This window comes from Schistocerca americana, chromosome 8 (genome assembly GCF_021461395.2).
Source record: "Schistocerca americana isolate TAMUIC-IGC-003095 chromosome 8, iqSchAmer2.1, whole genome shotgun sequence".
NCBI lineage: Eukaryota > Metazoa > Arthropoda > Insecta > Orthoptera > Acrididae > Schistocerca > Schistocerca americana.
In genome coordinates, this window is record NC_060126.1 from 525384410 (window position 1) to 525528588 (window position 144179).

At 41.0% G+C, this 144179-nt stretch overlaps 1 protein-coding gene across 1 annotated transcript; it reads right to left on the reverse strand.

The window, feature by feature from the left end:
• Positions 1 to 10248: 10248 nt before the first annotated feature.
• Positions 10249 to 105152, reverse strand: LOC124545968. The gene is made up of 6 exons (XM_047124932.1): positions 105053 to 105152; positions 24602 to 24655; positions 20351 to 20404; positions 18219 to 18272; positions 15010 to 15063; positions 10249 to 10379 (listed from the first exon to the last, which is right to left on the reverse strand). The coding sequence occupies exons 1-6, from the start codon at positions 105123 to 105125 to the stop codon at positions 10249 to 10251; spliced, it is 420 nt and encodes a 139-aa protein (XP_046980888.1). The 5' UTR covers positions 105126 to 105152.
• Positions 105153 to 144179: the final 39027 nt, after the last annotated feature.

Sequence of the window (144179 nt, forward strand, 5' to 3'; positions counted from 1 at the left end):
GTGTCTGCCAATCTCTCTTAAAACTCGTTTCCTTTCCCCCTTCCCTATCCTAAAAAAGACATCCCTCTGACACCTGTGACCACTGGTATTTCACCACTTGTGACAGTGTCCCCCCCTTAAGTTTTCTGCAACCAACCCAGACAGTTTTCCCTTCCCTTTCCTACTGAGGTGAAGTCCATGCCTAGTGTAGTCCCACCTATCGATAGCATCCGCAGGAATCAAACCAATATGGGACCCTATATTGGTCCTAAGCAGCCACTCCAACTCCAAGTTCACCCTCCTGACGGAAGAGTTCAAATGAGACCGATCATGGCATCTCAACACAGACACAAATCCCACACTCATATGCTTCATTGCTGATGCTATCTTCACCAGGTGACTCTCTATGGAATATTCAGAGTCTCTGTCAATGCTATTTCTCGGACCATCCACTATAACCAGGGTATCCTCCTTTGTGAAATCCTTGCAAAAAGAACCTACATCCTCTGTTACCTGACCCAGATCTGCACTAGGCTTGAAAAAGTTTGTTATCTGGTACTCTGGACCTAGATTTTCCTGCAGTAGTTGACTAACACCTCTGCCAAGGGAGCTACCTAACAACAGAACTTTCTCTTTACAAATTTCCCAACATTTTTCAAGTCCTTGAAAGCTTTTTGTGCCCTTTCTACAGCTTCAGCTACATGAGGCTCATCCGATTCTGACTGAGGCAACAGGTCAAATCTATTTTCAAGATTTATTACAAAGCTGTCTGATGCTCTCCTTTGCCTGTTCTTCCTATTACCTGTTGCCACTTCCCACCTCTCGTCACTCTTCCCCCTCTTTAACCTGTCCAGATCCTCCCTTGCCTTGTCTAGGTCAGCTTGAATAGCTGCAATTTTCCTTTCCTGTTCCAGTATTTTCCTATCTCTACTGCAGATCCTACAATGCCACTGGTGAGCCTCATTTATGTCCCCATTTCCCACGCCACTACATTCGCCCCAATGAAAGAAACTACAGCACCCATCACACCACACCCCGCAACTAACGAACCTACAACATGTCACACACTTCTCACTCATGGTAAAAACAGAAATCGTATAAACTGATTTAAGTACTGACTACAACGTAAACAAAAGACCATAGAAACTATTCAGGCAGATATAAATAAATTGAAAGAGTACTGAATAAAAAAACTGGTGATTACATATAAGTTTTAGTCACTGTTTACTTGAAATTAAGCCTAAAATCCGTGCTATAGGCGTGAGAAGGAAAATAAACTTCTTGCCCCGTTTAATCTTCTTTAACACTTCACTAACACTTCTACTAATGTAACAACACTTATATTATATTTATACCAACTGGAAACGTTTACCTATAAGTTTAATTCACTGCTTACAAATTCAAGATCCCTCGCCTCTAAACTGATACTGTTATTACTCAGCTTAGCCGCGAGTCCGTAGAGGGTGGTATATGTGACGTACAGTATAACTGGTCAGCATTTCCACCCGGAATTTGGGAGTGTAAGTCGGACCTTCCTTGATCCGCCTTGGTGGGTCGTGTCGTCGGATTTCCTCCTACCTGTGCGCGGTGCAGCTCTCGTAAATGTCGTCCCGAGCAGACTCTTCATTGGTGCATTGGATGTCTCTGTCAGTGGAAGCTAATTGTTTGAAATTGTTGTCGATCAACTTTGGGGTATCTATTTATTCGAAATTAACATTCAGAATGCCGTAATATCACTTTTATTCCTATTAGATCAATAATGAAACACTCATGTCACAAACTACTCGTAACTGAGAGCATGGCTACCATCGAACAACACAGGAAGAGCTCTTAACGCCGACTGCCGACTTTGGAGTGCAGTCCGTATCTCGTCATAGTTCGTGGATTTCCGATCAAGTGCGTACTTAAGATATGCATTTGTTAATTAATGTGAAAGGTCTCTGTTGGATTCCTTTCATGTTAATTTCTTAAATCTGTTGTCATTTACGGCATACATACCACTTCTAAATTTACTGTGGTGTTTCTGACTCTATCTGGGAGGAGACTGATCAGTGGAATGTGTTACTTTTACACATAATCAAGACGATCTGTCACACTACTACACTTTAAAACACAGTTTATATGTAATTCATGTCACACAGTCTCATATGGAGCCTTCATCTACTTTCTTTTGTATACTGTATATGATAAGATACTGTCATCCCCCTTCCCTTCTATGTGAAAGGATGAATGAGCAAATGTATTTCTAGTTGCATGCTTGATGGTAGCAGACAAGCCTGTCTGCTAGAGAACAGTAGGACCAACGTCGGAACTGGTAGCTACGCTTTCTAAAAGCAAAGAGGTTTCTATTCTTGGTATGGTCCTGTCCGTAGCTTGTCGTGTTGGTATAGGAAGCTGCCTCCCTGGACACTTCCGTTTGTATCTGTGGAGCACCCTCGGTAGGGGCCCAGGCCAGTCTGTCCGCGGCGAGCGTCTGAAGTGGTAAGATCTCCAGCTAAGTGCGTCTCTGCTAAGTCCGTAGGACAGCGGATTTCTTAAGTTCAGCCTAACTGAAAATTTAATCACCTTTATTTCATGTTTAGATCTAAAATATCTAATATTATCTTAAATTGCAACACAGTGTAATTTGAGAGTGAAGTTCAGAATATCTTCCAGTAGTTGCTTTGTCATTACTTTGTGAGTAAAGTGGAACCACGATTTGAGGATCTGTAACTCTAACTAAGATCATCAATCTTAAATGCGAATGTGCGTGAGATTATAACGTCTTGTCTTGACAATATTTTTCAATATAGCAACTTTTCTTTATGTTCAACTCACGTGGGGCGTACTTTGTGAGACCAGTACCACGTGCTTATAAAATTGTTTGACCCATCAGATTAACAGTAAGAAATTTATTTTAATTATCAAAATTATTGTGGAGTTACTCTCTTTGTGTAAACCAAGTTGACCACGTGAAGCATGTGGTGTAATCATCAAAGTAGCCCTCAGCTATTCTTTTCGGGAAGATTTCACAGAGAGATAGTATGAATTTAGTGTACCAGTGTGTGGTAACTTCATGACGGACAGGATTGCGCTACGAACGTAACTTCTTTGGGTGAAAATAGATCGGTTGGTTGTGGTTAATTTCCTCTTGCATGTGTTTCAATGTTCTTTGTGTATTATTTTATGAATGCAGTGTTCTATGCAGTCTCCTAATCTTGGCTCCACATTTGATGTTTTCCATAAGATTACAAACTCACATTTTCACAGTCCTAAATAAGGCACCAGTTTAGTTATGAATCAAGTTTAATATGCTGAAATTTTAACGAAACAATGTTCAATGTTAAAATAAATGTCCAAATATAAACTGATTTATTTCTTTTTATTTAAATTCTGTTTATATATATATCACCAGTTGTCGTAAGATGACTATTAAAAGATTATAATAGATGTTAATCTGGTTGGGAATTTGGTAAGCTAGACTGGATACCTGGTGAAACAGTTGCTCAGTAATGAAAGGTTAACTTCCCCAGATAGCTATCAGCTTTTAACCCGCTTTTACTGTCTTAAATATCAGCACCGCTTTCAGAACAACTTAAAGCATCAACATTACAAACGGGTGTGAATTTTAACGAGGCAAAATTATGATAAATAGCTTTAAACATCCAGAGGCTCCTCCTAGTATTCATGTTGTCATAAATGACTTTAATTATTAAATATAAATAGAAACAAAATTGGTGAATTTGGCGCCAAGATGGCGGTACTTCCTGTCATGCATATTTCCCAGGCTGACGCTTGTTGCTACGGTCCAGCGCCAAGCCCCAGCCCACTACGTGCGACATACGGTCGATTCGTCGCCTAGCCACCCAGCGTGGGAAATGCTCTCCGATTCATGGGCGGGTATGGACTACAGCACTTCCTAACTATCGTGAATACATCAATAAGAGACAATAATTTATTAAAACTGGTAAAAATGTCTTCCTCACCTAAGAGGCACCTTTCATATTCCCCCTTTGTTTCTTTCTAAAACTGCTTTTTTCGTGAGACAAAATCGCAATTTTGGAAATAACAAAATCGCATTATTGCAAAATTCTATGAGTAGTCTTTAGATTTTGGTCATTTTCTTTCTATTAAGATCTTTAACTTTTCCTTTAACTCAGTATTTCTTTTTTCTTTTAATTGGAAGTAAACAATTTTTTTAAAAAATTTTCATTACAAAACTACTAATCGCTCTGTATTATTGCTCTTCTATGCCACAATATTATTAGAATATTAATTCCTTAATTCCCATGCTCTCATTATGAACACCAATGCTTTCAGATAAAGTACAATATACACTCCTGGAAATGGAAAAAAGAACACATTGACACCGGTGTGTCAGACCCACCATACTTGCTCCGGACACTGCGAGAGGGCTGTACAAGCAATGATCACACGCACGGCACAGCGGACACACCAGGAACCGCTGTGTTGGCCGTCGAATGGCGCTAGCTGCGCAGCATTTGGGCACCGCCGCCGTCAGTGTCAGCCAGTTTGCCGTGGCATACGGAGCTCCACCGCAGTCTTTAACACTGGTAGCATGCCGCGACAGCGTGGACGTGAACCGTATGTGCAGTTGATGGACTTTGAGCGAGGGCGTATAGTGGGCATGCGGGAGGCCGGGTGGACGTACCGCCGAATTGCTCAACATGTGGGGCGTGAGGTCTCCACAGTACATCGATGTTGTCGCCAGTGGTCGGCGGAAGGTGCACGTGCCCGTCGGCCTGGGACCGGACCGCAGCGACGCACGGATGCACGCCAAGACCGTAGGATCCTACGCAGTGCCGTAGGGGACCGCACCACCACTTCCCAGCAAATTAGGGACACTGTTGCTCCTGGGGTATCGGCGAGGACCATTCGCAACCGTCTCCATGAAGCTGGGCTACGGTCCCGCACACCGTTAGGCCGTCTTCCGCTCACTACCCAACATCGTGCAGCCCGCCTCCAGTGGTGTCGCGACAGGCGTGAATGGAGGGACGAATGGAGACGTGTCGTCTTCAGCGATGAGAGTCGCTTCTGCCTTGGTGCCAATGATGGTCGTATGCGTGTTTGGCGCCGTGCAGGTGAGCGCCACAATCAGGACTGCATACGACCGAGGCACACAGGGCCAACACCCGGCATCATGGTGTGGGGAGCGATCTCCTACACTGGCCGTACACCACTGGTGATCGTCGAGGGGACACTGAATAGTGCACGGTACATCCAAACCGTCATCGAACCCATCGTTCTACCATTCCTAGACCGGCAAGGGAACTTGCTGTTCCAACAGGACAATGCACGTCTGCATGTATCCCGTGCCACCCAACGTGCTCTAGAAGGTGTAAGTCAACTACCCTGGCCAGCAAGATCTCCGGATCTGTCCCCCATTGAGCATGTTTGCGACTGGATGAAGCGTCGTCTCACGCGGTCTGCACGTCCAGCACGAACGCTGGTCCAACTGAGGCGCCAGGTGGAAATGGCATGGCAAGCCGTTCCACAGGACTACATCCAGCATCTCTACGATCGTCTCCATGGGAGAATAGCAGCCTGCATTGCTGCGAAAGGTGGATATACACTGTACTAGTGCCGACATTGTGCATGCTCTGTTGCATGTGTCTATGTGCCTGTGGTTCTGTCAGTGTGATCATGTGATGTATCTGACCCCAGGAATGTGTCAATAAAGTTTCCCCTTCCTGGGACAATGAATTCACGGTGTTCTTATTTCAATTTCCAGGAGTGTATAAATGAATAATTGAAATAGTGAAAGAGTATAAACCGAGATACAAGACAATTTGTTATATAATTCCGTTTACAAAACATTAGATATATATTTTAAGTAGAGACTTTTTCAATAATTCGTGATTTCTGTCGAAGAATACGTCACCTCAACACTAAACAAGACGCTCGACTTTCGTAGCGGCTCTATCGCCTTTTTTCAAAAAGTTACCAAGAGCGTTGTTTCTTTCATTCAAACAGACCACCATACACATTGATGATAAACTATATCTTCAGCACACGTTGAGACACAGCAAATTTATCTGCCCTATTTTGCAGCACCAGTCCGTCCACTACACCACTGAACGCTGATGGCATTTTCGTAAGCCACTGACAACACTTCTTTCGAACTAGTATTCACTGTAATCCTGAAGTTATGGTTCTTCAGTTCGCTGGTTCCACTGAGATCCGGAAGCAACAGCCATTATCAGTTCTTCCCTTTTAATTGATATTGCTTTGGATAGGTTTCCCCGATTCCTTGGTCAGCTTACAAGGGCATCCACAGTACGTCTCATCATTCATCAGTTACATTACAATGGCACATGAAACAGAAAAAGACAACTTTAGACAGAAGAATACAATAATATTTTACAACAGTTCCTGGGGAATCAAATAACAAAGCTATAATGCAATAATAATACTAAGATTTATGTGCCACATTTCATTACAGTTCATCCTGCTAAACACCATTGTGTCAGTATGTAAGCCTTCGTTTGTAAACAAAGTCGTAGACACACCCTCATGACGTCACTCTCAGACGCTAGGGCACTGACCCGTTAGCTGGGCCGGCCAGAGAAAAGCTCATTAAGACCATCCGGTGCCTCGCGTGACGTAGCACCCCGCCTCTCATTAATCGAAACTGGGTCATTCATCTACTGACCTACTATCAAAGTAAATATTATGATTTCCTCATTCCCCTTATGCGTATTGCAGATTATTTCCATATTATCACGTCTTTCTATATTTAATACACAAATAAGTTAGTTGCTACGTCGCATTAGAGTGTTTTTCATTACTTTTCTTTTTTTTACGCTAAAGAGATATCTGTCTGGCAGCTACTATTCATGCTCGTCAACTTAAGAGGCTTCCCCGTAATTACCGCGGTATCGTTTCACATCCGCTACATTGTAAATTCCTCTGACTACTTTAGACTCAGAATGAGCCACTTCCACGACATTAGGGTGTGGTACCCTACTTACCACATGAGAACCTTCAAAAATCTCATAAAATTTCTTTATTTCAGCGTCAATTTTGGACGATTTCCTGTGAGCTCTAACCAATACTACGTCTCCCACTACATATTCATTGGGTATAATATTCCTATCATGCCTTGCCTTCCGATAAGCCCCTTTTGCTTTCGTCTTGCTGAACACCAATTCCCGTTTTTCTTCTTGGGAATTTCACTACATTCTCAATAATATTTCTAGGCTTTTTGCCCGTTCGCAACTCATATGGAGATACCTCAGTTGTCGAATGTGGCAGTTCGTTCAGTATCTCCTCAAACTCTTTAATATACATTTCCCAAGCAGTGTGATTGTCGTGGCAGAAAGCCCTACAAAGCCGTCCCAGCTCTTTCATCACTCTCTCTCTACCAGGTTCGAAGCTGGGTGAAATCATGTTATATATATGGCTTTGATGTCTAGCTTCTTCAACATCTTCTTCCACACTCTGGATACGGATTGAGACCCATTATCACTGAGCATTTTGTTTGGTTTACCCACAGGCTGACCCTCGCTACTAGTTGTAGGTGTCTTCGTTTTCTGACACTTCTCGCAGCTTTGCAGTACCTTTCTAGCCCTCTTCACCATATTACTGAAGATATATGTTTCTGCCAATTTTTCAGAACACTTTTTAGGTCCGAAATGTCCATAGTTCATGTGAATATACCAGAGAAATTCATTTATGGTATGTTCAGGCAAACACAACTTCCATTTTTCCCATACCAGGTTAGTCCTGCGATATAATATTCCCTTTTCTACTAGGTGATATTGCCTCACTTGTGGTTCTTGGTTTTCTTCCCATTTCCCCTTTGCCTTACGCAACCTTTCGTCCTTCTCTTGTTCCTGTGATATATTCCTCAGATACCCTTTAATCTTATCCTCATATTCCACTCCTTTCATATATAACAAATGGATTTCTCGAGAATCTGACAAATCTTGATTCTCCTGGTTCATCCCCATTGGTAATCTGGACAGCGCGTCCGCTACTACGTTGTCTTTACCAGGTCTGTAATGTATCTCATATTGATATTCCTGAAGAGCTATAGTTCAACGAGTGAGTCTGCCATGTGTTAATTTGCAGCTTTTCATAAAAGATAAAGCTTTGTAGTCTGTGTATGCTTTTACTTTTCTACCCATTAAATAGTATCTGAACTTTTTGAAGGCCCATACTATGGCCAATGCCTCCTTTTCAGTAACGGTATAGTTACGCTCGCATTTTGTCAACAACCTACTCGTGAATCCGATAGTTCGATGTTCTACCCCCTCTTCCGTCTCTATCATTTGGAATAGGTGGGCACCAGTTCCAGAGTCTGAACTATCTGCTGACAGACAAAATTCTGTATCCAGTTTAGGGTGGTAGAGTATTCCCCCTTTACATAGAGCTTCTTTTATGTCATCGAACTCTTTCTGACACTGCTCTGTCCACACCCAAGGTACATTCTTTCCGGTTAAATTATGCAGTGACTTTGCATTTAATACCTGTTTATCCACGAATTTTCGGTAAAAAATTACACAAACCGAGAAACGACTTTATTTGTTTCTTATTTCTTGAATGTGGGAATTCTTTGATAGACTCCAATATCTTAGGATTCGGTTTAATACCCTCTGCTGATATAATATGCCCTAAAAATTGTATTTAGCTCTTTCCGAATTCGGACTTAGTTAAGTTCACGGTAATATTGCCCTCTTGAAACGCTTTCAGCACGTCATCCAGAATCCTATTGAGCTCTTGCCAATCACTGGCAGCAATCAGGACGTCGTCCACATAAACGGTGATTCCAGACAATAATTCTTCTCCCTGAATGTTATCCAACACCCTTAAGAAAGCTGCTACCGATATATTCAATCCGAATGGGAGAACTTTGAAATGATAACACCTGCCTCTATATACCAAAGCTGTGTACTGTTTACATTTTTCAGCCAATTTTATTTGCCAGTAGCAGTCATATCGAGGCTAGATAATTTACTGGCCCCTTCGAACTTTTGCAATAATTCTTCAAGAGATTCTGGCCTATCATTCTGAGGCTCTATTATCTTATTCAATATCCTAGCATCCAAGGTTACTTTCACTGAACCATCTTTCTTTGTCACATATACTAACGGACTGCAATATTGACTCGTCGATCTTTCGATAATTTACAATTCTATCATCCTTTGTAACTCTTTTTCTGTTGCCTCCCTTCTTGCCAAAGGTATCACATGGGGTCTCAGTTTGAATGGTTGGTGCGGTTTGACTTTAAACTCATAAGGTTCTCCTTTCATAAACCCAGGTCTATTTGAAAATACTTTCTGATACTTTACCAGCAGGTCTCATAGTTCTTTTTTCGCACCTTGGTCCCTGTCATCGATATTATTTAATTTAGCTTTGATATCTTCTACTGACCATTCTGCCTCAACTGGCTCTCGTCTCTCTTTCCTACAGTCACTCCTCTTCGAATCTGCTTTCCATTGGAAACACTCACGCATTATTTTCAGGTAGAATTTTCCCTGTGCCTTCTCTTTAGCTTGAATGGCCCTGCCAAACATAAACTCGTTCCTAGTACCATTTACCGTCAGGATCACAGTACTCCTTTTTAAATCTACAACAGCTGCATGGTCTACCAACAAATCCATCCTTAATATAAGCCCTACGCAGAGGTCAGGTACCACTATAGCATTAACTTCTAATACAATTCCTTGAAATCTCACTTCCAATAACACTTGGTTTTTTATTACCTTACTTTTTCCTCCTACTGCACTCACGACTCTAGCTCCTTGTAATGGTAACATAGGTACCTCTTCCTGGTCTCTTATTTGGTCATAAACCCCTCTGCCAAGGCGCACAACTCACTACCTGTATCAATGACTGCTACTGCTTCGATACCATTAACATCCACGTCTATTATCGGTTGATACTCTTCCTTACTCACCATTTCAACTCTCTCTAAAAGAGTTCCTTTAATATCGCACCAATCCTCTTTTATTACCCTTTTGATATGTGTTGGTACGCTGTTCATTTGAGTTCGTGCTCGGACCCGACATGAACTCCCCTCTAGTTTTCCTGCTCGGTAATTTCTCTTTCGGTCCTGCCACCCTCATACCTCTCTTCCTGTTCTTCGTACCGTCTATTACCATGGCTGTTCGAACCTCCTCGGTTCCAGCCTCCTCTACCAAGTCTGTTATGCCTGTTATCACATCTCTCGTTATCCATCATGTCATTGTTATTCCTGTTACGCTCTCTCGAGTTCTCATTTTCCCTTGACCTCCAATTTACACCTCTCCAGCCGTTACTGGATGTTTACTCCCCTGATGAAGCATCTAATATGTCCTCAATTTTCTTTTTAGGTATGACTATCAGCTTTCCTTGCACAGATATCGGCAGTTTCACCAACACTACTGCAATAAAGTCCTCCTCACTCAGTGGATTATCTAAATACAAATTTTTTCCACAGAAACTCTGGAAATAATCTTTGTAACTATCGCACCCACTCCCAAGAAAATTTCTCCCTTGAAAGATACTATTACGTGCATTGCCTTGTGTACTATTAGACCAATATTTGTCCCAAAATTTCTTAATAAATTCGTCATAAGTTTGGCATGCTTCTCCTGCTCTCATTCCCCGCGACAGAGCATCCCCTTCCATTCTGCTAGTGACACAACCTATTTTTCTTCTGTCATCCCAGTTTTCTGGCAAAACCCCTTTAAATTGCTTTATAAATGCTTCGGAATCTACCTTTGGCTATCTAAAGAATTTATCAAAGAGGAAGCAAGAGGGAACTACAACCAGGGTGACGTAGACCAGCATGTTGTTTCACGCTTCAATGGCAACGACAAAGCTCCCTCAGAGTAGGAAGTGGTCCGTTGCAACCAGGAAGCTGGCATAAAACAGAACACAAGTTGTCCACCTCAAAGCCATCCACAGTGTCCAAGATACAGGCAGTGTGTGACTATGGACAGGAGGGCAATTGAGTGTATTGTTTAATTAGCCAGAAAAGAAATCTGTTGTAATTACATATTTAAATAATTTCTATTTGTTACAGGATGTATTATTGACCGATAAGTTTGAAACAAGTTGTAGGACAATAGTAGTAGTACATATAGTTAGATACACTAGCAGGTGAAGTTTTCATTAATAGTTGTAAAACTTGTGGCGACGGGAAATAGAATTGCATTATCTTCAGTAGTACCTTTTGTAACATTACATGTCGACATACAGGAAAAAAAATGTTGACACTTAGTATGGGCTACCATGTTCCTCAATCAGCTTCTTCTCTTTTGTGTACTAAAGACGTTTGTCTATATAAAGTGATAGTTATCTTCATGAAGAGTACTTGTCACAATCTGTAGGTTTTAATGGTGTATGTAAATTATAAATATGTCTTGCTGATGAAGATATTTCAGAACTGGTGTGAATTGTAAGCCAAGGCACTTTTAATTATTTTCCAATTCAATTCAATTCAATTTTTAAAACATTATGTGCAAACCTGTAACAGTTAAGCTTTTTATTCTTGTAAATATGCATTTCTGTATTTCTTTATTCAATTATGTGTACATTGTCACTATGTGTTGCCGATGGCTAAATTGAGTACACACTCAAAGGCCAAATAAAAAAATTTAAAAAATAAAAAATAAAAAAAATAAAGAAATATTTCAGTGGAAAATATTCAGCCTGTGTTTAAAATACAAGTATCAGGCTGTAACAAGGTAAATAAATAGTACCTGTGTGAGATGTCCCACACTGATGGTCTGCAAAACCAACATGGGAATGAAGAAGAAGTGTCGGCTTTTTCCTCAAACCTGCACCTCAGGATTAGCGAGTCTGATTGAAATTTCGATTTTTAAGAGGGACATCAGTCAGTTGTGTACCTTTAAAGGACAAAGTAAAGGAACAAACCAAGGTTTAGAGCCTGATAGGTGTACTTAGTGCACATAATCAACTTGTGTGATTTTCTTCAACTGTAGGAAGCCTGTCCACTCGGCGGATTTTGTGCCATTCGGAATTCATGAGAAACTGTGAAATCTCAGCACCTGCTTATGGAGGTCTACAGAAATTTATCCAAGAAAAGGCAAGATGTTAAAACTACCATTTTCTGTATAAATGTTTGTGTGCTTTTCAAGACATGTTGTTACCCAAGCATTAGTTATGACAGGACTCTCAGAAAACTTAATGTAGCTCAAAAGATTGGTAGTTATACATTTAACTTACTTCATTAGTATACACAAAATACGTTCACATATGATGAAATCCAGCGTAAGCAGTGAGGTAGGAAATAAAGATAATGGTTTAAATCATACCTAATGGGAAGAGTGTAGAAAGTTGAAATAAGCAGTTCACATAATATGCAAAAAACTGGCGATTTCTAAAACTGGGGAACAATCAAGAATGGGGTGCCGCAAGGTTCGGTCTTGGGTCCTCTGCTGTTCTTAATATGTATTAATGACTTGCCATTCTATATTCACGAAGATGCAAAGCTGTTACTTTTTGCCGATGAAACAAGTATAACTATCACACCCAACAGACAAAAATTAACTGGTGAAATTGTAAATGATGTTTTTCAGAAAATTATTAAGTGGTTCTCTGCAAATAGGCCCTCATTAAACTTTGACAAAACACAGTATATACAGTTCCACACAGTTAATGGAATGACACCAAATAATAAATATAGACTTCGATCAGAAATTCGGTAGCTAAGGTACAATATTCAAAATTTCTAGGTGTATGCATTGATGAGGCGTTGAAATGGAAAAAACACACTGAGGATCTGATGAAACGTTTGAGTTCAGCTACTTATGCTATTAGGATCATCGCAAATTTTGGCGATATACATCTGAGTAAATTAGCTTACAACGCCTATTTCCATTCTCTGCTTTCGTATGGCATCATACTCTGGGGCAACTCATCATTGAGTAAAAGAGTGTTCATTGCACAAAAGCGTGTATTCAGAATAATTGCTGGAGCTCATCCAAGATCATCCTGCAGACACTTATTTAAAGAGCTAGAGATCTTCACCGTAGCCTCACAATATATATATATGTGTGTGTGTACTTATGAAATTTGTTATTAACAATCCGAACGAATTCAAAAGTAATAGCAGTGTACATGGCTACAACACTAGGAGAAAGGATGATCTTCACTACTCAAGGTTAAATCTAACTTTGGCTCAGAAGGGGGTACATTATGCTGCCACAAAAGTCTTTAGTCACTTACCTAATAGTATCAAAAGTCTGAGAGATGGCCATATAGCATTTAAAAGGAAATTAAAAGAATTTCTTAATGGCAACTCCCTTACTCTTTAGATGAATTTTTGGATATAGTAAGTGGGTAATTTCCCCCACCACCGCAAAAATTAAAAATGTTAAGTGTCATCAAATATTTTGTGTAGTGTAATATCTTGTATAGACAGCTTTTATTAACGTGACATGTTCCTCATCATTACGAAGAGTCGTATTCATGACCTATGGAACAAATACTAATCTAATCTAATCGAAACGCAGAGGAGAGGTACCATACTTGAATTCTGATATCAATTATATTATTATAAGGCTGAATATTAAAAGATGGAAGCTAGGAGACATCTCACTGGCTTTGTTCCAGACATGAAACGGAGCCTCGGAATGAGACATCCAGATGCCTCAAAAGGCCTGGCACACTTCTTGGTGGATTATTGTACTTATCTCAGAGAGTGGCTGTTGAGAATAATAATCGCCCGAACATTGTGCCAGGAAATGTCAATAGTATGTCGTGACCAGGAGCAACTGAATCGACATGGATGACTCAGTGTCAAGAAGATTCTGCGGTGCGAGAGAAACAAGTACAGCCTGGACAATACCACATCCACCAGCTCAAGAATTGCTTGGGTAGCGTGTTAAGTGATGAATCAACGCCAGAGCTCTGCAATACACGTGGTTTCGATGGAATGTGGAGACATAATGCAGTGAAGGCATCAACTCCAGTCCACTCTACTTCAGATGGTCGCGACAGGATACGAAGAAGCAATGCTGTGAAAATTTCTAAGGTCATTTTCTGTGGCAGAAGAATATGCCAACAGACCATGAAAAGCCACCATAACAACAACATCATGGTGGAAATGCAGACGTTGGCTGTGGCTCGCCACTGAGGGATCTAGAATAAGAGTGACATGGACCAGAATACTGTTGCACAGTTCAACAGCAATGACAATGCTGCCCCAAAGTAGGAAGTCATCCCTTGCAAGCAGGACGCTCGCAGACAGTAGAACACAAGTTAACCACCTCAACGCCCTACATGGTGTCCAAGATACTGGCAGTATGTGGCATGGACAGGAGGGCGGTCAAGTATACTGTTGAATTAGCCAGAAAAGAAATCTGGTGTCATTACAGATATAAACTATTTCTATTTGTTACATCATATATTAGTGACTGATAAGTTTGATACGAGTTGTAGCACAATAATATTGGTAGATACATTTAGGTACAGTAGCAATTGCAGTTTTCGTTAAAAGTTGAAGAAGTTTTGGTCATGGGAAATAGAATTACATTAGCTTCAATAGTGCATTTTCTATTATTGGATGTCTATGTATAGGAAATAATAAGCGATGGTAAATAATTTAGTGTGAAAATATTCAGCCTTTGTTTAAAATACAAGTATCAGCATGCAGTGATATAAATAAATAGTACCTGTGTAAGATGTCCCATAATTAGGGTGTGCACAGTCAAAGTAGGAATGAAGAAGAACAGTAGGCTACTTACCCAGATTTTGCAACTCAGAATTAGCGAGTCTTTTTGAAATTTCGAATTTTAAAAGGGAAATGAGTCGTAGATTTGTGTTCCTTCAAATGACAATGTAAAGGATGAAATCGCTGTTACACCCTGATAGGTATTTGGTTCACATAATAAACTTCTGAGATTTGTTTCAGGTGTAGGAAACCTGTCCATTTTGTCATGGATGTAAAAAATACTCTTGGTTGCTACTGACAAGTACCAACATGCATGAAACACTGCTGTTGCACTGGTAATATTCTTGTTTCTAATTGAGTAGATGGAGTACATCAGAAAGCCAAATGATGTATTAAACACTTACCACCGTTAGTCGTGCCTTCCAGCTCCGAATAGTGTGCATTATTCCTCTGTATTCCTGAAAATGCGGGAAAACTATGGTTAGTGAGAGTCATTGCTTTGTGGCCTCTTACGAGCTGGATCAGCATGTCGCTAGTTACTAATCAGGCGGCGCTGGTTGCGACCGCAGTGCAATCTTCTCAAATTTCAAGAGAGTTGATTAAGTGATTGCAGATTTTCAGCCAGGCGGTAATCATAAGAAGCTGTGAAATCTCAGCTAGCATCTTCGTATGGATGTCAACAGAAATTTATTTACGAAGTGGAAAGATTTTAAAATTACCAGTTATGGGGTAAATGTTTCTGTGATTATGATGACTTATCTTTACCCAAGCATGAGTTATGATAGAACAATCAGAAAACATATTTTAGATCAAAAGTCTAGTTGTTATTGACTCAACATATTTCATTAGTATATACAAATTACATTCACATGTGATTAAGTCCAATGCATGCAATGAGATAGGAAATAAAGATGCGAAACCCAGAGGAGAGGTAACATATTTTAATTCTTGTATCAGTTACATTAGAATAAGACTGAATATTAAAAACTGGAAACTGGGATACATGTCAGTGTCTTTGTCACGAAAATAAAATGGAGCCTCAGAGTGCTTCATCCCAAAGCCTCAAGATTCCTGGCACACTTCTTGGTGGGTTATTGTACTTAGCTCAGAGATTGCTTATGTAGAATAATATTCACCAGAACATTGGGTCAGGAAATGTCAATAGAATCTCGATCTTACTTGTACCGATTGGCAGCAACTGAATCGGCATGGTAGACTCAATGTTAACTAGATATTGCAGTGCGAGACCAACAAGTAGAGCCTGGACAATATCAGATATGCTATTTCAAAAATTTCCTGGGTTGAGTGTTAAGTGATGAATCAACGCCAGAGGACTGTAATACAGATAGTTTCGACGGAATGTGAAGAGGAAATGCAGTGAAGGCTTCAACCTGCAATGACAAATCCCGTATGGACTTTACTATTAACCACAATGGCATGCTCTAAAAAGACCAACTAGAAATTGCAAATATTTTTAATGAATATTTTTCTTCAGTAAGAGACTCCATAAATGACAAATATAAAAACATGCACTACAGTTTTAAAGGTAATACATGTGACCATAGTATATATCTAGCCCCCACAAACTGTGCAGAAATAATGGGCATCATTAGCTCTCTGAAACCCTCTAATTCAGCTGGGCATGATGGCCTAAATACTAATGTTTTAAAAGCCTGTAGCCAAAAAGTCTCTGTACCTCTGTCTGCAGCAGTCAACAATATAACAGAATCAGGCACCTTTCCAGACAGACTAAAAATAGCACAGGTAACACCCATTTTTAAGAAAGGTGACAACAACAAAATAGAAAACTACAGACCAGTCTCAATCCTTCCTGTCTTTTCCAAAATAGTTGAGAAAGTTATATACAACAGGATTATAAACTTTCTTAACAAACACAACCTGATGTTCGAAAATCAAAATGGATTCCTAAAAGGTAAATCAACTATCACTGCAGCTGCTCAATTAACTGAAGTGGTGTTAGGGGGTATCAAAAAGAAGGAACATGTGGCAGGTGTATACATAGACCTGGAAAAAGCCTTTGATTGTGTGAACATTGACATCCTATTACACAATCTATGGAACATGGGCATTAGAGGCGCTGCTTATGACCTAATAAAGTGTTATATGAGCAATAGAAAAAGTTTGTTCTACTTAAAACGGAAAGTGGTGTCTACAAATCAGAGATCACATGCATAAAATATGGCGTGCCCCAGGGCTCGGTGTTGGGCCCCCTTCTGTTCTTGATGTATTTAAATGATATTAAATAGTGTACTATAAATTTCAAAATTGTTCTGTATGCCAATGGCATGTCCATTATATGTAAAAAGGAATCATGTAATGAACTAGAGGCCGAGTGTAAGAATGTGACGAAAGAAATTGTTCACTTTTTTAATGAAAGCCACTTAAATGTAAGCACCAGTAAAACATGTTTGATGGAGTTTAACAAAAGTAGTTTGAATAATGAACTTAAATTATAAGTGGGCAACGAATTGCTAAAGAAAGAGTCTAATGTAAAATTCCTTGGCTTAACAATCCAAAGCAACCTGAAATGGGACACACATATTGACTCAACAGCAACTAAGTTGTCAAAAAATATATTTGAAGTCAGTACTATTAGCAAGTTCTGTAGAGACACCGTAGTCCTAAATACTGCGTACCATGCTCTTTTCTCCTCTCACTTTAACTATGGTATTGAAATTTGGGGGGCAACAACCAAAGCTAATCTAGAAAAGCTTCTCATTCTTCAAAAAAGGGGTGTGAGAAAAATCTGTGGAGCAAAATATAGGGAATCTTGTTGCAACTTGTTTCCAAAAACAGAGGTGTTAACTGCTATACACATACATTCTAAAAGCCATATTGCTTGTGAAAAGACTGCACCCAAACACAGGTTTCCACCAGTACAATGCTAGAAATAAAGAAAGATTTTACATTGGCAGCCACAGAACAGCCCCTTACGAAAAGCGGCCTCAGTATGCAGGTATAAAATTAGCTAATACACTGCCTAGTGCAGTCATGGCTCTTCCTACAATTAAACTGGAACATCAGCTTAACAAATTTTTAGTAAAATACCATTTCTACACATTAGAAGAGTATCATACTTACATGAAGAACAACAAATGATTTATGAAATTATGTGAATAGTAATCAGTAAACATTTTATTGTAATTTTGTTGTAAATTAATGATGTATTCAGAAGAATGCGTCTTGTGTATTGTACAAATGACTTTAATCATTACTGTTTCTTTGTATGTGTGCAGTATACCATTCGATGTTGAATAAAACTATTATTATTATTATTATTAGCGACTCTTGTTGAAATTGCGAAATCTAAAAGGCAAACCAGTCATTGATTTGTGTTCCTTTAAGGGACAAAGTAAAGGATGGACTCGCTGTTGGACCCTTACAGATGTACATGGTGCACATAACATACTTCTGTGATTTGTTTCAGGTGTAGGAAACCTGTCCATTTTGTCATGGAATGTAGAGAATACTTGTGGTTGTTATTTACAAGTACGAATATGCATGAAACACTTCTGTTGTACTAGTAGTTGGCGCCTTTCTAATTGAGTAGATGGAGTATATTCCTAAGCGAAATAATGTAATAATCACTTACCACCCATAGTCGTGCCTCCCAGGTCCAAATAATCTGCATTAATCCTCTGCATTCCTGAAAGTGTAGGAAAACTATGGTTAGTGAGATTCATTGCTTTGTGGCTTGTTACGTGCTGAAGTAGCATGTTCCCATTTGCTTATCATTTGGTGCTGATTACGTCCTGAGTGGAATCATCTGAAATTTCTAGAAAGTTGAGTAAGTGATTGCTGATTTTCAGCGATGTGGTAAACACGAAAAGCTGCGAAATCCCAGCTATCGTCTATGTATGGATGTCTACAGAAATTTATTCAAGTAGAGGCAATATGTTAAAATTAAAAAGTTTAGTATAAGGGTTTCTATGGTTTTCAAGACATATCTTTCTCCTTCCATGAGTTTTGATAGGTGAATCAGAAAACTTATTTTAGATCAAAAGTCTAATAGATATTGACTGAACATATTTCATTAGTATACACAAAGTACATCCACATATGAATTAATCTAGTGTATGCAATAAGCCAGGAATAAAGATACGAAACGCAGAGGAGAGGCACCATATTTGAATTCTTGTATCAATTATATTAGGATAAGATCGAATATTGATAGTTGGAAACTGGGAGACATATCAGTGGGTTTGTGCCAAAAATAAAAATGAAACAGAGCCTCAGAATAAGGCATCTGGATGGGGCACGAGGCGTAGCACACTTCTTGGTGGGTTATTGTACTTAGCTCACAGAGCGCCTATGGAAAATAATATTCGCCAGAACATTGTCCAGGAAACCTCAATAGTACGTCGATGCTACTTGTACAGATCGGCAGCATCTGAATCGACACGGAAGACTCAATGTCAAGCAGATATTGCGTTGCGAGACCAACAAGTAGAGTCCAGAGAATATCACATAGGCCATTTCAAGAATTACTTGGATTGGGTGCTAAATGAAGATTCAACGCCAGAGCACTGTAATACAGGTGGTTTCAACGAAATGTGAAGAGGTAATGCAGTGAAGGCTTCAACTCCAGACCACTCTACTTCAGATGGTTGTGATGCGATACAAAGAAGCAGTGCTGTGAAAATATGACAAGTCATCTTCTGTGGCAGACATGAAGGCCAACAGACCGCGAAAACCTACCATTACAACAGCATCACGGTGGAAATGCAGATGCTGGCTGTGTTTCGCCACTGAACTGTCTAGAATAAGAGTGACATGCACCAGAATATTGTTGCACACTTCATCGGCAATGACAATGCTACCTCAATGTAGGAAGTGATCCCTTGCAAGCAGGAAGCGCACAGAGCACAGAACACAAGTTAACCACCTCAAAGCCTTCAACAGTGACTAAGATATTGGTAGTGTGTGACTAGGATGGTAGGGAGGGGGGGGGGGTTGGATGGACGATCAAGTATCGAGGATATTGTTGAAATAGCCACATAAGAAATCTGGTGTCTTTACATATATAAACTATTTCCATTTGTTACATCGTATAATAGTGTCATATAAGTTTGAAACAAGTTGTAGCACAATAGTATTGGTGGACACACTTAGGTACAGTAGCAATTGAAGTTTTCGTTAAAAGTTGTAGACGTTGTGGTGATGGGAAATAGAATTGCATTAGCTTCAGTAGTACATTTCGTATGACTGGATGTCGATGTATACGAAAAACAAGTTGACAGTTAATATTTTAGAGCGAAAATAATAAGCCTGTGTTTAAAATACAAGTACCAGGCTGCAATGTAATGAATAAATACTACCCGTGTAAGATGTCTCATACTTAGGGTCGACGGAATCAAAGTGGGTTTGAGGAAGGACAGCAAGCTAGCTTCCCAGTTTCTGCATATCAGACTTAGCGACTCTTGTTGGAATTTCGAATTATAAAATGCAAACCACTCATTGGTTTGTGTTCCTTTAAGGGACAAAGTAAAGGATGGACTCGCCGTTGCACTCTCACAGATTTAGGTGGTGCACATAATCAACTTCCGTGAATTGTTTCAGGTGTAGGAAACCTGTCCATTTTGTCATGGAATGTAGAGAATATTCGTGGTTGCTATTACCAAGTACGAATACGCATGAAACACTACTGTTGTACTAGTAGTTGGTGCCTTTCTAATTGAGTAGATTGAGTATATTCCTAAGCGAAATAATGTAATAATCACTTACCACCCATAGTCGTGCCTCTCAGGTCCAAATAATCTGCATTAAGCCACTGCATTCCTGAAAGTGTAGGAAAACTATGGTTAGTGAGATTCATTGCTTTGTGGCTTGTTACGTGCTGAAGTAGCATGTTCCCATTTGCTTATCATTTGGTGCTGGTTACGTCCTGAGTGGAATCATCTGAAATTTCTAGAAAGTTGGTTATGTGATTGCTGATTTTCAGCCAGGTGGTAAACACGAGAAGCTGCGAAATCCCAGCTAGCGTCTACGTATCGATGTCTACAGAAATTTATTGAAGTAGAGGCAAGATATTAAAATTACAAAGTTTAGTATAAGTGTTTCTGTGGTATCAAGACATATCTTTCTCCGTACATGATTTTTGATAGGTGAATCAGAAAACTAATTTTAGATCAAAAGTCTGACAGATATTGACTGAACATATTTCATTAGTATACACAAAATACATCCACATATGATTTAATCTAGTGCATGCAATAAGTTAGGAAATAAAGATACGAAACGCAGAGGAGTGGAACCATATTTGAATTCTTGTGTCATTCATATTATGATAAGAGTGAATACTAAAACTGAAAACTGGGACACGTGTCAGTGACATTGTTCCAATAGTAAAATGGAGCCTCGGAATGAGTAATCCGAAAGCCTCATGAGGGAATCCTAGCACACTTCTTGGTGGGTTATTGTACTTAGCTCACAGAGCGCCTATGGAAAATAATATTCGCCAGAACATTGTCCAGGAAACCTCAATAGTACGTCGATGCTACTTGTACAGATCGGCAGCATCTGAATCGACATGTAAAACTCAATGTCAAGCAGACATTGCGTTGCGAGACCAACAAGTAGAGTCCAGAGAATATCACATAGGCCATTTCAAGAATTACTTGGATTGGGTGCTAAATGATGATTCAACGCCAGAGCACTGTAATACAGGTGGTTTCGACGGAATGTGAAGAGGTAATGCAGTGAAGGCTTCAACTCCAGACCACTCTACTTCAGATGGTTGTGACGCGATACAAAGAAGCAGTGCTGTGAAATTATTAGAGGTCATCTTCTGTGGCAGACGAGCATGCCAACAGTCCATGAAAACCAATCATTGCAATAGTATCACGGTGGAAATGTAGATTCTGGCTGTGTTTCGCCACCGAACTGTCTAGAATAAGAGTGATACGGACTGGAATACTGTTGCGCACTTCACCGGTAATGACAATGCTACCTCAAAGTAGGAAGTGATCCCTTGCAAGCAGGAAGCTCACAGAGAACAGAACAGAATTTAACCACCTCAAAGCCCTCCACAGTGTCCAAGATACTGGTAGTGTGTGGCTATGAACAGGGGAGGGGGGAGGGGAAGGGGGGGAATGCTATCCAGTATTGGGTATATTGTTGAATTAACCAAAACAGAAATCCGGTATCTTTACCTATTTAATTTATTTTCAATTTGTTACGTCTTATAATAGTGTCAGATAAGTTTGAAACAAGTTGTAGCACAATAGCATTGGTGGATACACTTAGATACAGCAGCAATTGAAGTTTTCGTTAAAAGTTGTAGAAGTTGTGGTGATGGAAAATACAATTGCATTGGCTTCAGTAGTATATTTTGTATGACTGGATGTCGATGTATACGAAAAACAAGTTGACAGTTAATATTTTAGAGTAAAAATATTAGGCCTGTGTTTAAAATACAAGTACCAGGCTGCAGTGTAATAAATAACTACTACCTGTGTAAGATGTCCCATACTTATAGTTGGGGGAATCAGAGTGGGAATGAAGAAGATGAGTAGGCTAGTTCCCCAGTTTCTGCGTATCAGAATTCGCGACTCTTGTTGTAATTTCGAATTATAAAAGACAAACCAGTCATTGATTTGTGTTCTATTAAGGGACAAAGTAGGGGACGGAATCGCCGTTGCACCCTTACAGATGTACATGGTGCACATGATCAACTTCCGTGAATTGTTTCAGGTGTAGGAAACCTGTCCATTTTGTCATGGCATGTAGAGAATACTCATGGTTGTTATGTACGAGTACGAATACGCATGAAACACTTCTGTTGTACTAGTAGTTGGTCCCTTTCTAATTGAGTAGATGGAGTATATTCCTAAGCGAAATAATGTAATAAACCCTTACCACCCATAGTCGTGCCTCCCAGGTCCAAATAATCTGCATTGAAATTCTGTATTCCTGAAAGTGTGGGAAAACTATGGTTAGTGGGATTCATTGCTTTGTGGCTTGTTACGTGCTGAAGTAGCATGTCCCCACTTACTTATCATTTGGTGCTGGTTACGTCCTGAGTGATATCATCTGAAGTTTCTAGAGAGTTGATTAAGTTATTGTTGACTTTCAGCCAGGTGGTAAACACGAGAAGCTGCGAAATCCCAGCTAGCATCTACGTATGGATGTCTACAGAAATTTATTCAAGTAGAGGCAATACGTTAAAATTAAAAAGTTTAGTATAAGGGTTTCTGTGGTTTTCAAGACATATCTTTCTCCTTCCATGAGTTTTGATAGATGAATCAGAAAACTTATTTTAGATCAAAAGTCTGATAGATATTGACTGAACATATTTCATTAGTAAACACAAAGTACATCCACATATGAATTAATTTAGTGTATGCAATAAGTTAGGAATAAAGATACGAAAAGCAGAGGAGAGGCACCATATTTGAATTCTTGTATCAATTATATTAGGATAAGATTGAATATTAATAGTTGGAAACTGGGAGACATATCTGTGGGTCTGTGCCAAAAATAAAAATGAAACAGAGCCTCAGAATAAGGCATCTGGATGGGGCAAGAGGTGTAGCACACTTCTTGGTGGGTTATTGTACTTAGCTCAGAGAGCGCCTATGGAAAATAATATTCCCCAGAACATTGTCCAGGAAACCTCAATAGTACGTCGATGCTACTTGTACAGATCGGCAGCATCTGAATCGACATAAAAGACTCAATGTCAAGCAGATATTGCGTTGCGAGACCTACAAGTTGAGTCCGGAGAATATCAAATACGCCATTTCAAGAATTGCTTGGATTGGGTGCTAAATGATGAATCAACGCCAGAGCAATGTAATACAGGTGGTTTCGACTGAATGTGAAGAGGTAATGCAGTGAAGGCTTCAACTCCAGACCACTCTACTTCAGATAGTTGTGATGCGACACAAAGAAGCAGTGCTGTCAAAAAATCACAGGTCATCTTCTATGGGAGACGAGAATACCAACAGACCGCGAAAACCTACCATTACAACAGCATCATGATGGAAATGCAGATGCTGGCTGTGTTTCGCCACCGAACTGTCTAGAATAAGAGTGACATGCATAAGAATATTGTTGCACACTTCATCGGAAATGACAATGCTACCTAAATGAAGGAAGTGATCCCTTGCAATCAGGAAGCTCACAGAGAACACAACACAAGTTAACCATCTCAAAGCCCTCCACAGTGTGCAAGATACTGGTAGTGTGTGGGTATGAACAGGGGGGGGGGGGCTAGCCAGTATGGAGTATATTGTTGAATTAACCAAAACAGAAATCTGGTATCTTTACGAATATAAATTATTTTGCTTTTGTTACGCCGTATAATAGTGTCAGATAAGTTTGAAACAGGATGTAGCACAATAGTATTGGTGGTTACACTTAGGTACAGTAGCAATTGAAGTTTTCGTAAAAAGTTGTAGAAGTTGCGGTGATGCAAAATACAATTGCATTAGCTTCATTAGTACATTTTGTATGACTGGATGTCGATGTATACGAAAAACAAGTTGACAGTTAATATTTTAGAGGAAAATATTAAGCCTGTGTTTAAAATACAAGTATCAGGTTGCAATGTAGTAAATAAGTACTACCTGTGTAAGATGTCCCATACTTAGGGTCGGGAGAATCAAGGTGGGAATAAAGAATAACACTAGGCTAGTTCCCCAGTTTCTGCATATCAGACTTAGCGACTCTTGTTGGAATTTCGAATTATAAATGGCAAACCAGTCATTGATTTGTGTTGCTTTAAGGGAAAAAGTAAAGGATGGACTCGCCGTTGGACCCTTACAGATGTACGTGGTGCACATAATATACTTCTGTCATTTGTTTCAGGTGTAGGAAACCTGTCCATTTTGTCATGGAATGTAGAGAATACTTGTGGTTGTTATTTACAAGTACGAATACGCATGAAACACTGCTGTTGTACTAGTAGTTGGTGCCTTTGTAATTGAGGAGATTGAGTATATTCCTAAGCGAAATAATGTAATAATCACTTACCACCCATAGTCGTGCCTCTCAGGTCCAAATAATCTGCATTAATCCTCTGCATTCCTGAAAGTGTAGGAAAACTATGGTTAGTGAGATTCATTGCTTTGTGGCTTGTTACGTGCTGAAGTAGCAATTTAAATTCTTTCGTTCTAGCACAAAAGGTGAAGATTGTGCCATAATAAAGAATAGTATGAAACTTCCTGGCAGATTAAAACTGTGTGCCCGACCGAGACTCGAACTACGGACCTTTGCCTTTCGCGGGCGAGTGGTCTACCATCTGAGCTACCGAAGCACAACTCACGCCCGGTACTCACAGCTTTACTTGTGCCAGTATCTTGCCTCCTACCGAGTCTCGGTCGGGCACACAGTTTTAATCTGCCAGGAAGTATCATATCAGCGCACACTCCGCTGCAGAGTGAAAATCTCATTCTGGAAATAATAGTATACTCAATGATGTGCCAGGTAATGCAAAGATTTACGACAGTTACGATTTGTGATAGTGAATATGAAATCAGTAATTACCATCTGGTTAAGTTTTTAAAATTTCTGGCTGTTGGTGGTTTACCATCAGACAAATTACAATTAAAAATGAACTGTATTTTTATCCTCTTTAGAAATTAAATATAAAAAGTAATTAATGGAATGTTAATGTGTGTCAAATATTTATATAATAATGCTTTCATTGTCATGTATTAATAGGAATAATAAAAATAAGCGAATTCTGATTCTGCACATAATGTGACTTACCGGGGTACTATTTGACCTCTCCACTTTCAAAGAACACGATTTCCTGTTATTCCTGCCTCTGCTAATAACGTTAATAAGTGACAAGGATAATCATACAAGAAAAACGGGGTTTTGATGAGACAACCAGTTTTTATGCATGGTCATGTTACAACAACTGGAGGACTATCTTTTGATGGTTTAAAATTTTATATTTTTGAACATAGCAAGCAAGGATATTCAGCTATTGATGCAAGAGTATTTACTAAAAATATTGTTTATACTGAGGTTTTGCATTGTTAAATTATAGAATGAAGCAATTATTTCCCTCATTTGTGTCTTTCATTCTCTCATGCTTCCTCTTCAGCCTTTCTTACTCCTTTCCACACAGCACTCAGGTAAGACCTAAAAATCTGCATAGTGTTCAGGTAAGAACTAACAATCTGAATATGAATAAATTCCAGTTACTTATATTGAAACAAATTCTGTTTCGCTATTTTATAAACACAACTGATCGATTTTCGACTACAGATCATAATAGTTGAATTTAATTGAAGAATGGAGACAATTTAAAAATGCACCGAATGAAGGAGGCGAAAGGGAATACAGACTCCTAAAAGATACGATATATCGAAATTGCTAAATGGCTGAGTAGGAATTACTGAAGGACGCATAAAGGCTCTCAAACCATGAAAAACTAAAGAAAGATTGATGCTGTCTACAGAAAAATTAAAGAGATGTCTGGAGAAAAAATGAAGAATTGTTTGAATATCAAGAGCTCATACAGCAACCAGGAAAATAATTGAGGATAATATTATAGAAAGAGAATCCTGGTGAAGTTGAGATCAGTCGGCTGCTGTGGCCGAGCGGTTCTAGGCGCTTCAGTCCAGAACCGCGCTGCTGCTATGGTCGCAGGATCGAATCCTGCCTTGTGCATGGATGTATGTGATGTCCTTAAGTAAGTTAGGTTTAAGTAGTTCTAAGTTTAGGGGACTGATGACCTCAAATTTTAAGTCCCATATTGCTTAGAGCCATTTGAACCATTGTGAAGTTGAGATGGAAGCTACAAGAAGAGGAATTGCCAGTTGGCATCTGTCTCAGGTTCTTTGGCCGACATTGGTTAGTTAATTTTGCTTAAGATTCACCAGAATGAGTGACTGGCGAAATGTCAGACAAATTTTGAAAGAAACGTCAGATGAAGAACCTGAGACAGAAGCCGACAGACAAAAGCCTTACGGTTTTCCACTAAAAGACGAATTTGACAGAGCACAGGAATACCTAATTGGAAACAAAATCACTGGACTAGACTGCATTTCTGTAGAATCACTGAGTTCCTTGAGAGACCCCTTCATGATAAAATTATTCCATCTGGTGTGCAAGATATGTGATGCACGTGACTCCAAGAAGAATGTAATAATTACAGATAAGGCAGGTACTTGTGAATACTACCGAAATATCAGTTTAACTAAACATGGTTGCAAAATATTGACATGAATTACACACGTCAAAAAATGCTTTGCATTACTTCGGTTCCGAGAGTTCTGGAACCTGTACAGAAAACTTGAATAGAGATCAACATAAACATTATTTCCGCTCTTTTTATTACTCATGAAAAACACACTTTGCATGTTGTACCACCATGCAGAGAGACCTTCAGAGGTGATGTTCCAGACTGTTGTACACACTGGTACCTCTAATACCCAGTAGCACGTTCTCTTGCATTGATTCATGCCTGAATTCGTCGTGGCATACTATCCACAAGTTCATCAAGGCACTGTCTGTCCAGATTGCCCCACTCTTCAACGGCGATTCAGCGTACATCCCTAAGAGTGGTTGGTGGGTCACGTCATCCATAAACACCCCTTTTCAATTTATCCCAGGCACGTTCGAAGGGTTCATGTGTGGAGAACATGATGGTCACTCTATCCGAGCGATGTCGTTATCCTGAAGGAAGTCATTCACAAGTTGTGCATGATGGGGACGCGAATTATCGTCCATGAAGACGAATGCCTCGCCAGTATGCTGCCGATATGGTTGTACTATAGGTCGGAGGATGGCATTCACGCATTGTACAGCCGTTACTGTGCCTTCCACGACCACCTGCGGCGTACGTCGGCCCAACACAATGCCACGCCAAAACATCACGGAAACTCCACCATACTGCACTCACTGGACAGTGTGTCTAAGGCGTTCAGCTTGACCGGGTTGCCTCGAAAAACGTCTCCAATGTTTGTCTGGTTGAAGGCATACATGACAGTCATCGGTGAAGAGAACGTGATGCCAATGCTAAGCAGTCCATTTGGCATGTTGTTGGGCCCATCTGTACCACGCTACATGGTGTCATGGTTGCAAAGATGGACATTGGGAGAGAAGCTGCCCATCATGCAGCATATTGCCCACAGTTTGAGTCATAACACGGCGTTCTGTGGCTATACGAAAAGCATCATTCAACATAGTGGCGCTGCTCTCAGGTTCCTCCAAGCCATAATCCGTAGGCAGCGGTCATCCACTGCAGTAGCAGCCCTTGGGCGGCCTGAGCGCGGCATGTCATCGACAGTTCCTGTCTCTCTGTATCTCCTCCATGTCCGAACAACATCGCTTTGGTTCACTCCGAGACGTCTGGACACTTCCATTGTTGAGAGCCCTTCCTGGCACAAAGTAACAAGGCGGACGCGATCGAACCGCAGTATTGACCGTCTAGGCATGGTTGAAATACAGACAACACTAGCCATGTACCTCCTTCCTGCTGGAATGACTGAAACCGATCTGCTTTCGGGCCCCCTCCGTCTAATAGGCGCTGCTCATGAGTGGTTGTTTGCATCTTTGGGCAGATTTACTGACATCTCTGAACAGTCATTGGGACTTAGTCTGTGATACAGTACCTACAGTCAATGTCTATCTTCAGGAATTCTGGTTACAGTGGTGATGCAAAACTCTTTTTGATGTGTGTACTTATAGGCGAATCGAAAAAAATGGTAGAAGTCGACTTCAGGGAAGATGAGGATGGGTTGAGGAGAAATGTAGGAACATGTGAGGCAGTACTGACCCTTCGGCTTACTTAAATGATAGAATGAAAAAAGGCAAACCTACGTTTACAGTGTATGCAACTTTAGAGCAACTTTTGACAATATTGACTGATCAACACTCTTTGAAATTTTGAAGGCAGAAGGGAGAGAAAGGCTATATAAAACTTATAGAGAAACGAGATTGCAATTGTAATGGTCGAAGAAGATACAAGAGAAGCCATAGTTAAGAATGGAGAGGGACAGGGTTGTTGCTACCCCCTCTGCTATATAATCTGTAGAATGAGTAAGCATGAAGGAACCAAGCAGAAATTTGGACAGGGAATTAAAATTGTGGGAGAAGGAAAAATAACTTTGAGGTTTTCCAGATGCATTTTAATTCTGTAATTGACAGCAAAGGACTTGGAAGAGCAATTGAATGAAGTGGACACTGTCTTGAATAGAGGATTTAAGATGAACATCAAGAAAAGCAAAAAAAAAAGGTAGCAGAATTAAATCAGGCGATACTGATTTATTTACTTTATGTACTTATTTTCGTGTTGCACAGATCTGTGATGTGATTCTATCGCTAAGATGTGGAACATGTCAGATTATTGTTGTAATAACCATATACTGCTTTCTGTACCATGCTCAGAGTTTTGATAACTTTGTGAATATCATGTTTACTTCTTGTATCATAATCATGATATTCACTGTTTGTTTTGTAAATTGTATGATTATTGTTTATAGAGCACATTAGTGGAAAAATGTACTGAGGTGACATGGTGAGGATCCCAAGCTGCTTGAATAAGTTTCTGCAAGAACATCTGGAGTGCACTATAGCCATAATTCTGATGACTCTTTTCTGTGCAATAAAGACTTCATTTGCTCATGACTGGTTACCCCATAATATGATGTCATATGTCATAATTGAATGGGAATTGCTACGTATGAGGCTTTAATGTTTCCAAGTCACAAACAGATCAAAATGAGCGAATTGCAAATGCTGCTGATTTCAGTTTTTTTACATAGGTTGTTGATATGAACTGACCAGTTTATATCGTTGTTTATGTGTAATCCCATGAATCTGGAAGAGTCAGCTCTCAATATTTCTATGTCTCCACATTTTATTTCAATATTTTCCTGCTTTTTAGTTTGTTGTTTCAAAACGAATGAATGAAGTATTGTTCAAATTGAGTGACAGACCATTTGAAGTGAACCAACTTAGAGCTTCTTTCAATACACTGGTCGCAGTGTTCTCTAGACTGCAAGTTGGCGTTTTGTCAATTTATAATGGTTCTGTCATCATCAAACAGAGTGAAGTGTGACTTTTGTGATATACAGCATGGCAGATCATAGATAAAGATGAGGAAGAGTAAGGGACCAAGCACCAAGTCCTCTAGCACTCCACACACATTTTACTGTGCCCAGTCAGAACTTTCTGTCATTTAGATATGACTCGAGCCACATCCTTAGTTTACTATTTAATCCACAGTTCTCAGCCTTTGTAAGTAGAATTTTGTGATCTACACAGTCAAATGCTTTGGACAGATCACAGAACATTCTAACTGATGACATTTTATTGTTTACTGATTCAAGGAGTTGATTGTCAAATGAGAAAATGATGTGTTGAGTTCAAGTACCCTTTTGGATTCCAAACTGATTTCTGTTAAGGATTTTATTTTTTTTAAGATGCTGCATGATTCTCTTGAATATTAGTTTCCCTAGGATTTTAGAAAGACATGTTAACAGTGATATTGGATGGTAGCTGGAAACATCAGCTTTATCATCTTTTTTCAACAGTGGTTTGACAATTGCATATTTGAGTCTATTATAGACAGTACCTTGATTTATTGGCTCATTAAATATGTGACAGAGGACTTAAATAATAAATTTGCAGCAGTGTTTCAGTACTTTGATAGATCCACAACAGTGGTATTTTTATTTTTCATTGGCCTTCTTAGCTTCTCAATCTCTTGGTTTGTAATATAGGGCACATGCACCTGACTAATTTTGTTCTGCAGTGCTTTTTGTAGATGGCTCATGGCTTCAGTTCTAGACCCTTTACAACCAATTTGATTTACTGCTGTCAAAAATTTGTTATTGAAGATATTGGTCACTATATCACCTTCATCTACCATACTTCCATTACGACACACTTCGATGCTGTCTGTATATTCTGTAGTTTTTCCTATCTTCCTTTTGACCACCTTCCAAATAGTTTTTATTTTATTATTTTAATTGTTAATTTCAGGTTTAATGAACATGCTCTTGGATTTTTAATGATACTATTCAGGATACTAAAGTATAATTTTTAGTGGTCCCTATCCTGGGTTATCATATAAATTTTGAGTGAGGCATAAAGCATTCTCTTTGGTTTACAGAATTTTTTGTTTCCCCTAGTTGGTCATTGTCTCCTGTAATCACTCATATTGGAGGTTTTTGAAGTTCTCTTGGGAAAAACAGCTTCAAAAATGGTAACAAATTCATTCAGGGATAGGCTATATTTATCATTGACATTGTAACAGAACCTGTTAAAGGCTTTACTTTACCGAAGTATGCGATACCCTCCAAATTCAACCAGTTTAATGAGTATTTATGATTATAGAAAAGTTATTGTGTATGTTAACAATGATTGCATAACATGTCTCCATAAACAGTCAACCCATTAAATTATACTGAATAACTGGCCCACGCAAAAGTTAATATGATTTGATCACTGATACAGCAAATGTCATCATGTAAAAACGCTAAGTTCATCTTAAATAATTAATATGAAGTACGAAAAATAGTGGCCAACTTACATATTTTGGATATCCTTAAATAAAAACCACCCAGTGAAACCTATTTGTTCACTAGGACGGTTTTCACTCAGTATGCACGTAATCACTCCTATTTTAGACAAAAACCAATGTAATTCTTAATCATTCATGTCATTTACTTATTTATGCAAATTAGAGAAGTCAATTGACAAACTTCTAAAACACGGCGTTTTTGTACCAAAGAATTATTCTGTTAAGTCAACAAATCTGTCTGTCATTTTAATAACATGTTAAATTATGTCACTCGATGTAAATTAATAACTTTTCTGCACAAATTACAATAACAGATGTACATGTGACTTATAAACTATATCTCTTTTAGTAGTTCTTTGACAAGGTTATAAATACAAGCAGCAAGAAGGGTTGGAGCACATTTGGAATGTCACTTTGGTAAAGTGTGTTTGTGTGTTATTGTTCGAGGTGGATAAACAATGCAAAGAACATGTAAAAGAAGTACTACTTTGTGTTGTGTCATTGTCTTTGGTGGACAGTGGAATTAAGATGGCCACCAGAGTAATAATGATTTGAAGTTTAAATATTTGTTGGTTTCGCTTGTTATTTACCATCAAAAGCACATCAAAAACATGGGACCTCATCTTTTTACCCCTAAACAACCAGATTTAGAGCCAGCATCAGCATTGAGACACAGCAGCGATCCAGCAAGCAGCGGCGATTACCACAATGCATTTTAATGGCGTCAACCTAACATCAAGTACTAACAAGCTCCGTAAATGGGAGTGAAATAGTGCGATTATGGCAATATCTACGACTAGGCGACCATTACAACATATTTAGGCTGATATACTCTGTTCAATTCCATTTGCTGTAAATGTCTGATGAAAGTTTCCAGATTCTCATTATTGATTAGTCTAAAAGCTATATTGGTAAAACTACTATTATTAGCTGGGCTTACATCATGTATTTTTAACAGCTGCCCATCATGGTTGAAAAGATCATTTAAGATTTGTCGAAAAGGCCATTTAAGATTTGAGTTACACATATGTTATCAGTTCTGTTATTGTCTAGATAATATAGTCAATCAAACTTGTGCAGTTCTTAATTACCCTTGTGGGAAGGTCAACAACTGCCCTCAGATTAAAAGAGCTCATTACATTCTCAGTATCTATTCTATCATTATTACGAGTAAGGAAATTTACATTAAAATCGCCAGGTATGATTATTTCTTTGTTTTTGAGAACTGGCGAGTTAAAAGTGATTCTATTTGCTTGAGAAATATACTAAGCTTTCATGAGGTTGCTCTGTAAACAGTAATCACATAAACACACAAAGTATTAACGTGGAGTTCAATGCCACAAGCCTCAAAATGTTGATCAACACAATAATTTTGTATGTCTGCAGACTTGTACTCTACATTATTTTTGAACATACATTGTTACTCCACCTTTAGCCACTGTATTTCTGGTATAATATGCTGCTAGGTTGCATCGTTTCAATATTTTCTGTCAAATGATGTTCAGTAAAACATAATATATGGGCATGGTTTATTGCATCAGTGTCATTAATGTAAACAAACAATTAGTCTAGTTTGTTTCTTAGACCCATTATATTTTGATAAAAATACACTGTCATTTCCTAAACTCTTTGTTCTGATGTCACTGTTTTGTTGTAAAGTGGAATTAGGGATAATAGGCAGTGTACTGGCAGATTTTTTTTTATAGATGTTGAAACTGGAACTGAAGTTGGATACCAAAAATCCAGTAGAGTTGTGCATTTCCTGGTTCTTGTGCTTCTTCTGCTTGCCTCTGTTACTGCTGATGATTGTGCAGACACATCAGATGGCGCAGGGTCTTGTACTGCTGACGATTGTGGAGGAAATGAGAGTGATGAAGTGGGGTGAGCCACTGATGGAAGCTCAACAGTAGGTGAGATTTCAAGCACTGCTGCTGGTGAATGCAGGGGGACAGAAGTAGCTGGTTTGATGGCTGCGTTTTGAGAGTCCACTGTTGCTTCACGTGAAGTGTGTGTTAATGTTCCTGTTGAATAATCTGCTGTTTACACAGGTATGGTTGGATCTTCAATGCTTCTCACAGCTGGAAGGGGATGTGAGATACTGTTTACTTTCCTTGTTGATAGAACAACTTTCATTAGTTCAGGAAAACGGTATCCTTACCCCTGCTATTTTGGTACAGACCATGGTTTGTAAAGTGCTCTGTCACAGTGCTGTCAAGTGTTATGAAAGTTGCATTGAGAAATGATTTACAAATTTTTCGTGGTTTACTAGTAGTGTTCGTGATTTCAATGTTAACACACTTTTTTTCTCTCAGATCATGTCTCCATGCAATAGCAACAACGAAAAAGGTAATTTGTGGGTTATTTCGAAGTTTGTCTTTCAAAACCCTCATTGCCCACCTACTTTCACAATACACGTGCTTCCACTTGCCGGTATTGGTTCAGTGTCTTCACTACGGGAAAGAGCTTGATATTTGTTTTTAAGCACCAGTTGTTTGATGTTTTCACTTTCTGGCGACTTTTTTGTGGTCAAACTATTGTTTTATGTGGTTTTCTAGACAACCCACAATTCACTTGCACAGACGATGCAGCAATCTTGCTTCACTGTGAGGGACTTTAACTAGGAAATCAGACATAATAGATTAATTTCTTTATTTGGGCAGCAAAATAACTAATGACGGCCATTATAGAGAAAATATGTAATGCAGACTGGCGGTAGCAAGAAATGTAAAGAGAGAAATTTGTTAACATCAAATATAAGTTTGAGTGTTAGGAAGACTATGAAGGCATTTGTCTGGAGGACAGCTTTGTGTGAAAGTGAAGTGTGCCCAACAGATAACTCAGAAGAGAAGAGAATAGAAATTTTTGAAAAGCGGTGCCATAGAAAAATTTTGGAGATTAGATTGGTAGATCGAAGAAGAAATGAGAAGATACTGAATCGAACTTGGAAATAGAAATTTATGACGTAACTTGACAAATTGCAGGCATTGGCTGATAGGACACACACTAAGGCATCAAGAAATCTTTATCTGCATCTACATGGCTACTATGAAAGTCATACTTAAGTGCTTGGCAGAGGGTTCATCGAACCACCTTCACACAAATTCTTTATTATTCAGTAATGGAAGTGCTGCAGGTGGAAAGTGCAAAGGTAGACCACGGCTGAAGTAGAGTAAGCAGGTTGCAGTGATGTAAGTTGCAGTAATTATGCAGAGGCTTGCCTAGAATAGACTAGCACAGGGAGCTGCATCGAACCAGTCTTTGAACTGAAGACCACAACAACAGCTCAGTGATCTAGCTGATTATATTAGTAGCACGTGGAGTATTGAATTACATAATTTCCTCCCAATGTTACAGATAGAACGTAACAAAGAATATCGAAAATATATCAAACCAAATTGTTACAGAATACACATTCGACTGACAAAACTGCAAGCTTTGCAGTAGGTAATGGACTGATATTCACAATTTTTTTTAATATTATTGTTTCTAAGATGCACTATCATTTTTGTCGGTTAGTTTGCCGAAGGAAGCTTGTTCCGTTATTTTTTAGTAAAAAGTTGCCTGATTTTTAGTCGTCTGATGGAAGATTGTGGGCGCCCACAGGGACATGAAGGGGGGTGAGGGGAGGGGGCAGTAGGGGCAGCTGCACGTAATGAGAATTCATTTAGTTTAAAAATTTGAAAAAGGTCGTGTAACCGCAGAGCCAAGCTTTTGTGACCTAAAATACATGGAAAATTATCACCATAACGGCCTGAAAATATCGATAAAAGTGACATAAAAATGATTTAAAAATACGTAAAGTGAGCAACAAACTGAACTAGAGTAATAAAAAACTTTGTAGTAGGCTGAAACTGAGAATATAAAAGGAAATCTGATTTAGAAAGCCATGTTTTTCTCTAAGAAATCTCTTTCTTTGAAGCTGCACGAAAATTACTGTATAAACGTCTTAGAGCTATTGCAATGTGTGACAGTTAGCCTGAAGATTTCTCGAAAGTGGTAGAATGTACTCGCAGTTAGAAAATCTTTCAACATTTGTGAAACAAATGGAGCGTGCACTTTGATACTCCCTCTCAAATTCAAACACGAACCTAAAAAGTCGAACACGAATATCGATATATCAAAAATGCACAATTTATTTGGTACAATATCGATACAAAATATGAATAGTTTTTATTTCACGCACGGGGGACTTGAGGTGATGAGATACATGAGGAGAAGTACCACCACAGCTGCGTCTTGAGCATGTCTTTGTCCTACCTCACGACCAGCTACCGCCATGCTCAGGCCCCACCTCTGCCTTGGCGCATTTACCGTGTTGTCTCCAAATGGTGTCGAGTATAGACTCCTGACGAAAGCTAGCCCACGTGAGCTAGTAAGAAGGATCCCACAGTAAATGCGCCAAGAAAATCAAATACTCTTTTGGCAGGGGGGGGGGGGGGGGGGGTCGGAGGATGGCGATAATGTGCCTCCAAAACTAGTTGTGTTCCCTGGGGCACACCCGAAGTTACTTCCACGTCTGATGTTGACTCGCCATCTAAGGTAACGTGCTACGTTCTCCCTACCAAAAAGTCCTCAATCCTGTCCCAAATTTCACTTGATACCCATATGATCGTACTTTTGACGAAAAGCATAGGTGTGGTATCTTGAAGGAAAGGAGACTTAGTTATGTTATTATGTGAGCTACGTTGTTATTAGATTATATTGAAGAAAAGGAGATTAATGATCACTTAAAGTATAAGACTTTTTTGAGTACGTGGAAACGCGACAAACATTATAATTTCAACAATAATGGAGATGGCAGAAAGAGAACATTTCGACTGGACTGCATGTCATGGTCTCCATGGGTGATTTGTTCTAAAGCAGTTAAAGGTGCGCTTCGTACGTTGTGTATGCTTTTCCTGACCACATACAGCACATGGCAGTAATCAATGGCCATTCATATGCCGCCAGTCCATTGATTTCAAAAGGTTTCGCGAATCTGCAAAAGCGCGTACGAAATCCGAATGGAATTAGAGGTGGGGTTGAAAAATCAAGTGCTTTTTGTCAGTAATATGAAAACAAGACTAACAGCGCAGAGAGAGCGCAAAGAGAAACTTGTGAAAAAGTTTTGCATCACCCCAGTTCCCAGAACTCCTGAAGACAGACGTTGACTGTGGATATTGTATCACAGACACAGTCTCATTGACTCTTGTGCAAATTACTAAATCGTGCTAAGCTGAAGTCAGTTCTTTCCTGAGTATTGCTTTGTGCATCGCATGACTTGGTTGCAAGAGAAAAAACAAACTGAAATGCTGTTTTTGATTATTTCTTATAACTGGGAGTACAGTCAGATGAGGAACATTGGAGAAATATTTTGAAAGTGCCTCTAACAATGCAGCCTACGTTTCTCGTCGAACTAATTTTGATCCTGAAGCAGACTGTATAGTTTTATGTTATGCATTACCGCATTATCCTGAAAGCTGTACAGTGGGAATACAATGAAGTTTCCACACACTCGATTTGAAAATCTATGTCGAAGCTTATTGTAATGGCTGAAAAGCGCAAAATGAGGAAAACGATATCGATGTGAAAATTTTAATGACTGGATAACAACCAATTGCGAGAATAGGGCTTACTATATGACCAACAGAAAATAACGTAAGTTGCGGAAAAATGTAGAAAAGGGAAACATTAAAAAATTGTGTTACTGTACGTGCTGTTTATAGCACTGACCAAATACTACAAGTGCTCTGTAGAAACCAATAGGGGAAAATGATGAGCAGATAACAGTATCCTCAAAATTCCTAATTCACGTGAGTGGGAAAAATGTTTTGCCCTAATGACATGAAAATCAGCGGCTGTACTGTGTAACGTAAGTCATTTAAAACTTTATTGTTACCTCACTTATACGTAACGTAATACTTTAATACCATATCAATGTTTAAACAACGTCCTTTGGCTTACAAAAGTAATTCCATGTTGTTTCTTTCGGTCGGAACTGTGAGTCACCAATCTAGCTTGGTGTCAGATCGGGGAAAGAGGCCATACTACTAGTCGGGAAAAGTTAGCAAAGTGTCGACCACAGTAAGATTCAGTTGCTTCCATATATCACGCATAACACTAGAGATCAGGCTGACTTCTAAATCTTTTAATAAACAAAGCTGTCGTCTGTCATTCCTCACCTTTGTCACGATTTTGAATTAATTAATTAATGTCATTTAAAATGGTCATTGGTCTATTATATTTAGCCTAATACGAAAATCCGTTTGAAAAAGGTCAGCACTAGCTGCTAGGTATTGTTCTAGATACCAGGGCACCAAGATGCTTAGAAAGACGCCCCGAAACCAGAACAACAACTTGGGCTGCTCTTGCAGTGGCGCTGCGCACATTACCACGCTAAGTAGGGCTGCACTTTATACATACCTTATAATACACACATCGAAGAAGGTTTTGCGTCACTACGGATCCGAGAGTTCCGGAAACCGTACAAAACATAGCAATAGACATAAACATAAACATCATTTCCGCTCTTTTTATTGCTCGTGAAAAACACACGTTGCCTTTTGTACCACCATAAAGCGAGGCCTTCATAGGTGATGGTCCATATTGCTGTACATACTGGTACCTCTAATACCCAGTAGCACGTCCTCTTGAATTTATGCGTGCCTGTATTCGTAGTGGCATACTATCCACAATTTCATCGAGGACTGTTGGTCCAGATTGTCCCACTCCTCAACGGCAATTCGGTGAAGATCCTTCACAGTGGTTGGTGAGTCACGTCGTCCGTAAACAGCCCTTTTCAGTCTATCCCAGGCATGTTCGATAGGGTTCATGCCTGAAGAACATGCTGGCCACTCTAGTCGGGCGGTGTCGTTATCCTGAAGGAAGTCATTCACAAGATGTACATGATGAGGACCCGAAATGTCGTCCATGAAGACGAATGCCTCGCCAGTATGCTGACGATATGGTTGCACTATCGGTTGGAGGATGGCATTCACGTATTGTACAGCCGTTACGGTGCCTTCCACGACCACCAGCGGGGTACGTCGGCCCCACATAATGCCACCCCAAAACAGCAGGGAACCTCCGCCTTGTTACACTCGGTGGACAGTGTGTCTAAGGCATTCAGCCTGAAAGAGTTGCCTCCAAACACGTCTCCGACGATTGTCTAGTTGAAGGCATATGCGACACTCATCGGTGAAGATAACTTGATGCCAATCCTGAGCGGTCGATTTAGCGTGTTGTTGGGCCCACGTATACCGCGCTGTGTGGTACTTACACATACAAAGATGGACCTCACCACGGACGTCGGGAGCGATGCCGCGCGTCATGCAGCCTATTGCGCACAGTTTGAGTCGCAACACGACGCCCTGTGGCTGCACGAAAAGCGTTATTCAACATGGTGGCGTTGCTGTCAGGGTTCCTCCGAGACATAATCCGTAGGTAGCGGTAATGCACTGTAGTAGTAGCCCCTTGGCGGCTTGAATGAGGAATGTCATCGACAATTCCTGACTCTCTGTTTCTCTTCCACCCCCGAACAACATCGCTTTGGTTCACTCCGAGACGTCTGGACACTTCCCTTGTTGAGAGCCCTTCCTGGCACAAAGTAACACTGTGGACGCGTTCGAACCTCGGTACTGACCGTCTAGGTATGGTTGAACTACAACACAAGCTGTGACCCTCCTTCCCGGTGGAATGACTGAAACTGATTAGCTGTCGGACACCCTCCACCTAATAGGCGCTGCTCATGCCTGATTGTTTACATCTTTGGGCGGGTTTAGTGACATCTCTGAAGAGTCAATGGGTCTGTGTCTGTGATACAGTATCCACAGTCAACGTCTGTCTTCAGGAGTTCTGGGAACCAGCGTGATGTAAAACTTTTTTTGATGTGTGTATGTGGATTCAAATTGTCTAAGTAGCAAGTTTCTATCAATAACCACAGTTTGGTGGAAATCCAATTTTCCTTAGGGTGGCCTATGTATTTCACCTTAACATAGTAGTAATATTGCTATCATTAATGCTATTAGTTCTTAGAAAATAATTTTGCATTGTCAGTAGATGCATTCAAATAAATTTTCATATTATTAATACAATTTTGCTACTATTTGCAGGATTAAAATTATTGTCATTTCTTTAGTAACTACGACAGGAAAGTACTGTATGTATAAAATGTTGTTCCCACATAAGTCGGGCCCTAAATGCCCTAATCTGTTCAAGTTAAATAAATAAGTAGATGAATAAAAGTAAATATCAATTTATGTATTTGGAAATCTTTTCTGAAAGTAGATGTCTGGAGCCTAGCACTGTACAGAGGTTAAGTGCGGTCGCTAAACAGGGAACAAAAGTTTTTTAAATGTGGTGCTACAGAAGAATACTGAAGATTGAATAGATAGAGCGAATAATTAATGAGGAGCTTCTGTAAGGAACTGAGCCGGAAACGAAATTATGGCAGAACTTGACTAAACTAAGAGACTGGTTGGCAGGAGACATTCTGAAGCATGAAGGAAACATCAGTTTGGTGCTGGAGGGGAGTGACACAGTAAAATTAGTGGGGTTGACAAAACCCTCATTACAGTAAGCAAGTTCAAATGGCTATTCGTTCTAGTAATTGTGCAGAGGTGAAGGGAACTGCTCCACAGACCAACGTGGAGAGCTACATAAAGCCAGACTTCCAACTGAAGATCACAGCTACATCATTTCAAGTAATATGTAACTGAACGTAGCAAATCTGATGGCCTAGAGGGTTCATAATGTGTTGCACTACTGTTCTTGATCTATATAAACCATGAATCTGAACTCAACCGACTAAATTTCGCAAGTTGTTCAGGAATGTTTTCTGAGTATTTTGGATCATTGCAAAGTGATTGCATTTCGTTTGATTTCCAACCCCATTTTTGTTTGTCTCTGGATCGCACTGAAAATAGCTGCCAAATTTGCAATAGTTTTGTCTTGTTGGGAAACAAAGTTGTTCCATTCAGTTGCGTGTTTACTACATGACCACAGTACTGCCTACTTTACCCCTTGGCCTCAAGCTTGCTTTCGGTACTGCTCGCTACTGCCTCGGGTTTGTTTTTCGGTAGTGTTAGTGCTACACTACAAGTGATTCATAGCGTACGGATCGATTTAGTGACGGAATGTTGTCCAGTAATCACCCCCTATATGCATTCACTGAATGAATTGGAAGAGCATTTCAATGGTGCTGTGTTGGACTGTTCCCGCAGCGACGGCAACCGTTTCGCAGAGCTTTTGCATCTGTTGTTGCGTTACATTGTGTGTTGTATTGCAGAATTCAGTGATTGCACGTAACAAGTTTTATCACTGTGTAAGAGGTCCATGACTAAGGAATTTATTGCTAGCGCAGTCGAGCAGATGTAATTTCGATGGATTGCTCACGCTCTGCCTGCGATATGTAAGCTATATTAGAATCGCAGACCAGAGATCAGCGCCGGCAGCAGTGGGAGCCGGATCGGCAGTGGTGGTGGTGGTGGTGGTGGTGGTGGTGGTGGCAGCTCGCAGTCGGGCGGTTGGGTCGGCCGCGCCTGAGCGATGTAGTATACGGTAAAAACAGCCGCGCGCGTATCTAATTTGTTACAACTAAATTTGTACTATTGTTATATCAAGTCCTGTGTAAATATCTTTAAAAATCTTTTAATAATGATCTTTCTTATAAAATTAACTTTTGACAATCATTCATCTGAATTTAAAGAATTTACTAATTTCTCCAATCCATGGCCATCCCGATTATCGTAAAAAAATCAGTTGTTTCTTTTTATACACGACAAATCTAGCGGCCAGGATTGCACTGGGCTGTGCCAGCAAAATTTCTTATAGGAGCAGATATATACGCGTTATCCGGCGACTTCTTTGAGGTAAGAATTTTCAGTTTATTCAGAATGATCTTTCAGGGCCATGACGCAGCACTGCCCACGTCCAAATTTACCAGTTTAGATTCGCAGTCAGTTAATTACTGAAAGGTTATATATGAGTCACATTTTTTTAATGGAAGATTAGTCACGTTATTATTGCGAAGTTATGGAATAATAAATTGTTGGGAGGTTACATTAAATGTGAATGTTATAATTATATATATATATATATAATTTTATACATAATTTTTTCTGTTGGAAGGTTACAACTGTTTGAAATTATTTTCACAAAAACACAGGTAAATAGAGCAAGAAAGCGAATAAATCCCATAACTCCATCGGAGATCACTGGGAAATGTTCTTGAACGACATCGAAATTTTATCAATAGAGTTCGGTTCACCCCATTACTGATTTATCGGAGTCTTGGAGAACTTAGAAATCCTGATGTTCGATGATGATGTAAGTACAAAGATAAAGGGCTCAAGCATATCCACGGAAAAAAGGCCAAAGAATGATGTTACAGACTTACAACTGGTTCATAAGAAACAGTGTATCCCTTTATCTTACATATAATAGCAAATTAAAATGACTTACAGATACCAGAAACAGGGATCAATGTGTAAACGTTCAAAGGAACTCATGTAAAATACAATGCATTCAGATGGGTAAGAAAAAGAGCTAACACAGGATTTTGCATGAACTGTGAAATTCACAACATCTACGTCTACATCTACATCATTACTCTACAATTCACAATTAAGTGACTGGCAGAAGGTTCATTGAACCACCTTTAAGCTATTTCTCTACCATTCTGCTGTCGAACAATGCACGGGAAAACGAACACTTACATCTGTCTGTGAGAGCTCTGATTTCTCTTATTTCATTATGATCATCATTTCTCCTTATGTAGGTGACCGACAACCAAACATTTTCACACTCTAAGGAGGAAGTTGGTGATCGAAATTTCATGAAAAGATCTTGCTGTAGCGAAAAGCTCCTTTGCTTTAATCAATGCCACCCCAGTTCGTGAAGTCACACTACTGTAAGTATAGATATTTTCCATATTAAGTTGTGTATCTCTTCATCTTACGGAGAGCAATGTAATTATAAATGACTTACAGGTGTCTCAGGCAGGTATCAAAGGGCAAACATCGAATGAAACTTCTTTTGTAAACGTGCATTTCGGGTAGCTCGAGTAAGTAATCAGATTGGGGGAAAAAGAATTCTATGACAGAACATGACTAAAAGAAGGGATTAGTTGACATGAACATCGAGAGACATTAGTGTGACTACGGAAGGAAGTGTGTCGTGATCGAAAGACAATTAAATAAAAAAAATGTACATCGTAGGATCACTCTCCAAATTGTCATTTTATGTCAAATTCAGTTCAAATAGATTTAGGTTGCAGTACCTGTTCAGAGACGAAGAGGCTTCCACAGGATAGACTAGCGCTGAGAGGTGTACGAGTTGCATCAGTCTTCAGACAGAGGACTACAACCACAACCACAACAACAACAACTTGACACCAGTTAGTGGATAAATTAGCGTAAAAGTTCAGCTCGCCTGCTTTGCTCTTAGATATGACTCTCATCCTGTAATAGTTTCTGTATTTTGTCTCAATATTGTTCTGTATTGTACAGGATGGCTAGCTAGTATGGAAATGTTTTAAGGCTTCCTTATAAAATTTTATTCAGAATTTTTCTTCATATTTCTCAACCGCTCATCTAGCTGTTTCTTCCGGTACTTTTCTGATAAAGCCAGGTACATTTGCCAGCATGGCGAGCAAATATTCACAGTGTTGGTTGCTGACCAATTCTTGGAGTGCCGACACCAGAATGTTCACTTTCTCACGGGATGCTTGGCTTGGGATATCTTTCTCCGGCTCTGCTTTCCCTTGACTTGCCACCTGCTAATTGAAACATTAACTGTTTTCTTTCTCTTCCTGTTCATCGACCCTCTATATCCACTTAGACTGGTGGCCTCTCTTACAGTCCAGCCTGCGCAAGCCCTCTGTACTCAGAACTAGTATAATATACCAAAATATTGTTTATTTATAATATTTTTTTCATTTCAGTCTCCTTTCAGACCCCCACATTCTTGTCCATTCTGAACACACGCTCCTATACCTGTACACATCTATGTCATAATCTTGTAGACTTGGAGAAAGCTTTTGACAATGTTGACTGGAATAATCTCTTTCAAATTCTGAAAGTGGCAGGGGCAAAATACAGGGAGCGAAAGGCTATTTACAATTTGTACAGAAACCAGATGGCAGTTATAAGAGTCGAGGGACATGAAAGGGAAGCAGTGGTTGGGAAGGGAGTGAGACAGGGTTGTAGCCTCTCGCCGAAGTTATTCAATCTGTATATTGAGCAAGCAGTAAAGGAAACAAAAGAAAAATTCGTAGTAGGTATTAAAACCCATGGAGAAGAAATAAAAACTTTAAGGTTCGCCGATGACATTGTAATTCTGTCAGAGACAGCAAAGGACTTGGAAGAGCAGTTGAACAGAATGGACAGTGTCTTGAAGGGAGGATATAAGATGAACATCAACAAAAGCAAAACGAGGATAATGGAATGTAGTCGAATTAAGTCGAGCGATGCTGAGGGAATTAGATTAGGAAATGAGACACTTAAAGTAGTAAATGAGTTTTGCTATTTGGGGAGCAAAGTAACTGATGATGGTCGAAGTAGAGAGGATATAAAATGTAGACTGGCAATGGCAAAGAAAGCGTTTCTGAAGAAGAGAAATTTGTTAACATCGAGTATAGATTTAAATGTCAGGAAGTCGTTTCTGAAAGTATTTGTATGGAGTGTAGCCATGTATGGAAGTGAAACATGGACAATAAATAGTTTGGACAAGAAGAGAATAGAAGCCTTTGAAATGTGGTGATACAGAAGAATGCTGAAGATTAGATGGGTAGATCACATAACTAATGAGGAAGTATTGAATAGGATTGGAGAGAAGAGGAGTTTGTGGCACAACTTGACTAGAAGAAGGGATCGGTTGGTAGGACATGTTCTGAGGCATCAAGAGATCACCAACTTAGTATTGGAGGGCAGCGTGGAGGGTAAAAATCGTAGAGGGAGACCAAGAGATGAATACACTAAACAGATTCAGAAGGATGTAGGCTGTAGTACGTATTGGGAGATGAAGAAGCTTGCACAGGATAGAGTAGCATGGAGAGCTGCATCAAACCAGTCTCGGGACTGAAGACCACAACAACAACAATCTTGTGAGGCAATGCAACTGGGCTCAAGAAAGCGTTTATTGTCCAGCAGCATGCAGTAAGAAAATTCTGTGAATTTCATAAACACAAGCTTCTCGATGATTCTAATTAGTGTGATAATAAGAGCAGTCTCCTAATTGTAACGATAAGGGTAGTGTCTTTTTGTGATATGTATCATCACTTTTTCGCTGCCACAAGTTGGGTCCATTTACAGGTAAAACTCTTCCAACTTTTTCTGTTCCTCCAAAGCTGTCGTTTCTTTATCTGATTCCAGTTAGCACCCCGAATTTACAGGTTCTTGAGAATCTGTTGTATAAGCTTTTACAAGATAGTCCTCCTCATACATTTCTCTCGAAGTTGGCCTCATGGTCTTGAGCCATCCACTTCATGTACATGTATAGTGCAAGCAGGATTCGGTGGCCGATATACAGTGACTAGTCTTCGTCCAAAGCTCTGGGCGAGTCCATTCATTTATTCAGAAGGAAAGGCCAACAAGTGTTTTCCGCCTTTCGGCCTGTCCGTGACGACATAATTGAGGAGCACGCCTTCCAATCTTTTTCAAACGATTTTACAGAAACTACCTGCTTTACTTATAGCTTCATATGCCAGGTTTATGATGATGTGCCCACAATTTCGTTAATGGTTATAGTTATTGTGATATTTACGTGGAAGTACTACACTGCGCGAAATTCGGAAACGTTTGCAATGAAAAATAGAGGTCGCTATGATTTTACGTTTGATGCATACTATGTAATATGCACCAAACATAATACGTGAAACCAAGAACACATAAGGCCTGAGTGACATTTTCTAAAATTTCCAGTTTCATTGAAGTTATGGTAGTTAAAATAGTAATCTTTTGAGTGGTAAAGAGATCTAAGTGGATTTCTTGACAGGTGCTGCCACATAGCGGAGTACCCCTTTACCATCTAACAGATGTAGTTGATTTCTTAGAGGGCTAGGGGACTGTGTGTCACTTTCATCTCTTTCATCCTAATTTGTTTTATTTCGCTGTCACACGTTACAACTTGCTTCTGAGTTTAAGCAGTCCATGGGCCTAGTTTTTTCCAAACCGTTTAAAAGTTTCTCAATAAATGTAATGTTTTAGTTTCCACATAAGGAATAATAACTTTTCAATACTGTAATACTTCAGCTATGAACGAAAAATGGATAACACAGTGACTGGTCCTTCTAGAGATGACATTGATGACAACCTTTCTCACTCAGGTAAACTAGCTATGCAATTACACTGAAAACTATTGACTACCTTAGCAGTTTAAATTAAAATAATTAGTAATTAAGTCCATAAAATAGCACTGAAGTCATTGTAAAATGAGGTTAAGTGAGGTCAACTTTTGTTTACTAAGCTTAATGTTTCATTGTGCTTTGTAGATCCACTATACGTTTTGAGAAACCACTATGATGATGGCAAGAACTATGATCTTGGCGAAGAAAGTGTTACAAGCAGTGAAGAACTGTCAGGTAATTTGATTTATTTTGTCTGTTCATTATAGAGTAAAGCTCTCGTTTGTTCTGGTGGAAGATCTTCGAGATGATAGTACTTCTTGCCTCAGGGACCTACTTATTTTATTGGTTTTATATTAAAAGTAGTAAATTTATTTATAGCTTTTGGTTGGTCCCCAGTCACCTGTTGCAGCACAATCAAATAAACTCTGTAAGTGATCGGAGTAGGATAAAGGAAGCATGATTGCGTATTATGCTCCTGTTACTAGAAAACCTTTTTGAACGCTTTTTAATATTCTCCCTTTAAAACTATTTTTTGTTTCCAAAAAGTGGTGAAGAAGAAGGTGGAGCACTGGAAGACCTACCTAAAAACGCCATTCTTCCAGAGCTTCAGCGTGGGAAAAAACTAGTAAGAAAAGTTCAGGCTTGGAAGCAATAACAAAGAAAGAAGCTGAGAAACTTAGGTCAGTCGTATGTTGGAAACACAAAATACGCAGGAAGAAAGAAATGCAAACATACGACCACAACTCCCAGTATAAATGTACTGATAACATCCCTTCACAACAAAGACAAAACATTTTTGATTCATATTGGAAACTTGGAAGTTGCAAACAGCATTTCTAAATAGAGCAGTTATGTTAGAGCCAGTAAAAGAGAGCAAAGAAACAGCTGCAAATAGAAAAAGGTGTTTCATGTATCTTTAAGCTACGTGGATATAAAGTTTGCATAACATTTTTTCTCAAAACTGTAGATGAATCAAATAAAAGAGTGAGAAATGTAAATGTAAAAAAAGGGAACAACTGCTGGAGTGCCTTTACGGGATCTAAGGGGTAGGAAGGAACCATCAAATAAAATTTCTTACCTTAGGATCGAAATAATCAAGGAACATATCGGAAACTACCCTCGTTATCAAAGCCATTATAGTTGGGAAAAGTCTCCAATTGCGAGATATCTTAACCCTAACTCAAATTTATCCAAAACGAATGATTTGTACACAAAATTCTGTAAAGAAGAAAAAAAACATCGAGCCTGAGAAAGAAAATTTTTACAGAAAAATTTTCAACACTGAATTCAAACTAAGTTTCCTCAGGCCCCCCAAAGTGACACCCGTGTAACATGTGACAAGCTGCAAGTTGTGATAGAGAATGATATCAATGAAGAAAAACAAGCAGCAGAAACAGGAAAAGCATTACATCTGTGAAAAGGAGAAGCTGTTAAAGATATAAAAAAGAAATATAGCGAAACAGATGATAACGATGTTGTATCTGTTTCAAATGTCAACTCCAAAAGTAAGAAATTCAAGTGCTTACTACATGCAGCAATTCATGACATATAACCTGGGCATCCACCACCTTAACACTCAAATGGGGCATATGTACATGTGGCATGAGGGCAAGCTGGAAGAGGATGCCAAGAGATAGCATCCTACCTCCTTAAGTATATGTCTAGCCTGCCCCCCTATGTGACACACTTAGTAGAATTTAGTGATAACTATGGAGGGCGCAACAAAAGCCATTAGACCAGCAAATTTTTGCTTTATGTCGTGCGAAACACTCCAATTGAAACAGTGACACGCCATTTTATGGTGTCAGGTCATTTGTACAATTAATGCGACCACGATTCCGGGCTCGTAGAAACTAAAAAGACAAAAATCCAAAGAGACATGTATGTCCCCAAAGACTGGATGGATTTCGTTGCATCTTCAAGCTGAAAATTTATTGTAAAAGTTATGGGACATGAGGATTTCATTAATATCCTGCAACTCAATACTTCCTTTCCAAAAGTAGTAAAAGGAATCCGAGGAATGCAAGTTCTGCACTTCAACAAGTCAAGTCCAACCACTGTGTTTTACAAGAACACATCAGGAAGTATTGAGACATTCAAAGCGTTTCGAATAATTCCGTCCAGATCAAGTAGCCTTCCTGCACAGCTGCCATTTCTTCAGCTGTCGGATGTGAAACCTAACCTGAAGAAGAAGAAAATATGACGATCTTATGGAACTTCTCCAATTTGTCCCACCAATCCACTACCTATTCTATACTGGGCAGCCCCATAACATGACAATGGAAGCAACCACCCTAGTTTTTGAAGGAGAAGGATCAGAACCCGCCGGCAGCATTAATAATACAGACATTGACGATTAGGTTGTTTTATACATAAGAACTTTTCAATTTACCCAAAAGCCTAACTTAAAGAGTTTTTTCGTAAATTTCTTATAATAATAAAAGGATTTCATTGAGCTACTGCAGTCATTTTCCTTTCCATGTCTTTAGAAGAAGAGGGATCTAAATGATGTCTTCTTAAAGGACGCGCAAACATTGTTTCTTAAAAAAAAATTAAAGAAACCCAATATCAAGAAAATCAAGAAAGATATTAAGTGATATTGAATATCTAAGAATTAAATAATAGTTTGAAATACAAAAACATAATTAACCTTCTTTCCACACAAAAATAATTTTTTTAACTTTAACTTTGATTTACTGAAAACTATCAAAATTCACATAGACCTCTCGTGTTCTAGGATCCATATGTGTGGTTGCATATGAAGTTTAGCTAACATATTAACTTTTTCTTTAGACTTGGGTAGAGATATCTCTCTGTCAACAATCTCGAAAAACTGATGTGACGTAGCACACTGATTTGTGATCGCGCCGTTCTAGCGATAAGGCCAGAACAAAATATCCACACGATTCCTTATACTCCATAAACGGTTTCAGATATCGAAATGAGATTTTGACAAATGATAGTACACAAGGAGGAGAGTATGTTGCTGTGTAGTTATTATGTAAAACTTCGTTATCTGCCATGTTATTCCACTAACTGCAGACTTAATCGGTGAAAGGATGTAATTTTTTAGAGTCATCGATGGCTGGTGAAACATGAAATGCTATGGGTTTTGGAACAACGTATGTGAAGACATTACACTTTCTTGTACCGAGGATGTGACTTTTCATAAGCTAGTGACCTTACTTTTCCTGTTCCACAACTGATCAACTTAATAAATTACTGTTTCAGGATTCTCTTGCAACTATGTCTGCACATGTTAATGAGGTGAGGCTGTGTAAACTCCGCTGTGTGTTGGCGAAACAAGCTGATTTTAAAGTGGCAGCTAGAGAAATGTGTAAGTCTTAATCAAAATTTACCACTGATGACGCTTCTATGAAAGTTGCAAATAGTTAACAAGCCAATCTAAAATAAATGGCTGCATTTTCGGCGGAACTTTTTTTACAGATTGACCAAAGCAGGGGTGACAGTAGACCTATTTTAATGGTCACCACGCAAGTGTGGGCCTGGAGGGGCTCCACTTAATATTTACAAAAAATGTGAGTCGAGGCTTCAGTTTAGAATGGCAATTCCCCTGCAGCGCCCGGCGTTTGCTGTACATCACCTGCCCGTAGCCCCCAACACTGCTGGTCTCCCCATGCGTGCCCTGCCGTCCGCGCATCTACCGACCACGGCATTCTGCAATCGCTACAGTTCTAGCTAGGGACGCTTTCATGAATTTACGTATTTTGTTCTCTGTATGGAAGAACAAGCGAACTTCAGTTTTGCTGCACAGAGATGACTCTTATATAGTGCAGTAACCGTCGTTGCTTGTAGCCCATGCGATAGTATAGGCAACTTTTTATTTCCAGTGTGTTCGATTATGTACACAGTAGTAAGAAAGGGACGGTTTCAGAGTGGTGTAGCAACTGTCGTCGTAGGAAACCTGCCCAGGAGCAGAGATGACTAGCAAACAAGTTAACACAGTAAACAGAACATTTACTTAAGTTGTATTTCTCCAAGCGTATGAAAATTCTTTACAAATAATACAGCAAGAAACCGAGTCAAGGTGATACAGTGGAAACAATGATGAGGCTCCCTGAACTAAGGTGTGAACAATGGTGTTGGAGCCACGACTAGGCAACATCTGCATAGCGTCATGTAATCAAGAGGCTCCATGTGCGAGTAGGCCACACCTTGTTGCGAATGTGTCACGTGGCTGCTGCAAGTCGTCCCACATTGCAGCGGCAGAGGGCATTTGTAGTCCATTGTTACTCCAGACATGGCTCAGCAGGTATGGCTCACCAGGCATCATTCGGTCTGCTGGATCTCGCATGACCAATATTGGAATCTGAGGGGAACTTGCACATCTGTTGCCAACTTTGACGCCCTTGCGGTAGTACCGATATGTGATATCACAATTTCTGTCTGTATTATACGCTGACGTTAGAAGCTGGTAGAATTATTCCATATAATTTTTAGATACACTGATGTCCAGTTATTGTACAGTACCAAACCAATGTAATCGTTTTACATTTTTAAGACGTATTTTCTTGAATTTTGATTTCAGAAGTATTGTTTGGTTTCTACTTTCGCTACTGTATTGTCCAAAAAATTACAAATGTCGTGTTATCTGCTGGGCACTTTCTTTTGACTGCTTTCAAAAATGTATTTATTATGATGTTGAAGAGGAGTGATGAGAGACAACTTCCTTGTTGAGCTCCACTCACTGACTCAAAAATATCTTAGCTTTCATTTGGGAGCTGTCTCAGCTCCTGGTTTATTCCACATAAACATCTTTCTTATGTGATTATGGATTCAGAAACTCTCTTAAATGTCAGAAATTCATACATATTTCCCATATTTTCCTCAGTGTTAGATGGTCACGTTTTCTCGAATTTATGTTCTAGAATATGATACGATACGATAATGAATTGCCTGTGTTATTCCGAATTACGATGCAAAGTTCTTTTGGACTTGCTTGCATGTCTGAAGGAAGAGGCACTGCAGCGACTACAGTCATTATGAAATACATGAAATGTATTCACAGTTGAGAATGTGGATGAAAAATCAACTGTATAATGGAATGACGACAATGAAAGTTTGTGCCAGGCTGGAACTCAAACCCAGAGTTCTCACTTATCACGAGCAGTCACCTTACCATTTGGCTATCCAAAAACGACTTATGGCCAGATCCCAACTTCCAAAAGTCGTCAACCATGTGTTTCCTGCCTGTACTCGTACTTCTATTACGTATATTCGAGTACAGGGGAGAAATTTTTCTTTAAAGTCGGTTATCCTTGAAGTAAAATATCGTACAGTGTTAGTTACAAAGTGAAGAATAATATCGACCTTCCATATTCATCCTTGCAGCAGGCTTCATGTTGGTGTTTGTCACTCCTGAAACATAAATAAAAAACTTGGTAATAGTGTCTGATCACTGATTTAGGTATACAATAAATGTTAATCCTTATTTCAAATAATGTGTGCTTCAAGGAAGCAAATGTAATGTTCAACAAGTTACAGTACTTGGTCCACTTAAGTTCATGGCCCATATAAATAATGTATCAAATACAGTTATTTTCATAATCCTGGTAGAATTAATAAACATAAATATCTTAAACTATTAGTTACAAACTGAAGCATATTACCAACCTTCCATATTCATCCTTACATTGGGCTTCGTGTTGTTGGTTGCCATTCCTGAAACATAAGTAAGAAACTTGATAATAGTGAAGGAACACTGATTTGCACCTGAACTAAACAATGAAAGCTTTTACAGGTCACTTGTGCCTGAAGCAAGCAAAAAAGGCCCTCAACAAGGTTCAATAGTTGCTCCACTTATATTAGCGACTGATTTAAATGACATACCCAACACATACTCTTAAGATATACTTTGGCAAAATTAATAGCAAATATTGATTTTTAATCAGTTAAAACTGAGCATCTACAATGAGAATGGAGTTGCGTCAGAGATAGGAAAAGACCTGAATGATCAGCTGAAAAGAGTATGTAGTGTTTTGAAGAGGAGTTATAGCATGAATGTCATCAAAAACAAAATAAGGTTAGACGAATCTAGTCAAATGAAATCAGGTGATGTTTTGGGAATTAGTGTAGGAAATGCAAGTGGCTAAAGAATGTCTTGGAACAGTAGTGTGTAAAAGTAGGATGAAGCAAACAGCTTGCTGGAATGATACAGTCAAGGCAGCCTGTAAAAGGAAAAAGAAGGCGTATCAAAAATGGCTACATACCAGAACCCAGGTAGACAGAGAAAGTTATGTTGAAGAAAGAAACAAAGCCAAACAGATAATTGCAGCATCCAGGAAGTAATCGTGGGAAGACTTTGGAAACAGGTTGGAGACTATGGGTCAAGCTGCTGGAAAACCATTCTGGAGTGTAATTAGCAGTCTTCGAAAGGGAGGTAAGAAGGAAATGACAAGTATTTTGGACAGGTCAGGAAAACTGCTGGTGAATCCTGTGGATGCCTTGGGCAGATGGAGGGAATATTTTGAAGAGTTGCTCAATGTAGGTGAAAATGCGATCAGTAATGTTTCAGATTTCAAGGTAGAATGGGATAGGAATGATGATGGAAATAGGATCACATTTGAGGAAGTGGAAAAAATGGTCAATAGATTGCAGTGCAATAAAGCGGCTGGGGTGGATGAAATTAAGTCGGAACTCATCAAATACAGTGGAATGTCAGGTCTTAAATGGCTACACAGGATAATTGAAATGGCCTGGGAGTCGGGACAGGTTCCATCAGACTGGACAAAAGCAGTAATCACACCAATCTTTAAACATGGAAACAGAAAAGATTGTAACAACTACAGAGGTATCTCTTTAATCAGTGTTGTGGGTAAAATCTTCTCAGGTATTGTTGAAAGGAAAGTGCGAGTATTAGTTGAGGACCAATTGGATGAAAATCAGTGTGGGTTTAGGCCTCTTAGAGGTTGTCAGGACCAGATCTTTAGCTTACGGCAAATAATGGAGAAGTGTTATGAGTGGAACAGGGAATTGTATCTATGCTTTATAGATCTAGAAAAGGCATATGACCAGGTTCCTAGGAGGAAGTTATTGTCTGTTCTACAAGATTATGGAATAGGAGGCAAACTTTTGCAAGCAATTAAAGGTCTTTACGTGGATAGTCAGGCAGCAGTTAGAGTTGATGGTAAATTGAGTTCATGGTTCAGAGTAGTTTCAGGGGTAAGACAAGGCTGCAACCTGTCTCCCCTCTTGTTCATATTATTTATGGATCGTATGTTGAAAATAATAGTCTGGCTGGGTGAGATTAAGATACGTGAACACAAAATAAGCAGTCTTGCATATGCGGATGACTTAGTTGTGATGGCAGATTCGATTGAAAGTTTGCAAAGTAATATTTCAGAGCTAGATCAGAAATGTAAGGACTATGGTATGAAGATTAGCATCTCCAAAACGAAAGTAATGTCAGTGAGAAAGAAATATAAACGGATTGAGTGCCAAATAGGAGGAACAAAGTTAGAACAGGTGGACAGTTTCAAGTACTTAGGATGCATATTCTCACAGGATGGCAACATAGTGAAAGAACTGGAAGCGAGGTGTAGCAAAGCTAATGCAGTGAGCGTTCAGCTACAGTCTACTCTCTTCTGCAAGAAGGAAGTCAGTACCAAGACTAAGTTATCTGTGCACCGTTCAATCTTTCGACCAACTTTGTTGTATGGGAGCGAAAGCTGGGTGGATTCAGGTTACCTTATCAACAAGGTTGAGGTTACGGATATGAAAGTAGCTAGGATGATTGCAGGTACTAGTAGATGGGAACAATGGCAGGAGGGTGTCCACAATGAGGAAATTAAAGAAAAACTGGGAATGAACTCTATAGATGTAGCAGTCAGGGCGAACAGGCTTAGATGGTGGGGTCATGTTACTCGCATGGGAGAAGCAAGGTTACCCAAGAGACTCATGGATTCTGCAGTAGAGGGTAGGAGGAGTCGGGGCAGACCGAGGAGAAGGTACCTGGATTCGGTTAAGAATGATTTTGAAGTAATAGGTTTAACATCAGAAGAGGCACCAATGTTAGCACTGAATAGGGGATCACGGAGGAACTGTATAAGGGGGGCTATGCTCCAGACTGAACGCTGAAAGGCATAATCAGTCTTAAATGATGATGATGATGATGATGATGATGATGAATGCAACACTAAAAGTAGTAGATGAGATCTGGTATTTGGACAACAGTATAATCAACCATGGTTGAAATGTAGTAGCCATAGCGAGAAATGCATTTCAAATGAAAGGAAATTTAGCAACTTTTTCTTTCCTTCCAAGAACTTTTCCCAACGCCCTTAGCATGTGAAGTCTTCCGATATTACTCTGATTTGAGAAACAACTGAATAACAAGCGCTGTTTTAGATCAAAGCACGCAAATAAGGCATACTACAAGATTCAGTATCCACTGCTCTTCATAACATGTTTAAATCTGTTACCCAACACATTTTCCTAACGTAAACCATCACAGAATTAATGAAGTAAAATACCATGGTGTTAGTTACAAACAGAAGGGAATATCAACCTTCCATATTCATGCTTGCTGCAGCCTTCATGTTGTTGTTTGCTATTTGTGAAACACAAATAAAAAAGACTTGGTAATAGTGTACAATCACTGATTTAGGTTTAAAATAAATAACAGTAGCTATTTACGATCATGTTTGCTTTAAGAAAGTAAATGTGATTCACCACAACACTCAGTACTTGGTCCACTAATGTCATGACCTAAATAATTTATAGAATATATTTCTTATCACAGCTCTGGCAGAATTAATAAAGCAAAATATCTTAAAGTTTTAGTTACAAAGTTAATATCGCCAACCTTCCATACTCATCCTTACAGCAGGCCGCATGTTGTTGTTAGCCACTCCTGAAACATAAATAAGAAACTTGGTAATGGTGATTGCACACTGACTTGAACTTGAACTAAATAATGATGACTATTTCAGATCACATGTATCTGAAGCAAGCAAAAAAGATCCTCCACAAGATTCAATAATTGCTGCACTTATGTTTGTGACTGGTATAAATGACTTACAGGTTATAATATGCCATTGTCAGGCCTCTCTACAAAAAGGGGGACACCACAGATGTCAATAATTATCAGCCAGTATCCTTGCTTACAGCATTTTCAGAAATCTTCGAGAAAGTAATGTACTCAAGAGTGGTTAGCCATCTCAACAGTAATGGGATACTTAGTAAATCACAGTTCGTATTTCAAAAATGCTGTTCCACTGAGACAGCAATATACATTTTCACTGTCCTAAAATAATAAAATGTCACCAATAGGAATTTTCTGTGAGTTGTCCAAAGTATTTGATTGTGTGCACCATGTCATTATGTTACAGAAATTACAATTCTATGGTATAAATGGAACAGCATATGAGTGGTTTAAGTCATACCTACGGAACAGGAAGCAAAAAGTTTCCTTATATGGGTCAAGTGATTTAAATAAGTATGCCACTTCATCTAACTGGGGTGAAATTACATTTGGTGTTCCACAGTGTTCAGCCATGGGTCCCCTTCTGTTCTTGATCTATGTGAACGGCCTCCCTTCCTATCTGAAACAGGAAGCTGAAGTGGCACTGTTTGCTGACGATACCAGCATCATTATTAATCCAGTAAAAGAAACTCCAATTGAAAAAGATACAAATAAGGTCTTTGCATAAGTAATAAATTGGTTTTCTGCAAATGGGCATGTTCTAAACTTTGAAAAAACAGTACATCCAGTTTTCTGCTGCAAAAAGTACAGTTTCTTCAATAAATATAACACATCAACAGGAGTCAGTAGACAGTGTAGAGCATACTAAATTTTTGGGTGTACCTTTAGATGAGAATCTTAATTGGAAAATTCATATTTGGGATAGTCTAAAGCGACTAAGTTCAGCAGCTTTCGCAATCAGAATAATTGCCAATTTTGAGGATATAGAAATTAGTAAGCTAACATACTTTGCGTACTTTCACTCTCTGATGTCATGTGGAATAATATTTTGGGGTAACTCAACATTTAGACAAAAAGTATTGATTGCTCAAAAGAAAGTGGTTAGAATAATGTGTGGGGTTCATAGTTGCACATGTTGTAGGCATCTTTTTAAAAGATTGGGAGTTGTTACAACAGCCTCAAAGTACATTTACTCATTAATGAAATTTGTTCTAAACAACATGCACCAGTTTAGAAACAACACTGACAAAAAAAAATGTTCAAATGTGTCTGAAATCTTATGGGACTTAACTGCCAAGGTCATTAGTCCTTAAGCTTACACACTACTTAACCTAAATTATCCTAAGGACAAACACACACACTCATGCCCAACGGAGGACTCGCACCTCCACCGGAACCAGCCGCACTGTCCATGACTGCAGCGCCTTAGACCGCTCAGCTAATCCCATGCGACAACAACACTGACACTCATGATTATAATACCAGAAAAAAGAAAGACTTACACTATCCTCTACTCAACCTATCTTTGGCACAGAAAGGGGTAAAATATGCTATATAAAATTTTCGACAAATTACCAGATGAAAGAAAATGTCTGACAGACAGCAGTAATAGCTTTAAAAAAATTGAAATCATATCTCCTTGACAACTCCTGCTATACCATAGATCAATTCTTGAATAGGGATTAATAAATCTATAAATATAGTATATGCATTTTGTGCCACTTAAGGGAATGGGTTAAATAACAGAAATATTAATCCGTAACTCTGTATTGTAATATATGGGGTGAGTCACCTAACGTTACCGCTGGATAGATTTCGTAAATCACATCAAATACTGACGAACCGATTCCACAGACCGAACGTGAGGAGAGGGACTAGTGTAATTGTTTAATACAAACCATACAAAAATGCACGGAAGTATGTTTTTTAACACAAACCTACGTTTTTTTAAATGGAACCCCCTTAGTTTTGTTAGCACATCTGAACATATAAACAAATACGTAATCAGTGCCGTTTGTTGCATTGTAAAATGTTAATTACATCCGGAGATATTGTAACCTAAAGTTGACGCTTGAAACCTCCGACGTTCAGTTACGTGTTGTAACAAACACGGGCCACGGTCGGCGAGTAGCATCTGCAGGGACATGTTTACGATGAAGAACGTGTTTACGAGTGTGGCTGTAGTGCACTGTTGTGGTTTGGTCTAGCTGTCGCAGTGTCCGCATGTAGCGCTTGCTGCTATTGTTATTCTGCATTCGTCTCCGCACGCAGACCAACTGTAGTACACCGTGTTACCAGACGTCTATGATAGTGTAGTGTTGTAGGAACTGTGACCATGGTGTATTCGAACTCTGAAAAGGCGGAGATGATACTCATCTATGACGTGTGTCGACGAAATGCAGCTGAAGCCTGCGGGGTGTATGCAGAACGGTACTCGGACAGAGAGCATCCAACGTGCCGCACATTGCAAAACATCTACCGCCAACTGTATGCAACAGGTATGGTCGTAGCACGCAAACGGGTCCGTAACAGGCCCGTCACGGGAGAAGCGGCTGCAGTTGGTGTGTTAGCTGCTGTTGCCATGAACCCACACATGAGTACAAGGGACATTGCGAGAGCCGGTGCACTGTGTCAAAGTAGTGTCATGCGCATACTGCATCGTCACCGCTTTCACCCGTTTCATGTGTCGCTACATCAGCAATTACATGGTGATGACTTTAATCATCGAGTGAAATTCTGTCAATGGGCATTAACAGAGAATGCGTTGCAGTTCTACCTGTTTACCGATGAAGCTGGTTTCACAAACCGCGGGGCAGTGAATCTACGGAACATGCATTACTGGTCCGTGGACAATCCTCACTGGCTCAGACAGGTAGAGCGACAGGGACCGTGGACTGTAAATGTATGATGCGGAATCATTGGCGACCACCTCATTGGTTCTCACTTCATTGCAGGGGCCCAAACAGCTGCAACATACATCGCGTTTCTACAGAATGATCTGCCAACGTTGCTCGAAAATGTCCCACTGGAAACGCGTCGACATATGTGGTATCAGCATGATGGTGCACCTGCACATTCCGCAATTAACACTAGGCTGACCCTTGACATGATGTTCGACGGGCGTTTCATAGGACGTGGAGGACGCATAAATTGGTCAGCCCGTTCTCCTGATCTTACACCTCTGGACTTCTTTCTGTGGGGTACGTTAAAGGAGAATGTGTACCGTGATGTGCCTACAACCCCAGAGGATATGAAACAACGTATTGTGGCAGCCTGCGGCGACATTACACCAGATGTACTGCGGCGTGTACGACATTCATTACGCCAGAGATTGCAATTGTGTGCAGCAAATGATGGCCACCACATTGAACATCTATTGGCCTGACATGTCGGGACACACTCTATTCCACTCCGTAACTGAAAACGGAAACCACGCGTGTACGTGTACCTCACCCCTCATGGTAATGTACATGTGCGTCAGTGAAAAAGACCAATAAAAAGGTGTTAGTATGTGGACGTAATGTGCTGTTCCAGTCTCTTCTGTACCTAAGGTCCATCACCGTTCCCTTTGGATCGCTACGTAATTCGGTGCTCTCCGATACACACGATCGAACAGCAGAGGAGTGGTACTCAAGCATCAACTTTAGGTTACAATATCTCCAGATGTAATCAACATTTTACAATGCAACAAACGGCACTGATTACGTATTTGTTTATATGTTCAGATGTGCTAACAAAACTAACGGGGTTCCATTTAAAAAACGTAGGTTTGTGTTAAAAAACATACTTCCGTGCATTTTTGTATGGTTTGTATTAACCAATTACACTAGCCCCTCTCGTCACGTTCGGTCTGTGGAATCGATTCGTCAGTATTTGATGTGGTTTACGAAATATATCCAGCGGTAATGTTAGGTGACTCACCCTGTATACATATTAAAAAATCTTGTTTCGTATGTGCATTTCTTGTGCACTTGACATGTTCCACATCATAACAGCTACCATACTGTGCAACTGATCAATGGAACACCAAACCAACTAACTAACTAACTAACTTACCCAACATATTTTCTAAAAATAACCTTTGGTTACCTTAATAACAATTTTTAATTTTTAATCAGTTAAAACTGAAGACTGACAGTGAGAACGGAATTTAGTCAGAGACAATAAAAGATCTGGATGATCACTTGCAAAGTGTGGTTAGCGTCTTGAAAAGGGATTATGGGATGAAAGACAACAAAAATAAAACAAGGGTAGAAGAACCTAGTCAAATGAAATCAGGCAGTGTTATGGAAATTAGTTTAAAAAATGAGAAACTAAATCAGTAGATGCGTTTCGATATTTGGACAGCAGTTTAATCTACGATGGCTGAAATAGAGAGGATATGAAGTGTGGAGGAGCAATAGGGAGAAAAGCGTTTCTAAAAGAAAAGTCAATTTACTAATTTTCTTTCCATTAAGACCTTTTCCCAATGCCCTAAGGATGTTCAGTGCCCTAAATTACTCCAGTTAGAACAAGAACTAAATAACAAGCGCTATTTCAGATCATGAGTGCACGAAGCAAGCAAAAACATTTACCACAAGATTCAGTACATGGTCCACTTCCGTTCATAACGTGATTAAACAACTTAAACAACTTGTTTTCTTAACATACATCTTAGCAAATTAATGAAGTTCAATACTGAACCTTGTTAGTTACAAACTGAAGAATGATATCAACCTTCTATATTCATCCTTGCAGCAGGCTTCATGTAGTTGTTTGCCATTCCTGGAACATTAACGGAAAACTCGATAATAGTGTATGGTCATTGATTTAGGTGTAAAATTTTAGGTGTAAAATAAATTACGATAGCTATTTCGGATTATGTGTGCTTGAAGCAAGCAAATGTGGTGTTCCAGAAGGTTCAGTACTTGATCCACTTACGATTATGACCTGTATAAGTAATTTACCAATATAGGTCTTATTATAAACCCTGTTGGAATTAATAAAGTGAAATATATTAAAGTATTCGTTACAGTGTGAAGAATATTACCAACCTTCCATAGTCATCTTTGCAGCAGTCTTCATATTATTGTTTGCAATAGCTGAAACATAAATAAGAAACTTCGTAATAGTGAACCCACACTGACTTCCGTCTGAACTAAATAGCAAAAGCTATTTCAGACCACATGTGCTCGAACACAGATTCTTAATATAGACTTTGACAAAATATATTCAGTGTTGATTGTAAACTGAAGAATAACACGAACCTTCCATATTCATCCTTGCAGCAAGATACATGTTGTTGTTTGCCATATCTGAAATGCAAATAAGAAACTTGGTGGTAGTAACGACCACTGACTTAAGTCTGAATTAATGACGATTACAACATTAGATAGTGTGTCCTCTAAGCAAGAAAGATAGGTACTTCACAAGGGTCCTTAGTGGGTCCACTTATGTTCATGACTTGTATAAATGACTTACTCGATACATTTTAACTATAAATGACGGTAGTATCTGTTCCCGAAAGAACGGTTACCGTTAATGACCATGCAGCTTTGCTAGAATGAAATGATAATTAAATGGACACCCTCACTGCAACCAGGCGTTTATATAATCCATTGGGGACGTGATGAAAATGTGTGCCCCGACCGGGATTCGAACCTGGGGTCTCCTATTTATACAGCAGGCACTCTAGCCATCTTTCTTTTTATTTTTTTATTTTTTTCGTTGATCTCATTTTGTTCGTTACTGTTCGTTGTATTTATTCAGGGCGGACGTCCCATGACGCTCGTTCAATTAACATCATTGGTCCACTAACTAAGTTCTTTTATTACAGAGGGCAAGCAGTCCGCTGACCTAACACGCTGCGCTACTGTGCCGGCGTCCATCTCAGCCACCGAGGGCACAGAGGATAGTGCGTCTGCAGGGATTTATCCCTTGCGCGCTCCCCGCTCGTAGATTAATCTGCCACGAGTAATGAGTATGATGAGCAAACACCTATTAGGCGCACTACGAATGTAGTGGTGTGGACATGTTGGGCATGTGGGTCTCACAGGGAGCGTCCAAGGGATAAGTCCCTGCAGGCGCACTATCCTCTGTCCCTTCGGTGGCTCAGATGGATAGCGCATCTGCCAAGTGAGCGGGAGATCCCAGGTTCGAGTCCCGGTCAGAGCACACATTTTCAACATGACCCCAATGAATTATATAAACGCCTGTTTGCAGCGAGGGTGTCCATTTAATTATCATTTCGATACATTTTCTTAAGACAAAATTTGACCACATTAACACAAATAAACGTATCATAGTGTTAGTTACAAACTGAAGAATAATTGCGATGTTCCATATACATCCTTGCAGCAGGCTTCATGTTGTTGTTTGTTATTCCTGAAATGTAAATAAAGAACTTGGTAATAGTGAATGATTACTAATTTGAAGTAATGAGCTCTATTTTAGTTCATGTATGTTTGAAACAAGTAAGGGCACAGCTTTAGTCTTAGTACTTGTTCCACTCATGTTCTTTTACTATATAAATGATTTACCAAATACATTGTGAAGACCTTCGAAATCTTCGCTGTTAGCTGTTAATACTAATATATTGGTAACAGATGAAAATATGCCCATACTGAACACAGCCAGAAGAATAGTGAAACACTCTTACTGCTGCTTGACTGCAAAGTGCTTATTCCTCCATCTTACACAGTTTAATGTTGTGCAGTCTCAAAGCCGGCAGCGGTGGCCGAGCGGTTCTAGGAGCTCAGTCTGGCACCTCACGACTGCTATGGTCGCAGGTTCGAATCCTGCCTCGAGCATGGATGTGTGTAATGTCCTTCGGTTAGTTAGGTTTAAGTGGTTCTAAGTCTAGGGGACTGATGACCTCAGATGTTAAGTCCCATAGTGCTCAGAGCCATCTGAAATATCTTTTTTTTTTTTTTTTTTTTACCGCGGTATGTGGGCAGAGACGTCGAAGTACCACAGCCAGCCAGACTCATGTGACATAACTGAGTGATTCGGACGTCAAGACTGGACGCAAATGCATGATTCAACTCCGTACTATGTTATGACACTAGAAAAGTCTTTTTAAGCCCTGTTGGGCAAGAAGTGATTGAGACTTTTCATATACCAACTTATGGAAGCTTGTACGACATAAGTAAAATTCAATAACAAGTCTTTTATAAAAGTAAATGAATGCCGAGCCACTGTAGGAAATATTTAATCCATTCATAAGTCATCTAGACGTTCTGCTGGCATATTTAAGAATAAAAAAAGAAGTAACGGTTTCTGAATATTTCAATATGGACTTTCTGTACAAAATTTCCATTAAAAATCTACTGCAGTCAGTAATATTTTTATCCAAATTAATTCCTAGCAGAAACCTTCCAACTAGCATAGCTAATTGTTTAAAAATAGCCATTGATAAATTAGTTCAGAAAGTTTTAATAAACAAACTTATTGCCTTAAAGAGTGTTCTGTCGGTTATTAATACAATATTTTATACAATATGGACGAAAAACAAATGGCACTAGCACAATATTCTTCAGTATTTACTTTACAAGCCGGTTCACGGCTGTTACGCCATTGTCAGGTACAGAGATAAATACGTGCGGCTGTGAGACTTTTGTGGGATCAAAGGTTGTACAACAGTGCAACTACAGAGTATCTCAGTTGCTTTTGAAAGGCCACTACAGCTAATCTTGGTATAGGACTTAATCGAGTGGGATCAATTCAGTCAAAAATTATGTGATGTAAACATATTTTTTGACCCATCAGTCATATCACTAGCTTGATGCTGCCCACTTTGAATTCCTCTGCTGTACCAACCTCTTCATCTCAGAGGAACACTTATACCCTGAGCTCTTAATTATTTGTTAATGAATTCCAATCTCTGTCGTTCTCTAAAACTCCCTCTAGTACTCCCTGTTGCCTTAACATATATCCCATCAACCTGTACCTTCTTCTTGTCAGTTGTTCATATGTTCATTTCTTCGCTGATTCAGCGGAGAACCTCCTCATTACCTACCTTATTTGTCCACCAGATTTTCAACATAGCCCTGTGGCATCACATCTCAGTCGCCTCGATTCTATTCTGATCCGGTTTTTCCACTGTTCATGATTTACTACCATACAATGTTCTTTTCCAGCAGTACATTCATAGAAATGTCTTCCTCAGGTTAGGACATGTTTGATTCTAGTAGACCCCTTTTGGGCTGGAATGTCCTTCTTAGTTGTGGTAGTCTGCTTTTTATGTCCTCCTTGTCTCGTTCGACATGAATTTTTTGGGGAAATTTATTAACTTCATCTGCTTCGTTATCACCAATTCTGATGTCATGTTTCTCGCTATTCTCGTTTTTGCTACTTCTCATTACATTTGTCTGTCCTCAGTTTATGCTCAATCCATGTTCTTTAATCATTAGACTGTTCGTTCCATGCACCTCATCCTCGTTCACCCTCACTAAGGATAGGAATTGCATCTGCGAATCTTATGGCTCATATTCTTTCCCCCTGAATTTTAATCCCACTCTTCCGATTGCACTCTTAATGTTATTGCCCTTGCTTTTAATTTCTCTGCAGGTTGTTTTGACTTCTGCATATGCTGAGTCTATCATTCGGATGTTCAAATCTTTTCCGATTTATTCTCATATTTCCTGGAGCCATTTCGCCTTGAAATCGATGCTCTGCCTAGATATTTCATTCCCAAGTGATTTACCTGGGTGTGCTCCTGTGTTTCACTGAACATCTTTGCACTTCCTTCTTTCGTCGATCGGTTGAAGTGTTTATTCTGTTACCAAAGGCTTCGTCAAAGTTACCTTCCTAGTAGCTATGTTTATCTTTCCAACATATATGCTTACTCGTTTTAGAGACGTCCACTACTCTTCAACCGAACTGCGTTTTGTGTTATTCCTCATCGCAGCACCCACATCTTTAGCGAATTTCAGACGCATCTCATCCCTTCTGAGAACTTCAGTGCCGCCCTTCTTTCTACACTCATTCATCCATACGATTCTCTTGAACTTCAATTTACTGTTCGTAATTACTATATTGTGATCTGAGTCTATATATGCTCTTCTGTGCACCTTACAGTCCAGTATATAATTTAGGAATGTCTGTCTGTCACGACGTAATCGAGCTGCAATTTTCTGATGCTCGAAGAGGGTGTTAGCTCATACGATGTAGACTTTCACGGCCGACGTCTTCTTCAGTTGTGGGCTGAGAGGCCTTGGTCGATGCATAAAACTACATTCTGTGCTTCTCTGTTTTGCTAATGCGCCACTCTGACTCATGCAGTCATTACACCTAGGTTGGCCAAGTGGGCCCCTTCTGCCTGTAACTTGCGCCGTGCAAACCGCTGCGTTTACTCTTTTCAGCGGTTCTAGGGTCCTGTGGCCTCCATTCTACTTTGCAACTGCTCGTAAGCATAACTCACTGTCAACAGGCTCGCGCCTGGCTCCAACTTGTGCGCTCAGAAATATTGTACTGAATTTTTTTCCTGTCTTAAATGGTGGTGCCACTACAAATCTGTCCATATGCCTTTCTTGCGTTAGTATTAGTAGTAACTAGAAGACATTGCTTAGGCATGTGTGGAACCTGTGTCGCCAGTGATTCATAAGGTGAGTAGTGGGAGGGTCAGTATAACTTTGTGAAATACCCTGCAGTTGCTCATTGTGACGTAGGGAGTGAGAGACCACCTGGTCGCTCTTCAGTTTGCAGACCTACAAAGGAGGCAAGTGCATGACTATACTCCAGCTGTCTATGTCCCCTCACACAACTGATGCCTTGCTATGCCTTTACTGTACTTACACTACGTACAAACATTTAATACTTGTACTTAACCAACTTAATTTCGTTCCATTAAAACGTTATTTATAATGACCTAAGAGTTTTCAATTCCCTGCAATGTGGAAACTATTAGTCCTCAATAAAAAATGAATATGACCTTTGAACCACGTGCGGCTCACGGTCTTGCTGTTTATTGCTAGTCATCTTGTGTTTATGGTTCTGTCACCTCGTTTTAATTCGATTTACTGGCGTCACTAGGTTGCTGGTTTGCTTGCCCCTGAGTGGCAGCAGCAGCGCTTATCGATAAGTGCAGTGTCGTACTATCTCTGGAGCGACTGCTAGTATTTCCGGGTCGTCGTGTGTCTGGAGTTCAGTCGGTGACAGAGCAACAGTCGAGGACGGAGCGCCAGTGAGACGTGGACAGCCATTACTTGCCGACCGCTGGCCACACACACGAACTGTCCGACGGAAAGAGACTGGAGCGGGAACGACCTTGGTTGGTCGTTCGGTCGGTCGTCTCATTGGACGACGTGTATTTGGTAGCCGACCGCTTATGGACACTCTTTGTGTGTGTGTGACTTGTAATTTCTCCTTGTTGTTCCATGGTGATTGGTTTTAGGATTGTAAGAGTTCTTGGTGCATGTTTTTACGTCCAACTGTGTGTAGGTTCTGTGATTTCTGCTGAGCAGATGAATGCTGTCTGTGTACTGGAGAAGCCAGTCGGTCGGTTGCGAGAGGGGATCTTTGACCTCGCTGATACTTTCGGTTGTCGCGCCATCGGTCGGGTGGAAGGGATTTGATTAGGTTGTTGGTTGGTTCGTCAGCCATCCCTAGGTCGTGCTGTCACCCGATTACTTAGTGTTACCCTTGGCTGGCTGTCTCACCTAAACTGTGGTTAGTGTTCCCCCCCCCATCCCGACCCTTGGAACACTTCTGAGCACCACTGTTCTGTTGTTTGTGATTGTGATTATCTTTTGTCGCAAGTACTGTGCCAGGCCTTCAGCCGTGTATTAATTTTGTCTTTTCTATGTTTAGTATTAGGCCGTCAGCCTTGTTTTATTTAAAATTCTTGTTTGCTCTGTATTTAGGCCTTCAGCCGCGTTTGTTTTAAAATTTTTGGCTTTCAGCTGTACTGTGTAAATGATTATCTTAAGGTTTGTCTTTAATTATTTTGAATAGTTATTTGAGCCTTCAGCCATCAAGATATTTCAAGTTTTCTTAAGATGGCTTTTTGTTGTACTGTCTAAATGCTTGTCTGTAAAGGTTGTCTTTTATTATGTTGAAATATTATTGAGCTTTCAACCGAGGAATTAATTTAAATTCTCATTAATATGACTTTTAGCCTAAATCGGTAAATGTTTGCCTTTAAAGAATTTCCTTTGCTGATCTGAAATATTATTTGGGCCTTTAGCCAAGACAATATTTTAATTTTACTGAAGTAAGGCCTTCAGCCTTTTGTCTAAATTCGTGTGTTTTAAAGGAATTATTTAAACCTTATTATTGAGAAGCTACTTGGGCGCTCAGCCGCGAATTGATCCTTCTTGTTTTAAAGAGAATACTGTGCATTGTGTTTTCGAGTAATAAAGTTCTGTGTTCTTGTGTAACTAACAGTGTAATTTATTTATGAGCCAACACAGTGCGATTTTAATTATGTCTTGAGCAGTCTGCAGTGTGTTTTTAAATGTATAAGTGTGTCAGCAAATGTACTTTTAATTTACGCTGTTTTTAAAATATACGCCGTAATGCCATACTGTCAGACTCATCTGAGGCACCTGAAAGTAACTTCATAGTGTGTTGATCATAATGGGTCATAAATTACACTATTTAAGATAAGACAGCCGTATTGGGTCATGAATTACAGCCACTAAGATAAAGATGACATAAATATTTCCACAAATTATAGCGATAAGTTCAATGAGTAATAGAGGAAATCTGATAATCTTCCAGATTGTGCTTGTATGCCTCACCCAATAGGATAACCTCCCATCCCCCATTATCGAATTTCCTGCCATTTATAAGTTGCTCAACTGGTCTTAAGGAGAGGGGACTGGAGACAGGGAAGGGAAGGGAAGTGGGTGGAGAAGGTGAGGAGATCTGGCGACATTCCAGTATGTACTCGTTCCCACTTTGTTCCCTTACTGTCACCACCTGAGTTTCATCTGGTTTTCCACCCTCACACTCGACTAGTGAAGAATGAATTGCTTAGGTGGACAAAGCGATGATCACATATGCTCATGGAGACACGTTTTACATATGTGAGACATTCATAAGAAAAGTAATGCTAGTATAAAATACGACATTCTATTTAATCTTGGATCTTTTTAATTTTCCACTGTTGAATGACCAATGTAGTGCCATATTGTTAGACTCATCTTAAACAACTGATAACGACATCATACTATATGAGCCATATTGGGCATCAATTACTTTAATTAAGATATGTAACCATATTGGATTAAGAATTATAGCAGCTAAGGTAAGGATGACATAAATATTGACCTAAATTATAGCGATAGACTAAATGGATAATAAAGGAAATCTGGAAACCCTGCATTTTTTGATTGTATGTCTCAGCCAATAAGACCACACCCCTTCCCCCATTTTCGACTTTTCTGCCATTTGTGTGGTACCCAGTTAGTCTAGAGAAGTGAAAAGTGAACAAAGCAATGAACACATACTTTGTTCTTCAGGTCAAAGTGCGCTCATGGAGTCACGTTTCAACTATGTCAGACATTCATGAGAAAAGTAATACTACTATAAAATACGACGTCCTATTAAGTTTATTTATTTGTGAACATAATTTAAGCTGAGACCACGAGGGCAATAATGCCATGTAGGCTCTCAATGCCCCACGCTGCTATTGTCTGAGAGGACAGACTGCACTCTCGTAGCCAGTTGATACCACGCTAGGGGCAATCGTTCAAGTTCAGACATGGAAGTTCCATGGGCGTTCAGTAGCCACAACGACAGCGATCGGCGCCGTCCAACAACTGAGCTGGGGCACCACCGGCGGCGTGGGCCACGAGAATAAAGCGACCGCATGACTGGAGCTGTGCCCAGTTCCTACAGAGTGGGAGGTGAGTTCTTGCTGAGTTGTTGTGTAGCTCCAGGCTAGATTAGTCTACTATCGACATAGTGTAGTTACAACTTTCTTTATGAAAGTACTACTTCAGGACAGGCGTCAATGTTTGTGTCTTCATTGTAAAAATCTGAAGTGACCAACTTACCCCAGCTTTGTCAAGGAACTGTATTTGGAATTCATCAAGGTCTCATTTTATTGAAGTTAAGCATAATATACAGAAGAAAACATTGCCCACCACAAAATAGTTCTACATATACATCTACATTTATACTCTGCAAGCCACCCAACGGTGTGTGGCGGAGGGCACTTGACGTACCACTGTTATTACCTCCCTTTCCTTTTCCAGTTTTCCAGTCGCGTATGGTTCGCGGAAAGAACGACTGCCGGAAAGCCTCCGTGTGCGCTCTAATCACTCTAATTTTACATTCGTGATCTCCTCGGGAGGTATAAGTAGGGGGAAGCAATATATTCGATACCTCATACAGAAACGCACCCTCTCGAAACCTGGCAAGCAAGCTACACAGCGATGCAGAGCGCCTCTCTTGCAGAGTCTGCCACTTGAGTTTGCTAAACATCCCCGTAACGCTATCACGCTTACCAAATAACCCTGTGACGAAACGCGCCGCTCTTCTTTGGATCTTCTCTATCCTCTGTCAACCCGACCTAGTACGGATCCCAGACTGATGACGAATACTCAAGTATAGGTCGAACGAATGTTTTGTAAGCCATCTCCTTTGTTGATGGACTACATTTTCTAAGGACTCTCCCAATGAATATCAACCTAGCACCCGCCTTACCAACAATTAATTTTATATGATCATTCTACTTCAGATCGTCCTGCACGCATAGTCCCAGATATTTTACAGAAGTAACTGCTACCAGTGTTTGTTCCGCTATCATATAATCATACAATAAAAGATCCTTATTTCTATGTGTAATACATTACATTTGTCTATGTTAAGGGTCAGTTGCCACTCCCTGCACCAAGTGCTGATCGGCTGCAGATCTTCTTGCATTTCGCTGCAATTTTATAATGCTGCAACTTCTCTGTATACTACAACATCATCTGCGAAAAGCTGCATGGAACTTCCGACACTATCTATTAGGTCATTTATATATATTGTGAAAAGCAATGCTCCCATAACACACCCCTGTGGCACGCCAGAGGTTATTTTAACGTCTGTAGACGTCTCTCCATTGAGAACAACATGCTGTGTTCTGTTTGCTAAAAACTCTTCACTCCAGCCACACAGCTCGTCTGATATTCCGTAGGCTCTTACTTTGTTTATCAAGCGACAGTGCGGAACTGTATCGAACGCCTTCCGGTAGCCTTCTGGGAGCCTGTATCTAATATTTTCTGGATCCCATGAACAAATGAAACGAGTTGGGTCTCACACGATCGCTGTTTCCAGAATCCATGTTGATTCCTACATAGTAGATTCTGGGTTTCCAGAAATGACATGATACACGAGCAAAAATCATGTTCTAAAATTCTACAACAGATCGATGTCAGAGATATAGGCCTATAGTTTAGCGCATCTGCTCGACGACCCTTCTTGAAAACTAGAACTACCTGTGCTCTTTTCCTATCATTTGGAACCTTCCGTTCCTCTAGAGACTTGCGGTACACGGCTGTTAGAAGGGGGGCAAGTTCTTTCACGTACTCTGTGTAGAATCGAATTGGTATCCCGTCAGGTCCACTGGACTTTCTTCTGTTCAGTGATTTCAGTTGCTTTTCTATTCCTTGGACACTTATTTCGATGTCAGCCATTTTTTCGTTCGTGCGATGATTTAGAGAAGGAACTGCAGTGCGGTCTTCCTCTGTGAAACAGCTTTGGAAAAAGCTGTTTAGTATTTCAGCTTTACGCGTGTCATCCTCTGTTTCAATGCCATCATCATCCCGGAGTGCCTGGATATGCTGTTTCGAGCCACTTACAAATCAGTAAGACCAGAACTTCCTAGGATTTTCTGTCAAGTCGGTACATAGAATTTTACTTTCGAATTCACTGAACGCTTAACCCATAGCCCTCATTACGCTAACTTTGACATCGTTTAACTTCTGTTTGTCTGAGAGGTTTTGGCTGCGGTTAAATTTGCAGGGAAGCTCTCTTTGCTTTTGCAATAGTTTCCAAACTTTGTTGTTGAACCACGGTGGGTTATTCCCGTCCCTCACAGTTTTACTCGGCACGTACCTGTCTAAAACGCATTTTACGATTGCATTGAACTTTTTCCAGAAACATTCAACATTGTCAGTGTCGGAACAGATATTTTCGTTTCGATCTCTTAGGTAGACTGAAATCTGCCTGCTATTACTCTTGCTAAACAGATAAACCTTCCTCCCTTTTTTATGTTCCTTTTTACTTCCATATTCATGGATGCTGCAACGGCCTTACGATCACTGATTCCCTGTTCTGCGCTTACAGAGTCGAAAAGTTCGGATCTGTTTGTTATCAGTAGGTCCAAGATGTTATCTCCACGAGTCGGTTCTCTTTTTAATTGCTTGAGGTCATTTTCGGATAGTGCACTCAATATAATGTCACTCGATGCTCTATCCCTACCACCCGTCCTAAACATCTGAGTGTCCCAGTCCTATATCTGGTAAAATGAAATCTTCACCTAAGACTATAACATCCTGAGGAAGTTTATGTGAAATGTATTCCAGATTTTCTCTCAGTTGTTCTGCCACTAATGCTGCTGAGTCGGGAGGTCGGTAAAAGGAGCCAATTATTAACCTAGCTCGGTTGTTGAGTATAACCTCCACCCATAATAATTCAAAGGAACTATCCACTTTTATTTCACTACATGATAAACGACTACTAACAGCGACAAACACGCCACCACTGGTTGCATGCAATCTATCCTTTCTAAACGCCGACTGTGCCTTTGTAAAAATTTCGGCAGAATTTATCTCTGGCTACAGCCAGTTTTCCGTACCTATAACGATTTCAGCTTCGGTGCTTTCTTTCAGCGCTTGAAGTTCCGGTACTTTACCAACCCAGCTTCTACAGTTTACGATTACGATACCGATTGCTGCAGATTAGTGAAATTTTGGGAATATATTTGTCTGGGTAACATATTTAAGTGATTAACATTGCAAGATCACTGGTTAATGTAAGTGCGCGGTATGTACGAGGGATATTCGGAAAGTAAGTTTCGATCGGTCAAGAAATGGAAATCACTGTGAAAATGTAATAAAGTTTTGCACATATGTGTTTGACAGTGTCTCTAGTATCCCTGTCGATTGCATCACTTGGCTCTTTTCAGTTCTGAGCCCATGGTGAACACATAAAGATGCATAGATAATAGTGTCCCCCGCCAAGCCTGAGGTCCTGGTGAGAGATTTCGCCTGAAGTTATGCAGCCCACATAACAGAACTGTTCCTACTTCGTGAAAATTCTCGGTAGCAATCGGCAGGGGCAATGAAAATGCTCCTGTAGCGTTTTCTATAGGAAGTGTTTGATCACACTCAGTACAGCCGGTTGTAAGGTGTCAGGCAAATCCAACATCTTCCATGAAAACCCTGACATGGTAAGCAATTCCAGTAGTATGTCACATAGCTCCGAATAAATCGTGACATTAAATTAACCAAAGTAATACGAGTATCTAGTGAGCAAATGGAATACCACAGACTAACACAAGAATGCCTAAATGCATGTCATACCTTCCCACCGTGAGACAGACGCAGTTCCGAGGGGAGAAACGAGAACAGAAGCCGAGAGCAGAACCGTGTTAAGCTGGAAGGCCCTACGATAAGTGACGGACACCCACTTCGCCAGCTAACCACTAGGACCACCCCTCAGCCCATGTTAAAAGCTAGAGCCCTCCAGAAGAACACTATAGATCTTACGATAACACTAAAAGGGCAACCCCAGCCCCAAGTTTTAGCGTGAGACTTTTTCGCGTCTCTGTTACGTCAGGACCACCCCCCAGCCCATGTTAAAAGATAGAGCCCTCCAGAAGAACAGTATAGATCTTACGCTAACACTAAAAGGACCACACCAGCTGCAAGTTTTAGCGTGAAACTTTTTCGCGTCTCTGTTATGTTTCAAACTTTAAAAACATTGCCCCACCACGAAAAGTATAACGTTTCTCATTGGATAGACAGAATTTTTGTAGGCAGAGCTTAAGGTTAACACTGAGACCCTGATTGGTCAGATGAAAACACAGACAGATAGTTTTTTTAAACCAACTTCGGTAAATTGTAGTAAGGAGAAGTTAGGGGAGAGTTGCTTCCGAGACAGCGAGGTGAGCAGAGCTGTGCTGTCCACCGCCCCCTGACGAACACCGACAAGGTAATGAACGCACGCGATGCCGCATAACAGGGCATAAAGCTTCACTCAGAACTGCAGAAGTCTCATCTGTTACACCCCCTTTTTGAGTAATACTAGTGTCAATCGTCCATTAAAGCTCATGGTGTTCACATTTGCCACTTGAAGTAAAATTCTGAAACGCGATGATTTTTCTGTTATATAGTTATTGAGAAGCCACATCAGCCACTGTAATTTACGACAAGTTAGATAAGTAATTAAAGATAATTGAGGATCATTGTAGACCATTTTGATAGTTTTCTCTTTTGTGAAACTTAATTTAAACCTAGATTATAGATGTGGTATGGCATAGGTCATCCTTTGATCCATTGTAGAACTTGGAAACCCATTCAGGGAATATTCGTTCATATTTTTGTTGAACGCAATTGGTTTTTACCATCCTGTTTTAAAACAGTTCCTTTTATCAATAGTGCAATTTATAAACAATGTTTTGTGAGTAGAAGAAAATTTGCAATGGTAAACTTAACTGCTTTTTCGACGTCATTTTACCAGCTAACTAAAAATAGGAAAGCCTTGAACCCCTTCCACTAAATTTAGTTAGTATTAAGATTCTTTTACAGGGAGTGCAGTGGAGCTGACACTGAAATCATTAAATATTTGGTTATATCATCGCTAGTCTCACTGAACTCCTCTGAACTCTACATGTCATGTGTGGTCTGACATCTCCTGACCAGCAACAGGTCCCAGGTTCAAACTAGTCATTTCCCTAAAAAACACGCTCAGAGTGTCATTGCGCGAAAGTGGTAGGGAGACACGATATAGAACAACAGAAACCACGCAGAATGTTAGAAAATGGCGACCCTGCCAGAATGGTAAAATACCATGATTGAAGGTCGACCACATGCCTAACTAGGTCAGAAAAATATCCTGTTAAAACATTCTCGTATTAAAAATTTTTTTTGAAAGGCATAAATAGTTGAAAACAGTAGCTGCAGCGATAGATAGTAATAAAGTATTCAATAAAATGTGCGACATTCTAGCAGAGACAATAGCATAATTAAGTTATGAATTTTAAAAATTGTTAGAATTAAGTTTTCACCTCAATGCAAGCGCACAGGTGGCGGATACATCGTTGACAAGTTGGTTCTGACCCAACAAGTAAGTGAATTGATTGTCAAGCCGTGTGAACAAAAAGTTTATGAAACGCGTGAGATCGTATGAGTGCATGTTGGCTCGAAGTAGGGCGCGTGAATTGCTTTTAAAACAGAAAATAAGGGATTCGGAAAGATTAGCAATGGCAAATCGAGACCTTGACTGAATTGAGGTAGAGACCCCAGCATGAAAATGGACAGAGAATAGAGGACAGTACAACAAACGATGCAGTATCGCGAGAAATAGGACATATAGCGCACCATAACGAGGATAATGTACGTCAAGGCATAGAAAACGTAAGTCAGCGTACGACAGAGGAGCAGGAAAGTAGAGAGACAGTCGATGAGGATTCTAACTTGCGTCTTGAATACGTAGAACCCATAGTACAAGTAATCAGAGCTCCCTCACCACAGAGTACAAGGAATGCGAGCAGAAACGTGTCACAGCACAGTCCAATGCAATCGGTTGCGAACCAACACTTGGGCGAAAACACAGAGCGTAGGACGTCGGAAGAAAACGCAATAGGACCCACCAATCTGGCAGAATTATTACAACAAATTACGGAAAACATGACAAGGCAAAATAAGGACATAGCGAACCAAATTCAAATTCAGAATGCAGAAACCACGAGACAAATGCGTGAGATTAAAGAACAAAACAAAAAAATTCAGTTATACCTAAGTCGTATTGAAGACGAGGCAAAAGAATCTCGAGAAGTGATAGGAAACTTAATAACAGGTCACAATCAACTGAGAACAGACATTGACAAGGTACAAGCGGACGTACAAACATTGGGTAATGACATTCAGGACGAGATCAAAACATTACGTAACAACACCCAGGGAGAAGTCAAGAAACTAGAGAAACAGATACACGAAATCACTGAACAAGCAGCAGGTACAGCGCGTGAAATTGTTGAAAACAGTGTGTTAGACAAACGTATCACAAAAGCAGCGCTGAAAAGATATGATAACCGCATGGTCAAAATAGAAGCGCAAACGAAGCGACAATTTCAGAAATTGCGAATAGAGTTGTTGCAAACCATTGAAGAGCGTAGTGAACAGGATCGAACAAGCACAGAGTCTGCAACCACATCCGTATCTGTAACAGCACCGGAAAAACAAGCAATTAACGAAGATATTACGCATTTGCGATTCCAATCACAGGCGGAAAGTAACATACGTGAAATCAGACAGCCTGCACAGCAACAAACACGTTTCGAAATTCTTGATGAACAAACGTCATCACAAACACATGCGGAACCATAAATGTATATTTCAAAACAGTTTGGATCGTGCAATGAAGCAGCAAGGTTAGCCAGACAAGATATCGAACCAATACCTGACAATGGCAGCCAGGTCGCGAAGAGTACAGTGCAATGCATTCAGCTACACGTTCACAACCGATGGAAGAAAATTATTGCGTACCACTACAACGATACTACGCAACGGTAGGCGGAAGGTACAGTGGACAATATCCAAAGGATCTGCCACAACCGGAAAGAACGACGGGAGAAATGATCAGAAACAAAAGTGGCGAAGAATCGCGAATTTCATATGGAACTATGAAGAAGTACGACAACGATCATTTCCTCACAGTCAGAAAATTTCAACACTGTCGAGAAGGAAACTCATTACATCCACGAACTTTTATAGATCAATTCCGAGTAGGATTACCAGAACACTGGACGCTAGCACACAAATTAGACTTTATATGTGCACACATGTCAGGAACAGTCGCATAAACCATGCAGAATGTTGCAGCGACATGCCGATCGTACGAAGATTTCAGAGAGAAATTTCTCTCACGATATTGGTCCAGTGAAGCACAGAACAGAGTGAAGTACGAATTATTACAGAACCCATATTTTGAAAATTCAGGAGAGAAGAGTCCCGTGAAATTTTTCGAATTAATGACAAAGAAAAATCAATGCTTAGATGTACCATACAGTGACGGAGAGTTGATTAAATTATGCGCGATGAAGCTACCATTGAAATACCAGCAATCATTAGTAGGGCGCGGAGGCAATGACGTCGAAGCTTTAAAGGTATTCTAAGGGAATTAGAGTTCATATTTTCGGAAGATGACGCAAGAAAAAGACGAAGCGCACGTGAAAATGAAAGCAAAAAGCAGTGGAATCCACAAGACACAGTACGAAGAAACAATAATTACGAACCATGTGATAACTTCGCACCAAGAAACGACAATAGATTTCAACAAAGAACCGGTTATGAATTTAGAAGAGAATATGGCAATAACTATAATTCACCCAGGAACGACAACAACTATTACAGAGGGAATAACGACAACCGGAATGGGTACTGGAGAGCCAATAGACCGACAAATTATCAACAAGAAACCACTATCTACAAGCTGAGCAAGAAAAGAGAATACAGATAGAAGAGGTGGAGGTAAGACCACCAAACCCCGACAAACGTTCGAATTGGCAGCTAAGCGCCCATGCCAAAGAGAATGACGCACCGACCCAGGACAATTGCAGCACCTTGAACTGAGAAGTAAAAATCTTATAACGACAAGAGAAGAAGGAAGAAACAAATCCGCAGGGACCAGATGAAAACGAAGACAAGAAAATAACAATATCGTGTTGGGACGAAATTAATTGGGAGAACACTGACGAGGAAGATGAATTACCAGAGGCATGCACAACGAATGTAGGAGGAAAGGACGAAGTAATGAGTATTGCAGAGCTATTTGAGATGGAAACCAGGGAAAGCGAATTCAATGAGGATAATGCGCAGTCGACAGAAGTTGGAAATAAGTTACAAGTGGGCACACAACCCAACGTATATAATGAAGGAAGTTATGAAGCAATAATTAGAGCATTTAGATGTGATTATGTGGAAGTAGCGACGAAGAAGGAGAAGATAGACGAGGATGAGGAAAAAGGAGAGGATGTTGAAGAAAGCGTAAATGAAGGAAGAAATAGAGAAGAGGAAATAAAAGAGAGAGAAGTAGCAGTCGAAGCTTATCCTACAGAATGTTCGAATTCAAAAGGGAAATTCCTAAAAAGACTCATGTATGATCAGTGGAGGATTCGTTGATGCAAGAAGAAGAATAACAGAACCAACCCTTTCAAATTCAACCAATTGTGAAGGCCATGGTAAAACATATCCCAGTCAATATTGTAATTGATAGAGGAAGTGAACTGACTGCGATCTCAGAAAATTTATTCATGCAGTGTAATGCCAATGAGGAATTGCCAGTTCTGAAAACACGTAAGATTAAAGTAAGAGGTCCTATTAGAAACAATGCTGCGGAAGTTACGAGACAAACAAGGTTAACTTTTTCGTGTCAAGGTCAAAAGAGCGAAGCCAACTTCGTGATTATACCTAAACTAACTGTAGATTTGACTATAGGTGCAGATTTTTTAAATGAGAGACGAGCGATAATAGATATGGGGAAAGGTAGCGTAACATTCGGGAATGTTACACTTCTCTTTGAGAAAAAGCTAAAAATTAGAAGAAATACCAGTTATAAACAAACAATTAAGAATGACGAATGACGTGAGATAAAGAGGATGAAGAATGGTATGCACAATAGGGGGAATCGCCTCAACTCATGTTAGAAGTCCATAAAGAAATCGACGAAAAATTGCAAGAAGTTCAGGGTATATTGGAACACAGTAAAAGAGAATTAGAGGGTTCAGATGGCTCTGAGCACTATGGGACTTAACATCTACGGTCATCAGTCCCCTAGAACTTAGAACTACTTAAACCTAAGTAACCTAAGGACATCACACACATCCATGCCCGAGGCAGGATTCGAACCTGCCACCGTAGCAGTTGCGCGGCTCCGCACTGAGCGCCTAGAACCGCTAGACCACCGCGGCCGGCAATTAGAGGGTATTTTACGAGATAAAGCAGAGGTATTTTTACCTAAGACTGGCTGTATTAAACACTTTCAGTACACGTTTGAAGATTAATTTTATTACTGGTAAATAATCAGCACAATATTTCAAGATTATGTTGCAGATAAGATCGTCAGGAGAAAGAAGAATGAAGAGAGAGGAAGGTGGGAAAAAGAAAGTAGTTTCAATAAAAACAAAAACAAAAATAACACCAATAGTACCACAGATTAAGGTGAAGGGATAAAGCGTAGATTGTCAAACAGCATGAAATACTAAAATGCTATACACCATAACACTACACAAAAAATAAAAAACGAATTTGAGGATTTTTGTAGAAGTTAAGACTCAAAATATATAATATAATGTTAAAAAAAAGACTCAAAATATCTTAGAATTGTAACATGGAAAGGGCACTGAAATTTGTAAAGCTTTTTAAGAAGGCGTAACACAATGTAGGTACTAGACATATGTTAGATGATTATAAGTAAAACTTTTTGTAAGAACCATTGTAAAAACTCCAACAAAGACCAGATGCAACGACCCACAAGTTGCAATGCGAGAAGTATCAAGAAAGAAAAGGACGTAATTAGCAAGATACGATTCCTACAAGGCAGAAGCATCGAGAGAAGGGAAAGGACAGCGAGACCAACAGAGGGTAGCTGAATTGGGCAGTAAATCTGCTGAACCACAGGGTGGCGGAACCCTGCTGGGACAGGAGATGGAACCACAGAGTGGTGGAACACGGAAGGGACCGGTGCAGGGTCTGACAAGCAAACACCGGACTTTGACAGCTTGTAAACCCCGGGACGCCCCAACTCAGCGGAGCGAGCAAAAAACGGCCTGACGAGAAGACAGCTTGGGCAAGCCACCAGTGGCAAAAAATATTTGTCACACTACCGCTATTAAACAGCACGCTGATGCACGAAACTGAAGAAAACGTCCACAAAGTAGAAATGACATGCCCAAACCATTTATCAAACTGTTACTAAGAGGAGAACTTCAAAGCGACCAGTTATCAATAAATATTTCCATATTCTGCCCAGAGAAGAAGCAAATGGTAAACTAGTCGTCTGCGAAGTATTGCAACGAAAAACGACTGCTTTCAGCGACACATAACGATGACTTTCACACGTACAAAGCCAGTAAACCACGAGATTCTGCACTCACAGGTCCATTCCATTATGGGACCTCCACAACAGCAACACACACTTTCAAAGCCAACAAGGAACGATGAACAAAGCTGTACATCAAATACTTGCCCACATCCATCTCGCTCAAGTCCATCACCTCTGTGCAAAAAAAAAAAAAATTCGCCAACCTCATGCTTAAACATTCATAGGATTGTGTGAATGTGTGAAATCAAATTATGTGATGTAGGAATTGTGCAAAAGAAACATGTGAAAAACTAAATAAGTTAAGCACACCAGACAGATAATAAACTACAAAATAACAGTCATTGACTATGCACTTAAGTAAAAAATAGACTATCGATAAAAATAAGTCATTAGTTCTGAAATGGACAGTATATAAAGAACAAAAGTAAGGCATAATAAACATTAAAACTATATGCCACTTATTTTCTCCTCATAAAAATAAAAGAATAACTATATTTTACTTTCGTGAAATCTTCTCGGGTGATCAGCCGAGTAAAGGCGTCGTCTTCTCGCAACGTTTCGAAGGGTTTCGTACCCATCATCTTCAACCGAAGTAATACGAGTATCGAGTGAGCAAATGGAATACCACAGACTAACACAAGAATGCCTAAATGCATGTCATACCTTCCCACCATGAGACAGACGCAGTTCCGAGGGGAGAAACGAGAACAGAAGCTGAGAGCAGAACCGTGTTAAGCTGGAAGGCCCTACGATAAGTGACGGACACCCACTTCGCCAGCTAACCACTAGGACCACCCCTCAGCCCATGTTAAAAGCTAGAGCCCTCCAGAAGAACAGTATAGATCTTACGATAACACTAAAAGGGCAACCCCAGCCGCAAGTTTTAGCATGAGACTTTTTCGCGTCTCTGTTACGTCAGGACCACCCCCCTAGCCCATGTTAAAAGATAGAGCCCTCCAGAAGAACAGTATAGATCTTACGCTAACACTAAAAGGACCACACCAGCTGCAAGTTTTAGCGTGAGACTTTTTCGCGTCTCTGTTATGTTGCAAACCTTAAAAACATTGCCCCACCACGAAAAGTATAACGTTTCCCATTGGATAGACAGAATTTTTGTAGGCAGAACTTAAGGTTAACATTGAGACCCCGATTGGTCAGATTAAAACACAGCCAGATAGTTTTTTTAAACCAACTTCGGTAAATTGTAATAAGGAGAAGTTAGGGGAGAGTTGCTTCCGAAACAGCGAGGTGAGCAGAGCTGTGCTGTCCACCGCCCCCTGACGAACACCGACAAGGTAATGAACGCACGTGATGCCGCACAACAGCACATAAAGCGTCTCTCAGAACTGCAGAAGTCTCATCTGTTGCACCGCCTTTTTGCGTAATACTAGCGTCAATCGTCAATTAAAGCTCATGGTGTTCACATTTGCCACTTGTAAAAATCTGAAACGCGATGATTTTTCTGTTATATAGTTATTGAGAACCCACATCAGCCACTGTAATTTACGACAAGTTAGATAAGTAATTAAAGATAATTGAGGATCACTGTAGACCATTTTGATAGTTTTCTCTTTTGTGAAACTTAATTTAAACCTAGATTATAAATGTGATATGGCATAGGTCAGCCTTCGATCCATTGTAGAACTTGGAAACCCATTCAGGGAATATTCGTTCACATTTTTGTTGAACGCAATTGGTTTTTACCATCCTGTTTTAAAACAGTTCCTTTTATCAATAGTGCAATTTATAAACAATGTTTTGTGAGTAGAATAAAATTTGCAATGGTAAACTTAACTGCTTTTTCGACGTCATTTTACAAGCTAACGAAAAATAGGAAAGCCTTGAACCCCTTCCACTAAATTTATTTAGTATTAAGATTCTTTTACAGGGAGTGCAGTGGAGCTGACACTGAAATCATTAAATATTTGGTTATATCATCGCTAGTCTCACTGAACTCCTCTGAACTCTACATGTCATGTGTGGTCTGACATCTCCTGACCAGCAACAGGTCCCAGGTTCAAACTAGCCATTTCCCTAAAAAACACGCTCAGAGTGTCGTTGCGCGAAAGTGGTAGGGAGACACGATATAGAACAACAGAAACCACGCAGAATGTTAGACGGTAATTGGCTCCCTCTGTATTTCATCTCTGCTCACCTTTAACTACTGGCTACGAAGACAACATTTTCGGACAGACAACGGGCTATAGATGAGCGTAGAGAATTGGCGGGAAGCACTGGCGGCTGCCTTCTATGACGAGGGTATTGGAAAGTCGGTATAACGGTGCGACACATGTCCTAGCCGGAGCGGCAAGTACGTAGAGAAGTAGCTGGAAGGTGGAGCCAACTGTTGCAAATAAAACATTTCTGATTTTTGATGTAGTTTCCATTTCGCAACTGATCGGAACTTACTTTCTGGACAAGCCTTGTATTACGACGTAAAGTCAGCGCCGGAATGCCAGTCGGGAACGATAGAGAAGAGATGACTGTGAGAAGGGGTCAGCCGGTCGCACGCTGACCGATCTGCCTCCAGGACAACTTGCCAGCAGCGACCCCTGAGTGAAGAGGACATGGGCGTCCCACTTCTTTAGCAACTTCAACGGAGGCCAGTTCCTTCGCCATTTTCTATGTAGCACACACTTGTGTTTGTCTATTCTGAATAAGACTATTCTGCATGCCGTCCTTTGCTTGTGATACTCATCAAAGTGAAGTAATTGTTACTGTCTTTTGTAAGATAACTCACCAATGCGGGTTGTTTGATTGTTTGTCTAGCGAACCGAGTACGCAGGATTCCTAGACACAACAGTATATCATTATAGCTGTGAACGTACAGAGGTGTAACTGCCAGAACGCTGAATACAAGCAAGCAAATTTGTATTTACTCTGTTGTAAAGGTGCTGTGGGATGGAGTTCCATTCGTGTTGTTCTGTTGGTCAACACAGCGACGGTTAATGACGTTTGTAAATGACAGTGGAGTTGTTGTCAGGTGATGTCCTCTGTGTGCTCGGTTGGTGTCAGGTATGGTGATCGAGCACAAGCCAAGGCAATGTGTCGATACTCTGTAGCGCATGTTGAGTTACAACACAGGTACATACAGGAGAGCGGTATTCTTTTGGAAAACACTCCCTGGAATGCTGTTCATGCACTGGAGTGCAACAGGTCGATTCACCCAGACTGACACATAAATTGGCAGCCGGGCTACGTGGGACAACCACTAGAGAGCTCCTGCAGTCATACGAAATCGCGCCCCAGGCTGTAGCCCCAGGTGTAGGTCGAGTGTGCCTAGCACGCGGGCAGATTGTGTACTGACCGTTCCTTACTCTAGACACGGCCGTCACTGGCGCCGAGGTAGAACCAGCTTTCATCAGAAAACATACCAGATCGCTACTCAGCCCTCCAATGACCTCTTGCTTGACGCCACTGTATTTACAAATGGTCGTGGTTTGAGGTCTATGGAATGTACGCAACAGGGCGTCTGCCTCGGAGCTGCCTTTGAATTAACCGATTTGTAACAGCTCTTTGTGTCACTGTGATGCCAGCTGCTGTTCTGATAGCTGGTGCAGACGCGGTACGGTGCGTCAGAACCGTGCACCGAACTCGATGGTCTTCCCTCCTGCCAGCGCCACGTGGCCGACCAGAGCTCGATCTTCTTGCGACCGTAGAGTCCCGTGAACACCGCAGACAGCAGTCATGTAAGGCGGCCACATTCTCGGCAAGTCTTTCTGGAACATCGCAGAAGGAGCATCCAGCCTCTCGTAGTCCTACTACACAACCTCATTGAGACTCTGTGGGGTGTTGATAATTGTGTCTTCGTCCCCTTAAAGGTATTCCTGACTAAAATCAACTTTCCGCGTCCAGTCTCAAAGCTAACTAACGCTGAAGACAGTTACTGAGTGTATTTAAAGCAAACCTGATTTTCATCCACAGAGTGGCGCTACTAGCGCCATTCTTGCGTGAGAGGCTCGAAGTCTGAAGAGGCATCATCTTTGAGGCGTAGAAACACGAGTACCAACTTTCGTTTATGTTGCACAACTCCTCCGCGATTTTTTTTTTTTTTTGTGAGAGTTTAATAATATCTCAGAGCTTTTTTCCTCTCACTTCGTTCACTTATCAGCTGGTCACTTCAAGACATATTATTCACTCACCCATGCAGGATTGTGTGGCAATGACGTGTACCCAGCGGCAGGAAATAGCTTGTTGCCAGCGAGAGAAGTATTGGGTCATCGTAGACTGTCTGCAACCATTATTTCAGCATCCCTTGATGCAGCAGCAGAGTGAGTCGTGTCGACAGACGCGTGCGCAGTAACTACACTGGACACAAGTGTGCCATTACGTCGTATTCCTAAACGACCACCAGTTCTGCGTGCATGATCATGAAGGACTTATCCGTATGTACAGGTTCCGAGGAGAAAGAAGTTAGCTGGTCTGCATTCGTCATCATCATGGGGGCCCAGCAAATTGCACGATTGGATGGAGTGCAATTGGGTACACAACACGATTATCTCTGGTTCACAGTCCGGTAATTTCGACAGCAGTCGCTATACTTTGGATATGATAAGGCTGGTGGCACATCCCTGGTCTCGAGGTCTGCATAACCTTGTTTTTTATTTTTTTATTTTTCCAAGATAATGCAAGATCACAATTCACACGAGCTTTCCTGATCCACCCCAGTACTTTGAGTGTGCTCCGGCTGGTACGTTCTCCAGATCTCTCACGCAACACAAACATTTGGTCGTTTATTGTGAGAGACTGTCAATAGTCCGCTCGTCAGCCACCACAAATAGGTGTAGCAGCATGGAATGACATACTCGCAAACGCCACCCTAGCTTAATTCAACTCGTTGACAATGGAATTAGAGCCACGTGTAATGCTGGAACAGGTGGTAGCTTTTTGTACTTCATTCGCACCATGTATAGCCCCAAATCGTCTAGAAATCTAACAATGTTTGCATCCTGCAACTCTGTATGCACACAATAAGTAAATATTACGTAAATTGAAAACGAAGGGGGAGGAGAAAGATAGGAAAGTGAAGAAACTATTGATGTCACATGCATCGGGATTTTATGTGGAATCAGTGGCGATGAGTGAAAATGTATGCGGAGGTGGAACTCGTACCAGGGATCTCCTCCTTACCCAGTAACTGCGTCAATTACTATGCCACGGGGACACTGTTTATCACAATTATGACGACTATCTCAGCACGCCTCTCGGTCGATCCACATTCTCTACCTTCCTAGCGCTAACTGCCCATGTCCTCTACGCTCGCTACTTGGAGATTCTTGAAGATGGGCGAAACTAATTGTTCATCTGCATTGAAGATGATGGATTCATGGCCCATCGAAGCGAATCAATTACATGAATAGATGGTGTCTGTTCTTTTGGGCACGTTTTCACTCATTGCCACTGATTCCACATGAGCTGCAGCTGACACAAATAATTTCTTCTCTATCCTGTCCTTACATGCTCAAAAATGGCTCTTAGAACTATGGGACTTAACATCTGGTGTCATCAGTCCCCTAAACTTAGAACTACTTAAACTTAACCTAAGGACATCACACTGTAAGACGTCGTGGTCTCCTGACCTTCATTGCTTACATATTCCGCCCTCACAATCATATTCCGCACATCAAGACGCTTCATTCGAACCCAAACTTGATAAGATAAAGTCAATGTTGTATGAATTCATGTAAACGATATGCAAATAACAAGTAACCGCACCGTGGTTGAAATACTCGAGGCTGGCGTACACACATACATTCCAGACATGATGGTCACAGGAGCTTTTAGTTTGGGAGATGCAAACCGCACGCCAGGCGACCGGTCCCTTCAGAGGACGATTCAGCCTATCTATGTCAGCTGGTGACCGCCCATAGAGCAGACAGTGTTTGCCCGAGTGAAAGGAAGAACGACCCCGTGTTTGGCTTAAAAGCAAAATCCACTACATTGTGTGGGAGTGCTCAGCCTACGCATTCTTTACAAATATAGCATGCAGTTTTAGAGATTTTAACAGGGAGACAGCAAACGCCAAACGCCGATGCTACAGATTTCTGGATTGATCGCCTTAAACAAAACGTCATTCTCCCGTTTTAGAACAGCAATGCTGATAGGCAGACTATATTTCTGACGCCTTGAGCTGAAGGAGTGATGGAAGAGACCAAAAGATATACCCCTTCACGTCTGGCGTGGAGAGGGGCCATTATGTTGTCACTCTTGTAGTGAGAACACGTAATGAGAGTGTGCGCGCTCGTACGTGTACTCAAAGAGTGAGGAACAAGTCCCTCCTCAGTACTTCACTGGGAGAGCACCTCTGTCGAGAGTGAATCAGAGTGCGACTCTATATTGAGTCCTTGCGATGAAGCGTTGTTCACTGTGTTGGCCGCCACACTTATTGATCAGTGTGAATGGACAGAGTTATAGCTAAATGCCTGCGAGCGAATTTTTGAGTGGCATCGCAGTGGACTGGTTATCTGATCGGTGTACCACACCAATGTTTAGACTAGGGGCGAATAGGAGTCCTTGACTTCATCAAGGCGTAGGAAGAGTTTGATTGGCAAAGGTCAATCCAGATAGAACGAGAGTTATTTTATTTGTCAGCAGCAAGCGGCGCAGGCAGCAGTCATCGTAGCTTACGGTATTGTGCACTACAGCTCTTGCAAGCCCCATATTTCCTCCATAACAATACACTTCATTGTATTTCACACGCGACAACCTCGACCGTACCTAGGAACATTCTAACGGACAATTATTCAAGTTGAGTAGGCGCGGCTCTCAGCCATTCTGCCAAGTCAATAATAATTTTAAACTTTGTATAGGAATTTCATTAGCGAATCCTATCCTTAAGAGGTAACTTCACATTCAGAAAAGAGCCTGGAAATAACTTGTTCAATTCATAACTAAAAGTGCCATTGTGATGTCTCAGAATTTTTGCAAAATAAATAATAATTTTCGTTAGTTTCGTGTTTTTCTTACACTAACTAGCACTACTCCAGTACCCAAGTATCCCACTAGATACGTAAGAAATTTTATGAATTTTTATGTCATTTCCTTACAGCGGACGACTCCAAAAGATATTTATTGCTGTATGTTTTTCAGGCATTTCTCTTTTCAGAACGTTAGGAGCGTCTGTCTGACTTCTGTAGTAGTGTGGCGGTGGAAATTGCATCTTACAGGAGCCACAGGGTAAAGGGTACATCTCAGATTAATCTGTTGCACAGAATAGCACCCACATGCTCACAGAAAATGGCGACCCTGCCAGGATAGCTAAAATAGGTAGCCTGCCAGAATAGGTAAAATAGGTAAGCTACCAGGATAGGAAAGTGTCAGGATAGTTAGGTGCAGCAGTGCACGTTGAAGAACTTTCTTTCATGTATTAAATAGCTGTTTGCAAAGACTGGGATCAGAATAGATACAGGTAGTGAAGAAAGCAAAATTGTAGGGAAAAGGGCGTGTGTTATTGTGTTGGAAAATTATGCATTTTCTTACGATTTTTGTGTAGCTGTTAGGGCATAGGATTTTCAGGTGATAGGCACAGACGCAGAGTGACGCAGAGACGCCGAGTGACGCAGCATCATATAAATTAGAATTAATAAATAACTTTTTTCTCCCTTTGCAAACGCACAGGTGGAGACTGTAGCAGAGGAGACAGAACATTAGCCGTGAAGTCACAATGTTGTTGTTGTTGTTGGTTCAACCAACTGGTAAGTGGTCATACAGTTTTGTAGATAGGGTTGTGGTGTGTTGAGCCGGCTGGAGTGGCCGTGTGGTTCTAGGCGCTACAGTCTGGGACCGAGCGGCCGCTACGGTCTCAGGTTCGCATCCTGCCTCGGGCATGGATGTGTGTGCTGTCCTTAGGTTACTTAGGCTTAATTAGTTCTAAGTTCTAGGCGACTGATGACCTCAGAAGTTAAGTCGCATAGTGCTCAGAGCCATTTGATCCATTTTGTGGTGTGTTGAAAGAATTACCATGTTAACGAGAGCACAAGCCAAAAGGTTACGTGAGAGACAGCAAGTAGACGAGATGGGGGAGAATCAACCAGATAGACAGCAAGTAAATGAGCTTATTGAGAATAGGACGGAAGGTGAACCTGAGAATAGGACAGACGGTGAATCAGAGAATAGGACAGTCGGGGAGCTGCAGAATCAGCAGGCTCAGTTAGACTGGGATAAAATTGAGACAGATCAGATGGGAATCGAAGGGACGAGAACATCGAATTTCCAGAATATGATATTCCAGGTAAGGCACATTCTGAGCCAGAAATAGACAGCTCACGTAGGAAATGGCAAAGATTAGAAGCGAAACGAGCACAGGAAACACGTTCGTTTGTCGCATATTCAGGGACAGAATACGCGTCAATACAGTCAATGAACCGGCAGTTAGCTAACGTTCAAAGAGAAGTATACAGTGAGGAAGAGGGGGAACATTTAGAATACGTCGAACCTATCGTACACATTCTAAATATGCCCCAACAACAGACACATAATTTTGAATTTTGCGGAGTTACGAGCGCCACGAAAAGGTTCCGTAGCAGACGCAACTGTACCTGCAAACACAAGACATACACAACAGAGAGGGCAGAATGCGGAGTTGTTTGCGCCACGTAATGGTTCAATGACAGACGCAACTAGTCCTCAACACAGACAGCACGGGTTATTCCAGTTATCAAACTTAGAAACGCCACAGTATAGCCCAGTAAACGACGTAACTGACCGAGTAGAAAACAATAGATTGAGAATACATAATTGAGCAGAAGGTAGTATTACAGGACAGGACGCGATCGTGGAGGTGCTACAAAAAATGAACGCTGGTAGGACGAAACAGAATCAGGATATCAATACTATTAATACACAGATTACAAAACAGTACCAGGAATTGAAACAGGATAATCAGAACTTGAGACAAGAGACTAAGACACAGATCCAACAGGTTAAAATCCAGATGGAAGAAGGGATCGCCAGAATATCACTCAGATAAACAAAGACGCGAAATAATCTAGAGAAAGAATTCAGGTACTGACACAAGGTCAGCAGCAATTAGGCACTGACGTGGACAAGGTCTAATTGGACATCGTAAACGTTGAAAAAAAGGTGGAACGTTTTACGAAAAAAGCCACTTGAACAGCAATACAAATTTTCGGAAGAACAAGCAATTCAAAGCAAGGCCGCAATGGTTGCACTGAAAAAATATGATCAGCGGATCAATAAAATAGAACTTAAAAACAAAGATCAGTTTGAAAAGCTTCGAATAGAGTTGATACAAACTATCGAAGAAAAGATCGAGACCGATTACACCTGTAGCGAAACAACTGAAACGTCAAGCATTAATTCAGTACACGAATACGCGCCGTCTAAGAAAGTTCAAGTAGAACCAAGGCTAGACTTGCGCAGAAATAGAAACAGAAAGCCCCGATTAAAGTAATACATGACATGCCACAGGACCAGGCACAGTATCTAGAAAAACGGAACACATACATTCAGCCGATACCAATCGAAAGGCAGGCAACTGAACCAGTAAATCCAATGACACAACATAATAGCAGCACAAGTACTATACCGCGAACGAACAACACTTTTGTTCACCAATGATACGACATGACGCGGATATGAGTCAGGAAATTGAGAATAGGCAGACAGACAGAAGATTACCAGAGAATAAACACGACGACACAAGCAGTGGCAGATTATTTGAGTCCATGAATCAGCCAGAAACCGGATTTATGAGTAGATATGATACAGACCACTTCCTTACAGTTAGAAAATTTCAACATTTCAAGGAAGAAAGCGGTAGCTTGCATGCACGCACATTCGTCAATCAGTTTCAAGTAGTCTTACCAAACCACTGGAGCGTAGCTCACAAACTTGACTTCATTTGTGAACACATGTCAGGGACAGTAGCAGAGGTGATGCAAAAGATCGCGGCTACTTGTACGTCTTACCTACAGTTCATAACAGCATTTCTCCAAAGATATTGGCCCAACGAGGCGCAAAAGAAAATTAAATACGAGTTACTTCAGATGACACCACATGAAAACTCAGGAGAGAAAAGCGTGGTAGAATTCTTTGATACAATGGACAAAAAGAATCAATGCCTAGACAAACCATACAGTAACGGAGAGCTGATACGTCTGTGTAGAATGAAATTACCGGTAAAGTATCAACAGGCGACAGTAGGAAAAACTGAAAATACCGAAGAATTCAAAGAGGTTTTAAGGGAACTTGAATTTATGTTTAAAGAAGACGAGGTGAAAGAAAAAAGAAAGGAAAGGGAAAAGCAAAAGGAGAGGACTAGGAACGAATATTCCAATAATAATAATAATCGTAATCCTAACACCAATAATTTCAGGCAATTTAACAGACAAGGACAGTGGCACAATGGAGACAATTGGCATAGAAACGATAACCGGAATAATTGGTACCGAAATAGGAACGGTAATGGACACTCACACAGTGGCGGATATGGGTTTAGGAATCAAAATGCCAACGGTCGAGGGCACTTTGAAAGTGGTCGCGATGTTAGAAACAGCAACTGGCGACACCAGGGTGCGAATAACTACCGAGGAAATTATGGTCCACAAAGACAAGAACAACATAGCAAAGGGAGACCAGAAGCAGAAATTAGGCCACCAAATCCTGAAAAACGTAAAGATTGACGGGAAAATCCGGAAGAGGTTAGGCAAACTGACGTCCAGTCATTAAAACAATCAAAAAAGGACATTCATGTTTTGGAAGTAGCTAGATCAAAATTAGAAAAAAACTGAAAATAGCCAAAATTCAGACATGCAGGGACAGATACACTTGAATTACGCTACATAGCCTGGGAAAACAGCATAGAATGGGAAAAGTCTGAAAGCGAGGATGAACTGCCACCACTCACGTGTATTAAAGAACTAAGCGATGAAGAACTGTTAACCTGACTTAGAAATATATTTGACGAGAAGCAAGTAAATGAACGCGATAAAACAGAGCAGAGTATCCTAGATAAAAACAGAACACAGACGCCACGAACACAAAAGACGTATAATGTACACAACATGGGTGACTATGAGGAGATAGAGAGAGAGAGTACATTCGGGAATGTTTGGAAAAGAAGGAAAAGGAGAGACAGGAACTCGAAAACAGACGAAAAGAGGTAGATAGGTCGCAAACGGTTTTGCTCACCGAGTTAACACCAAAACAAACACAAACACTAAGGGAAGGTACAATTATCCACAGGTTAAGCTATCAATCTATAGCAGAGGATTTGATGCAAGAAAAGGAAATCCTAAAATCCACAATTATACAACCCATATTAAAGATAAACATTGGTGAAATCACGACACAAGCAATCACAGATAGTGGGAGTCAAGTGACGGTTATATGAGAAAGCCTATTTGAAAGGTGCAATAGAGGGAAAGAATTACCGATTTTAAGGACAAAAAGGATAAGAGTTTTTGGAGCCTTAGGAAAAAATGCAACAGAGGTGAAATACGAAAAACGTCTTTCATTCAACTGCCAAGGTTAGGAGTTTGGAAACAATTTTATAATCGTACCAAAACTTACAGCTGATATGATAATCGGTGTAGATTTCATTAATGAACGTAAGGTTCACATTTGCATACCACAAGGCTGCGTAACAATAGATGATGTAATACTATGTTTTATTCAAACTTTGAACGATGAAAAAGAACAGGGAAAAGTAAAACAATTGCATTTTAGTCAAGAAGGGAATGAAATAGAGGAGGAGAGACACCCTAGATATAAGTTTGAGGAAAACCTTGACCCACTCCCAACAAAAATAATAGAAGAAATTCATCAAGAAATTAGTAAGAAGATAGAGGAAATAGATGATATTTCGTTCCACGATAAAAAAATTTAGAATGCATACTGAGATCACATGCGGAGGTATTTGCACCAAAGACAGGTAGCATTAAAGATTATCAATACAAATTTGAAGTGAAAGACCATAAACCCTTTTTTGTTCCACCTTATTCTACACCATATAGTTATCGAGAGCAAGTATTTCTCGAAAACAGAAAAATGTTGGATGATGACATAATTGAACCCGCCAAGTCACCATATAATTCACCCTTACACGTTGTAAGTAAGAAGGATGGGCGCATACGTTTGGTACTCGATTCAAGGCAAATAAATACAATTATAATTTCGGAAACAGATAGACCAGAGAAATTGGAAGAGTTGATTCAGAAGTTTCATGGAGTACAGATTTTTTCATCCATCGATTTGGGTTCAAGATTTTGGTCAGTAGAATTAGAGCCTTCCCGTCGAAAACACACAGCCTTTATTGTCTTTGGTCGTTGCTACCAAGTCAAAGGTTTAACGTTTGGCCTCAAAATTTCGTCAGCTGCCTTTATTAGCGGTGTGAATTGTATACTGAATCTCGACATACTTCAAAAAATTACTTGCGATGTGGACGACGTTCTTGTGGCGGAGGCAACTTGGGCAGAACATAATGATATACTGGATAATTTCCTACAAATTATGAAAAAACATGGGGTCACCGTCAACATAACTAAATCGCATTTTGCAAAATCAGAAATTAAATGTTTAGGACATAACATATCTGCAAAAGGTATAACGCCAGACGAGAAGAAGATAGACGCTATTCGTAATATTCCTACTCCCTACAGCAAGAAAAGTCTAAGGGGATTCTTGGGGTTGATAAATTTTTACAAAAAATTTAAATGGATAGACACACTGGCAGCACCAGACTGTGTGCACTGACAGGAAAAAACACACGCTGGATATGGGATAAACAAGCAGATGAAGAATTTCATAAGTGAAGGAGGCATTGAATAATGCTCCAATTTTATCACACCCAGATTTAAGTCAGGAGTTCTGTCTAGTAACTGATAGCGCAAAGACCGCGCTAGGGGCGGTACTGTTTCAACATATTGAGGAAAACTGTAAGAAAATACATAAAACAATAGCCTTTGCAAGTAGAGTACTATCGAAAGCAGAAAAGAATTATTCTATAACATAATTAGAAGCTCCAGCCATAGTATGGGCATTTCAAAAATTTCAACATTTTCTGTTTGGCAGAAAAACACAAGTATACATAGACCATAAAGCATTAGAGTCTTTAATCTCCTCCAAATTAACCCACGGACGTTTGGCAAGATGGATGCAAGTACTGCAAGAGTATGACTTTTCAATCACATACATACCAGGACCTGAAAATATTCTGGCCGATGCATTGTCTCGTTCACCACAGAGAATGGCAGAGGACCAGAAAATCAACATTGAAGATGAAGAATGGACTATCCATTATCCAAAAAACGTACCATTCGAAAATTTTATCACAAATGCTTTAAAAAATTTATCTGACAAACAAAAGAAAGATCAGACCCTCCTCAAGATTAAACACCAACTTACCGATAACACCAACACAGAAATTAGAAAAAAATTTCATAGTAAAAGATAATATCCTATTTTTCAAACGTAATAATGATACTGCACAATGGTTAGCATGCAGCCCTGCCTAACTTATTAATAAATACATTTGGTATACCCGCTTTAGCACTGGTAATTTTGGACCCAAGAAAAGCTACCTAAAAATGAAACAAACACTACACTTCCCAAATATGGAGCGATGTATTCGACGCGTTCTCAAAAGTTGTAAAAAATGCATACAGTCAAAACATGTGACATATCAGACACGACACCCAATGTTTCCAATTATCACTGATAAATTAAGACAGATTGCTGCAATCGATATTTATGGTCCAATTCCACGAACAATGGAAGGCTTCACTTACGTATTTGTTGTAATTGAACAAGCATCAAAATACACTACACTTACACCCTTAAAGAAAGCCACTGGATTTACAATTAGCAAAGCACTTCAAAAGGACTTTATACAACAAGTTGGGAGAGTGAAAAGAATCACCTCATACAATAGGCCCCCAATACAGATCAGTGCATTGGAAAAACACATTAGACAAATTAAAAATCAAACCCAACTTTATTTCCAAACATAAGCCAAGTGGAAATCCGGCCGCACATACCATGAAAGATTTGGGAACACTTTGTAGACTATTTTGTAGAAAGAACCATTGTACGTGGGACCTATATCTACGAGAATTCCAAGAAGTAATTAATGAGACACCACATAATACCACGACTTATCCACCAATTACAGTATTAAAGAATATAGATCCACCAGAAAAAATAAAATAGATCATTAAATTTCCAATTATTCCCCGAAAGCAACATAGATAAATCGTCGCTTCTGGCCTACAAAACATTCGCTGAGCAACAATGAGACGTAAGATCACTCAAGACAAATCCGCCACAAAGAAACACTTCAACTGGGCCAAAAGGTATTCATAAAAACTCATTACCTTTCACATATGAATATGTATGAGGATATTGAAAGGGTAATGCAGTATGTAAAGGGGGACGAAAATCTAACAGACATGGGCGACTGGAATGCAGTTGTAGGGGAAGGAGTAGAAGAAAAGGTTACAGGAGAATATGGGCTTGGGATAGGGAATGAAAGAGCAGAAAGACTAATTGAGTTCTGTAACAAGTTTCAGCTAGTAATAGCGAATACCCTGTTCAAGAATCACAAGAGGAGGAGGTATACTTGGAAAAGGCCGGGAGATATGGGAAGATTTCAATTAGATTACATCATGGTCAGACAGAGATTCCGAAATCAGATACTGGGTTGTAAGGCGTACCCAGGAGCAGATATAGTAGTGATATAGTAGTGATGAAGAGTAGGCTGAAGTTCAAGACATTAGTCAGGAAGAATCAATACGCAAAGAAGTGGGATACGGAAGTACTAAGGAATGACGAGATACGTTTGAAGTTATCTAACGCTATAGATACGGCAATAAGGAATGGCGCAGTTGGCAGTACACTTGAAGAGGAATGGACATCTCTAAAAAGGGCCATCACAGAAGTTGGGAAGGAAAACATAGGTACAAAGAAGGTAGCTGCGAGGAAACCATGGGTAACAGAAGAAATACTTCAGTTGATTGATGAAAGGAGGAAGTACAAACATGTTCCGGGAAAATCAGGAATACAGAAATACAAGTCGCTGAGGAATGAAGTAAATTGGAAGTGCAGGGAAGCTAAGACGAAATGGCTGCAGGAAAAATGTGAAGACATCGAAAAAGATATGATTGTCGGAAGGACAGACTCAGCATACAGGAAAGTCAAAACAACCTTTGGTGACATTAAAAGCAACGGTGGTAACATTAAGAGTGCAACGGGAATTCCGCTGTTAAATGCAGAGGAGAGAGCAGAGAGGTGGAAAGAATACATTGAAAGCCTCTATGAGGGTGAAGATTTGTCTGATGTGATAGAAGAAGAAACAGGAGTCGATTTAGAAGAGATAGGGGATCCAGTATTAGAATCGGAATTTAAAAGAGCTTCGGAGGACTTACGGTCAAATAAAGCATAAGGGATAGATAACATTCCACCAGAATTTCTAAAATCATTGCGGGAAGTGGAAACAAAACGACTTTTCACGTTGATGTGTAGAATATATGAGTCTGGCGACATACCATCTGACTTTCGGAAAAGCATCATCCGCACAATTCCAAAGACGGCAAGAGCTGACATGTGCGAGAATTATCGCACAATCAGCTTAACAGCTCACGCATCGAAGCTGCTTACAAGAATAATATACAGAAGAATGCAAAAGAAAATTGAGAATGCGCTAGGTGACGATCAGTTTGGCTTTAGGAAAAGTAAAGGGACGAGAGAGGCAATTCTGACGTTACGGCTAATAATGGAAGCAAGGCTAAAGAAAAATCAAGACACTTTCATAGGATTTGTCGACCTGGAAAAAGCGTTCGACAATATAAAATGGTGCAAGCTGTTCGAGATTCTGAAAAAAGCAGGGGTAAGCTATAGGGAGAGACGGGTCATATACAATATGCACAACAACCAAGAGGGAATAATAAGAGTGGACGATCAAGAACGAAGTGCTCGTATTAAGAAGGGTGTAAGACAAGGCTGTAGCCTTTCGCCCCTACTCTTCAATCTGTACATCGAGGAAGCAATGATGGAAATAAAAGAAAGGTTCAGGAGTGGAATTAAAATACAAGGTGAAACGATATCAATGATACGATTCGCTGATGACACTGCTATCCTGAGTGAAAGTGAAGAAGAGTTAAATGATCTGCTGAATGGAATGAACAGTCTAATGAGTTCACAGTATGGTTTGAGAGTAAATCGGAGAAAGACGAAGGTAATGAGAAGTAGTAGAAATGAGAACAGCGAGAAACTTAACATCAGGATTGATGGTCACGAAGTCAATGAAGTTAAGGAATTCTGCTGCCTAGGCAGTAAAATAACCAATGACGGACGGAGCAAAGAGGACATCAAAAGCAGACTCGCTATGGCAAAAAAGGCATTTCTGGCCAAGAGAAGTCTACTAATATCAAATACCGGCCTTAATTTGAGGAAGAAATTTTTGAGGATGTACGTCTGGAGTACAGCATTGTATGGTAGTGAAACATGGACTGTGGGAAAACCGGAGCAGAAGAGAATCGAAGCATTTGAATGTTGAAAATTAGGTGGACTGATAAGGTAAGGAATGAGGAGGTTCTACGCAGAATCGGAGAGGAAAGGAATATGTGGAAAACACTAATAAGGAGAAGGGACAGGATGATAGGACATCTGCTAAGACATGAGGGAATGACTTCCATGGTACTAGAGGGAGCTGTAGAGGGTAAAACTGTAGAGGAAGACAGAGATTGGAATACGTCAAGCAAATAATTGAGGACGTAGGTTGCAAGTGCTACTCTGAGATGAAGAGGTTAGCACAGGAAAGGAATTCGTGGCGGACCGCATCAAACCAGTCAGTAGACTGATGACCAAAAAAAACCTTTCACATAAGAGTCAAAATAAATGCAAAAAGTTTTTTGCAATCTGTAAAGGGCCAATGATAATTTCCAGGATCGCTCACGAAAATGCTGTAGAGATAACGAACCCAAACACAGATAAAACTATTGGCATCTACCACTTGAGCCACCTAAAAGAATGTGAATGAAAGAAATGGTAAAAGAGAAGAAAGGTAAGCAGACAGAGGGGCAATCGCAAATCGTGTACTAACCACTAAATCAAAAAATAAATTAAGAATCTACAAAATAACACATTAATTAAAAGAAAAAGAGACACAATACATACTAACAGTCTCTTGTAGTATCAAGTACACTACAACATGCACACAAACAATAAATGGTACACAGCAATTAAAAGAATGAAGAAATGGTAGGCTATAAAAATGATAGATATATACATTAATTAAATTATCATATAAGAAATAAATAATAATTTTCTTCATTTTTATAAACATTGCATTGTATAGAGTCAAAATCTCTTGTTATTTATGTAAAAGAAAACATTTTAGCTGAGGGTGGTGGGATCACTCATGGGAAAATTCCTGCAGTAGTGGGTGTTAGAGCTGCACTTTTTTTAGATTGAAGTCAGCTGATAGGAATTCCTGCTTAAGGAAAGTCTCTCTAACAAAGGAACCACAGTCGACAAAGCTTAGGTATCCGAGTAACGAGGGAACTAGTACATTTCATCAAAATATACAAGATATTAGAGATAAAGTCAGTGAACTGCTTGTAGATGTTGACTCTGAAATTATTGGTATATCTGGACACTTCTTAAATAAGGAGATAATTCAGAGGCTTGCTTTACCAGAATACAGGTTGGCTGGCAGCCTTTCTAGGAGCTCTTTGCGGTGTGGGGGAGTAGCCATGTACGTGAAAAACGGCATCCCATTTGAGTCAATTGATGTTTCAAAGTACTGCACTGAAAAGGTGTTTGAATGTTGTGCAGGTGTGATTAAATTTAGTGGAGCTAAACTTCTAACTGTTGTTATTTATAGATCCCCAGACTCCGATTTCACAACATTTTTGCTAAAGCTAAAATAGATTCTTGGTTCACTTTATAGGAAATACAAAAAGTTAGTTATATGTGGTGACATCAGTATTAATTGTATAAGTAATTGTGCAAGGAAACGGATGCTGGTAGACCTCCTTAATTCATATAATCTTATGCAAACCGTATTCTTTCCAACGAAAGTGTAAGCGAACAGTAGAACAACCGTAGACAACATTTTTGTTCATTTCTCATTACTAGAGGGGCATTCTGTTAGCAAAAAGGTGAATGGCCTTTCAGATCATGAGGCTCAAATTTTAACTCTAAAAGATTTTTGTGCTGCAACACATGTTAAATCCAGTTGCTGTAGAGACCTTTGTAAACCTTATCAGGGAACAAGAGTGGCAAGATGTTTATAGTGCTGATACAGTAGATGATAAATATAATGCTTTTCTCAAGACTTTTCTCGTGCTCTTTGAAAGTTGCTTTCCGTTAGAACGTTCAAAAAAGGGTACTAGCACAAACACGTTGCCTGGGTGGCTGACTAGAGGGATAAGAATATCTTGTAGAACAAAGTGGCAATTATATCAGAACGTTAGAAACAGGCAAAATCTAAATGCAGCAGCCCATTACAAACCAGCCCATTACAAACAGTATTGTAAGATGCTTAAAAATGTTATTAGGAAGGCAAAAAGTATGTGGTATGCAGATAGAATAGCTAATTCTAAGGATAAAATTAAAACCATATGGTCAGTCGTAAAGGAAGTGGCTGGTCTGCAGAGACAGGTCGAGGATATAGAATCAGTGCGTAGTAGGAACGTCCATGTTACTGATAAGTCGCGTATATGTACAATATTTAATAATGACTTTCTGAGTATAGCAGGTGAACTAAATAGAAACCTAGTCCAACAGGGAATCACATAGCGCTCTTAGAAAAAAGTGTTCCAACACTGTTACCTGAAATGCTCCTCCATGATACTAACAAGAGGGAGATTGAGTTAGTAATTAAATCACTGAAGACCAAGAACTCTAATGGATATGACGGGGTATCTAGCAGAATACTGAAGTATTGTTCTATGTATGTTAGCCCAGTACTTAGCCATATCTGTAACTTTTCCTTTAGGAGTGGTCAGTTTCCTGACCGATTAAACTACTCGGTAGTGTAGCCAATTTATAAAAAGGGAGACAGGGATAATGTTGACAACTTTAGACCTATTTCTATGCCATCGGTGTCTGCTACAGGTATGGAGAAGGTTATATATACAAGACTACTGGAGCATTTAAATTCACATAATTTGCTGTCAAATGTACAGTTTGGTTTTAGAAACGGTTTGACAGCTGAAATTGCTATATTCTCTTTTCTCTGTGAGGTTTTGGACGGATTAAATAAAAGGTTGCGAACGCTAGCTGTTTTCTTTGATTTAACGAAGGCTTTTGACTGTATTGACCACAAAATATTACTGCAGAAGTTGGACCATTATGGAGTAAGGGGAGTAGCTTATAATTGGTTCGCCTCTTACTTTAAGAACAGAAAGCAGAAGGGAATTCTCCGCAATAATGAGAGTGGTAGTGATGTTCAGTCCCAATGGGGCATTGTTAAGTGGGGCGTTCCCCAAGGGTCGGTGCTGGGGCCGCTGCTGTTTCTTATTTATATAAATGATGTGCCTTCTAGTATTACAGGTGATTCAAAAATATTTCTGTTTGTTGATGACACCAGCTTGGTAGTGAAGGATCTTGTGTGTAATATTGAAACAGTATCAAATAATGTAGTTAATGAAATAAGTTTGTGCCTTGTAGAAAATAATTTGATGCTAAATCACAGTAAGACTCAGTTTTTAGAGTTTCTAACTCACAATTCAACAAGAACCGATATTTTAATCAGACAGAGTGGGCATATTATAAGCGAGACGGAACAGTTCAAGTTCCTAGGCGTTTGGATAGATAGTAAGCTGTTGTGGAAAGCCCATGTTCAGGATCTTGTTCAGAAACTAAATGCTGCTTTATTTACCATTAGAACAGTATCTGAAATAAGTGACAGTTCAACACGAAAAGTAGTCTACTTTGCATAGTTTCATACACTTATGTCGTAAGGTATTATTTTTGGGGGTAATTCTTCTGATTCAAAAATGGTATTTTTGGCTCAAAAATGGGCTGTTTGAGCTATATGTGGTGTAAGTTCGAAAACCTCTTGTCGACCCCTGTTCAATAGTCTGGGAATTCTGACATTGCCCTGACAGTATATATTTTCTTCATTGTCGTTGGCTGTTAGCAATATTAGCCTATTCCCAAGGGTTAGCAGCTTTCACTCAGTTAATACTAGGCAGAAATCAAATCTGCATGTGGAATGCACTTCCTTGACTCTTGTGCTGAAAGGAGTGCAGTATTCTGCTGCATCCGTTTTCAATAAGCTACCACAAGAACTCAAAAATCATAGCAGTAGCCCAAACTCTTTTAAGTCTAAACTGAAGAGTTTCCTCATGGCTCACTCCTTCTGTTGTGTCGAGGAGCTCCTGAAAGAGCTAAAAAATTAAGCGGAGAACTTAAGACTTATTGCCTGAATATGTTTTTTGTATTTCATTTTATCTGTTTCTTCTATCATGTTATAATTCCGTGTATTGACTCGTTCCATGACCATGGAGACTTCTCCTTAATTTGGTCCCATGGAACAATAAATAAATAAATAAATAAATAAAATAATAAATTTTCTCTCCACGTCAGAGGGACATTGCCACCAACACCAATCACCAACTCCCTTAACACCAAATGCTTCGAGATAGCAATGGAGAGGGTACAGACATGTTGAGAAAGCACTTAGGGCAATAACAACAACATGAAGACCAACGTCACACTGGAAATGCAGGTTGCAACCAGGTTGGACTTCAGGAGGACAACGCGCAGCATTGACATTTCATATGTCATGACACTGCTACACAACGGAAGAGCGTGGGGAGAATCGTCATACGCTGAGAAGACAATGAAGGTACAAAAAATTACTAAGAACTACAAACTCATCAAGTAACATTTGGAAAGACAGTCAGATCCTACAAATCCTATATCAGTCCTACATTAAAAATTCACATATTCCTAGCCCAAGAAGAACAGAAGAATGCAAGAAAGAAGAGAAGAACAGAAGATGCAAGATGAAGAATAGCAGAAGACAGCAAGATACCTTTCTCTCCTATCCTACAAAGCAAATTGCTACAAACGTCTTTCCATGAACTTTGAGGCATGGAAACTATTACAACCACCTCTCCAAAAATAAACCTTGAATAGTCAAACAAATACAAGTGAACGGCAAACAGAATGTTCAGTAGTACCAACCAACATTATCTAGAAATAAATTCAGCAAAATGAACAGTATTCTCCATACCACATCATCGAATTGCCATACTGAACCAGGTGTGAAGTACCAAGCTGTCACAGCACAATATTGGGTGATGATCATTGGTAGTCAACTACAATCATCGAACTGCCATACTGTCCCAGGTGTGACAGCAATAGAGTACCAAGACATCACTGTTTATGCAGTAAACCACAGTCATCATCATCAGGTAAAAGTACAACTCTGTGATGACAATGTCAACAAGTAAGTCAGCATCGCATGGTAGAGTGCTTTTCTCATGAATTGTGACACCCATACAAATGAGTCGACGCCTTCCAGTATTTCAGTGAGGATCGTTGAGCACAGAAACTGACGCAGCACAAAACAAAACAAAAACAAAAAAACTAATAAAATACAAATGTAGAGTTAAGAAAATGATATATTTGTAAAAGTATTTTTTTCCTTTTTTGTAAAAGTCATTATTTTATCATATATGCAAAGCCCATAATTTGATAGAGACCTTAAAATATTATGTAAAGAAAATTAATTAGTATAAGTAGATAATCTCAAAATTCCCTGTAAAGTCAAGTTAGTTTTTTTGTATAAAAAAGGTTTTGTTTAGTAATAAGATGAAAGACGATAGAATAAAGAAAAAATACTTCTTCAAACAGTGACACAAATAATGCCTAAATAAATCAAATAAAGTCACACAACAGAACTTTTGCGAACATACACGCGAAGCTTAACTAAAGAGAAGATATAACCATACTAAAACATGATACACTGTGCACTAACGAGTTTAGAAAAATTAATATTGTAAAAACAGTTTTTGGAAATGAAAAAGGAAAACAGAGACACGTACTGGCAATGACAAAGAATAACAACCATTGTAAAGTCTATATCTGCCTGACAACAAAACATAAATTTAAAAAATATTAGAAACAATAGCTATAAAGAAATCATTAGAAAAAATTGTTAAGAATGGCTGAGAAAAGTTTATTGGAAAATCTAAAAGAACAATTTTTTCCTGACTTTGTCAATGTTTTCCTCGGCATTGGCAAACCCCAGACAAAAATTTCGTCAGAAGGAGGGAGGTATGAAAGACGTAGTGGTCTCCTGACCTTCATTGCTAACATATTCCGCCCTCACAATCATATTCCGCACATCAAGATGCGTCATTCGAACCCAAACTCAATAAGGTATAGTCAGTGTTGTATGAATTCATGTAAACGATATGCAAATAACAATTAAGCACACCATGGTTGAAATACTCGAGGCTGGCGTACACACATACATTCCAGACACGACGGTCACAGGAGATTTTAGTTTGGGAAACTCAAACCGCATGCCTGGGGGCCGGTCCCTTCAGAGGACGACACAGCCTATCTATGTCGGCCAGTGATCGCCCATAGAGCAGACAGCGTTTGCCCTAGTGAAAGGAAGAATGACCCCGTGTTCGGCTTAAAAGCAAATTCCGCTACATTGTGTGGGAGCGCCCAGCCTACGCATCCTTTACAAATATAGCACACAGTTTCAGAGATTTTCACAGGGAGATAGCGAACGCCAAACGCCGATGCTACAGATTTCTGGATTGGTCGCCTTAAACGAAACGTCATTCTCCTATTTTAGAAGAGCAATGCTGATTGGCAGACAATATTTCTGATGCCTTGAGCTGAAGGAGTAATGGAAGAGACCAAAAGATATAGCCCTTCACGTCTGGCGTGGAGTGGTGCCGTTCCGTTGTCACTCTTGGAGTGAGAAGACGTAATGAGAGCGTGCGCACTCGTACGTGTACTCAAAGAGCGAGGACAAGTCTCTCCTCAGTACTTCACTGGGAGAGCACCTCTGTTGAGAGTGAATCGGAGTGCGACTATATATTGAGTCCTTGTGATGAAGCGTTGTTCACTGTGTTGGCCACCACACTTATTGTGCAGTGTGAATGGATAGAGTTATAGTTAAACGCCTGCAAGCGAATTTTTGAGTGGCATCGCGGTGGACTGGTTATCTGACCGGTGTACCACACCAATAGTTAGACTAGGGGCGAATAGGAGTCCTTGACTTCATCAAGGTGTAGGGAGAGTTTGATTGGCAAAGGTCAATGCAGATAGAACGAGAGTTATCTTATTTGTCAGCAGCGAGCGGCGCAGACAGCAGTCATCGCAGCTTACGGTATTGTGCGCTACAGCTCTTGCGAGCCCAATATTTCCTCCACAACAGTACATTTCATTGCATTTCACACACAACAGCCTCGACCGGAGCTAGCAACATTCTAAAGGGTAATTATTCAAGTTGAGTAGGTGTAGCTCTCAGCCATTCTGCCAAGTCAACAACAAGTTGAAACTTTGTATCGAAATTTCATTAGCGAATCCTATCCTTAATAGGTAACTTCACATTCAGAAAAGAGCCCGGAAATAACTTGTTCAGTTCATACCTAAAGTGCCACTGTGATTTCTCAGAATTTTTGCAAAATAAATAATAATTTCCGTTAGTTTCATGTTTTTCTTACACTAACTAGCACTACTCCAGTACCCAAGTATCCCACTAGTTACGTAAGAAATTTTGTGAATTTTTGTGTCATAACCTTACAGCAGACGAATCCAGAAGATATTTATTGCTGTAAGTTTTTCAGGCATTTCTCTTTAGAACGATAGGAGCGTCTGTCTGACTTCTGTAGTAGTGTGCGGGTGGAAATTGCATCTTGCAGGAGCCACAGGGTAAAGGGTACATCTCAGATTAATTCGTTGCGCAGAATGACAGAATAGCACCCACACACTCACATCACACATCCATGCCTGAGACAGGATTCGAACCTACGGCAGTAGCAGCAGCGCGGTTCTGGACTGAAGCGCCTTGAACCTTACTTGCTCCTCAACCTTCAATTGTAATATGTATCATAGCTGCGGATTAAATCTGGTGTCTGTTCTTTCAGATGTGTCCTAAAGATATTGTAAACTGTTGGCGTGCCACTGTGGTTGAAATACATTGTGAATCACAAAACTGCGCTATCGGAAACCGGCGCCGAGGCAACCGTGGAGCATCATGGGCTATAAATAACAGGGATGAGCGGCGATTAGGTAGGAACATATGTCCAACAGTTGATCAACCGGCCACCCAGATAAACGCAGGAACTACTAACAGTGTCTCGCCCATTACCGCTCAGCGAACGTTGCTGTGTATGGACCTCTGCAGCAGAAGTCTGGATCATGCAGATGCTGACAGCTGTTCATGGAGGGCGAAGGCTGGAATTTGCCCTCCAGTATCGCGATTCGACGTCCACTGAATGACGACAGGTGGCCTTTTCAGATGAATCACTTTTTATGCCCCTGTTGGACAGATGGCCATTGGCGCATACGGTGTGAAACATCTCAAAGTAAACAACCTAGAACAATCGTCAGAAGGCATTCCCTGGGTGATGTCATCAGTCTGGAAGGAAAAACGGATCAATACAAACATCTATCCTTGTGGATCATGTCCACCCCTAGATGGGTTTGTTTTTCCTCGGCACTATGGAATCAACCAGCAGGACAGTGCAACGAGTCACACTGCTCACAGTGTACGTACGTGCTTTGAAGAGCAGCAGGACGAGCTCAGTGTACTCAGCTCGCCACCACACTCCTCGGATTTAAGCCCAGTCGGGAATCTGTGAGACTACCTCGATCGGGCTGTTCACGCCATGGATCCTCAACCGAGAAACCTAGCGAATCTTCTAGAACCTCACTGACTTTTTTCCTGCATTTCTCGCAGCGGAGTTATTCAGGCTTTTGACAGCCGGTCACATTAATGCGACTGGAGGGCGTATACCAATGATTTGGGGCATAATGTAAACTTGTCTGCTGGCCAGAGTGGCCGAGCAGTTCTAGCCACTACAGACTGGAACCGCGTGACCGCTACGGTCGCAGGTTCGAATCCTGCTTCTGGCATGGCTATGTGTGATGTCCTTAGGTTAGTTGGGTTTAAGTAGTTCTAAGTTCTAGGGGACTGATGACCTCAGAAGTTAAGACCCATAGTGCTCAGAGCCATTTGAACCATTTAAACTTGCCTCTGAACATGTTTCCGAATGAGTTAGCTGTCTACCGCCTCTTGAAGTCTATACTAAATCAAACCGAAGTCCAATACTTTTAGATGATATATCCTATTGTGTGTGAAGTAACAGTCGATCCAGAGCAACAGAGAGTGTGAGATTCTCGACACCAGGACAAGGTGAATTCCGTTATCTTTGTTATATTATAAATGACACAAGCTTAGGGGTTGTCGATTCAAATACATACCTGTTGATCAGAATTAGAACAGCCTACATTGGAATGATCGTATAGAAAATTTTATAGTGAACGTGAACAAAAAATTCCTTTTCATTAGCAGAACTCTTAAAAGTATTAGACTGGTGCATAAGTTAAAAAAATGGTTCAAATGGCTCTGAGCACTATGGGACTTAACATCCGAGGTCATCAGTCGCCTAGAACTTAGAACTAATTAAACCTAACTAACCTAAGGACATCACACACATCCATGCCCGAGGCAGGATTCGAACCTGCGACCGTAGCGGTCGCGCGGTTCCAGACTGTAGCGCCTAGAACCGCACGGCCAGATGCATAAGTTAGTAACGTTTTCGGTTTGCGTGCTGGCATTCCAGTTGCTATGGGTTTATTTTTTGATTGTCATTTTTTATTTGTAGTTCACTGTTGCTGTATGCGTTTACATACTGTAATATTGTCATTTGGAGATTGTGAGAGGAGCTGCGGGCGCTAGAAAGTGGAGTGGCAAGTGGAGAAATCGGAACATTTTCAACATATTCTTCTGTTTGAGATCAATAGAGCGGTAGCAGTAACGGAGACAGCCAGAAACATTTGCGCCGTGCATGGGGATAATGCCACTGGTCAGAGTGCAACAAGAAAAGGGTTTTCTCGTTTCAAGGAGGATCATTTTGACATTAGTGACTCTTCGCACTCAAGGGTTTGATAAAGACCCTTTAACCGCATTACTCCGAATCAGTGTACTCGCGAACTGGCAAAACTGATGTACTGTGATCATTCCACCGCCAAGCGATAATTGCGTGCAATGGGGAAAGTTAAAAAATCGGGTGTGCATGTACTACATACTCTAAGCCAAAATCACAAAAGTCAGCGGGTGAGCATGTGTGCATCTCTGCTTGCTCGTCATCAATTGCTACATGAACAACACCGGCGATCTCTGTCCTGTATCGTTACTGGTGGCGATAAATGGTGTCTCTGTGCTAACATAAGGGAAGGAAAGCAGTAACTCCCTTGTAAAGGTCTGCCCGCATCCACAAGAGAGAGTGTTGTGGCCCGGGTGGAACAGCAACGGTGTGGTGTACTGTGAATCGCTTCCCCGAGGTGTGACCACCACTGCTGACATTTATTGTTAACAATTCAGACGTCTTGCAGACTCAGTCCAAGAACAACGACCAGGGAGAGTGTGTGAAGTGATGCTACAGCATGATAACGCCCGCCCACATTCTGCTAGACTGACAAAACACACTGTACAGCAGTTGATTTGGGAAGCCATTCCGCGCCCACCTTACTCAGCCGATCTTGCACCCTCAGATATTTAACTTTTCCGCTTTCTATCGAACAACCTTCAAGGAACAGGACGATTTCTTCGCCTCAAAAACACGTGCTTTCTACAATCGTGGAATCGAGTAGCCACCCCAGTATTGGCAGACTGTTGTAAATAATGAAGGAGAGTAAGTTATTGATAGTTAAATTTTTTATGTGTATTTGTTGCTTTATTGAACTTACGGAACTTACACAACAATCTAATATTCACGCCACCGTTGTTTCTACTCTTCTGTAGTATTGCTCCGTAATATATGGTACTTATCCGGTAAATCTGATAAAAGGCATCGAAAAAAGTTCAAAGAAGAGCGGTTCGTTTTACGTTATCTCGAAATACGGGACAGGGTGCGACGGATATGTTAGGCAAGTTGGAAAGGCAGTTTTTCAAACAAAAGCGCATTTCATTACTACTAAATCAACAACTTTATCCTCCGAATGACAAGCTAGTTTGTCACGTCCCACTTAAAGAAGAAGGATAGGTCATCGCGAAAATAAATCACAGCACGGACATAAAGATTTAGCTGTTCATTGTTTTCTACGTGCTATTCGAGGGTGGAATGCTTGGAGGTGCTTCATAGAGTGTGGATTTCAGAACAATTATGAAAACAGAGATTTAGGCTCCAACCAGACACAAAACACTGTAAAACCATATGGTTATCGCTTTCATGTCCATGATTGCAGGACAGGCTGAATGGCAGCACTCACCATATTTATTCTTCATGGGATAGGCCAGGGCAGCCCCCCACATGACGTTGATCAGGAGAACCGCGAACTGCATGCTTCTGGCGATGCTGCTGCTGCTACTACGGGCGTTAGCAGAGTGGAAGCTGCGGTGCCGCCGCGGTGGTTTAAGTACTCGACTGAACCTCCCCCCACCACCCACCAGAGAGGCGGCGGCACTGGGTGCACCTCGCCTGACGCCAAACTGCGTTTCAAGGCACTCCTTCCAACAGAGAGCTACCTCACCCTACTGGCAATCTTGGCAAGGTTTAAGTGACCTTACGAACACTTTTATTCACTAGGGACTTCTCGATCATATCGGAACACGGGGGACTTGTTCAGTACTTCGAAACATATCTGGCAACGATTAACCGGTATACTGGAAATATCGATAGTTTGTATGACTGATATCGATATTTACACTCCACCATCTACATCACTACTCTTCAAACATGTGTGAGGTGCATGGCAGAGGTTACTTCCATCTCTAACATTCAATAGGGCTTCTTTCAGTTCCACCGTTCCAGTCGCCGGTACAGCGGGGAAACAATGATTGCCTAAGCACCTCTGTACACTCTGCACGTACTCTCAACTTGTCTGCTCAGTCCTTACGGGGGCGGTAAATGGGGGGCTACGGTACATCCTTAGATTCTTCATGTACAGCTGGCTCTTAAAACTTTTGCAAATAAACTTTCGCATGATATTTGTGCATATCATTGACTCTCTCCCATTCTGCCCTTCTTTGTGCACGTTGAGTATCTCCTGATAGTCCCATCTCGTATGGTTCCCATATGCTTAAGTAATAATCTAGGACACGAAATACGGGTGATTTATAAGCAATGTCCTTGTAGACTTACTCAGACCAATGAACCGAAGTACGCCACCCGTTTTACATACGACTTTCACTTACGTGGTCATTGCCATTTCGAATCACTGCCAATCGTCACGCTCAAGTGTTTGTATAAGCTGACTGATTTGTGACTTACTAATACTGTAGTCATGGGATACTGCATTATTTTCGTTTATTAAAGTGACAATTTTATTACACGGACGATATATCAAAACTGTAGATACATTTCCACGATATATCGGACGTTCGTGATATATTTTCTGTATGTTTATGTTGTCCTCCTCCACAGCTGAGCGGTCGGAATGTGTTACTGCATGCAGAGGACCGAGGTTCAAATGGCTCTGAGCACTATCGGACTTGAAATATGAGGTCATCAGTCCCCTAGAACTTAGAACTACTTAAACCTAACTAACCTAAGGAAATCACACACATCCATGCCCGAGGCAGGATTCGAACCTGCGACCACAGCGGTCGCGCGGTTCTAGACTGCAGCGCCTAGATCCGCTCGGTCACAGCGGCCGGCGACCGAGGTTCAGTTCCCTTCGTGGGAGGGCTAGAGCGGGGTGCACTAGCCCGGCGATGCCCGGCTTGTTGTGGAGCTCCTGGTGGCAGGAGTAGACACTCCAAGGTCTGGTAGGGTGACAGCTACAGAGACATGATCAGTGTGCTCAACGAATAACCGTATACACCACATCGAACGAAGCCAAATGAAAATATATGGTTCCAGAGACCTTTTCAAGTCACAGGTATCAATGATGTTTATATGCAGACTGAAATGACGAATGAAAATTTGTACAACGAGATTCGAACTGTGAGGTCTGCTGATCACAAGGCAGATGCGCTAACCACAGCGCCACCCTCATTGTTGGCACTTTCGCATAGCGAGCTGGAGACCTGGGTCCAAATCTCAGCTTTGGCGCAAATTTTCATTGGTCGCTTGAGTCTCCATATATACATCACGAAGTGTGTCATATGCGAGAGGCTGAGACGGCGGTCGAGCGGCATCGCGCGGTCGCCTTTGGCTTATATACAAGTATACTATGCTTGGGAATCGGTGAAGTCATCTACATATTCATACATACTCGACAAACTCCAGAACACGGAATATGGTGGAGGGTGTCTTGTTCCACTCATAGTCGCTCTCTTTCCTCTTCCACTCGCAAATGGAGCTAGGGAAGAGCGATGTATTATGCTTCCGTACGACCACTGATTTCTCTTGTCTTCCTGGTCCTTACGCGATATGCAAGCTTCTGGTAGTTGAATCGTACCGCAGTCTGTCACAAATGTCGATTCTCTAAATCTTGTCAGTTATATTTCCTTAAAGGTACATAATCTCCCATAGGGAACTTTCTTTTAGTTCGTGGAGCATATCCATAATACTCGCGTGTTGATCCAACTTGCCTTTGACCCTAGCAGCACGTCTCTGAATTGCTTCGATGTCTTGCTTTAATGCGACCTGCTGGGCATCTCAGACGCTCGATCAGTACTGAAGACTGGGTCAGCCAGCGATCTCCTTTATAGGTGAGCTACATTTCCCAGAATTCTCCGAATAAAGCGACATCTGTCTCGAACCTTCCTTACTACCGACCTTAGGTGCTCGTTTCATTTTATGTCGCTTTGCAGTGCAACTTCCAGTGATTTATAGCCGACGTGACAATGTCAAGCAGCACACTACTTACATTGTATTAGTGCATAATCAAAATTTTTTCCTACCTTTCTGCATTAACTTACACTTCATACTTGTTTGTCGCACTTCGTGGCAAATAAGGGTAGCAACACGAAGTCTCGGTAAGTATTTACTGTATCACATCGATTTCTGACTATTCATTTCATCTACATCTTTTTTGCAATTCATTTGGACTTCTTGGTAGTCTGCATATATTATTACATACGTGCCTGATCTTCGTCTGTCTCTCTTTATACAGGGTGTTTCAAAAATAAAGGTGAGAATTTCAGATATGTGTTCCCACAGTTAGACAGTGAAAACTTTGAAAAATGAATTGGTGAAATGTTTTTTTAAATAATTTGTCCAAAAGAAAGAAATGAAATAAATTAGAGAAATATTTGACGTACTTCAATTGGTGTAAATATCTTCATGCATCATTCAAACGTTAGTCAACTGTTTCTCTAACCTATTTTATTGTTACATTTAGTAAATCATTTCACAAAACACTTGATCTACATTTTACATTTTTAAAATTTTCAAGTGTTTTTCAAGAATCATGAACTTACTGATACCTCATCTGATTTCCTAGTGTTTTCTTTGAATGTCCTGGATTCAGTACATGATGCAAAGGAAACCGTTTTGACTGCTATATATCACACCTATTTAATGTTGTATGAACAAAATAGGTAGGCGCTTAAAGGATAAACCTTTCGACACTGTATTTGTCTTCCCAGTATCTGCTGTTTCGGAAATGTCGTAAGCTTCGTAATTGATTCGAATGACCTATTAAAAAAAAAAAAAAAAAAAAAAAAAAAAAAAAAACGAATACCGCTCAAACGCAATTTTTTTACATGAAGTAGGTAGGCTTTGAGGAGATGCATTTTTTGAAACTTCGTTTACACCGCAGGTAGCTGCCGTGGCACAAGATGTTAGAATGACAGTAAGTTCGTAGATCCACGGTATACTGAGTGTTGTGCTTGACGTTCAACATGTACTCAGATCAGCAACTGACAGAAATACACTTAATGTACCGCAAAGCTGATGGCCGTGCTAATCTGGCTTATCGTCTTGTACTAGAAGAGGTACCCACAGTGAATATACACTCCTGGAAATTGAAATAAGAACACCGTGAATTCATTGTCCCAGGAAGGGGAAACTTTATTGACACATTCCTGGGGTCAGATACATCACATGATCATACTGACAGAGCCACAGGCACATAGACACAGGCAACAGAGCATGCACAATGTCGGCACTAGCACAGTGTATATCCACCTTTCGCAGCAATGCAGGCTGCTATTCTCCCATGGAGACGATCGTAGAGATGCTGGATGTAGTCCTGTGGAACGGCTTGCCATGCCATTTCCACCTGGCGCCTCAGTTGGACCAGCGTTCGTGCTGGACGTGCAGACCGCGTGAGACGACGCTTCATCCAGTTCCAAACATGCTCAATGGGGGACAGATCCGGAGATCTTGCTGGCCTGGGTAGTTGACTTACACCTTCTAGAGCACGTTGGGTGGCACGGGATACATGCGGACGTGCATTGTCCTGTTGGAACAGCAAGTTCCCTTGCCGGTCTAGGAATGGTAGAACGATGGGTTCGATGACGGTTTGGATGTACCGTGCACTATTCAGTGTCCCCTTGACGATCACCAGTGGTGTACGGCCAGTGTAGGAGATCGCTCCCCACACCATGATGCCGGGTGTTGGCCCTGTGTGCCTCGGTCGTATGCAGTCCTGATTGTGGCGCTCACCTGCACGGCGCCAAACACGCATACGACCATCATTGGCACCAAGGCAGAAGCGACTCTCATCGCTGAAGACGACACGTCTCCATTCGTCCCTCCATTCACGCCTGTCGCGACACCACTGGAGGCGGGCTGCACGATGTTGGGGCGTGAGCGGAAGACTGCCTAACGGTGTGCGGGACCGTAGCCCAGCTTCATGGAGACGGTTGCGAATGGTCCTCGCCGATACCCCAGGAGCAACAGTGTCCCTAATTTGCTGGGAAGTGGCGGTGCAGTCCCCTACGGCACTGCATAGGATCCTACGGTCTTGGCGTGCATCCGTGCGTCGCTGCGGTCCGGTCCCAGGTCGACGGGCACGTGCACCTTCCGCCGACCACTGGCGACAACATCGATGTACTGTGGAGACCTCACGCCCCACGTGTTGAGCAATTCGGCGGTACGTCCACCCGGCCTCCCGCATGCCCACTATACTCCCTCGCTCGAAGTCCGTCAACTGCACATACGGTTCACGTCCACGCTGTCGCGGCATGCTACCAGTGTTAAAGACTGCGATGGAGCTCCGTATGCCACGGCAAACTGGCTGACACTGACGGCGGCGGTGCACAAATGCTGCGCAGCTAGCGCCATTCGACGGCCAACACCGCGGTTCCTGGTGTGTCCGCTGTGCCGTGCGTGTGATCATTGCTTGTACAGCCCTCTCGCAGTGTCCGGAGCAAGTATGGTGGGTCTGACACACCGGTGTCAATGTGTTCTTTTTTCCATTTCCAGGAGTGTATATCAGAAACTTACATATACTGGTTTGGGAGGGAATGACCAAGATCTACAACTTGGTATGTATGGAAGGAGACCGTGGATCTGTGCACATAACTCATCCTATAAGCACACGAAAGTTAGAGTTTTAGTGAACATTGGTTATAGTGTTGCGAGAGCAATCATTATGTGAAGGATAGATGCAAAAGTACAAATATCGATGTTAGTTACTCAAACTATCGATGTTTTCAGTACATCGATAGATCGTTGCCATTAATAGTTGGGACGTACTGAACCACTCCCTTCGGTTACTAAATGGTCGAGAAGGCCCAGATAAATCATTCGTGGTGTGTATAGGTCCCGTCAACAGCATATTACCCTGCGCGGGCTGCGTTCTGCCAGTGGTTCTCGCAACGATGTGCAACAACTCTGAGCTTTCCCACCTTTATTCAAAGATGAATCATAGCTCACACGAAAATGGCACTTCAAACTTCCACAATCAGCATGTGCGCACATATGAAGGAGCACATACAGTTGTTCAATTTGATCAATAAGTGCGGGTTCTCTCTCAAGATGTGGACCGATATGACTGGTGATCGATTAGTTGGACCATACGTACACAAGTAAAGAGTAGAATTACGCGGCAGGCATACACAAACTTCCTGGAAAACACAATACCACACGTTTTTGAAGGCATTCGTCAACAAGCTCAATTTTTCCATTGTGTCGCTCCTGCATAATGGAGTTGTCCAGCTCGCCGGTACTTAGCTCAAATGCTTCTTAGTAGATGGATAGGTAGACGTGGCCCAATAGTTTGGTCTCCACGCTCAACAGTTCTAGCCCTCTTGATTTCTACATGTAGGACCATTTAAATCACCCATGTATTCGTCTCCATTGCTCGAGATTTTCTTTGGAATCGAATTTTTGCAAGTTGTGAGGAAATACACAGTGCTTCTCGAATTTGGGATAAGGTTCCCAGGGCCACGAGAAGCCGATGTGAGGCTTCTATTCCAGCGGGAACATTCTGATCGTCGTCTGTAAAGGCAACAAACTGAGGGAAGAAAAACATTCTGGTGAATTTCACTGTTTAAAAGGCAATAAGTAGGAAACTAAACATTTGCAAACATTTGTGTCAATAAACGGTATTGTCTACATATCGGGAATACGTTAATTATGCACCTATTTTTGAAACACTCTGTATAAACGTTGAAATTAAAAAGTAGTAAATTCCCAGAGTACTTGAAATTGCTCAGAGCCTATCGGTCGGTAAATCCCCTTCATGTGCGAAGTCGGGCATATTTAGGTTCGGCGGTTTACCCAAATCCATGTGGTAAGATTTGTGGGTATTGTTGGATTGTAGCCGACGTGTATCATATAATGTTTGTTTTTTACGGTGCGTGATGTATGTTCAAAAAATATTCAAATGTGTGTGAATTCCTAAGGGATCAAACTGCTGAGATTATCGGTCTCTAGACTTACACTATCTTAAGTTATGCTAAGAACAACACACACACAAACATGTCGGAGGGAGGACTCGAACCTCTCGCGGGAGGATCGTTCACAATAGAGAAAGATGCGTCTTCTGTAAGCAATAAAGGACATTGAAATGCCTGGGCTAGCAGGACAGAGCGGGTTAAGTTGTGGAAAGGGGCCAAAATAAGTTGCTGTCAGTTGCACTCAACATACAAACTTTATTTATCAACGCACAATATTACAACAAGGATGCCAAAACACTCAAAACTTTAATCGACCTCCTTTGATTAACTTTAGATCGGCAGAAGGCCACACTCAAAATCCAAGACACAAGCCCCAAGCAAGAAACTGAAATAGAAGATTCTTCTGGAGATTTCACCCAAGAATATTTTCTAAATCTTCAATGTGAACAGGCTGAAGGCCTTAGCAATTTAATTTTATTGGAACTTAGCTGGAGGCCGCATATTAAGCAACAAGAAGAGTTTCAATCAAAAGGCAGAAGGCCTTATCTTAAAACATTTCATGCACATTTAGGCTGAAGGCCCCATACAAAAGCCTAACAATGTTATGCAAGACATGAACATTAATTTAAGAGATAGTAAAACTCAGCTTGAGGCCGCACATCAGCAAATAATTTAACGGCTTAAGCCCTAGAAAGAAGAGTTTCAATTTTAAAAGGGAGAAGGCCATACCCTAGAACATTTCATGTAAAATTCGTGTTAAGGCGCCTATAAAGAATACCAATCTCATGCCTTAAGGGCAAGACAAGAACCTTAATTTAAGACGTATTAATATTCGGCTGAAGGCCACATATCAACAAAATGGTTTAACGGCTTAAGGCCTAGAAAAAGAGTTTCAATTTAAAAGGCAGAAGGCCTTATCATAAAATATCTCATGTAAAGTTCAACTGAAGGCCCCACATAAAAGAAAAAGAATCTCATGCCTCACGGGCAAGACAAGAACATTAATTTAAGAGATATTGATACTTGGCTGAAGGCCACACATCAACCAAATAACTGAAACCCAAACAGGGAAATTACCACGTAACACACAAGGAATGGCGTTCAGAAGTTTCCAGGGGTCGGCCTGGGATTGTAACAATAACGCCCGTTTAGGTGAGACAGGCAGTCTGTCCATCGACTTCTTAATCTGAAGGCAACTCAGCCGACACACAGTCGACCGACCAAACAACAAAATCAGTTCCGCTACACACAACCAGTAAAACGACCACAGAACACAAGATTTCACTACAACGACACATAGAATATTGGTGCCCACAACGACCGACAACACCTCAGCTGTGGAACTATACGCCCCCTGGACAACAACAACATGACAAGGAAAATACACTGCCCAAAATTGCGTCAACGATTAGGGCAGGTAATCGGCCACAAGGCAGAAGATACCACTGGTCAACTTCAATAACAGGTAATAAATTAAGTTAAACTCCACAGGAAGACGGCTGGAATCTTAGCCGACTTGAATACATGCACGTTGTTGCTCGTGGGAATGTCCACAAAGCGTCAACCAGGAACAAACGAAGAAATGTAAACAGTTAAGGCTCGATAGTAGGTTAAGTGAGGAATCAACTTTGATGTCCAGGATCGGTGGGCGACGAACTTCATAGCACCCACAAGCAGCACCTCACACTCCACTCCAACCGCACTTGCACACACCGCCAGCAGCCCCGGCCAGAGCACGCACGACGGAGACTCCCTTGCTGCTCCACGCCAACCGACCGATTGGTAACGCACTGCCCAGCCAGAAACTACATCCACACCAAAGATAGCACAGCAGTACTAGTATCGATACACGCTGCTGCTGCCACTCACAGAGAGGACAGCAACATTATCGCGATAACCGCAGGAGAAATAAACCAACTGGAATGCAACCAAGGCTTAACCTAAGACAAGCATGACTCGAGCCAACCACGGTCCAGACATGTAAAACGAGACTCTTCCAAAAATTTTAATGGTGATCCTGTTGTTAAATTGACATAGTGTTTGAAGGGAATGCCTTCTGATGAAGTGAAACTCGCACCCTAAAGAGGAGGTCCCTCCCGAAATTCTCATTCGATGAAAGCTTGAATGGTGATTAGTAACCTTTGGGTAGAGTCCTCAGCTGTCCAGTTGCCGTTATCCTGCTGTGGGTGTCTCCAGGCATATTTTCTCAAGCAAAATAAATAGTCACCGGTGCATTTGCAAATTGTCAAATGTCCTTCCCGTGGGAATGCTGTGCGAAGCCCAACAAAGTTTCCAGAATTTCCGACAAACAATTCTGTGCATGGGTACGGGGCGACACTCGTTTCACATTTCCGTATACAGGTCTCTCATTGGCGGATACATCTTTATGATGGGAGCTAGTGAACCGACTTCCATATCCCTGATTGGAAGGACACTTAGGCCCTTTCTAGGACTGGCTGGAAAAAACTGTGGGGGGTTCCTTTCGAAGGTGTGAAGGCAGGCTACCAAAAATTGGGGGAAGCATTCGGAGTTAGTATTGGGGTTCATATGGGTTTTCTGGCTCGAACCTCTATTTGGTGATGATACTTTGGACTCCCTGCTCGTACACGTTTTCCTTGACTTCGGCCATCTGCCGAGTCTTCGAAGTTTTGCTCCGAGTTCCCATCGGCACCCGTGGCGGGCAATCAGGAGTATGACGAGATCTGCCATTCGCAGTCACATCACGTCGACTCAGCCGAGCTACAGTTAGCGGCGGTCATAATTCGGCGCTCCACGACTTGTTGGCAGCTACCTCAATGGCAGCATGGTGAGACTGCATTTTCCATGCACTACTTTGACTTGGAAATCGCGATATATCGAGGGAAGAGGAGTTCATTCCTTGTTTCAATTTCTTAGTTTTCCTTACTTGACCTATGCCCCTCACACACGGCTATAGAAGTCTTTCTGCAACCTAATTCTTGTTTCAAAGGGGATTATTTTCATAACCACTCATTTTTTTCGTAATCAAGTAAACTTCATTGGATGTGATTCTTCAATTTCTCCAGGCGTATTTTATGACGAAATGAATCTCGGGTGAACAGCCTGGTATGAGTGTGCATAGGACACAATATTTGGGCAATCGACCACGTTGCCATCATCAGCGCACCTGGTGATGGCAACGTGGTCGATTGCCCAAATGTTTTGTCCTATGCACACTCATACCAGGCTGTTCACCCGAGATTTATTTCGTCAGCTTCATTGGAGTTCACCCACCAAGTGACGTTTCTTTCTGATTCTTTCTTTATCAATTGAACTGTTGTGTGTTTCTGTTTTAACTAACACTTTTTTGTGTAATTACCTAATTTTGCAGTCACGGTTGAAACATAATTTGTATCCTTTATGTACTGGCACCATCTCAATCGTAACTGTCCAGCAAGATGTTGGTGGTTACCCTAACAACCATTCATTTTCTTATCAATGTTTTATTTCAATTATGTAAATTCGTCTTCAGATTGTATTATAACTTTGTCATTCATGTGTCCTGACTGATTTTTATACACTGTTTGAATAAATATTATTGATATGCCCTGGTCCTCTAACCACAAGCAATAGGTGGGGCTCTTGGTATATTGATTGATTTGCTATTTGGCAGGAAATCGATTGCAGTGTAAGAAATATTTTTCAAACAATTTCTGGTAGACAAGGCAGTGTGTGGAAGTTTGTTTATTTATTTATTTATAGAATTTGTCAGTAAATTGGCTGCAGTGTATAGAATACTATTATTTAAAACAAGTTGTGGGTGGCAAGGCAGTCTGGAATATTTAAACGATTGCAGCACTTCTTTATTCCAATCACACAAGGAATAACATCATGATATTCACATCAAGACAACTCACCACGCGTAATTACACGGTCAAAAATATCCTGATCACATCTTCGCACCGACCACAGGCCAGATAAGGCAGGAGCCAGGCCGCACCTTCATGTGCCCAGGCACTCGCCACTTTGCCAGGCTGCACTAGGAGTCGGTGTCTGAGCCAGCTGTGAGTCTGGAAACCATGGCACACTCTGGCCCATGACAATACAGCACCACGAGGGATGCCGGCCATCTGCCGTTAAGCACACATCTCCAGATATCAGAACATTGACCGTACAGAGACTGTTAACCAATGTTGAATTTCCACAATGCATACTCAACGCGCTGAGAGCTCTGCTGCCCAAGACAGCGGACGCAAGCTACATTTTTTGTGACTGTTCATCAGGCAGGTGACCCTTCTGCCATGGTTCCCTTTGTTTGTGGTGGCGTCCTTTGCCACCTCAGATGGCTGCTTCTGGTTGCAGCAACTCCGCAATCTGCTCCCAAGCACACACCTTCCACACCATGTCAGTGGAAGCAACTGGCCTATGTGCTCACTCTGCTGTGCAGGTACTGATTGAGTTAGTTCACAATGCCACTGGCAGGGAATGCTGGGAGAAACAACCTCTCCATGATTCCTTCCTCCAGTCCCTTGCCCCTCCGCTTACCTCCTGTTGCACAAAGCATCAGGTAGTGGCATCTCTTTGATATTCATACCTGAGAAACGAAGGAATGACGAGAGACAGTTGAAGTTCTCTAAGGCTATAGATACAGCAATAAGGAATAGCTCAGTAGCAGTACAGTTGAAAAGGAATGGACATCTCTAAAAAAGACCATCACAGAAGTCGGGAAGGAAAACAGATACAAAGAAGGTAACTGCAAAGAAACCTAGGGTAACAGAAGAAATACTGCAATTGATCGATGAGAGGAGGAAATAAAAAGATATTCCGGGAAAGTCAGGAGTAGAGGAATACAAGTCGCTGAGGAATAAAATAAATATGAAGTGCACGGAAGCTAAGACGAAATGGCTGCAGAAAAAATGTGAAGACATCGAAAAAGAAATGGCTGTCGGAAGGACAGATTCAGCATACAGGAAAGTCGAAACAACCTTCGGTGACATTAAAAGCAAGGGTGATAACGTAAAGAGTGCAACGGCAATTCCACTGTTAAATAGAGTGAAGAGAGCGGATAGGTGGAAAGAATACATTGTAAGCTTCTATGAGGGAAAATATTTGTCTGATGTGATAGAAGAAGAAACAGGAGTCAATTTAGAAGAGATAGGGATCCAGTATTAGAATCAGAATTTAAAAGAGCTTTGGAGAACTTAAGATCAAATAAGGCAGAAGGGATAGATAACATTCCATCAGAGTTTCAAAAATCATTGGGTGATGTGGCAACAAAACGACTATTCACGTTGGTGTGTAGAATGTATGAGTCTGGCGACATACCATCTGACTTTCCGAAAAGCATCATCCACACGATTCCGAAAACGGCAAGAGCTGGCAAGTGCGAGAACTACCGCACAATCAGCTTAACAGTTCATGCATCCAGGTTGCTTACAAGAATAATATACAAAAGAAGGGCAAAGAAAATTGAGGATGCGCTAGATGACGATCAGTTTGGCTTTAGGAAAGGTAAAGGCACGAGAGAATCAATTCTGACGTTGCGGTTAATAATGGAAGCAAGACTGAAGAAAAATCCACATTCACAGGATTGGTCGACCTGGAAAAAGCGTTCGACAATGTAAAGTGGTGCAAGATGTTCGAAATTCTGAAAAAATTAGGGGTAAGCTATAGGGAGAGACGGGTCATATACAATATGTACAACAGCCAAGAGGCAATAATCAGAGTGAACGACCAAGAACGAAGTGCTCGCATTAAAAATGGTATAAGACAAGGATGTATCCTTCGGCCCCTACTGTTCAGTCTGTTCATCGAGGAAGCAATGATGGAAATGAAAGAAAAGTTCAGGTGTGGAATTAAAATTCAGGTTGAAAGAATATCAATGATACGATTTGCTGATGACATTGCTATCCTGAGTGAAAGTGAAGAAGAAGTGCATGATCTGCTGAACGGAATGAATAGTCTAACAAGTCTGCCCTGATAGTTGAGTGGTCAGTGTGCCGATCGCCATTCTACAGGCCCACGTTCGATTTCTGGCTGGGTCGGGGATTTTCTCCGCTCAGGGACTGGGTGTTGTGCTGTCTTCATCATCATTTCACCCCATTCGGCGGAACAGAGGTCGCCCAATGTGGCGTCGAATGTAGCAAGAACTGCACCAAGGAGGCCGGACCTGCCCCGCAAGGGGCCTCCCGGCCAATGACGCCAAACGCTCATTTCCATTTCCACAGTCTAATGAGCAAATAGTATGGATTGAGAGTAAATCGAAGGAAGACGAAGTTAATGAGAAGTAGTAGAAATGAGAACTTGAAGAAACTTAACATCAGGATTGATGGTCACGAAGCAGATGAAGTGAAGCAATTCTGATACCTAGGCAGTAAAATAACCAATGACAGATGGAGCAAGGAGGACAACAAAAGCAAACTAGCAATGGCAAAAAGGGCATTCCTGGCCAAGAGAAGTCTACTTATATAAAATGATGAGGAATGAATTTCTGAGAATGTAAGTCTGGAGTACAGCAATGTATGGTAGCGAAACATAGGTTGTGGGAAAACCAGAGCAGAAGAGAATCGAAGCATTTCAGATGCAGTGCTAGAGACGAATGTTGAAAATAGGCGGACTGATAAGGTAAGGAATGAGGAAGTTTTGCTCATAACTGGAGAGGATAGGAATATGTGGAAAACACTGATAAGGAGAAGGGACAGAATGATAGGACATCTGTTAAGACATGAGGAAATGACTTCCATGGTACTAGAGGGAGCTGTAGAGGGCACAAACTGCAGAGGAAGACAGAGGTTGGAATACATTCGGCAAATAATTGAGGACATAGGTTGTAACTGCTACTCTGAGTTAGCACAGGAGAGGAATTTGTGGCTGGCCGCATCATATCAGTCAGAAAAATACCTGAGGAATTCCTGTCGAAACACATGCTCTCTCTGTCTTTCTCAGAAGTGGCTATTTCACGCACAGCGAGTGGGTGTCATGTGCCACATTAACCCCTTTTTTGCCTTCAACAATGTAGTGAACGCCTGGTAAATCACCAGCTGTGGACGTCTTGGAAATATTGCTTCCCTCTATTACAAAGACTGAGTAATTAAATAATGGAGACCCTCTGTGTGGAACAGTGTTTCCTTGCATCTTATACTACGACTGGTCTATTTGGCAAGATTATATCTAGCAAGTGTCTGGTTTCAAAACCTTTCTGGATTTTTCCCCCTTTGCCTTCCACGTATTCATGGATACTGGCAGTTACATCATTTGGTAGGAAGTGCTTAGCTTGAAAGTAGCTGAGACCTCCAAATTTCTGCTCAATTGAGCGCTATGTCCTCAAACAATCTGTGGGTGGGTTGGATTGATGTGTGTGCTTGCACTAACGCTATTGGAATCAATAAGTTGACCAATCGGGAATTTGATGGCTCAATTGGAAGTGATGCTGTGTAAAGTAATAGTTGGAATTTCAAATTTAGGCGTGAATTTGTTCCATCACAGTTGTGGAATTTTCGACCACTACAGGTCTGCTAAGTGTATTTTATAAAGCACTATAGAATATCTAAGTTTGTTCTCTCAGCTACATAAGGACGAAGGAGGAGGAAAGAGCCTCCCGAAGTGGCCGAGCGGTTCTAGGCGCTACAGTCTGGAATCGCTTGACCGCAGGTTCGAATCCTGCCTCGGGCATGGCTGTATGTGATATCCTTAGGTTAGTTAGGTTTAAGTAGTTCTAAGTTCTAGGGGACTGATGACCTCAGAAGTCCCATAGTGCTCAGAGCCATTTTTGAGGAGGAAAGGGCATACCATGTGATAGGGTAGTAACAACAACGAATAACATAGTAAGACAGAATGCACTGCAAGTATTGAGAAGCACTAAACCATTATGCTGGTAGATATTATGCCTAGATACCTGAGACCGCTGGTAACTCATGCATACAGCCCTCTCACCTCCCAGATGTCCACCCGCAACGTGGCCGTTCCCTTGTACACCGCCAGCGCCGGTGTGCAGCGGCTGGAGAAAACTCCCACAATGACAGCAGCTGCAGCTGTCGACACACGTATCTCCTAGAGTGCACCACCCCTACTGCGGAGTGCATCTGGGGATGACTGGAGTGGTAGGAATTCCAACGCCAACACCAACACTCGTCACTGATTTATATGGAATCCCTCAATTTTCCACAGAGAGTATCTGCAACACACGCACTCACAGAGACAGCCTGGTGCATGCTGAGTATCAGTTAGCTATTCATCCAACCAGAGGGTGACACGGTGAGGTCAGCGGCATCCCGTTCCCCAGCTGACCAGTAAGCTGGAAATGCCCATTTATTCTGCTCACCAGCTACCTCTGCCACACGACACACACGCCAAGCGGTGTCATACTAGGAAACCAGCCAGGTATGCATCAGTGTAATTATAATTAAATGTTATGGCTGTACCCCCAACATAGTGACATTCGACAGCGAGGAAAGTAAAGGGAATACCTCCTCCTGACTACTGTGGCTCTGGAAATATCAATATCTATACCCTTCTGATAACTGGACATAGTTTTCCAAGTAAAATCTTTCACAACCCTTATGGCTATTGATGCGTTGAAATTGCAGTTTTCCATGTCAAATCTGCGCCTCCTTTACGACCGGGCATAGTCACACCTTTGTCATTTTTTTTTTGGAACTCTGACCGTGGTAACATTATGTACTACCAGCATAACATTTCCCATTATCGTTTATATGTGCATATAGCAGCAGAGAAAATTATGGCATATCCACACTCACACCTGCTGGGCATCGTTTTGCACTGCAAAACAGCAAAACTCTCCTGCCACATCGTCGTTATCACATATTTGTTGAGGAATAAAGGTTGTAATTACAATTAAAAAGTCCTGGCGTCTTTTATTTATGTCACTTATGTCCTTGCACTATAGCTGGCGTTTGCCATAGCAGGAAGAACTGATACCCCCAGCCAAGTCACAGAAATCTGCTAATTTTCTTGAAGTCCCATCATGTTCTACTAGCACTGTTTCATAATTATAATGTTGTCTAGTCATCAACCCATTACTGAAATGGTAGAGACCTATCACGAGAAAAAATCACACTAAATTAAAGAAGGAAATTCACAATAATGCAGAGTACCTGCAGTCCACACAAAGAAATTCAGAAGCATAACATCTAAAATTCATGTATACTGTATAACAGCGTATAAATATACCTCTGCACATGTCCTAAAATGTTTTGTCGTATTCCTATGATTACCACGCTAGAAATGCGACAGTGTAATGGTATCTCTCTCTCTCTCTCTCTCTCTCTCTCTCTCTCTCTCTCTCCATGCTTGTTATTTTTGCAACATCCAGTGGATTAAAACTACGAAATATAAACACGTCGCTAACTTGAAGCGGTAGAGAATTCAATAAAATTTTGCCACGCCTGTCTCTCCCGATATATTGGAGACAAATGCCGTCTGCACGTTGACATCGACCATGAGTGGTGATCCCATTAAGTATACATGCAATGATGACCCACTACAGGAGGTGGGCAGTGATCGAAGTCGTTTCCATGGACCTGTGTACAGTTTTGTTGCCTGCACTGGGGAAGACCATATCCTACAGACTATCAATCACAATAGAGGGCTCTTGTGTTGTTTCGAAAGCAGTTGAAAGCAGTTTGATACATTGTTTTTTTCTTGCTCTGACACACTGAAGCAATATATGGCCACAGCTGTGTACACATCGATACATTTTTCTTTTTCGACCATGGTTGTGAGGTCTATGTCAAGTGCTAAATCTACATTATTTCGATCCATTGACTCTCACAGAGAGCTGAACGTCACATAGTGTAAACTAAGCTGCTCTCACAGCACAACAAGTTAAAAGGTCGTCGCTTCTCCCCCCAACAGGTCCCACCTCGTTGAAGGCCACCGCCGCTTTTGGGTCTCAGAACGTTCAAGGTCGCAACTGGTTCTGCTTTATTACCGGAAGGACGCAAATCTGTTCTAATACGAGGGTTTGAACTTTAATAGTGGCAACTATTTATTTACAGTTCGTACAGCTCTCTAAGTTGGTCGTAGGTTGTGTTCCAAAAATGAACAGCATAGAGACAGAAGTGATGACACTTTCTGCAGGATCTGACCATCATTTTGAAGGACAATGCTCAAGCACGTACAGTGCAAGCTGTTACTGATTTGTTTGACTGATGGGGCTGCTATGTGCTATACCACCTACTGCACTCCTCTGACTTAAGCCCTCGTGAGTTCAACTCGATTTCTAAACTGAAGGAAACACTTCACTGCGTTCGCTTCAGAACTGCCACAAATTCGTCGGGCAACAGACGGCGCCTCTCGAACTGTCAACATAACTGGCACTGCTAAGAGTAATCTATGACTTCCACATCGCTGGCGACAGGTTATACACAATGCTGGTGACTACTTTTAAGGCCAGTAAAACTTTGAAACACGTTTGTATTTTGTACGAGCTGTAAATAAATAGTTGCCACTATTAAAGTTCCAACCGTCGTATATAGTCCCAAATGTGTACTTTGAAATTCCACCTCTACTGTTTAGCTAAGACTCACAAACTTTCGTGTTTGATGTTTCGTTTTTCATCAACATTTACGTTGCTTATTGCGAATATATATATAATGTACGACCAGAAGGTCATGTCTCTTAAACCCATTGGCAGTGAATTTTTATGTGTAATTAGATCTGACATTTGAAAGAGAATATTTTACTTCACAACGCTTAGTTGCGACTCATTCAGTTCTCCGGAACAACAGCAAAACGACGGTGTCTTAGCTACGTGAGTAATAAGGTATATCGCCGAAATACATCCCTCTCCTAATTACCTTTTGTCTGTAAAAATTCTTCTGATCGAGTCTGAGAGATAATCATTACGATTCTTTAATATTTCGGAAATTAAACGTTGAACGGGGTGGACGTAAAACTAGTCATAACGCGGTTGTAAGTATACATGTATCTTTAATGACGGTGTCTGGTTAATAAATAAAGAATTAAGCATTTGAAGCTGGTGGCCATGACGAGCACTAGTACATCTTTCGGTGCTGGTACAAATTTCCTCTTCTGTGTCCGAGTTTACAGAAAACAACACGAGACTGGTGGGTCGGATCTGGTGCATAGCAAATTTTTTATCTACCTACACTATCCTTAGCGAGATTTCGCTACATGGCTGTGCATTTAGTTCTTCGAAAAGAGATTTAAAGAAAATACGAAAGAAACAGGTAAAGTAACTTAAATTTTTTAGTTAGTAATACGTATGCTGTTTGAGCAAGTAATCACAGAACAGTTTGGTGTCATGTAAACAAAAAATAAAAAGATATTGAGACATTTCATCATATTCTGTATCTCAATTACACTGATGTTCAGATCTTAAGGACGAAAGTAACTCTGGTATATTGTTTTTCTGCAAATAACATAGATTGGTGAAACTTGGACCATACATAGGAATAGCTGCTATAGAACACTACAGTAGAGTGCACTACACCACACTACCCTGAACAAGATAACTGAAAGAAATAAGCAATGAGGCGCACAAGAAATGACACCGCTGTTCAAAGACAGTATCTAACGACTTAAGTATGACGGTCCCCTGGACATTAAAAAAGGCGGGGCGTGATTCTTAGCAGCGTGTGTGATCCCCAAGGACAGCAGTGCGTGCCCTGCAACGCGCTCCGCTCACATGCCGGCCACGGGCTGGCGGGGAGTCCTCGTGGCAGGGCCCTCAGTTCCCAACCAGCACGACTGACAACTGCCGACTGGTCGCAGGTGCACGCGGACGTGCTGCAGCAGGTCTCCCCACCGCACGCCACACGTGATGGGTGGGATGTACGTCTGGGTAGCTGGCAGGTCAGTCCATTTGCCGAATATCTTCTCATTCCAAGAGCGCCTCCACCCGCGCAGTTCGATGCTGTTGCGAGTTATCATCCACAAAAATGAAGTCGAGGCCAAATGCACCCCTGAAAAGGCACACATGAAGAGGGAATACAGTGTCACAATGACCTTGACTGGTGTTCAACAATTTGGAGGTCAGTATACCCATGCAACGTTATGCGTCCTCACACCGTAGCACCTTGTATGACAACATTCCTAGCTGCATAACGTGTTCCCATCTCTCGTCGTATGAGGGCATTCTAGCATTGTCACACATGGTGCAGATTTAATGGTGTAGGGAGGCATAATGCTGAATAGGCGTAATCACCACCAAACTTTTGAACACTCACCGGTGAACATTGTAGTCTTTCGCCATGTGCATCTTTTCAAGGATGCATTCAGCCCTGACTTCATGTTTATGGATAGCTGTGTGCGATCATGTGGAACTGGGCAGTTGGAGGAGCTCTTGGAACGAGTGCATATTCTGCGAATGGTTGGGCCTGTCCGATCCGCTGACTTGAATCCCATCGCATACATGTGAGATGTATTGAGGAATTGTAATGCAGCATGTACATATGCACCAACGACCAGTTGTGGAGCACTGTACATCGAGAACTCAAATGAGTGTGAATTCCTAAGACACCAAACTGCTGAGGTCATTGGGCCTAGACTTGCACACTACATAAACTAACTTACGACAACACACACATCCCACGCAATCCTTGACATGGCGCCTCAAACCCTGTGGCCACTCTGCACGGCTAGAGAACTCCATACCAATCCTTCACCCCGCATAAACTGGCGTCCATGGCGGTCACACACCCTGTCAGGAACAACGTCCACCTTTTTGTAATGTCCAGCTAACCTTAACAAATCACCGTGATTTCAGTCTAATTATTGTCTTTGAATAAAAGTGTCATTTCTGTTCGCATCATTGCGTAGTTACACACATCAAGAAAAGTTTTCCATCACCCCAGTTCCCAAAAATCCTGAAGACAGGCTTTCACTGTGGATATCGTATCACAGACACAGTCCCTTTGACTGATCACAGTTGTCACTAAACCCATCTAAAGATGTAAACAACCGTGCATGAGCAGCGCCTATTAGAAGGACGGGGTCCGACAGCCGATCAGTTCCAGTCATTCCACAAGGAAGGAAGTACGCCGCTCGTGTTATCTGTAGTTCAACCACGCCTAGACGGTCAATATCGCGGTTCGATCGCGTCCGCATTGTTACTTTGTGAAGGGAAGGGCTCTCAACAAGGGAAAGTGCCCGGGCGTCTCGGAGTGACCCAAAGCGATTTGTTCGGACATGGGCGAGATACAGAGAGACACGAACTGTCGATGACATATCTCGCTCAGGCCACCAAAGGGCTCCTACTGCAGTGGATGACCGCTACCTACGGATAATGGCTCCGAGGAACCCTGACAGCAACGCCACCATGTTGAATAATGCTGTTCGTGCAGCCACAGGAAATGCTGTTCGTGCAGCCACAGGACGTCGACTACTCAAATTGTGCGCAATAGGCTGCATGATGCGCAACTTCACTCCCGACGTCCGTGGCGACGTCCATCGTTGCAACCACGACACCATGCAGAGTGGTACAGATGGGCCCAACAACATGCCGAATGAACCGCTCAGGATTGGCATCACGTTCTCTTCACTGATGAGTGTCGCATATGCCTTCAACTAGACAATCGTCGGAGACGTGTTTGGATGCAACCCAGTCAGGCTGAACGCCTTAAACACACTGTCCAGCGGGTGCAGCAAAGTGGAGGTTCCCTGCTGTTTTGGGGTGGCATTGTGTGGGACCGACGAACGCCACTGGTGGTCATGGAAGGCACCGTAACGGCTGTACAATGCGAGAATGCCATCCTCCGACCTATAGTGCAACCATATCGGCAGCATACTGGCGAGGTATTCGTCTTCATGGACGACAATTCGCACCCACATGGTGCACATCTTGTAAACGACTTCCTTCAGGATAACGACATCGCTCAACTAGAGTGGCCAGCACGTTCTCCAGAATGAACCCTTTCGACTATGCCTGGGATACATTGTAAAGGGCTGTTTATGGTCGGCGTGACACACCGGTTGGAGGGTCACGTCGTCCATGAACAGCCCTTTACAATGAGGGATCTACACCGAAACACCGTTGAGGAGTGGGAAAATCTGGACCGATAGCGCCTTGATGAACTTTTGGATAGCATGCCACGACGCATACAGGCATGCATCAATGCAAGAGGATGTGCTACTGGGGTTTAGAGGTACCGGTGTCTACAGCAGTCTGGACCACCACCTCCTAAGATCTTGCTGCATAGTGGTACAACATGCAATGTGTGGTTTTAATGAGCAATAAAAAGGCCAGAAATGATGTTTATGTTGATCTCTATTCCAATTTCCTGTACAGGTTCCGTAACTCTCGGAACCGAGGTGATGCAAAACCTTTTTCGATGTGTATATTTCAGTTACCTTCTGTGCTATACTGTAGCAGTTCTCTCTATGTATAGGTCAAGTTTCATAGGGCTATGTTACTTGGCAATGGCACATCATGCAAAAGCTAACTCCTGAAGTTTTCCTCAACAGTTTATAAATGGTTCAAATGGCTCTGAGCACTATGGGACTTAACATCTGAGGTCATCAGTTACCTACAACTTAGAGCTTTTTAAACCTAACTAACCTAAGGACATCACACACATCCATGCCCGAGAGTGGATTCGGACCTGCGACCGTAGCGGTCGCGTGTTTCCAGACTGAAGCGCCTAGAACCGTTCAGCCACACCGGTCTGCCAACAGTTTATAATTTAAGAAAACTGTCATAGTAATTTCCATCTTGTACAAATGTATTCTTTAGTAATGAGAAATACCTTTCTTATTATTTTTTCATTTGTATACTTTTTTCACTCCCTCTACTTGTCTGACTTCGTATTATAGTCCGATCCACGAACGATGGCGATTCGCACATGTCGAGGAACGGACGGGTATTGCATTGTTGTCGCAGGTTCGAATCCTGCCTCGGGCATGGATGTGTGTGATATCCTTAGGTTAGTTAGGTTTAAGTAGTGTAAGGGGACTGATTACCTCAGATGTTAAGTCCCATAGTGCTCAGAGCCGTTTGATTGCATTGTTGACTATTCGAAGTGATAGTTACGGTATGCGCACGCTCGTGCTTTCCGCTTGAACAAACTGAAAATTGTGTCTCTCCCCTACTTATGCGGAGTTTATCACTTACCACCACAATCAGCAACGACAACTCGTAAGAAATGGAACCGAAATTCACTAAACAACTAGCTACGATCAGGTTTAATGCTCGCATTAACTATGGCATTCACAGCAGAGCGCTCAGAACAAACTGAATGCTCACTGGCTGTCGGAACATACGTGACGTAGGTGCACTGAACACGTCTAAACTCGACCGGCATCGTTCGTGACTCCAACTATAGTATTAGTTCGTCTTTACTATTATTTTTAGACATTTAAAAATGGTAGGTGGAAGACAGTTTTTATTCGGTTAATTATTAGCAGTTAATATTTATGGAATATTCCGTCGGTTCTTGGAGGAACATAGACATATTAAAAACTGGAATACGCAATGTTAATGTTCCACAATTATATTTAACAGTTCGTTTTGAATCGCTTTTCGACTTCCCTGGCCATCGTCAGATAACTTTATAGTAAAAGGTCCACATAACTTCAGTGAGAATTCATAACTGTAAAAGTATTGTATTTCGAAGATATGTGACATTAAGACTATACCGACACAAAAACACAAGCACAATGTTATTATATATATATAACAAATCTTATATTACCGTACATTTAATTGTTAAAAGTATATGAATGCATAAGCCAAATACGTTGTACAAGTGAGTAATGGCACAGACTACAATGTCACATGAACAAACTGGTGAAAGTTATGGACAGGCCAAAAGGAGGGTGTGGTTGTTGGAGGTATGCTATGTGGGGTAATGAAACTGCCTCCTCTCACATCAAAATTTAGCAGTTATAATTATATACATTCTAAGACAAAAGAACAGCGCATCACGAAGGTATTATTAGAATGGGACGGAAATTGGTACATTTGATGTATGTATACATACAAACAAATAATTACAATTTCACAAAAATCTCTTAATTTATTCAAGACAAAGATCTTCACAAATTGAGCAAGTCAGTAACGTGTTGGTCAACCTCTTTCTACATCTACATCTACATCTACGTGATTACTCTGCTATTCACAGTAAAGTGCCTGGCAGAGGATTCAGTGAACCAACTTCGAGCTGTCTCTCTACCGCTACACTCTCGAAGGCACTCGGGAAGAAAGAGCTCTTAAATTTTTCTGTGCCTGCCCTGATTTCTCTTATTTTATCGTGATGATCATTTCTCCTTACGTAGGTGGGTGTCAACAGAATGTTTTCGCAGTCGGAGAAGAAAACTGGTGATTGAAATTTCATGAGAAGATCCCGTCGCAACGAAAAACGTCTTTGTTTTAATGATTGCCCATCCAATTCACGTATTATGTCTGTGACACTATCTCCCCTATTTCTCAGTCCCACCTAATGTAGATCCCACACTGCACAGCAATACTCCAGAATAGGGCGGACAAGCGTGGTGTAAGCAGTCTCTTTAGTAGACCTGTTGCACCTTCTGAGTGTTCTGCCAATGAACCGCAGTCTTTGGTGTGCTCTACCCACAATATTATCTATGTGAATATTCCAATTTAGGTTATTTGTAATTGAAATTCTTAAGTACTTAGCTGAATTTGCAGCCTTTAGATTTGTGTGACCTATCGCATAATCGAAATTTAGCTGATTTCTTTTAGTACTCATGTGAATAACTTCACACTTTTCTTTATTCAGGGTCAATTGCCACTTTTCGCACCATACAGATATCTTATCTAAATCATTTTGCAAGTCGTTTTGATCATCTGATGACTTTACGAGACGCGTAAAGAACAGTATCATCTGCAAACAATCTAGGACGGCTACTCAGATTGTCTACTATGTCGTTAATATAGATCAGGAACAATAGAGGACCTATAACACTTCCTTGGGGAACGACAGATATTACTTCTGTTTTACAGGATGACTTTCCGTCTATTACTACGAACTGTGACCTTCCTGACAGGAAATCACGAATCCAGTCGTACAACTGAGGCGATACTCCGTAATCACGCAGTTTGGTTAGAAGACCCTTGTGAGGAACGGTGTCTAAAGACTTCTGGAAATCTAAAAATATGGAATCAATTAGACATCCCCTGTAGATAGCACTTATTACTTCATGAGTATAAAGAGCTAGTTGTATTTCACAAGAACGATATTTCGAGTTTCAGCAAGCAGTTATTCGGCTTGCCAATGACTGATAGAGTTGTTCGACATCCACCTAAGCGATATCGTGCCAAATTCTGTCCAATGTGCGAGTCAGATTGTCAAAATCCTGAGTTGGTTCAAGGGCCCTGCCCATAATGCTCAAAACTTGCTCATTTCGGGAGAGATCCGGCCATCTTGCTGGCCAAGGTAGGGTTTGGGAAGCACAAAGATAAACAGTAGAAACTATCGCCACGTACGGGCGGGCATTATCTTACCGAAATGCAACGCCAGGATGGCTTGCCAGGAAGGGGAATGGAAGGGGCATAAAATATCGTCGACGTACCGCTGTGCTCTAACGGTGCTGCAAACGGCAACGAAGAGGTCCTGCTATGAAATAAAATGGCATCCCGGACCACGACTCTTGGTTGTCGGGCAGTACTGCAGGCAGGCGACAGTCAGGCTGGCGTCCCATTGCTGTCTGGGCCGCCTGCAGACACGTCCTTGCTGATCGCCGTGGCTCTGTTCGAAGTGGAGTCCATCACCGAAGGAGATAATTCTACTCCAGTGAACGAGGTTCCAGGTCGACGCCACTGCACAGGGGATTGTTTGTGTATAGGTCAGTGGTAATTGGCGCAAGGGTGCAGTGAGATCAGCCCCGTTGATGTGCGCCACCTATTAATGGTCCTTGTTGTCACTGAAGCAACTGTTAATTGATGATGATGATGATGATGATGATGATATGATGACGATGATGGTGATGAATCCGTGACTCTGGGTGCCTCTCTGATATGCTGACAACTGCGTGTGTTGTTCACGCACCTGTCTGCAAAGCATCGGTGCTCTCCAACTGGGTACACGGAAAAAATTTGCAAAAGATTTATGCGCTGGTGTCAATATCCCCCCTGTTACTATCCTTGCAAAAAATGTTCAAATGTGTGTGAAATCTTTGGGACTTAACTGCTAAGGTCATCAGTCCCTAAGCTTACACACTACATAACCTAAATTATCCTAAGGAGAAACACACACACCCATGCCCAAGGGAAGACTCGGACCTCCGCCAGGACCAGCTGCACAGTCCATGACTGCAGCGCCTCAGACCGCTCGGCTAATCCCGAGCGGCTACTTCCCTTTCCAACTGCGCGGTAAAATTGCGCGACAGCGTCACACATTCATACATCGACCTCCAAAGTTTACGATCTTGCATTTTCCGTCAATATCTGTACGAAAATCAGTTTGTGACCAATTTGTATAAGTCCTTCATGGTGCGTTCTTTTATTTATTTTATTTTTTTTGTCTTAGAGTGTATTTCCCTCAAATAAGCAGAAACTGCACTACATTTGTTACCCAATTACTCTGAGAATTTACAGCATTGTGGATGTAATAAATACTGTCTGAACCATCAGATGTTCGTCATTTAATAGTATTACCATAAATACTTGGACAGAGTGCACATTAGATTCTATCAGATCTTTCTCTATATTGTAGCCATTAGCATACATTAAACGTGAGCATCATTCATTATACCCAAAGGGAACTTTGTCTTCAGTTTCCCGCAGTTCCTTACAGTTGGTGAAAAACTCTCGGATTTCCATGCGTGTGGCAGTGTTAGAATACTGACAAAGAACCCCTTGAATGCAAGGTCGCAAGTTCAGTCCTTAGTAAGGCCCATCTGAAAGTGTTGTGTCAACAATTATGACAGGAAAAAGCATTAGCTGCTAATGGTTCTCCCTGTGCATCAGGGGTGCGATAGAAAATGTATGTCCTGGAGGTGCAGAGATCAGCGTTTTATGGGATGTGTGTATTACACCTCTCAAAATTTACGTCGACATTCAAGAAATGTTCAAAACAAACCATCAGCTGGCGTCATGAGTACCGAATGATAATGGCGCACCGCGGTGATTACAAAGGTTCGCACCATCAAGATCGAAGGCGGACTCTTTGGGAGCCGCAAACAGTGCAGGGCGTTTAGCTAGGTGCTCAGTCTTAAACAGTGCATAGAGAAACACGTTAGTATAGAGAAACACGTTAGTGTGTAATGTGATGAGATGCAAAGCAATGGGAAAAGGTATGTCGTGAAACTGGCTATCCTTCAAGGCGTACCTGCAGACAGAGTGAAAATATGTTCTATAGGCACGGAAAAAAACAAACATTTAGAGGCTGGATTTGTCCAGTGGTTCCAGATGGTACGAATTGCGATGTCACACTCTTTTCAGGAAGGATAATTTTTTCTAAATGAGTATGATTTTCATAAGCAGATCAGGAATCAAGCAAAGAAAGTTACTGCGACCATTTATTGGCCAACATAAATGCTCATACCATAGTTGCAGTGCAGTGCTTGTTGTGACGTAAACATTCCCTACTGCACTTGCAATATCACGTACACGAGAAACAGTTGTAGGTGGGTGGAGCACCTCCAGCTTCTCGCAGTACAACCAATTTACCATCCAAATTAAGAATCAGATTAATTGTAAACGATTGCGTTAAGGTATTGATGTTACTTGATCTTGATACAACTCTCTTTCATACCTATAATTTCCAGGGTTCCTCTCATACACATATCCTCTTCAAACACCGGCTGGTCGGTGTTGAAAACAAATTCCTTACTGAACGATGGGAGAAGTTTATTTATCGCATTTACAAATTTTCGGGTCGATTCCGCAGTCTGCTGTGCATTGTCAAATTGAAGCTTTCTTTGAAATTTCGTTATCTTACGTCTTCCAATTCCGTAGCACTGTTTGAAGTTGTTCAGTCATCGACTGCTTCACTTGAAACCACAGTAATCTACGTCACACTAAGCATTATGTAGTACGTCACTATCATGCACGTCAAGTAAACTGTGCCGAGCATTTTTGAAAAGTACAAAAATCAGTTTTTGTAATAAGTGTGTCTTGTCCTCCCTTGAATATGCATTACACGGTCAAATTACTGCGGACTTTTTCGAAATTTTTACACAGTTTTTCCTTCTTTATCTTTTAGTATGCTGCGAATGATCCAAGTACGTAATCATGTCTAGTACCCGCTCCCTGGGCAACGATTGTCCTTTACTACGTTTCATTGGAGACGGGATTTGTGGCTCCCTGTCCGACAAGGATGATAAACTACATGGCTCTACAGCCGTTTCAGTATTACTCTCATTTGTTAAGCACGTATTGTCATCGTTGAACTCCTTGTGTACATTGTCCACACATTCGAACTTTACAGCATCACATTGACACATCTTGCAGAAAGGCTAATATTTCATCTGCCACCGCTTTCTGCAGAATTCCTTGGGTTTCATTCTGGCGAAATGTCAACTTCGGCACTATTGTGAGTTACTAGTCGACTAAGCAGTTCAACTACGCTCGGTAACCTGATGCTGTGCTCACCATTGAATGCTTCCAGTCCCACACCCTGTTGCCATTAGCATCCAATATTGTGGCTGGGTGGCAGACAATAACTGGGGTGTCGAATACAGTAAACATCGTTGGCCTTTTACGACATCGCACTCAAGGGGTCCCTTGCGACATGTTCCTACGAATAATCAGCTTCTGGTGAAGTATCGAGGTATGTGGATGCTGTAATGTTTAGGGTAACGTTCTGGGCCCCCTCCACCTGGCTATGGGCCGTCGGACACTGTCCTGTGAAAAAGTGAGGCTTCAGTGTTGGGGGTAGCGGGTGCGCCAATCGTATCTCTGTGAGGGCAGTCCGGCCGCGCCTTGCGAATTGGACGGTGCTGGTCGTGCTAATGTCGTATTACTGCTTACACGGGATTCCATGTCGCACTTCGCTGGTATACTTCGTCTCTGTTGACCAGACTATCGTGAACCCATATTTCAGTGCACTACTTTATGATGCTGTCCCAGTAGTAGGTTACTCGGCAAATCACGTTGGCGTTCTGAAAATCAAAGACGGGGTCTTCCTTGATGCTATGCTCTGCTATCGTTGGTTCCTCTCTGTGTCCCGGTCACAAATGCCTGATGTGTTCCTCACAGCGTTTCGAAATACAGCGCTGCGTTTCCCCAATGTGCTGTTGAACACATACGCAATAGAGATGGAAAAAACCGACAGGTTAAAACCTATACCGGTATTTTAGTTCTGAATGACCGGTGTTTTTCGGTATTTGGTTGGTCTCGGCTATAACAGGCATTTATTCGTGAAATATGTATTATTTTCAAATGCTACGTTATTATACTTTTAAAAATGGATAAAGCAATCAGTGCTAGTTTAACAATAACGCCGACAGAGAGGAGCAACAAACACATGGCATTAGAACTGGTACAACATTGTTGAGGCAGTAATGTCCCTGTCATCATGTGGCGTTGCCTACTACATGGGACACGTGTGCATGCAATGTTCAAGACCTGCCCCATCTGTTCCATATGGTCACACGTCAGATGTATTACAGAATGACACCATCCCCAGTCTGCAAGTATTTTAACGAAGTGCAGTATCAGTGAAGTACAATGCTCCATTTGCTTTTAAGGGGACCACATACTGCCTATCTAACCCATGTTAATTTAGGTAAGTATTTGACCCATTTCTGAAAAAACTATTTAATGCAGGACGTTAATATTTTTCTGTATTTTACATGATGCTAATAGAGTCAACTATACTAAAATCTACTTTATCCATGTAATAGTTTTTAAGAAATACTTTTTTTAAATATATTAACAAAAAATATTAAGTTTTTTCTGCAGAAAATATTTTTGCGAACTTCTTAATGGGGGAATATTAATGAATGTAGTACCAGAGGTTTTTATGTTGTGCAGAGTCTCTGAAAATTTCATTCATTTATCTATGATAGTTTCTGATATAATGGGGCATATGTACTGAAAATTTTAGTTTGTGGGAAATTGACTTCAAAGAAAAAACTTTTGAATTTTGTTACTTACAGTTAATTAAAACTGTTCTGCTGCATATGATGGACCTTCTTTGGCTTCCAGCAGGTCTCCCAGCTTCTTTTTCACCTTCCTGGATGTTTGTCTTGCTTTCTTGGCCATATTAGATGGAGACCTTTCTGCATCGGCTATACTCATTTTATCGCAATGTTGCAGTCCAGTGATCATATGTTCACCAGTATTGATTCCCAGCTTTTTCAGTACCCAACACTTTCCAATATTACCACCATTGAATGTAATAACAGCATCATGAACTCCTAGTTTCATTGTATGCATGCCTACAAATACAGTTTCAGGAAGGCGGTTCCAAATTATCCTGTTGAAACATTCATTTGGCTGCTGTGTCTGCCCATGCAGACATTTCCTTATAAGGTCAGGATGAGCCAAGTCTCTGAAAATAGGTTTAATTGCTGTAATAACAGCACAGCAGCAGGAAGAGTATGCTGGTGAGAATAAGATTATCCAGTTGCCTGAGCCCTATTGTATTTGCACCACGAATTTTCTTCTGAAGGACACAATCCATGGCATGGCTTATCATCAGTAGAGGAATTATGGAAGAATATGGTCCATATCTCTCTTATTGCCTCCAGATTTTCCTTATATCTCCTAATTGCCTACCCATAGTATACCTGCAAGTTTTCTGTTTCAGTTTTAGTTAACCGACCCTGCCCGGTCAACAATTTTCCATCTTCTAATTTTTTTCCTCTCATATCAAGTTAGTTTTCTCAGCCTTGTTCCCAAACGTTTTTGAACAGGGCCCACACATTCTATTTTGCTAATAATGGCATCTCCATATGGCTTAGAGTTCACCACATTGTTGTATGCCTTACTGTCACCATCGCCCAAATATTTGGAGTGTATGGAGCGATGAAATATTTGTTGTACTCACGAACTTCCATACCACCACTTGTTCCTCTAAAATTAGCCACACAGTTGTGTTCTTTATCTTCACTGACTTTACAACATTTGCAATATTTAGACATTATCTCCACATCTAACACTTTACCAGTGTCTACACTCGTGGCAGTCACTACTCCATTCAGAGAAGTATGTCCTCTTTTCTGCCAACTTCCATCAAGTGCAACTGCAATATCTGAACATCCATCATTTTCTCCCACTGCTTCCCTAGCAGCCAGTTTTATGCTTTCCTCACTCACCTCACATACAGCTTTCTCTAATATTGCAGTCAGTTTTGCAAATTTATTTGGTGGTTGATGTAAGTTCATCACTGAACAAAATGTTCTCCCTGCAGCCATGCCCTTGCCAATGGATCACAAGGCACAAACCAATCTAGTATTGATTTCATAAGGGCCACTTGCAAATGGTTTTGAAGAACTCATAAATGAAATCACAGCTGAGCATTTAGTGCAAATTAAATCCAAAGCAACTGCTACACTTTTTCTCCCACTGGCACTCTCACAAATTTTCACACTCTGTGACTCACCACACTGTCTACATTGTACAAATTTAAAAATTACATCTGAGAATATTCTCAAACTTATAATAATGTTACTGGACCCCTTGTCACTTACAGTAAATTCGTTGTAACTCTCTTGAATGGTGAGAGCTTCTTTGATGATGCACTTGTTGAAGAATTACAATTAGAAATATCGTTGCCAGGTGACATAACGTATTGTAACGAAAGCTTTCTAAACCTGTTTCCTTTAAATTGCCGTTTCTTGAAAATGCCTTTACGTTTCTTCATCTCAATAAACGCAACAAAACACACGTAAAAAGCACTACAAATGTAAGTATAACAACTACTCGCAATCAAACTTCAGCAAAACTAACCGCGTGTTTGAAAGTGTGTTGTTTACAAACAGCAGAAACAAAATAATACCTACCGTTGCATTCCAAGGACAGCCAACACACACGGGAGTAAAAAAAAAACCCCTAACGTGCAATGTAGGAGATATAAAGATCTAAAATATGTGGAGAAAAGTGGGTGACAAGAAAGTGGATGTGGCACATAAACACACGTCGTAGGAAAATGCTCTTTAAATGCTCGAAAAAACAGGAGAAGCCACAACAAACTTGTCATATAATATAAGCAGAAAACTTAACAGTTCATTCGAAGTTACAATAAAAATAGGTAGCTGTTGATCTTCTGCCTGTCTACGTAACGTGCCCTTTTTCTGCTTGTAGCCCTTGATAACGTACAAATAGAATTATCCATCCTCAGTTTTCACCCTTTGACACTGACTATTCATCATGTATGATTCCCAAATACGACAAGACTTTTGAGCGGAGTGCCAAAAACTTAGAATCTATAGGAGAATACTGGTGATATTTTTGTAGTAGCCAACCTTTTATGACTTTTCGAGAAAAACATCGAATGGTAGACAGATTAAGTTTTCGTTTATTTGCCTGTTTAATTTAATTTTTCGATTCCATGTATCTTGAAACTGACAGAGCTAAGATATTTCAGTCTTCGTTCGATTTCTAAAACATGAAAAAACTTGAAAATCGATTATTTCAGAAACCGGTTATTCTGAGTAGTTTTAACAGCGTGGTTAAACTGGCGTTGAAAAAACAGGTATAACCGAAAACAGGTTGTTTCAGCGATAACTGCCATCCCCAATTCGCAGGCGATGCTGTATATTCCAGATACGTCAATTTTTAGTTAACCTTACGAAGAGCCAATTCACTCTTTTGTTTTCGGCGGTGGTCGGATGACGGTTTTTATGTTTGATTTTTTCAGCGAGTCTCTTATCTTCTTCTCTTCCCGGTTTCCAGCGCCTTGTCTCCTCTTGCACGTCCTACAAATACGGCTTCACTGTACTCATTTTGGCGGAGTGCTTCCTTCAGGTGTTGAAGTTCATCTGACAGGCCCTCCCTGTGGCAGGGGATGCGCGCCCTATTTACCGGCGTGGTCAGCCGTGTCTCCCGTTGAGCTGGATGGCGGCAGCTCGTTACATGCAGATACAGTTTTATGTATATATCTTCTTCCTATACATGGTGAATCACCTAAAACTTGCACCGCAAATATTGTGTAAATGGGAAGTGCAGTTAATGTATGGTTTTCACAGAGTGGACTGGCAGTCTGACGCCCATACTTTTAGCCAATACACAGATGGTAATAGGCCTAATACTTAAAAACTGAATTTCTTGCGTAAAATACATTTTTTAAATATAACAATGCCTAGAGACATTAACAAGCTAAAAGTAGCGTAAATTACAATTTCAGCGGTGTTTGTTGCAGGAGTCTAGAGCGAGTCGTTTACGAATATCGTATTGTACAAGCTTTCCACACTGACACTTATTTAGAGGTACACTATTCAACATGCGTAGTTGCTAGGTACAATGTTGTTCTGTTTGCTTACAGTGTGCCTGTGTGTTCCTTGAGTGCACTGCGACTTTCTGGTCAGTGAATGATAGTCCAAGCTGTAGGTCGTGGGTGGACGATGCGGAAAAAGTCACTATACTCATTGTGTGTGGAGAGTATAGGAAGAATGCAGTTCGTTCTTCGACGGTGAGTTCGGCAAGACATCCCAATAGACGTCTACCATAGCGGCAATTAATTACCAACGTCTTCAACCAGTTACGTGAAATTGGTAGTATAATACACTACGTGATCAAAAGTATCTGGACAGCCCCAACAACATACGTTTTTCATATAAGGTGCATTGTGCTGCCACCTACTGCCAGGTACTCCATATGAGCGACCTTTGTAGTCATTAGACATCGTGAGAGAGCAGAATGGGGCCCTCCGCGAAACTCATGGATTTCGATCGTGGTCAGGTGATTGTCACTTGTGTCATACGTCAGTACGCGAGATTTCCACTCTCCTAAACATCCCTAGGTCCGCTGTTTCCGACGTGATAGTGAAGTGGGAACGTAAAGGGACACATACAGCGCAAAAGCTTACAGGCCGACCTCGTCTGTTGACTGACAGAGACCGCTGACAGTTGAAGAGGGTCATAATGTGTAAAAGGCAGACATCTATACAGACCATCATGCAGGTCAGGAATTTACAAACTGCATCAGGATCCACTGCAAGTACTGTGACAGCTAGGTAGGAGGTGAGAAAACTTGGATCTCATTGTCGAGCAGCTGCTCATAAGCCACACATCACGCTGGTAAATGCCAAACGACGCCTCTCTTAGTGAAGGAGCGTAAACATTGAACGATTGTACAGTGGAAAAATGTGTGGAGTGACGAATCACGGTACACAATGTGGCGGTCCGATGGCAGCCAAATGCCTGGTGAAGGTCTTCTGCCAGAGTGTATAGTGCCAACAGTAAAATTCGGAGGCGGTGGTGTTATGGTCGTGTTTTTCGTTGAAGGGGCTTGCACCCATTGTTGTTTTGCGTGGCGCTATCACAGCACAGGCCTACACGGATGTTTTAAGCACCTTCTTGTTTCCCACTGTTGAAGAGGAATTCGGGGATGGCGATTGCATCTTTCCATACGATCGGGCACCTGTTCATAATGCACGGCCTGTGGCGGAGTGGTTACACGACAATAACATCCCTGTTATGGACTGGCCTGCACAGGGTCCTGACCTGAATCCTACAGAACGCCTTTGGAATGTTTTGGAGCGCCGACTTCGTGCCAGACCTCACCGACCGACATCGATACCTCTCCTCAGGGCAGCATTCTGAAGAATGGGCTGCCATTCCCCAAGAAACCTTCCAGCACCTGACTGAACATCAAGGCTAAGGGTGGGCCACTGCTGTGTGCGCCCTCTCCAGCAGTTGTACGCCCCTGTGGCCTCTATTTGCTTCACAACTGCTGGTATGCATAACTGGCTGCAATCTGGCCCGCACCTGGCTGTGACCTGGACTCTGAATATCACACAAAACTAACTTTTCATATCCTAAACAGAGGTGCTGCTACACTTTTATAGAAAAGGAAATGAAATGAAAATAATTTGAAAGCTCACCAAAATGTTACATTTGATTCACGCGACACCAGTATTGGAGCAAGCACCTGCCAAAGTACTGTTTTCCAAGATGGCGGCAACGACGTCATGCAAGATGCTGGCAATGATGTCATCCAAGATGGGAACTGTGGCATCATTCAAGATGGCGGATTATGGCGGAAAGTTTGAATTTTGGCAGGAAGATGGAACAATTGGGCAACTTCCACTAACCTAATCCCCACTCCCCTCCCCTCCCCTCCCCCAGAAAAATGGTGGGAAATTCAAATTCCAACAGGATAATACATCACACCTCTACTAACCTAAGAAAATCGCAGGAAGATAAGTCACTTGGGCTACCTTCACTAACCTAAGTCACCTGACTGCCACCTCTTCTTAGGAACTAGCACCAAATTTGAATTTTGGCAGTAAACAAAGGTCAATTTGCGTATCCCTACTAAGCTAAGAAAATGGAGAAAAAGAAAGGACACTTGGACTACCTCCAATAACCTAAGTCACCCGACTGCCACGTACTCCTAGGGGTTTGCAGGAAGAGAACTCAGATTACACTGGGCTACTGGAGACATTAAGGGGTGTACTTTGTTTATTTTGGGACAATTTACTTAGGGATGGTGTATATTTATCGCAGTGATACAGAACACACACTCTGATATGCCACACAGCATACAGACCTGCAAACTACCTCTAAATAACTCATGTATAATGCTCTACACATGTGCGTGCTAGTTGTAAACTGTCAAAATAATGCATTGCACAGCCTACAGACATGCAAACCACTCGTAAATAATGCAACACATTTATGTCCAGATACCTAAGCAACTCGTAAATTGTCAAAATAATAATCCATCTAAAAGACTCTGCAAACAAGCTTGCTAACTGTCAACTGTCAAAACCATGCACCAGTCTTTATTTAAACAATTAGAAACAGCACCCCCTTGCAGTGTGTTCACCAGGAGGTCCACACTCCAACTGATCTAGTACACAGCAACACGACCAGAGAGCGCTGTCGTCCCTTCCATGATGAAATCCAAGATGGCAGCCATGACGTTAGGTGATGATGCACATACTGCGGCAAACAGTGTGTTCACCACAAGGTCTAGACCTAATTAGATTAGATTAGAGATTAGATTTACTTTCATTCCAATTGATCCATAGTGAGGAGGCCCTCTAGAATGTACCATTCCACTGGTCCCAAGTGGAATGATCGTCATTTTTTAATGAACACTATATGAAAGAGTCGTTTTTCAAATACTAATGCACTGAAATAAAAAAGTTTATTTATTATTTATTTATTTATAAGGCAATAAACGTGTAATACAACTACTATACTACTTATTTACAATAAACACATTACTGCATTGAAATTGTGCAGAAGTTATATTGTACTTATATATATATATATATATATATATATATATATATATATATATATATATATATATATATATATGCGCAAATCAGTTGGTTTTTCTAAGAAATTCATCAGTGGAGTAGAAGGAGTTGGTCACCAATAAATCATTTAGGCTTCTGTTAAACTGAATTTCATTGGTTGTTAAGTTTTTTATGGCTGTTAGCAAGTTATTGAAAATGTGTGTTCCTGAAAAATGCACACCTTTTTGTACAAGAGTAAGTGACTTTAAATCCTTGTGAAGATTATTCTTATTTCTAGTATTGATTCCGTGAATTGAGCTGTTGGTTTGAAAAAGTGATGCATTTTTATGACAAATTTCATGAAGGAATAAATATATTGGGAAGCAGTAGTTAGTATCCCTAGGTCCCTAAACAGGATTCTGCAGGATGTTCTTGAGTTCACACCACATATAACTCTTACTGCACGTTTTTGCGCCTGGAAAACTTTAGATTGACTTGATGAATTACCCAAAAAAGTAATCCCATATGACATTATGGAATGAAAGTATGCATAGTATGCCAACTTTTTCATTTTTATATCCCCTATGTCTGAGACTATTCACATTGTAAATAGAGATTTGTTAAGTCGCTTCAGCATTTCTGTGGTGTGCCCCTCCCAGTTGAATTTATTATCAAGCTGTAATCCCAAGAATTTAACACTGTCCACTTCTTCGATCTGCTTGTCATCATATGCTAGGCATATACTCGTGGGACACCTCTTACAAGTTTTCAACTGCATGTAGTGTGTTTTTTCAAAGTTTAGTGAAAAAGAATTGGCTAGGAACCAGTGATTAATGTACATAAATATTTTATTAGCTGACCTTTCTAAGACTACACTTGATTTGCTATTTATTTCAATGTTTGTGTCAACTGCAAATAAAACAAACTTGGCATCTGGTGATGTTACTGGTGATAGGTCATTGATATACACAAGAAAGAGTAAGAGCCCTAAAATGGAACCTTGTGGGACCCCACATGTAATTAGTTCCCAGTTGGATGATGCCTGATAGCTTGATACATGTCTCTTTCCTAATAACACCCATTGTTTCCTGCCAGAGATATAAGATTTGGACCATTTTGCAGCATTTCCAGTTACACTATAATATTGTAATTTATTTAAAAGGATATTGTGATTTACACAGTCAAATGCCTTTGACAGATCACAAAATATACCAGTTGCCTGCAATTTTTTGTCTAATGAATTAAGCACATTTTCACTGTAAGTGTAGATAGCCTTCTCAATATCAGAACCCTTTAGATATCCAAACTTTGACTTTGACAGTATGTTATTTGAGATAAGATGGTTATAAAGCCGATTGTACATTACTTTTTCTAAAATTTTTGAGAATGCTAGCAACAGTGAAATTGGGCGGACATTTGATGCTATTTCTTTATCTCCCTTCTTAAACAGTGGCTTAACTTCAGCATATTTCAACCATTCAGGAAATATTCCACTGATAAATGACTGGTAGCAAAACTCAGAGCTCTCATGGGCTCATCTAAGGACAGCCTTGGCCTAAGAAGACCCAGTGTTTACGAGATTCCTTGTAGCTGCGGCATGTCGTACATCGGACAAACTTGTCGCACTGTAGAAGAGAGATGCACTGAACACCGACGCTACACTCGTCTGGAGCAACCAGAAAAGTCTACAGTGCCCGAGCATTGTCTCAGTACAGGCCATTCTATGAATTACCTAGATACAAAAATTCTCGCATCGACGAGTTCGTACTGGGACAGTGTTATTAAGGAAGCAGTGGAAATACGTAGCTCGACGAATCTTGTGAACAGAGACACGGGCTTTCAGCTTAGTTCAGCATGGGATCCAGCACTGGCCATATTGAAGTCGCTTGGAGCAGAGAGGAATACTTTTGGTCATAAGACGGACGACGGTTCGCCAGCAACATAAATATACTATTGACAACGGGGGGATAACCAAGGCGCCTACGTGGACGCGCAGTACTGCTTGCGGCTTCCGACAGAGGTCGCTGGGGCTGCCGATGGCAGCGCAGAGCAGCGGCGGCAGCCTCCGCGCGTGCGCCGAAGTATTTGGTTCTTCATCCTGTAGGTGGCGTTACTGTCCTTCCAGCTATCAGTTGATATCGTCGCTATTGGCCATCGAATTTGGCGCCTCCACGCATGCGCACTTCCTGCCTAAAACTGGCATAAATGGGGAGCCCTGGTCCTGCCTTAGCAGTGTGTTCGTCGCACCTGAAGATGTCGGCCAGTTGCGCTGACGAAATATTGTGGAGTTTTCACTATGACATCCGACGTCTCGCCCGAGAACCATATATATTACATGTCCGTCGGGAAAGCCTCAAGCAACACAGCTTCAAGGTGCTTTACGAACAGATTCAAGTTACCTGCAGGTGCTCGATATACACTTAATATTATTAAGGATTTTTTGTGAAATTCTACTTCTGTTGCACATGCGTCCATATGCTGTTCTAGGCAAAATTTATGAATATCTATGTTCTTAAATTTATGAAAGTTCCTGATGAATGTGGCAACTCCTCCTTTCTCCATTTCTGATCTACAAAAGTGAGATGCTAACCTAAACCCTGTAACATTTAAAATTTCTGTACCAGTGGTCACATGATGTTCTGAGAGGCAGATTATGTCAGCTGGGTTTGAAGACAGATTGGCAATCGCAGGGCCTAATGGATTACCCATTGCTACTCCATCAAGTTGTTCATAAAATTCATTATCCCACTGGAACTGACTTGATGTAAGACAATCTCTGAAAAGAACAGTCAAATCTTCTGGAATTATTGAAAAACTAGAGGGACTAACTCTGGCCCCTGAAGATATTCTTGTAAGTTTTGACATTGTGTCCTTATTCACAATGATACCTGTTAACGAAGTTATGATTTTCATAGCGGATATTTTTCCAGAAGATTTGACTGTTCTTTTCAGACATTGTCTTACATCAAGTCAGTTCCAGTGGGATAATGAATTTTATGAACAACTTGATGGAGTAGCAGTGGGTAATCCATTAGGCCCCGCGATTGCCAATCTTTACATGGAGAAATTTGAATGATCAGCCCTAAACAAAGCTAATAACAAACCATCTCGTTGATATCGATATGTAGATGACACATTTGTGGTTTGGTCCCACGGCAGAAAGGCCTTGGACAATTTCTTTGATTATCTAAATAAAATTCACCCAAAAATACAGTTTACTATGGAAATAGAAAAGGATAACAGAATATCTTTCTTGGATGTCTTAGTTATGAGACGGTCCGATAGAAGCTTGGAATATAAAGGTTTTCGGAAGGCAACACATACGGACAGATATTTACATAAAAATTCTAATCATCATCCACAACAAAAAAGTGGTGTCATAAAAAGTCTTGTCGATCGAACAGAACGGATATGTACACCTGAACATTTGGATGCTGAAGTGAAACATCTGAAGCAGGCTTTTGAAAAAAAACGGCTACTCAAGAAAAGAGATAAATAGAATTTTGCGTCCAAGGAACAAAAGACCAAAAGATAAGAATGAACCACAACGACAGAAAAATGCAGTAGTTCTCCCTTTTATTAAAGTAAGTAACAGATCGGATCGGTAAGATTTTACGAAAACATAACATAAAACCGGTCTTTAAAACAACAAAGAAAATAAGTCAAGTACTACGATCTGTGAAGGATAAACGCCCTCCCCTGTCGACACGTGGTGTGTATAAAATTCCATGTACCTGTGGTAAAGTTCATATTGGTACTACCAAAAGAAGCGTAAACACGCGACTGAAAGAGCATAAAAGTCTTTGTCGACTTGGAAAAATAGAAAAATCAGCTGTAGCGGAACATGCTCTTCTACCAGGCAAACACCAAGTGAAATTTTCGGATACCGAAGTTTTATCTACAACGTTAAATTACTATCCACGGTTATATAGAGAAGCTATTGAAATTTATAAACATCACGGTAATTTTAATAGGAAAGAGGAGGCTATGAAACTTAGCGATATATGGACAGTGGCTCTACAAAATTGCTAACAATTTTTATCTTTGACAAGGTGGTAATCGATAGTCAACCTTATCTTTGCTATGGATTATCACTGCTCATCACGTGTCACCTGAACCACGCCCCCCTTTCTCACAATATATAAGTCGCTCTCAGACACCCGACCAGTCAGTTGGCAAGACTCAGCAGAGCAGCGCCTCTGAGGAAGTCCAGCGCAGACCTGGACGAAACGTAAGGAGCACGAAAGTTCTTGAACCACGACCTCACATCCCGGAAAGTATATCAACAGCCATGTCGCCCGGTCGTGAAAGCCTTCATTCTACATTGACGTAAATATTTTCGGTATTTAGAGAGATGTGTAATGTATACTGTATTCTCTGCTGATTGGTCTCATGCTGGATTTAT

Excerpts from the sequence above, each read along its gene's own strand:
- LOC124545968 (XM_047124932.1), bottom strand. The coding sequence starts at position 105,125 with ATGCAGTTCGCGGTTCTCCTGATCAACGTCATGTGGGGGGCTGCCCTG. Across the intron at positions 24,656-105,052 it reads TCCCATGAAGAATAAATATG|GAATGCAGAGGATTAATGCA; the intron begins GTGAGTGCTGCC and ends CTACACTTTCAG. Across the intron at positions 18,273-20,350 it reads GAGAGGCACGACTATGGGTG|GAATGCAGAGGATTAATGCA; the intron begins GTAAGTGATTAT and ends CTACACTTTCAG.